Genomic DNA, 138,308 nt, shown 5'->3' on the forward strand with positions numbered 1-138,308 from the left:
TGTTCCAACAGAGACACAAATAGAAGCGTCCAAAAAAAACAAAAGATTAAGATAATTTGCCCTCAACTTAGCGACGCTTTCTTTTGCGTCCTAAGTTATAGTTATTTTTAAAAATTTCCAAATGCTAGTAATTGCATCTCAATTTTTGTGTCCCTAAAAGATAATTTTTTTAAGTCAAACACATCATTATAAAATAATGTGAATGAAGTTCATTACCACTTTATTTGTATTAGTTGATTATAGGGAATTCATATATTTAAAAACAATGACATCATTTGGCAATATTTTAAAATATGAAGTTCATTATAAGGTTGCTAATAGTTCATTATTATAATAAACTCCGGTTTATAATTAATGATGTTCTGCGTTTAAGGTTTAAGAATGGTTTAGTATTGATCACAGTTCATTATACCCTAACTTTGGATGAATCAATCTCAATAATTAATTACAAATCCAGAATTTATAAAATATAAAAATTTGAATTTTATAATAAAAAATGAATACGAGACACCAAATGTCATTAGTTACTAATTTTAAATTTTACAAATTAAATAACAAAAATACATGACAGATAATTCCATGTAGTTTGAACCTAGCCAAAGAATTCCACTTTGGAAAAAAAAACTCCTCAGATTGTTGAGCCATTAAATGATGATATTGGTGTGATATTGTGAATCCTAGTTGGAGCTATAGAAAGATAAGATTGGGATATTTCTGGCCATTGATTGGATGAGGGATTTGTAGATTTTAGTATCAAATTAGTGAAGATTATTTTCCGCCAAAGATGTTGATCACTTTATTTTAAAATATGATAAGTATATTTATTACTAGTATTTTTAAGGATTAATTGTCATAAAATCGTTTACACAAAGTAATAGTAATTCTATTATTTTCAAATATTGCCAATTACTATAATTCTTTGGCCGAGAGAATAATATTAATTCCTAACATCATCTCATCTGCAAGTTGAGCTTGAAACCATCAAAACAAAGTTTTGAGCATCCTCTTATTTGGATCTAATGAGACCAAATTTTAACTTTTGAAACTCATCTCATGATATCAAATTTGAAATATCAAAACTGAGTCTTAAGCATTGTATAATCAAAGCTTGACAAAAACTGAATTATGAGTGATGGGGTACGAACTAAACCCTAATGGCAAGCCCAATAACAGTGACGGCCCATCAGCCCAGAGCCCAAGAAAGAGTATCTGTTCGGCACCAAAGAGTTCGGCATGACCAAAGAGTTCGGACTCAGCCTACAGCTCGGTAAAAGCCGACCAGTCAAGCTCTCCTCTCAGATCGGCAAGAGCTGATCGGTAAAGTCCAGCAGTTCGGTCTCAGCATTCGACCGAACTAGGAGTTAGTGGACTCATGAAAGGCCTCCACGACCTCCACTATACCCACGATCTATTTAGTGGTACGAAGCAGTTATTGAGCAGTTATTGCTCACCCACGATCTTGTTAGTGGGGCTGCAAACCACGATCCTAGTTCAATGTATAAATAGGACTTAGATCAGATAGACAGGGTTAAGCTCTCTAGAGATACAATATCATATAGCAAGTCTGTGTTGTAAGCTGTAATCCCAGATCAAGCAATACAATCTTGCCCTCCCTTCTTCCCGTGGACGTAGATTTACTTCAGTAAATCGAACCACGTAAATTCTTTGTGTCGTAGTCTTTATTCTCTACCAGTTTACTAACATCAGAAATTCGCGGATCCATCAATGAGCAATGTATCGTTTGAGGCTCAAAAACTATACTTGAGTTTAAGAATCATCTTGTTCGTATAGTAGGAGTTGGTAGACTAATTACTTGGTAGACAAAGAACTTTTCATGTTGTTTATCAATTTTATTAGAAGAAGAAAATGATCTTGTTTTTAACCTAGATAGAAAAAAAAATGCTGTTATTTCAAAAAAATTGAGAGCGAAAATATGCAGCAGTAAATAAATAGGAAGCAAATTTTGACACAGGATTCCATTGAATCAGTTAGGTTTTCAGTGGATCCATTTCAGAATTGGACAGCTTGTACTAAAATATTCCTAAATTAGTTTTCTTTTTATTTTTGCTGTGAATAGTGTAATGCACGAGTTTTAAAAAATAATCCCAAGTTAATTAAATATAATAAAATAAAATATCCAATAAAATATCCAGTAAGCTGTAATCCCAGATCAAGCAATACAATCTTGCCCTCCCTTCTTCCCGTGGACGTAGATTTACTTCAGTAAATCGAACCACGTAAATTCTTTGTGTCGTAGTCTTTATTCTCTACCAGTTTACTAACATCAGAAATTCGCGGATCCATCACTGGCGCCGTCTGTGGGAAACAGAGAACAAAATTTGTGATAAAGCGAATTTTTGATCCATTTTTTACACCCAAAAAATGCATACCAGATCGCAGAGTACCCGTATTCCTGCCCGTGAGAACCAGGAGGAAGCCAATCCATCCCATAGGTCTGGAAAACAGCCTAGGGATAAATCCACCACCAGTTCTCATGGCGAAGGAACAAGCCGCTCCAAAAATCGTCCCACTGAGTCTTCCCAGCAGCCCGATTTGAATGAGGCTGTCAAGCAGTTTTTGGCGGCGAAGCAGGAGGAATTCTTAACCTTCCTGCGAAGAAGCCAAAAGCAGCCGGAGACGAAAACGACGGATTCTCCTTCTCCCTCCGCACAAGAAAGTCACTACCGCAGCAGTAGTGTCGCATCTCCCAGGAGAAAGAATCCCCGTCCCCCACATGTTCCAGTTCCTCCTCGGTACCGGAATCACAGGAGAACTCAATCTCCTCCATACCGACGAGATATCGGATTCGCCGTGTACGGAGCACTGAAGACTCCGTTCTCGGACGACATCACCCGAACTCCCCTACCACAGAACTACCAAACTCCGTCGATGACTTACGACGGGCTCGTGGACCCTCACGATTTCTTGGGGCGCTATCAATATAACATGGCGAACCAGGGTCTCAACGAGGTCCACATGTGCAAGCTGTTTCCCGAGCTGCTCATCGGGAACGCGAGAAGGTGGTTCGATAGCCTCCCCCAGGGCAGCATCAGATCTTACCGAGATCTAATGGATGCCTTCCACAGGAGGTTCTTTCAGAAAGCGGAAGCCCGAATCACTTCGGCTCAGCTGCTTTCCATTCGTCAAGGTCGCGACGAAAAAATCAGCGACTTTATGACAAGATTCCACAAGGAATGCCTGCAAGTAGACGATCTCAACGATCTGCTTGTCATCTCGGCATTCCAAAATGGAATCCTGCCCGGAGCTCTCTACAGGAAGCTCGTTGAGTGCGGTCCGCAGACAGCTCAGGAAATGTGGGACATTGCGGACCAGTACTCCCGGGCCGATGAGGCAGACCGTCGCAAACGGTCGTTAGACAGCTCATCGACCCGAGGAGACAGAAGGAAGCCCGATCATAGCGATCAGGGGCATCCTCGCCGGACTCCATTTGAAAGAATTCAAAGGGCTCCGGTGCAGGACAGATTGGGACCCCGTCTCAATCCCGAGAAGCCGCCCGCTCAGTTCGTACCGCTGAACAAGCCGAGAGCGGAAATTTTCGAACTGCACTCTGACCTATTCGAAAAGCCAAAGCGGATGACGAAATCAGCCGCGCGCCGACCACAGGATAGCTACTGCTCCTACCATCAAGACCACGGTCACGATACTGAGGAGTGCAGAAACTTGGCTGCAGGTATCGATGTTCTTGTGAAGGCAGGGACATTGAAAAAATACCAAAGCAAGCAGCCAAAGAAGAATAAGAAGCAGAGTGGTGCGAAATGCGCTCCTCAGGATCCGAAAAGGCAGCCGGATCCCGAAGACGATGACGAGCCGCAATATGATGGAGTAATCCAGACTATTGACGCTCTCCCTGCCGGGAAGACCAAGTCGTCCCTAAAGTCAGAGCGCAGAGGCTCCAATCGAGAGGAGCCAACGCATAAAAGGCTGAAGCAGGACGAAGTGATTACGTTCTCGGATGCTGATCCCGTCCCGGCCATCTCTCCTCACCAAGACGCCATTGTCATCCAAGCCGGAGTGGCAAACAAACTGATCCACAGGGTGTTTGTGGATACAGGAGCGTCGGTTAGCATTCTTTTTAAAGAGTGCTTTGACAAACTAGAAGTGGACCCAGCTCGGCTCAGTCCGGCTCCGCTTCCCCTGAAGAGCTTCGCCCAGGAGGACACCCGCCCTGAAGGTATTATCAGCCTTCCGATCACGGTGGGGAAAGCGCCTACTAGCTCCAGTACGATGATTGAGTTTTTCGTGGTGAAAGCTCGGTCCCCGTACAACATCATCCTGGGAAGAGACTGGCTCAACACAGTTCGGGCCGTTTGCTCCACTTATCACCTCACCATCAGGATCCCTACTAAAGGAGGGATAGCGGTCATCCGAGGTGACCAAAAGAGAGCAAAGGAATGTCTGCAAATTGCGCTTAGAAGTGCCGAGCAGTCAGATCGGCACCACCAAGCATAGCAATCACAGCAGCCGGAGTCAGAGGCGATGACCGAAGTCCAACCGGAGCCGAACTCGATGACAGTTCAGCTGTACGAAGACGATCCATCCAGAACGGTTAAGATCGGCTTCGCGGGAACGCCCCTACTTCGGGAAAAAACCATCCAGCTCCTCAAGGAGTATAAAGACGTCTTTGCATGGTCTCCGTTGGACATGACCGGAGTGCCCCCCGAGGTAATCACTCATCGGTTAAATATTGATCCTTCAGTCCGGCCGATAAAACAGAAGCAAAGACTCTTTGCGGCAGAACGAAGTCAAGTCATCCATGACGAAGTCCGTCAATTATTGAAGGCGGATGTGTTATTCGAAGTGAAGTATCCTTCGTGGGTGGCCAATCCTGTCATGATCAAGAAAAAGGAAGGAGGATGGCGGATGTGCATAGATTTCACCGATCTAAATAAGCACTGTCCCAAAGATTGGTATCCCCTTCCGAACATAGATAAAAAAGTAGAAGCTTTGATAGGCTTTGAAATTTTTTGTTTTCTTGATCTGTACAAAGGATACCATCAAGTTTTAATGGATGAGATTGACGCTTCAAAAACGGCCTTCATTACTGATTTCGGCATTTTCGCTTATAAAAAGATGCCATTCGGTTTAAAGAATGCCGGAGCCACTTATCAAAGGATGGTAGACAAGCTTTTTCGGCACCTGATTGGAAAGGAGGTCGAAGTGTATGTTGACGATATAGTCGTCAAAAGCAAAAGCACTTCGGAGTACGAGCACAACCTCAAGTCCACTCTCAACGTGCTCAAGAAAGCCAACCTCAAACTTAATCCCCAAAAGTGTACCTTTTTGGTAGATTCGGGAAAGTTTCTGGGTTGTTGGGTTTCAAAGGACGGACTCAAGGCAAACCCCTCAAAAGTTCAAATCGTTCAGAACATGGCAATGCCGAAGTCCATACATGACGTGCAAAGGCTAACCGGATGTCTAGCCGCACTGAATCGATTCCTTTCCCAAGCAGCCGAAAAGCAACTGCCGTTCTTCAAGGTGTTGAAAAAGGCACCAAAGTTCGAGTGGGAAGCCGAGCAGAAAAAGGCCTTTGACGAGCTCAAAAGTTATCTAGCCGAGCTTCCTATTCTCTCTGCTCCAACCGAAGCCGAAGTAATATTCTTATACTTAGCGGCATCGGATCAAACCATCAGCGCGGTGCTTGTACGAGAAGAAGGCCTAAAGCAGCTTCCCATCTACTTTACAAGCCGAGCATTAAGAGGTCCAGAAACCAGGTATCAACCTCTGGAAAAGATTGCTCTGGCATTAGTAAATGCAGCAAGGAGACTGCGGCCATACTTCTATGCTCACAAGGTATGCGTCTTAACTGATCTGCCACTTCGGCAAGTGTTGACCAAACCAGAAGCATCAGGCAGAATCGCCAAGTGGGCTATAGAGTTGGGAGAGCACACAATTGAATATCTACCTCGGAAAGCCATCAAGGGACAAGCCTTGGCAGATTTTCTTGCAGAAGCGAAGTTCGATCAAGCAATTCCTGTTATTGCCGAACAGAAGAATTCTGCCAGTGCCGAACTAGCACAGCCCTTGGAATCCGAAGTAGAGCCGCCGGACTGCTGGAGCGGGTTCGTAGATGGAGCTTCAAACAAGATGGGAAGTGGAGCTGGTATTTTACTTGTCGCTCCCGACGGACACGAGGTAGCCTACTCACTTCGGTTCCTATTCCCCACTACTAATAATGAAGCCGAGTACGAAGCCCTCCTAGCCGGACTCCAGTTAGCGCAAAGTCTGCTCGTCAAATCTCTCAAAGTCCATTGTGATTCACAAGTCATAGTAAATCACATGTTGGGTACAAGTGAAGCCCGTGACGAGAGAATGAAGAAGTATTTGGACAAAGCGCAAAGCATCAGCCGAAGTTTCTCCTATTTTCGGATAATCCGCATTCCCAGAGCGGAAAATAGCCGAGCAGATACCTTAAGTAAGTTGGCCTCAGATCCGAGCTCAAAGGCGGAAGAATTAATGCACCGAAGCATTGATGAAGCCGAGGTACACTCAGTATCCAGCTCGCCGAACTGGATGACGCCGATCTTGCAGTATCTGGATCAAGGACAATTGCCCGAGGATAAGAGAGAAGCTCGGAAGATCACGTGCCGAGCACTTCGGTACGAACTTCATGAAGGAGTCCTCTTTAGAAAGTCTTACCTTCAGCCGTTATTGCGGTGCGTAGGACCAGAAGAGACGGACTACATCCTCAGAGAAGTTCATGAAGGATCGTGCGGTAGCCACATCGGAGCCAGAGCTTTAGCTAAAAAAGTTCTGAGATGGGGATATTATTGGCCAACCATGGTACAAGAGGCAGTGCAGCTCGTCAAGAAGTGTACGAAGTGCCAAATTCATGCAAATGTCCCAAGGATGCCGCAGACCGATCTATACACTATGCAAAGCCCTTGGCCTTTCATGCAATGGGGCATAGACATAGTGGGACCACTTCCTCAAGCTCCTCGGCAAATGAAATTCCTTATCGTTGCCGTGGACTACTTCACGAAGTGGGTGGAGGCTGAGCCATTAGCTACGATAACGAGCTCAAAGGCATTGGACTTCGTCTGGAAGAACATAGTGTGCCGATTTGGCATACCCCACATCCTCATCTCGGATAATGGGACTCAGTTCACCGACAAGACGTTCAAGAATTGGTGCCAAGAGCTGAACATTCAACAGCGGTTCACTTCGGTCTCCCATCCCCAAGCAAACGGACAAACGGAAGTAACGAACCGGATTCTGGTGAAAGGGTTAAAAGCTCGTTTAGAACAAGCCAAAGGACAATGGGTAGAAAATCTCCCTCAAGTCCTATGGTCCTACCGAACTACACCCAAAACCTCCAACGGTGAAACTCCGTATAGTCTGGTGTACGGCACTGAAGCCGTAATTCCGGTGGAGATCGGCGTACCCAGTCCCCGAACTATAAATTTCTCCTCAGAAATGAATGACGACGGACTGAGAGCAGAACTAGATCTCGCCGAAGAAAGAAGAGAATTGGCGTGCATAAAAGCAGCCAAGTATAAGGAGCAAGTAGCCCGGTATTATAACCAAAGGGTGAAAAAGCTTCAATTTCAAGTGGGAGATCTCGTCTTGAGAAACAACGAAGTAAGCCGAGCAGAAAAGCTGGGCAAACTCGAACCCACATGGGAGGGTCCATATCGGGTGTCAGAAGTCCTCGGCAAAGGGTCTTATAAATTGACTCACATGTCAGGAGAACAAGTACCCCGAACATGGCACGTCTCCAACCTCAAGAAGTTCCACTTGTAAGAGACAAAGTCCGGTCAGTCTGTCTTGTGTCTAGTTCGGTCATAGGGGTACATGTTTTTATTTGTTTGTTTTTTACTTGTACCTTTTACTTGTCGTTTTATAAAAAGTTTAAAGTTTTTTTCTTTCATCTTTTTCATTTTTTCTCTATGTGTTTTGTCTCTATGTGCTTGTCGTCTCTTACAAATGGTACCAAGGTATATCGTTCTTTAAAGACTGATCCCCTTTTTAGATCGATTATTAAAGACTATTGTGAGTCCAAGCTTCTAAGGAGGATATAAGACCACAATTCAGCTTAACAAGCAGTCCGTCTGAAACGAACTGCAATAAGCCAACGATTGTGAGTCCAAGCTTCTAAGGAGGATACAAGACCACAATTCAGCTTAACAAGCACTTCGTCTGAAACGAACTGCAATAAGCCAACGATTGTGAGTCCAAGCTTCTAAGGAGGATACAAGACCACAATTCAGCTTAACAAGCACTTCGTCTGAAACGAACTGCAATAAGCCAACGATTGTGAGTCCAAGCTTCTCAGGAAGATACAAGACCACAATTCGGCTTAAGAAATAAGCACTTCGTCTGAAACGAACTGCAATAAGGGAAAGTCCGATCCACGCGATAAACCTCGCCGAATTAGGACGACCAAGTTCGGTCAAAGAAGTTTACCTCATAAGACCGGGGACGACCATGTCTGGTCAAAGAGGTTTACTGCATAAGACCACTTCGGTTAACTGGGAAAGTCCGATCCACGCGATAAAACTCGCCGAATTAGGACAAGGGAAAGTTCGATCCCGGCGACAAAAATCGCCAAATTAGAACACAAACCAAGTCCGGTCAAAGATGTTTATTTCATCAGACCAAAGACGAGTCCGGTCAAAGAAGTTTACTTCATAAGACCAAGGACCAAGTCCGGTCAAAGAAGTTTACTTCATAAGACCGAGGACAAGTACGATGAAATTTTTTCGCTAAGCTGTAAATACAGTGTTAGAAGCGAAAACAAAATTTCATTTTTCAAATCTTGTTCGGCATACAACTCAGCTACCCTACAAAATGGCGTTACGCTATTACAAAGGACTGTTCTACTGTCCAGGGTTGCTGAAGTTAAGCCACCTATCTGCAAAATCCTCTGGAAGCCGAGTTCGGTTGTTCCGAGCAGATGAAGAATAAGCAGGTCGACGAGATGCTATCCTTGACCCAACACCTCTTCCGCGAGCCCCAGAAGCTCTAACCCCTCGGCGATGAAGAGTCTCTGCAATAAGCATCTGCTGATCTTGCTCGCTCATAGTCACAACTCCTCGGCGAATTTCAGTCCGTCCCTGTCTTGACGATTCCGGTTGCTCCTGAGCCCGTTCTCGTCTTGACGTTTCCGGCTGTTCCGGAGTTCGTTGTTGACTGGTCTTTCCCCGGCACTCTTGGGGACTCATGAAATTTCCCCTTCCCTTTAGCCGAACACGACTCCGGCACTTTCGGATCCGAAGAAGAGGTTTTTTGCCTCTTCGGATTCTCCTCGGCTTCAGATGCCGAGCGAGGGGCTCTCTGCCTCTCCGGCTCCACAAGCTCGGAGGACTTTCGGATAGCCTTATTCAGCATGTACACTGCCAAACAGCAAGAAAGCAAAGTCAGATTTTCTTCGTTAAAGCAGTAGAGCATAAAGATAAAGAGAAATCCTCACCCTCGGCCTCTTCGTCCGAAGACGAGATGTCGAACACGACGTCGCCCTTGACGAGCTCAGACTCCGTGTATTGTTTCCTAACTATGGGAATCTTGTTGAGCTCGCCATCGAGCTCGTCCAACGGTTCAGGCCGAGGATGACGGATAACAGACTTCGGCCCTCTCCAAGGAAAACTAGGAGCCGCGGTCCTATCATAATAGAAGAAGCGGTTTTGCCACTTCGGCCACTTCGTTTTACAAAAGGCCCTAAAGGGCTGTACAGGGATCAAGTAAAACCAAGACCCCTTCCTCTTAAATTGAAAGAATTTAAGGATCGCCTTCAAAGACAAATCCCTTCCTAACCTACGGAGTTCGGCAGCGAAGGCCGACAAGTGCCTCCAAGAGTTCGGAGTCACCTGGCCTAAAGGAAGCTGAAAAAAATCTAGTAAATCTATAAAGGCAGAAGGGAGGGGGAAACGAAGCCCGCATTCTAAGCAGGCCTCGTACACGGTGGCGTAACCCTCCGGCGGGGAGTCAGCCCTATGATCACCGTCAGGTACCACCGCCCTCCCCCCAGGAAAAAAGTATTTTTCGGGTAGGGATACCACAGTATCCTTACTCAAAATACTATGGAAATACTCTACGGTCTTCTCCCCGGACTCTTTCCGGCCAGAAGACCCCTTACCGCCTCTCCTACTGCTACCCGACTCCGAAGAAGAAATAGAAGCCATTTTCCTTACTTTTTGAAGGTGAAGAAAGTCTGAAGAAGCTCTTGAAAGCGGAAGAAAATTTCTCGAGAAAGAGAGAGTATAGAAGACGCAACAGCAAAAGTGTTCAAATGAGGAAGAAAGAGCATATTTATCAGATTCGGGAAAGATTTCGAGATCGTTGCGCTGCTTCGAATTCCACCTTTTCAGGATTCAACGGCCGGATTTTACTGTCGCATTTAATGCAGGCACGCGCAAGGCACGTCCCCTGACGTCAGCCTCCCCCTTACCGTTATCCAGAATGCCGAAGTGACTCACCTCGCCGAAGTGATTCACTTCGCTTTTCGGGGGGGGTAGTGATGGGGTACGAACTAAACCCTAATGGCAAGCCCAATAACAGTGACGGCCCATCAGCCCAGAGCCCAAGAAAGAGTATCTGTTCGGCACCAAAGAGTTCGGCATGACCAAAGAGTTCGGACTCAGCCTACAGCTCGGTAAAAGCCGACCAGTCAAGCTCTCCTCTCAGATCGGCAAGAGCTGATCGGTAAAGTCCAGCAGTTCGGTCTCAGCATTCGACCGAACTAGGAGTTAGTGGACTCATGAAAGGCCTCCACGACCTCCACTATACCCACGATCTATTTAGTGGTACGAAGCAGTTATTGAGCAGTTATTGCTCACCCACGATCTTGTTAGTGGGGCTGCAAACCACGATCCTAGTTCAATGTATAAATAGGACTTAGATCAGATAGACAGGGTTAAGCTCTCTAGAGATACAATATCATATAGCAAGTCTGTGTTGTAAGCTGTAATCCCAGATCAAGCAATACAATCTTGCCCTCCCTTCTTCCCGTGGACGTAGATTTACTTCAGTAAATCGAACCACGTAAATTCTTTGTGTCGTAGTCTTTATTCTCTACCAGTTTACTAACATCAGAAATTCGCGGATCCATCAATGAGCAATGTATCGTTTGAGGCTCAAAAACTATACTTGAGTTTAAGAATCATCTTGTTCGTATAGTAGGAGTTGGTAGACTAATTACTTGGTAGACAAAGAACTTTTCATGTTGTTTATCAATTTTATTAGAAGAAGAAAATGATCTTGTTTTTAACCTAGATAGAAAAAAAAATGCTGTTATTTCAAAAAAATTGAGAGCGAAAATATGCAGCAGTAAATAAATAGGAAGCAAATTTTGACACAGGATTCCATTGAATCAGTTAGGTTTTCAGTGGATCCATTTCAGAATTGGACAGCTTGTACTAAAATATTCCTAAATTAGTTTTCTTTTTATTTTTGCTGTGAATAGTGTAATGCACGAGTTTTAAAAAATAATCCCAAGTTAATTAAATATAATAAAATAAAATATCCAGTAAAATGAAGATGATGAATCTAATAAAGGTGACAATTAGAGAGTAATAGAGTCAGAGATTGTTACTAAAAAGTAGAAAAAGAAGGATGGAGGGGTCAAAATGCAAATAACGAGTCTAATTATCGGCCTCGGCTCCAAACTGCCATATCAATTATCCAAATCCCACTTTAATTTATCCGTTTTAATCCCCTCTCTCTCTCTAATTTATTCAAATTCCATTCCCTCCTCCTTCCAATTATTGGAAAAATAAACTGTCACCGTAAAAAAATGAAATAATAACAACTGCTTTCCCTTTCATTTCGCTGCCGTTATCTTTTCCGATTGAAACGGTCCCCACTCAATTCCCTAAATTACCCTTGCTTTTATTTCTTATTTATCCCCATTTACTACTATTATAATCATATCTTAGTCAATTTAAATAAAACCTAATCGTATTTCCATATAAAATTAAATAATGTATATAATCAGTTTTAAGTTTGCCCCAAGCGAGGTGCAAACCAGCTTATAAACCACGTCTTCCACATTAAATTTCTTATGATTTAAGCGACACGTAAATTAGTGATTATATAAAGTTTTGTACTTGCAATGGACATGCCCCATGAGACAAAATTATTAGAAGTGGGTCCCACCTTAATAGCAATTTTTAAAATTTTTAATAGTGGTGGGTACCAACCAGAAAAGGCCAAAAAATAATTAGTCAATGACCATCAAATACTACCAATCATTATTAAATACTCCTAATCATTATTACTATTTTAATAATAATTGGATTATCCACTTGGTGCCTAAGGTCATCTGCAACTAGGGCCGATAATTTTTGACACGACATGAACATGCACGAAATTAATGGGTTTGGATCAGAGCTTATTGGGTTCGCGTCCTTATCAGGTCGACCCATTAAGGACACGAAAATTTCGTGTCGTGTTCGTGTTATCCGTTAACAATACGTGTTCGTGTCGTGTTCGTGCCGGGATCGTGTTATCTGTTAACAAATAATATTTTAATATTATTAATTCTTATTATTTTCATTTTTCAATATTTATTAAATTGACTCTCATAGTCTCATATGGTCATATCTCATTTAAATCATTTAAATATTTAATCACTTTCCAATACGTGTTGTTATCGCGTCGTGTTGACCCGAAGTGGTTCGTGTCTGAGGGTAGCGGGCCGTGTTCGTGTCTGAGGGTAGCGGGCCGTGTTCGTGTTCGTGTGTGGGGTTTTCTTAACAGGTCGTGTTCGTGTTTGTTGTTATCGTGTTCGTGTCGTTATCGCGTTCGTGTCGACACGATAACGACCCGACACGCACGATTTGCCACCCCTATCTGCAACGCTGCCTCTTATTCGTCCCTTAACCGTCTCTTAAATTACTATTCATGGGCCACACTGTACTTTTTTATTCCATCTCTTAACTAAGGGACGGAACCTGCAACCCTCCATATCTTATCCGTCCCTTAACCGTCTCTTAAATTACTGTTCATTCAATTTCATTTTTTTATTTTTATTTCCAACAAATTCAATTAATAAAAAACACACTTCATTAAATAAAATAAAAATACAACTTAAAATCCTAAAAAAAGACATAATTAAATTCGTAGTAAAATAAATTAAAAAAAGACATAATTTAAAATATTAGAAATTAAAATGCAAATTATTGACCATAAAAATTCCACGGACGGAAGAAAATCTTAGTCAAACCAAATTTATAATAGATGCATATGAGAAAAAGCAAATGTCATCGATCGCTGTTTGATGAAGTCCACGTCAGGTCATTCAACTCTGTATATTTTGATGCTCTAAATTCATTTTCATTTTTTATTTTTATTTCCAACAAATTCAAATAATAAAAACACATTTCATTAAATAAAATAAAATTACAACATTACATTCTTAAAATAATAAAACAAAACATAATTAAAAATCCTAAAAAATGAAAATACATAATTTAATTTCTACTGGCGATGATGTGCGTCTACCGGTTGCCAAAGTTTGCCCAAATGTGCTCAATTAGATCATCTTAGAGTTGGGCGTGGGCGGTAGAGTCACGTGTCCTTGCCCGAATAGACAACCGTTCTTGTATAGACGGATGCACTCCACTTCGAGGCGGACTACTTGCGGTTGAGCTTCTGGGGGCTTCAGGGTCGAACCAATTTCCCGCCTCGGGTCCTTCGTCTTGGACAATCATGTTGTGCAAGATTATGCACGTATACATGATGTCGACCATGCTCTCCATGAACCACGTACAAGCCGGGGCTTTGATAATGTTGAAGGGCGCTTCGAGAACCCCGAACGCCGCTCCACATCCTTCCGAGCAGCCTTCTGCTTCTGCGCAAAAAGAGTCCGCTTTGCGTTCACAGGCCTGGTGCACGTCTTCACGAAGGTTGGCCACTTCGGGTAGATGTCGTCGGCAAGATAGTACCCCATTTTATAGCGTCGGTTGTTAGCGGTGAAGTTGATGGCCGACGCTTTACCATCCAAAACTTCAGCGAAGAGGTCGGATTGGTGGAGCACATTTATGTCGCTGTTCGAGCCGGGGACCCCAAAGTACGCATGCCAGATCCATAGCCGATAGTCGGCAACGGCCTCGAGTATAACGGTGGGGTGGGTGCCTTTGTGGCCGCTCGTGTATGACCCTCTCCACGCCACCAGGCAATTCCTCCATTGCCAGTGCATGCAATCGACGCTGCCAAGCATCCCGGGGAATCCGTGCACTTCTTCGTGAAGGCGGAGCAGAAACTGGCAATCTATCGTGCTTGGCTTCCGGAGAAATTCGTCGGTGAAGGCTGCCCGGACGCCTTTACCGAATTGGATCAAGCACATTCTCCCAGTGCTTTCTCCAATGTGGAGGTATTCGTCGAACACATCCGCCGTTTGTCCAGTCGCAAGCTGACGGATTGCTGCAGTACATTTCTGTAGCGTCGTGTGGTTGGGACGGCCGACGGTGTCAAACCTTTCATGGAAGAACTCTTCCCTGGCCGTCAATGTATTTGCGATGTGGAGAAATAGCGGTCGCCGCATGCGGAAACGGCGACGGAAGTAGGTATCTCCCCATACCGGGTTATCGCAGAAGTAGTCGGGTACTAACCTTGCGGCGGCTTCCTCCGCCTCCCGGCTCGATCTTCTTCAAGTGATTCTTCCATTATTCGACGCATTTGCTTAAATGAATCCATTAGATCGATTAACTTTGAGAGGAGAATAAAAGAGATGATTTGAGATGAAAATATGAGTAATACTACCGTTTTCGAATTTTATTTTTTATTAAATTCAATTTTTTTTACAAAAATGATTTATTGCGTCAGCGTGACGAAACCCACTCGCAGGCCGGCGAGTGTGCGTCACGCATTGCCCCGGAGCGCGCCATGTCGCGCAAGCGCGTGGCGAGACAGCTCGCGCACTGTCTTGGCGAGACTGGGTCTCGGTGGGATGGTGACGGGACGAACGCTGCAACGCGTCCCGCGCCCATCTCGTCACGGAGGGACGGGACTTGAGCCACCCGCATAACGCATTGCGGGTGGCCACAGAGTTTTACCTACTTCTCCACGCATAACAATTTAAAATCAAAATTCTAGTAATTATTTTGATTATTCCCTAAGAGTTTTACCTACTTCTCCACGCATAACAATTTAAAATCAAAATTCTAGTAATTATTTTGATTATTCTTTTTGATTAATTATCTGAGGCAATAATCCGACGGTTGGAAAAGGAGGTCGAAAAAAGAGGAAGAAAAAGAAAACGAGATTTGAGGCACACAATATATGTGGGCCGAGTAGCCGACATGTGCGGTCTATCACATCTATTCACACATTGGAATTTCCGAAAATTTTAATTATTTAAAATACCAAAGTTTTATATGGGAAATTATGTAGAGCGAAGGGTAGTTTTGTAATACAAGTTTCAAGCTGTCATCAACCATATCGCAAATCTAGGAATTATTTTTTTTTATTTCTGATTAGTATTATATCAAGCGATAGTTGTGAGTAATTAGGGGGGGCGGGGATGCAATTTTTTTTATTTATATTTATACATTGTTTGAGGTCGATAAGCATTATCTATCAATTTTTTAAGTTAAATTAAATTTTATGTAAGTGACAAAATATTGCAGTGAAATTCGCATAGTGGCCTTTATAAAGCCAATATTTCTTGGCATTTTGCTCTGTGAGAGGAAGATGGCGTTGGCTTCTGTATGCTGCACATAAAGTTAAGATTGAGAAGTAAAAAATAGAGAGGGGAGACAGAGAGAAGGGTGGAGGTGGAGTTTAGTAACACAAGGAGTATATTTTTTTTTGACATAGAGATGGAGACAGATTAGTTGTAGTATCCAATTTCACTTTTTTCAACTCCTGTTTTTCAAGTTCTCATAGCAGGTTGGATCTGTTCTTCCTGCATCATGTTTGATTCTGTTTAGTTCTAGTGTTTCTGTACGGAGTCTTGTAAAGATTAGATTTTTTTTTTGTGTTCCTTTTCTATTTGCATGAGTTCTTCTTATTGATGCAATTTTTTCTATTTATTGTTAATGGGTTTCTGTGTTTTATGCGGATGCGCTTCTTTGAATAACTTTTAGTCAAACAAGAACCCCAAAAATTGATTTTTTTGTTTTTGTGACCACAGATTTCTATTTCTGTTGTGTATTAGTATTTCCAAATGCACTTCTCTCTCTGTGTGTGCGACTGTGTGTAAGAAGATAGAATTTGATGGAGAATCGGAGGCATGGAGACTCCTTCTCCTGGTTACTTTTGGGTGCATGTGATTTGTTGTTAGAGAATCAGTACTTGAATTTTGGATAAGATTATGTATATTTGTCTTGTCTGGAATGTATTATTGCTTTACACCTTTTCCATGGCATTTTCTATCCATTCAATTTTATCAACACTCAATATTAAGGCTTTAAACTCTCCTACATTATTTGTTGTTCAAATTGTAGTCGTTGGTTGATTTTCTCACTTAGAATCTGCTACTCATATGTGTTGTGTAGACTAAATGGATTCTTCCGAGGCTACAAAGGTTGTAATCAAGAGGATTTCGAGCCTCGAACCTGAGCATGTTGCGAAGAAGATAATAGGATACATGTATTTTCAAGAGCTTTCTGACCAGGAGATGATTAGATTAGCCTTAGGCCCTGATACCTTAATCCATAACTTGATACAGAAAGCTAAAACCGCGCGTTTATTAGCTTCGTCACAAGTTACTTCACCTCCAATTTCCCCTACTATCATCAATCCAGATCCTTCATTTCAGTTTGCTCCCTTCCAATCAGTTTCGCCTCGTCCCTTTCCATCCCCGCCTGCATTTCGGAGGATGGAGCCTTACTGGGATCCTCAACTCCCCGTTGAGCAACCAGCAATGCAGAATGCCCCTTTCTACCCTGACTATACAGGATTGGAGGATCCATTAGATGTCGTTGTAAAGCCGAATGATTACTATTTCCACGAAGCTACACTCAACAGTTTGAGTGGTAGGGGCGGTAGCAGCTCTTCTAACTTGATGGATTTTCCTGTCAAGACTTGTCATTATTTCATCAAAGGCATTTGCAAGCATGGCAGTAACTGTAGGTATTACCATGGGGAGTTGTTTCCGGAGAGTCATCACCATGCTTCTTTTGGTCTTAGTTCATACGATTTAGCTGGAGACGAGGGGTTCTTACCTGGGTCGCTTGAGAAGCTTGAGTTAGAAATTACTGAGCTCTTGAAATCGAGAAGGGGGCATCCGGTTTCCATTGCTTCTCTGCCAATGCTGTACTACGACAAATATGGGAAAACTTTGCAAGCTGAAGGGTACTTGACTGAGAGCCAGAGACATGGTAAAGCCGGTTACAGCTTGACAAAACTTCTAGCTCGGCTGAGAAACAGTATTCGTCTCATAGACAGGTGAGGCTGTGGTCGAATTTTCTTGTGTGTTTTGGAAAATGTGGTCTTCTGATTCTTTTGTTCTAGGCCTCATGGGCAGCACGCTGTGATCCTGGCTGAGGATGCTGTGAAGTATTTGGATATTCGTGCTGAAAGAAATGATCCCGGTCCAATTGTTAGTGGCTCGCGCCAAATTTATTTGACCTTTCCAGCTGAGAGCACCTTCACTGAAGAAGACGTTTCTGATTACTTCAGGTAACTATATCTCTATTGCTAATGTGATTGTGTTCCTCTATGTTTGAATTTCTCTAATTCTTCGTTGGCTCTCTGTGTAGTAACTATGGACAAGTGCAGGATGTGAGGATCCCGTGCCAGCAAAAACGAATGTTTGGTTTTGTAACTTTTGCCACCACAGACACTGTGAGGCTGATTTTGTCCAAGGGAAACCCCCATTACGTGCGTGGTGCTCGTGTTCTTGTTAAACCGTATAGAGAAAAGGCAAAGCTTGTCGAGAGGTGCACTTTCTTCCTGAGTTGCTCATGGAAATTCTGTTTTCTTGCCTTATGTCCTTCCGCGTTTTGTACACATACAATTTGATGCAACTTCCATGATTCAAAGTATTTGCTGATAATTATAGTCCTTGCTTAAGTTATGGCTTTGTTGCACATGCAATATGTGTATGATATTATAGTCCTTCCATGTTTGGTTTGACTGTCGGCCCTATCTCGTTACATAATATGGATTCCATTTCCTGTGCAGGAAATACTTGGAAAATTTTGATCATCCAGTTTTCTTCCAGCCACACCCTGCAGATATAGACTCAGATTTTCTAACAGGTAATTTAACACCATTTCGTTCGTTAACTGAGCACTGTCGTTTCATAAACTTAACTCGTAACATCCATCACCTTCTCATTCTGCACCGATTGTCTTTACTTCCCCCTTTGGCAGGTTCATCAAGGTTATTCCCACGGGAGCTAATGGAAGAACAGGAACGCGTAATTGAACTTGAGGCGACGCACCTTTCGCAGCTCCAGTTAGCTAGCAGACAGTTCAACGATCTGTTGGACGTTTTGCCACTTGGCAGTGATCAGGAGAGGTTGGTTATCCAGATAGAGTCTTCATATACCATTTTTTAAGGTTGTAGTTTGGTTGTTGAGGATGCATGCTTATGTAGTGGTGATTATTGTTGGTGTGCAGCAGCAGTCAAGGTGTCGGTCTGCCGGATAGCCCGTTCGCCTCGGCGGTGGGCAGCAGCATTTCAGCAGTTATATAGTTGCAGGCAAGATATACAAGATTATAGAGAGCTTACTAAGAAAGAGGTGCTGGTTTTAGAAGGCAACACCACAAAATACACTTCACTTTTCATTTCTCAAAAAGACATTTTTCATCTCTCTTTGCTGAAGAAGAATCATAGGGGAACTAGTTTTTTTCTGACGAAGAAATGTAATATACCAAGGTAGGATGTGGGGAGATGAAACAACTTACCCACCTGTATATATAAAGTAGTAATCTTATTAAATTCAACGATGGTATATGCAACACAATATTCGCCAAATTTTCCACAATATTTATTAAGTTTATGAAATAATTATGAAAGTGGTTGGTGGAAATTCGAGTTCGAGGTAATTATTTGATGACGCTTAGTAATCTTTTGTACTTTTACACCAACTTTTTAAAATCGCATTGAAGCGTAAATCGCGTTATTTTTAGAGTCAATTTGGCAAAGTTTATTAAATTTGCTTACATTTATCAAAACACAAAAGAAGGTTGATTAATAATGATTAGACAAATCTTATTCATTACCAAAATCTTGTGGTCCGTTTTATAAAATAAAGCATACCGCATAATTACACCAACCTTTTAATCATGGACAATTCAAAAAGTAAAAAACCCAAAAACTTTTATTTGAATAACGACAGCGGTTGGAAGTTTACAAGAGCCACACTTATATAAAACCTCGTATTTGAGTGTAAATGACGTTTTTTTGAAATATAATTTGATAAAATCATGAAATTGATAAATTCCTAAAGCAATTCATACAAGCACTAAAAGATTGGGCAAATTTGATAGATGCAACCACCATTATATTTATAGTGGACAAATAATAGAACTCTAGAACATAAGAGAGAATATAACCACCACTATATATTCAACACCAAAATTGTTTTCTTTTACAAAACCTTAATTTTCTTTTCTTTTAAAACAAGAAGCTTACTTTTCTATAATGAGAAGAAAGCAAGGTAGTGTATCCGCGAGCACTCCATGTTTTACCCGTGAGGAAATTACTAGAATTATGTACCTGCTAAAGTAACAAAAATTAGACTCAAGTTAGAGAACATGGTCTGCCAAAAGAAATATACTCCAGTAAACATGGGAAAAGCTCTTGACAAAATCTTGCTAATGCTCTGAAAATTCCTTCATACATGTTGACAACTCTTGGTCAATACTTCCCAAGTTTCAATGAGATATATCATGAACTATTTATACATTATTTGTCCAGTGGTGTGTATCACAATGTTATTCAATCATAAGAGTAAATAACAAAAACTCTAAATGAAAATTGCTATAAGATTATATATGCAAAAATTATAGAATTTCCAAGAAGATGCTAATATGCAACTGTCATTCAGTCATCCACATAAAAAATAAATACTCCTACATTAATAAGAGACTAAGATGCCCAACTAACCACATAACTGGAAGTGGCAAGAACAAAGTTGCCAGCAGTGATAGTATCTCAGAAAGTACATATCTAATTTCAATGACTCTAACAGTAACAGAGAGCAAAGGTTTAGTATCACCTCTAAACATTACCTTGAATTATGGAGACTGGATATTGTGCAAGCGGTAGGATAGTTAGAATCACGAGCAGTTAGTAAAAGCCATTACAGACTTCGCAACAATTGTTTCGCCAGCTCCAGAAGGGAAGTGGCCCAAATCCTAGAACATTTTTTATATACCAGAATGAACTTTTTTCCAACCTGCCACATATTTGATCATTAAATTCAGTTTATTAACATGTTTCATTTCCAAATTCAGAACCCTAAATGAAATATATTAATATGAGAGAATCCAACAAGCAATCTTACCATGGTTAGGTCATTTCTTTGGAGTCTTAAAGCGCCAGCAGTGAGCAATCTGATACGTATTCTGTCATACATTTTCTTCATTCACATGTAGTACACAAAGGGGTGATTTGTGCCTATTACTGACTTTCATATTTCTTTGCTAAATCTTTCAGCAGTAACCTCTGCCGAAAATCCAAATATTTATCTACACTAGTTCCTGCCCACTGCCGGCAAAAGGATTCATCAGTTGGGACAAATGAGCTCAAAGGGAATGGCCCTTTCGGAGCTTTCTTCAACGAAACCAGGAAGCAGTGACGGGGTCTGATCCGTTGGTCCAAAGACAAGCTAAGGTAGGTCGGATATTTGGTCAGAGAATGGACTTCATTCTGAAGTTCGTTGACCAAATACTTGTATTTAGGCTTCAGATTTGCCTCGAGTGAAAGTGAGAATACCTGAAGGTTATTATAAACTTAGAATCATTTCTAAATTAATTAAGCAACTGTTTCAGGCATAAAAGATATACTACTAAATCACAATTATTCTAAAGCAAACACAATTATCAAAAGCATAAACCAAATCAAGTACACTAGAGAAGCAAGGTAACCTGTGTAAGGCTGGTTAATACTTTCAGTATCTCTGAATTTTGCATCCCAATACTTCGTAAGAAATTGATTCTGGGGAGCAAGCCATCTTCAATGCTGTAGTGGAGGAGTTGAGGATGCTTGGTGACCATCTTCACGATACTCTGTCTAGGAGCATCCAACTCTTTCATAAGAAAATTAAGCCGTGTTTTCCATGTACTATCTATCCGTTGAACCAGGATTTGAGGACTTAACTGCACAACCTTACTGATGTCTTTCTCCTGGATTCCAATCTCATCTTTCAAATACTTGACTGTGGGTTTTAAGGAATTTTCGACACTGTAAGAGAACAATGAGGGAGTGGCAGCGATTATTTGCCCTATTCGAGACGATGGAATGCCCAAGCTACATAAAAAGGAAACATGAGCCTTTAGATTGTTTTCCACAGTGTACTGCAATATTTGAGGCTGTCTCAAAATTATCTTTTGAATATCTCTATGCTTAACACCGATACTCAACAAGTATTCCAATCTTTCCTCAGCTGATTCAACATTTATCTGTAGAGAAGGCATGTGCCTCTCATACATCTGGAGGAAGTGGCGTTCCTTGAGTCCGAAACTGCTCAAGTAATTGAGAAGGGGAAAATATCTTTCGTCTAAGTCTAGCTCCTCCGACAAATGACCAAATCTGTTCTTAGCAGAACTTTCTGCTTCCTGCAACAATCAGAGTATACACTTTAGCGAGGCATAAGTTTGATATTGATATGAGATAGCTAGCTAGGGAGGCATAATACCTTGACTTTGGAATTCAACGTTGAAGAAACACCATCTCCATCTATTTTTTCCATAGTATATTTGACATTCCTCGCAACAGACTTTCTTGGCCGTTTTGCAAGATTGCGTGCGGGACTGGACAATTCCAAATCCCAATTTTTTCCTATGTGCCTGGTTCTGCCTGTTTATGAAATATTTCCATGAAATGATCTATTGCTATCACAATTAGAGTGTTTTGCTTAGTTTTGAACTACCTTGTCCCTTGAGAGTTTCATTTTTCAACTTTAACCTCTGTCTATCAGTCTCAGAAATTTCAATATCTCTAAATTCATCCTGGCAAAAAAAACCCAAAACATTTCAACCATGAATGAAAAACACCTTGCACCAAAAAGAATAGTTTATCTGAATTAAATGTGACAATTGAACTAAACAAGTTTATTCAAGGTACATAACTGATTATTACTTGAATTTAATAATCCAATTGTACAATTTACCAAAAACACATACACAGTGAAATGGAAGAATCATAGAAATGAGAAAAAAAAAATACATACATCGGATGACCAATTGTCATCCTCCTCATCGTGGAGTTCATCGGAATTAGCGGCGCGGGCATCGTCATCGGTGTCGTAGGGCGAGAGGGGGTGGCCGTGCCTGGAGCGGCGGTTGGACTTTAAAATCTTAGGATTGGAATGAGAGGAGGCGACTCGGGTAGTGCAGGTGAGTCTTGGAGCGGGGGATTGGAGGAGGGAGGCGGCGAGGTAGAGGAGAGAAGAGGAGTGGGAGCGGTGGTTGAGCGTGGCAGTGGAGAGGGATGAAATAGCCATCGTTGGCTGAATATAAGTGTTGTTGGAGAATATGCTGCTGAGTATGCTCTAAAACCCTAGAGAGATTTTAGGTGAAAAGGTTAGGACCGTACAATCCAAACCTTATCTTCATCTTTGTGGTAATCCAATTTCCATTGTTTCTCTGGTTTTGCTTCTTCTTACGTGCTTCTATTTTCCTCGATCCAAATTTTATAAATATCTCATAGTTTCACTATCAACTTGTGTCTTGTTATGATGTACATGAGATTTCTGTTAACACACAGATAAAAATAATTTTTTCAGACATAAAAATCTTAAATCTTATATGAACAAGTATAAAATTATTGAATTTTGGGTCAAATCTTATTGGATTTGTACTTATCAGGTTAACCTTTAATTCTTATTTTTAAAAATTATACTCCACTTTGGTGTTTATTCTTTAGGTTATTGTGAAATAGGTTTAAATCGAGTAAATCAGGTTTTGTTTAAATACTTTTATCGTCTCATAAAAATATAGTATGTATTTTCTAATTTCATTCGTCTCATAAAAATATGAGCATTTCTATTTGTGAGTCCTCAACCATTACCAATTTACATCAATTTATTTAAAACTTACATCATTATGACTAACTATTACAACTCATTTAACACTAATAATAATGTGGATCTCATTATTCACCAATATTACCTTAACTATCTTCTCCTTATCTCTCTTACTTTAATAATTGTGCATTAATTCTCATGTCATTTCAATTGCCCATGTATTATCTATGGAACCGATGGAGTATCAATTTTTATCATGTAAATAAGGTTTAATTATGTAATACCAACTTTGGTAATGTAATACCAAGTTCGAGTCGCGTCGTTTGCTAGGTATGTTCAGGTTTGTATGCGCCTCTCATTTGTGATAGCTAATTCTTTCCCCTTTACGAAAATACATCTCCATAAAAAACTAGGTGGCGGCGGCTGCTGTTTCCTCCAGCAACGGTTATTGACATTGAAGAATTCAGAATCGTCTAAAATGAAGAAAATTTTCGAATTGAGTAGGTGAAAGCGAGAAATCATCTCACAAATCCAAAAGTAACAAAATAAAAAGTTTTCAATTTGGGAAGTTATATCCACATTGGACCAGAAGAACAAATTCGATAAATTTTCTTAATAAGTCGAGACTGAGTTAGACTTTATTTATCGGGTTGGATTGTTAACGAATTGACATGTATAGTGACTAATAAATTATTGAATTATTGGTAAAAAAGAGTAGTCAAATAAATTATTGAATTAAAACTGAGGGCGAGAACTGAATAAAAATTGCATAGAAATAATTCGTATTTGGGCCGAATTGAAGGCAGAGATCGGCCCATAGGCTAAGGGGGTTAGTAGTAGTGAACCCTTGGTTCGCATCTGAAACATTGAAGCTTCGAAGTGTGGCATCAGATTTTGATCGATAGTTGAAGAAGCTCACCGCCAAATCGCAGCTATGAACACTGAAATTACTTCGGCGGCGAAGCCGGAGTACCCAGTGATTGATCGCAATCCTCCATTCACTAAGACCGTCTCCAATTTCAACACCCTCGACTACCTCCGCCTCTCCACCATCACCGGCGTCTCCGTCGTCGTCGGCTACCTCTCCGGTAACCCTCCCTATTTATCCTCCACAACTATTGGTTATTTCCGAATCAAGTGCTTAACTGTTTGACGAATCTAATTTTTGATTGAATTTATCGATTAGGGATTAAGCCTGGGATTCGGGGGCCGTCGATGGTGACGGGAGGTCTGATTGGAGTGATGGGAGGGTTTATGTATGCCTACCAAAATTCATGCGGCAGGCTCATGGGGTTTTTCCCCAATGAGGGCGAGGTTGCCAAGTACAAGAAGAAATGATCGAATTTTTCTAGGGTTTCTGCCTATGAAAGATAATTCCTCTTTCTCATTATATTTCGAGGTTTTGTAAGAATGCCGACGCAACTTGTATGTTGTTCTTAATAATTAAGAGGTGGTTACTGAAACTTGGAATTGCTTGTATTCGGATTACTGCTTGGTGAATTTAACTGACATTTCCAATGCTGAATATCATCTGTTTTCTTCTTATGTTTCAAAAGTGCTGTCATTTATAATATCATCATGACAGTACCTCATATCAGTCATTTATATAAAAGTTCATGATTTGTGCTGTTCCAACTTTTGCTAATTGAGGATTAACCTTAAATGGTATATTGAGAAATTGTCTGGATGAATGTGTGTCTTGTTATTTATTGCTGTGTGCATTTGCTTTATACTTCAACTTGAAAGGTCTAACATTGTTATGGTTGTTTCTCTTGAAGATTTGGCTTAAGACATCGAAAAGAAACTAATACTATTAGAAATTGTAGTTATATGTGAAGACTATTTCTGTTTCAGAGTAGCTGTATAAAATGCAAGATGGTAAATGCTTTTTTGTAATTTGTAGGATATTAGTCCCAATATACCTTGGCTGAGAGAGATTGTATAACTATCATAGGAATGAAGTTGTTTCTCCAGATAACTTAGTTGGGATTAGATGACTGATGTTGAGATAGTGATGGTATAGTCCTTGTGTGTGTGTGTTGATATCACTTGCTATGTGCATTTCTGAACAGTGATGGACTAGTTTCGCAGGGTCCTTGCTTCAAAACTTTCTGATTTTCAAGTGATAGAAGGCTCAACTCGGTTTGTATCCATATCATATTGGTTATTGATCAACCACTATACTATCAACTCCATGATTCTAGTAGAACAATAGTTGAACAAGGGATTGCTTCTAACTTGAGAAAGATTGCATTTAGCAACATGACTTCACAATAACCTTGTGTGCATATCTACTACGAGGAATGTTCAAATACTCCTTGGATGGATCTCTAAAGTTTATGTAAAAACATAGTTTGTCTTGTCCTTGAGTATTCTGCTTAGAATTTGACCAAGATAAAAATATTGAGCGTCTCTGAGTCAGTGAATACAGAGTCTGAAACTGGGAGGCTGTCATCTTATCAAATGTATGTTTCCATTCTTCTGTCTGAAAAATGAAAGCATAAGAGCTAGAGTTCTTCAGTGGAAGTATGAAAACATGGAGTGAAATTGAGTTTAGAAACTACATGCCCACTAGTACCATTTACCTAATTGTCTCAGAATTCTAGTAGAGAGATGAGTCGGGTTAGTAGGCTCAACTTTTACGGAGTTATTTGACTAAGGTTAAGCTCCGAAGAGGGATGTCTTGTTCAAGGAGAAGGGAGAGAATTGGTTTGACGACAATGACGTTGTGTATCCTAACTAAGCTGGTTTGTATGCATTCACATTTTGTATCAGAGCTTAACTTGAGATAAGACTGACACAAGTTTCCTACAGCAACAGTATATCCTCTCCCTTTCCTTGTTCTTCTACCACTACATATGTTGATCAGTTGATGTAATTAAACTTTGTTTTCATACATTTAATGCTCAATTAACTTGAGGTAAAAGTCGTTCATGCATTTGTTTTCAAACATTGAATGCTCGATTAGTGACATTGAAACATGTGGGATAGAAACAAATATTATACCATCAATTTAGATAACAACTCTTACGCCACATAAAATGGATTTTATTTACTCCCAGTTAAAATCATTCTTAATAGTCATCATTTGATAATGCCCAATGGGTTCGGTTTGCAAGATTATATTCAATGATTAAATTTGTTCATATTTGGCTTATGAGATTGAATCTCATGGCTTAATCCTAGATGAATAGTCATATGATAATTAGTCATAGCCAACACTTCCTACTAAATAATCTCACAATTTAATTCTGTATTATATCTAGCTAGCTACTATTTTATCTATGAAATCGAACGCCACCTAAAAGTAGTAGTAGTATTTCTATCTTCTACTTATTTTCCTTTATCTAGGAAACCGAACACCATTGAACACAACATTGTTTAGAGCAAACATCAAACACGTGCTTTTGTGTACGGATTGAATAATTGAGAAAATTTTAAACTTTGTGATTTCATATTTCATTTTAAAATTGAACAAAACAATATGACTAATATGATTATTTATCCCTTTCTATTATCATTAAAACTTCCCAGAGAAATAAACTTTTCATTTTACTGTACACAAACTACTTCGTGTTTATAGCGTTGGAGGTGGGCAGAGCATAAACATGCTTTAAACTTGCAACAACAAAATTCACAGAAGATGGGAGAACAAAAAAAAACTTGGAACTTGTAAAATCCAGGAACCAATACCATGAGGATAAATTCACTCAGATTTACTAATAAAAAATAGAAATTATTTCTGGTAATATACATTCACAATATTCAGCAACAATTTTAAGGCCCCATAAGTATTCTTCCAAGGTTTGGCTGACATTGGTTAGAGGCATTTATCGGTGGCGTCTGAAAGTTATGAGCTTCTCTATTTCCGTATAGATTCAGCCCACCATTTACAATTTCATAGATTGGATTATTTTGGCGTCGTCCACCTTCACCATCCAACCCTTCCTCCCTTTTGTGCTCACCTGGTCGCCCGATTCCAACACCGAGGTCAAGGCTAATTGAACTGCCACTGTCATGCGCCCTCATCTTGGATGTTCCTGCGTATGGCGCAGTCCCGGCAAGTTCATGACTGCTGTTTCGTGCAATCGGGACATCATGGTTGTGCTTCCCCTCATACGTTGTTATAACAGCTTTCGGGTCATGAGATGCCCTCTCCACATGCTTCCTCACTGGGCATCCTGCATTCGTGCACTTGTAGTAGCTCCTGGATCACAAACCAACACACATGACGAGTGCAAAACAGGTCAACAACCGTCAACCTAAATCAGGTTCATACAATAAGAAAGACAGTCACCAGATACAAAATCAGTCTTTCCGGTTTCAAGCCAAAAGAGGAAATGCAGTTCCATATCAACTCAGTTTCTTGTTTGGGAGATTAATGAATTTTGTGGGATTTTTTTTCTTCTGGGAATAAGATTTGTTCATTGATAGAAAGAGATAATTAGTTAATGACAGTATACACAAGCAAACATGGGGAGAAAAGATCCTTATCTTTCCTTGTACCACTTTTTGTATTCATGTCATTCATTTATAGATGAATATTTCCTTGTAACATGTTTTATATTTCAATCAGAAAGTATCAATGTTTTAAACCAATCTATAAGAGGCATCAATGTTTTAATTACCTAGGATTGGGGTTTCCTCGGACAACTTTCTGGCCATACTTGCGCCAGCGATACCCATCATCCAGTATATCAACCTCACTCACAGTTTGAACCACAACTCGTGGTTCACGAATGGGTTTAACAACTGGTGTAACATCAATACCATCCTCCATTTTTCTGCTCAGATTGGTCAACAACATAACTCATAAGAAAATAGTAAACAGTTAAACATACATTGGAAATTTTACAAAACTACATACCTCCGTTTCAAGTAAGGATCATCATCTTCAGCATCATCATTTTGGCCCTGAAACTGTGAGCCAGAACCATCTAATCCCTCCTCATTTGTTTGCAGAGGTGACAACATGGGAGAACCATTTTGCTCCATAGTATTGGTGTTCATCTTGTCTTCAACAACAGTAAATAAAAATTGCATAAATGCTAGCTAGCCATATATACTTCTTCCAAATGTGATCTTATGGAATAACTAACTTTAGCTGAGCAGTCAAATTTGAAAAATGCAGCTCGAATATTTGAGGAAAGTTCAATTTGGCTTACTAATTACGCAAGACTAAAGACCCTACATTCAACATGGTGGAAAGTTGTGAAGGCACACACAAGCATAACATGTAGGGGAGAAAAAAAATCTAGACGGCACTACCACTTCAGGGTAAAAATTTAATCTTACTTACAGTTTGAAATCCAAGAAATCAACTACATAAATCTCAACTAAGAAAATATCTAACATTTCCGAACGTATGTTACAGCATAATTCCCAGACATTGACATCCTTGGTGACTGATGAAATACAATTAAACAAAATGTCAACATAATTAGATTAGAGAATTTAATTGCTTGACACACGTGCACAGAAGAAAACAGTTGAATGATAATTAACAGAGTTAGGCCAGTTACCCTCCTTGTCCAATTTATCCTCTTGAATGGACGTAAGACCCCCAGAATTGTGCCGACGTGCACTCTGAGGTTTCAGATGATCATGTGAACCCTTGTACACAATTTCTGTAATATGTCCACTTGGAGACCGTTCAAATATTTTTTTCACCTCACAGTTAGGGTAGGTACACTTGTAGTAACTTCGTGGAAACTCGCTTCCTTTAACCAGTTTCTGCCCATATTTTCTCCAGTTATACCCATCTTCTGATGTTCTTTCAGCTGAGACTGACGAGCTGCTATCTTTATGCTCAGAAACTGAAGCTTGTGTACCTGTATTGGACTGACCTCCTTGCTTTGATTCATCAATACTATCATACACAGATGAATCCTGTCGAGCTACTCCAAGACATTGTGGTGCTGAAGAAGAGGGTATGGCAGACTGAGAATATCGCTGATCTTGATGATTGACTAGTCCGTTTCGATTAATTCCTGCAGGAATCTTTTCCCCAAAAAAGGTATTCAATGAGATATATCTGCTTAAATATTCGCATGAAACAATAATTCAACACTTGCACCCATTAAAGTTGGATATGAAGACTGGATAATAAGGAGGTCAGTCAGAACTCACCAAAAAAATAGATCCTCAATGTATAACCTTTTTTGACCATGTCAATCATATCAGCCAAACAATCATTCATATGTTTGTGCACAAGTTACATGAAAATACTAATCTCTAATCCATCAAATATGGAAAAACTAAACACAAGGTACTGAAATCTATCAAAAGTTCTAGCAGCTTGTTGTTTGATGACAAGTTGCTACATAAGTAAGATACCAAGATAATGACAATTATTGTTTAACTACACTGGACAAGCAAGCCGATTCTACTATTTTGCAGAAATTATTTTGACAGAACAATATCAAGGCAAATCTTACGAAACATAATTTACAAATCATTCTGCGACCCATTCAATTGTTTGAGCCCACACAACTTATAGTTTGAAAACCATACCAAAATGAGAATAATCTTAAGACCAAAAGGAAAGTTTGGGACATTACCGACATCGCTGCAGATGATAATCCTGATGTCGTACTAACTCCAGTGTGAAACCTAAACTCAAAATCACTGGAAGTTCTTTCCTCTACAGCATTACCACTGGCGAAATTTTTCTCTAATAGAATTGCAGCATTACCACCAGATGCTTGCATCAACTGAGGCTTGAAAAAGGAACCCGTGGTGGGAGAAGGCTCAGCCTGCAAAGTAACAGGTAGTTCAAGTAAATGAAGTTTTCCTATGCACAAGCTGTATCAGATCTCCACAGAACTAAAAAGAAATTTGATGTCAAGACGCCTTAAATGTTCTTTTTTTCAAAATCACAACAGCAAAATTAAACAATTAACTGCACTTCACATGAATCGATGCAATTGCACCCCATGATAATTATGTGGGGTTTGATGCCACAGAGAAGCTCAAGGATTCTAATAAAACAGCAGAAAATTTCCAAGCACCACTAAGCACAGGAAGATTCCATTTGTCAAGAAACAACACAGGGACTCAAAAACCTTCCTCTTTAAAATTCTAATCACACCTTCGATCAGTGACAAGCTTCTTTATCTACTTGTTATCTCACACCAATTGACAGTACAAAATGTGAACGGATATGACTCTAATATAAGGAATGGTTTCATATTCCCCTTCTGGGTGGCCATTCCTCTTTATTCTAATGTCTTTCCAATTCCAGGCTCCATTAGCTCAAAAGATTCATATTTCTAAGTCTCCACAAAGGGTTTAAAGTTGCTAAAGATAGTTCCATCTAGAAACCATTATAATACACCCTAATGCGAGCATCAGAATCCATGGGACCCGAAACACACACAACGGGACACATATATTACTCACTCACCAATTAATATTCTCAAATGAGCATTCAACGGGGAAAGACAATAATATTTTTCAACGACACCATGATGATGAGAAACGAACAAACGTCAAATCAATAATGAAATCCACCCACTAATTCACAATTAATTCCCCGGAAAACGTGCTTCCGCGCCAGCATAACACTTCCTGAAACTGTGTATTTTTCGGCGGAATTATTTATGACGGAGCGGTTAATAACCTAAATTAGGGAAACTGAAGTTGAATTCAATTTTATTCCACATTTAAACCAGCATTAAACTCAGTACCGGATCCGAATCTGGATATTTCCAGCTAAACCAGGTGCAATTCACTCAATGATTCAGTTAAAAAAAATTAGGGATAAAAAAATGGAAAGACCTTAATGTTAGAGAGGAGAACGGGGGACTCGAGGAAGGACGTCGGACTGAGGCCGGGAGGAATAGTGATGGAAGTAGACCTAGAGATCGGGAGCTTCGCCGGCGACATGAGGCGGTACCTAGCTCCGTTGGTGGATCCGCCGACATCGGTCACGTGAGGTGGAACATTCTCCGAGAGCTGAGAGTGGGGGTGGGAATAGTGAGGCAGTGAGTGATGGCGCTCTTCCATTGAAGAAGGAAACGAGAAATTAATTAGAGAGAGAGAGAGAGAGAGAGAGAGATGAAGGGTATTTGCGAGGAACAGAGATGGGGAAAGATGGGAGGGGTAGGATGGTAATTTGGAATTGGGATGCTGAGAAATGACCGTTCAATTTCGACGATGTTGACTTTATAGATTCGGATCAGGCTTCCTATTGGCTACTCGCTTCTTATCCAGTTCTTTTTACTTTATTTTACATTAACCCCGTTTTGTACAAAATTATTAAAGCTTTTGTTTTTTTGTCTTCTTCCTCTGCCAAAAGACGGGTAAAATCTTGCCCATAGATTCAGCCGCGTCAATCATTCAATCCCTATTTTGTTTTTATTTCATTTATATTTGTACCAAAGAATCAAAAATTAATTTGTTTTTCCTTTCTCAATTGCTTGATTTTTTTAGATTTGATGGAATTAAAAAAAGAAAATCTGGGTGCATCATCAAAAACAAAACAAAAATTGAAGAATGGAAAAGGCGAATCAGAAAATTGTTTGGTTGGGGATAAAAAAGAAGAAAGAGAGAGAGATTAGGGATTGGATATGATTAAAAAAAAGTAGGACCACAGCAATCATAGCAGCAAAATTAATTCTTCTTCCCCATTATTCAATTTCCCCACATTATGATTCACAACACAACTGGAATCAGTGGAATCAGCAGCGGTGAATCCACATATATATGAAGGGAGTAAATAGTAGTAGTATCATTGTTTACACATAAAAACTAACCAAATAAACAAGATATGCCAGTATGCCTTGATAAGAATAGAGGAGTGGCCAGCTCTTTCTTTGCCTTTGCCTCTCTCCATTGAACATGGCTAGAATGGTAATTATATCTTCAATGAATTGAAGCCCTACAAACAACCAAAACCAGTAGATGCTAGTGCAAAGGGAGACCGGAAACGAGTTAGCTTACCTTCATGAGTCGTGCAACCGTGATGCGATGCACTGTACAAGTAAATGACTGAACACTCCATAGTCCTAACAAGATCAGCATTTCATACATACTCCTCAATGATTCCATCATAGGAAACTATCACTAACCATCAATCAACAATGTGATTCGAAATAGAGCTGCGAAAGGAAAGCACATTTCTCCACTGGGAGAACTACTAGCAGAAACGACCTGCTCGTAGCAGCAAATTTGAATACGCAAGGAGTTGATAGTTATGTCTCCATCTGCAGCTCAACAGAGCCAGAGAGAAAACATGGAAAGTAGCCACTTCCTAGTTTCCATGGCAGAAATTGATTAACCAATATATATAAATCAATTCAATCGAACAGGAGCAAGGCTAACAAAGGGATGGCGCAATATCCCATTAGGAACATTGGAGCTCCCATTTGGACTTGGGATCGGCTAAGAAATGAATGATCAACATGATACAAGTCATATTAATCAAAACATCTGATCCATGAACCATGAACATTGGTTCTGACAATATTTCAAGAGTTCCTTGGTCATTCATTAACAACTAAAGAAAAAACCAGATTTGGTCATCATGCCAAAAATCTCGGTAATAAAAATGGCAGAAATGCCTTCCATGTATCAGAATTCTATTCAGACACATGCATAGAGACCACCTAAAGTTGTTGAACCTACATATCACTGAGGATAGTACACTGGAGGGTATTGAGATGGTACATCATATCCACCATAACCTACGGCCCTGTTATAATAACCAGGTTGTGCATGTGTTTCTGGAGTATAGGCATTGGATGTTGATGGATTTAGGTTCCCCAAGTAGCCTAAAGGGGTTCCTGGCAATCCACACAAATCTGCAGATGCGCCCACATATGGGGAAGCGACCACCAGAGATCCTGGCATGCCATACGCTCCAGAAGATGAACCAAGGTATGAAGCAGCAGGATCTGGCAACAAGCCGCCTACCCTCATCATAGAAGATGGGTGTGGTGGGCGAAAACCTGGATTGCCATTAAATTTCCTTTTAAATGGTGATGGAGCAGCTGCTGGTTTTATTCGCTTGTTCCCATTCCCATTATGTTTCTGTTGCTTTGGTGGCACTGGCAGCTGAAGCTTTGGGAAAGGGGCTGCAGCAGGTCTTTTTCTGTCAGCCTTCTCCTTCTCCAACCTCTTGATCCGCATCAACATTTCATCTTTTGGGTACTGTGATTCCAATCCATGCTCCTCGACGCACTTAATCACTGACTTCAATGCACTAATTTCTTTCATTGCCGCATCATTCTACAGAGGAACATGATGAAGTAAGTATTCCCCATATACTGCAGCCCAAATCTATTACAGTCAGCAATAACAATCTCTAGCAAATAAGATATTTAATGAGCTAATATCCCTTCTAACAACATTGACTAACTAGTGGAATTTGTTTAACTAAAGCACTTCAGCAATGATTCTTGTAGAATCATAAACATCAGAAGTCGCTAATGAATGTGACAGGGAGTTTTAGTTTCATAGAAATTAACAAACTAGTGAAAATTATTGACTAATTCATTATTTTAGGTCTGATCTTTAATAGAACCGGAAGTCAAAAAGCTAATGAAGCTATTTGACATATATTCTTAATAGGTTCAAGAAACATACAGAATGGCTTCCAATTCAAAAGCTGGATAAAACCTCTGACTGAAAAAAGCTACTACTAAGTATCACCAGGTTGACTTTCAGATTTTTCTCTTAACTAATGTGCATTTATTGTGCATCACAAGCCGTCTAATGTTTCCAATGATATAGCACATATATGACAAATCTCCTTCAGAGTTCAGATTACCATAAATACTAAAGCTTTATGATTGCAACCCAATCAACTTTGAAACGCAACAACAATAAGAGGGGCACCCTCTCAATACCAGGTAAATGAAGAAAAAATTAACAGTATTACCAATGACTGACGAGAACTCTTCCCATTCCTACGCACTTTCTGGGCAAATTTATTTGAATTCATCACGTATGCTTGCAGTAAGGGCACTGGGGGGTATTCATCAGTTAGCTCAAACTCAAAAACGAATTTGAGTGCTATAAGTTGTTTGCCCTTACTGACAAGCTTCCGTACAACATCTGTTGGAAACCATAATTTTGTCACTCACACTAAAATTCGAACTAGATGTGTATGAAATATAAGAGCACAGAAAATCAACTGGCTTAGTTTCAAAATATATAAAAAATGCAGAATGAGGCTATTCTGAATGCATAGGCATCATTACCAGCTCAAGCCTCAACTTTTAAGCGATGAAGGCTCTGTTTGTGAGCATAAAGCTAAAGATCACATCTTTTATATTTCTTGTGTCCAATACCATGGTCCATGAGAAGATGACTTCATCATCATATCCTAGATTGATTCAAATTTGAATAGTCTGGTAGGATCAAGTAATCATGGGGATATTTCAAATCCGAATCAGGCTGTAATTTGAGTATTTATGTAGAGATCTCTAGAAATCTATCTTAGTCATAACCGAGTAGGCCACAAATTTTCTCTACCTCAAGCTTTCAATACCTAAAAAGAATCTTCACTTGACTCCAAATTCAGTCACAAGCTTATGATACCGATGTCTGATTCCTTAAACTTAATAAACAGTCCAATTAATGGCCCTAAGTCCTAACTAGTTAAAGTTCCCCAATTAGCATGCTTTCGACAATCAGTTTGTCGTGATGTTAGATGAGGTCACCGAACGGAGCATTTGACATTGGTATGTGACGGTCATAACTAAAAATTTCTTTTACCTCAGCATATTATATTCAATAACCAAGTTCTCAAGATGTTACAATGCATCCAAGAAGCCAAGATTGATATAGTGTACACTAAGCTAACTATGCAAAAAAACACATTAATAACCACACATGCTAATACACACTTACCAGAAATTTTACTCTCGAGGCGAAGAACTCGACACAAGTCTACAGTTTGTCGATACCTAGCGCTCATAACGACATAATCAACTAGCTCATCGGCATCAAACTCACGATCAATCAACAGATTATAAGAAGCCAAGAGCTGCAAATAACCCAACCTCTCCAAACCCCAGTCCTCCTTCCCTTCTTCATCCCCTTCACTATTCAATGCCGCCATCTTCACCTTCCACTCCGCCGCGACGGCTGCAGCCCGCTCCCTAACCTCCGCTCCCATCTCCAATCCAGCCCTCATCAACTCCTCCAACAACACCACGCAAGCCGTCCTCAGCCTAGACCCCGACTGCACCTTGTCGTCCCAAAATCCCACAAGCGTGTCCAAAACCATCGATCCCGCGTCCGGCGCGTGCTTGAACGCGTCGACCAACTCAACCCTAATCGCGGCCCTTTGTTTGGGACGTTCGATTACGTATTTACGCAAACCGAACGCGTCCATTTTCTCGCACAGAGACTTCAGCTCGGGCCGCGCCGGAAACAGCTCCGACGATGACGGGTTTTTCTTCTTTTCGGGTTCGAATTTAGCGGATTCCAGCGCTTGGAGGGCGGCCAATTTGTCGAGGATCTCGGATTGTTGGGCGGAGAAATAGGAATCGAGATCAGTCCATGCGAAATTGAAGGAGGAGAGGGAAGAGGAATGCGATTCCAATTCATCGAATGCTTTTTTTAAACTCTGCTTCTTCTCGTCGACGAGGCTGAGCGCCTCTTGGATCGATTTTACAGTCGTCAACGCCATGGTGTTTAGAATAGCGGATTGTCGATTTGATAATCAGCGGGCACGCAGAATTCTGAATAGCATTTATTGATGACGGATTAAAGAGGGACGAACAGAGAAATTAAATGAACGAGGACGACGATGCAACCTACAAAAGGTGTGTTCGTTTGAGAGAAAAATTAGTACTGCTCGATGTTTTTTAGAAGCGGACCACCGACGAGCGAATCGGGGTGGCTACTGGTTCACGATTCGGTCGAACCATCGGTCGAACAGTTTTATTAAAATAAATTAATGAATAATTAGAAAACATTTTAATTATATTAACATTTTAATGAAATATTTGAATTGATAATAAGACCATCCACAACGGGTCTCGTCGGCGTCTCGCGTCTCGTCTCGCCCGGCGAGACGCGTTGCAGCCTCCATCTCGTCCCGTCTCGTCGCGCGTCTCGTCGCGCGTCTCGCCTCGGCGAGCCACGAGACGAGCTGTCTCGCCACGCGCCTAGGCGACGTGGCGCAGCCCGGCGTCGTGCGTGACGCCCACTCGCCGGCCCGCGGGTGGGCGTCGTCACGTGCTGACGCAATAAATATTTTTTTTAAAAAAATTCGATTTTAAATAAAAAAATTTTTTTTGTAACGGTATTATTACCGTTTTTTTGTTTTTTTTTATATTTTTTTGTTTTTTATTAAATTTTTTACTCTATAAATACTCCTAAACCCATCCTCATTTACACACAACTTGGCCTTCCGACTCCCCATCAACCTCGACCGCCTCCGGAGGATGATTAGCCCTTCCGATTAGTTTTTTTTTATTTTGTGTGTTTTTTTATTTTGTGTTTTTTTTTTTAATTTTTTTTTTGTGTGTTTTTTTTATTTTGTGTGTTTTTTTTTGGTTTTAATTTTAATAAAGTGTGTTTGTTTAAATTGAATTGGGTTTTAAAAAAAATTATAAATTAAATTGAATGAATAGTAATTAAGAGACGGTATAGAGACGGTTAAGAGACGGAGCGTTGCAGGTTCCGTCTCTTAGTTAAGAGATGGAGGAAAAAAGGACAGTGGGGCCCTCAAATAGTGCTCAAATAGTAGTTAAGAGACGGTTTAAGAGACGGTATAGAGACAGCGTTGTGGATGGCCTAAGGAGTACTCTGTTACTTAGAATTAGCATTGGCGCATAATTCTCGGCAAAATTTTCCGCGGAATTTTCAAAAACACCTCCTGCCACATCATACTGACATCACACTGCACAGTGGCGGAATTCCCACAATAAAAAAATTACAAATTCACAAATTAAACAATTTCCGGAAGTAAGAAATTTACGGAATTAAATAGTCGACACAAATAGGGAAAAATATTATATTAATAAAAAAGAAAAAAAAGTACATTTCACCAAATTAAAAAATACATTTCAATAATGCTCACCCCCACATCAACGACGACCCCTCCGCTGCCATACTTCTTCAATAATATCGTTCTGAAGTCGAACATGAGCTTGTTTTTGGCGCATGTCGGCGAATGCACGAACTCGATCGACATCGTCGTGGGGTATCCCCATGCGGACATTGCTAGTGGCCACGCCGTGGCTTGGACCCGCAGCATCCGCATCATCGTTGGTCCAATCAGTCAGTGCTGGACCTTCATCTTCGGCAATCATGTTGTGCATGATAATACATGCGTACATGATGTCGGCGATGCTGTCAACATACCACAGCCGTGCGGGACCCTTCACTGCCGCCCATCGAGCCTGTAGCACCCCGAATGCCCGCTCCACATCCCTGCGCGTTGCCTTCTGGCGACCCGTAAAATATATCTTCTTTTCATCTGTTGGGCACCTGATCGTCTTCACAAAGACGGGCCACATAGGGTATATCTCATCCGCCAAATAATAGCCCATGTAGTGCTGGTTGCCGTTGGCGATGAAGTTGACGGTCGAGCCAACGCCCATGCACTGGTCGTTGAAAAGGAGCGACGACTGGGGGACGTTGATGTCGTTGTTCGACCCGGCTACTCCAAAATAGGCATGTCAAATCCACAGCCGATAGTCAGCTACCGCTTCAAGGATCATCGTGGGGTTCTTGGCCTTGAAACCAGTAGTGTACATCCATTTCCAAGCAGCGGGGCAATTCTTCCATTCCTAGTGCATACAATTTATGCTGCCTAACATCCCCGGAAACCCGTGCTGATTCCCGTGCATATCCAGCAGAGCCTGACAATCTTCGGGGGTAGGCTTACGAAGATACCTATCCCCGAATATCTCTCTAACGCCGTGACAAAAATACTTCAGGGAGTCGCGCGCAGTCGTCTCGCCGATGTGGAGGTACTCGTCGCTAGAGGTGAGCAAAAAAACCGGAAACCGAATATCCGAACCGAACCAAACCGAAATTTTGAAATTCGGTTCGGTTTTTCGGTTCGGTTCGGTTTTAAAAATAAAAAAAATTCGGTTTTTCGGTTCGGTTCGGTTCGGTTCGGGAGAAAAAAAAACCGAAAAACTGAAAAACCGAATTATATATATATTCTATTAATTTAATATATTATACTCCCTCCGTCCCGCACTACTCGCACTTATTTCCTTTTTGGGCGTCCCAAGTTACTTGCACTCTTTCCATTTTTAGTAAAAAATTGCACCTACAGCCGTCATTTTTTACTTTCCTATACACTCATTCCTCAATCTCCGTGCCGAAAAGGAAAGGGTCGAGTAGCCCGGGACGGAGGGAGTATTATATATAATATATATATTCTTTTAATATATTCTACAATATAATATATATTATATGTATTATTAATTTTATATTATATATAAATATTCTATTAGTATATATAAAATAAAATAAAATACACATATATAAATATATATTTATATTATATTTATTTTTTTCAAGTTTTTCGGGTTTTTTCGGGTTTTTCGGTTTTGTTCGGGTTTTTCGGTTTTTTAAGTTCGGTTTTCGGTTTTTTGGTTTCGGTTTTTCGGTTTTTTGGGTTCGGTTCGGTTTGGATTTTGAACTAAATTCGGTTTTTCGGTTTTGGCAAAAAACCGAACTGAAACCCGAATGTACACCCCTACTCGTCGCACATGTCGGTCGAACCTCCGTATGCCAACTGCCTAATTGCGACAGTGCACTTCTGAATCGCCGTGTGGCCGGGTTTACCAGTTGCATCCTCCCGCACCCTAAAATACCCGTATCGATCCTCCAAAGCGCCCACGATACGCATAAAGAGCGGCTGATGCATCCTAAACCGTCGCCTGAATAGGTTCTCCCCAAACCGTGGCTCCGGCGCAAAGTAATCCTCGTACAACCGCCTGTGGGCAGCGAGGTGATCTCGGGGCACTATAGTGCGACGATGGATGGGTCGAGGCACCGCTGGCGTCGAGGCCGCTTGTTCCTCCCTCTCCGCGGACTCCCGCACACGTGCGTGTATCATCTGCATCATGTGTTCATAACGCCCACCACTACCACTACCACTACCACTATCGCTACTGGCCATTACGGATATAAAAAAAGAAATTTAGAGAGAGAGAAACTTGTTAATACAAGTGGTGCGAATGGAATGAAGTTCAATCGGAAGTATATATAGGAACCGAAAAAAAAACATTTAATGCATTAAACGGGAATTCCGCGGACGTCAACGCAATGGCGGACGTCCGCACGGATTTCCCCGCGGAATTCCGCGGAATGCCGCGGAACTGTGAATTCCTTCGCGGAATTCCGTATCCGTGGAAGGGACGCACAATGGCAGACGTCCACCACGGAATTCTCGCACGCCAGTGGGAATTCCGCTTGGACGTCTGCCATTGTTGATGCTCTTACTCTGCAGACCCTTTTCTTTTTCGTAATTCATACTCTGAGTTAGTTTCTCTCCTCCCCATGCCATCACCGATTCACCGCGGCTATTGATGCTAGTCGGAGACCATAGAATCAGCCACAACTCCCTGATGTTGCTTGTCTCCCTCAGTCACTCATCCATCTTTTCCCCCAATTCTATTTCAAAATCACAAATCCCTAAATTTCTCCATCCATTTTACTTGAGCAATACCTCAAAAGATGACGCCAGCCACTGTCTCCGCCTTTGTACGACTGATCTAGAAGGGAGGGGTGCTAGTCGAAGCATGTGTTGGGTGGCGGTGGAGAAGATCGACGTTGTTTTCAGAGAGAACAAATAGAGTGAGAAATGAAAATAGATTAAAAATATATTGAAGTGGTCAGACCGGTTCCCGATTTCCGGTTGAACCGTCCGGTTATTCCGGTTCAAAATGATCGAACTGTCAACTGGTTTTATAGGGTGAATCGGACCGGACAGGTCTCCGGTTCACGGCCGAACTGGTCAAACTGACCGGTTTGATCCGATTTTTAAAACACTGGTATTACTGCTACTAATATTTATTTATAAAATATTTGTTTTAATAATAAATTCAATAGTAGTATAAAAAATCTCTAACCGCCTGTGATTTTTTCTCCTCCAATTCATCACACATTCACACTGCATTAAGCCATTAATACTAGTTCAAAATTTTGTTAAAAATTAAAGCCAATGAATATAAAATTAAATCTTCAACCCTTCAAATCTGACTCAAATTGACAAGGTTTCACACAGTTTTGTCAGCAAAAGAATTTCGACGGCGGGGAATTTCTCAATCTATTTCAACTGCATGCTCAAATGAGTGGTCAATCGGCCTCTTGTGATCCACACCAACGTCGTCGATGGCGTGGAAGCATTTCCTTTGAGTGTCAACAAGCGAATTGCTTCATTGATGGTATCAATAGTAGACGAAAGTAGTGGCACGTTTCTTCTTCGACATATCCAAAGACCCGCTTATTAAAGAGAATTAATGAACATTAATGGTCAAAGTTTTCTACAATTGAATGACAGAATAACAACATGAAACGTGCATGGATACTCGAGAATTACGACCATCTTCATAAGCATTGGAGTCGTATGTGAAAAGTGATATCTTCAAGTCCAGTGGCTATATCATGAATTTAATTTGAGAATGTACGATGTAACAATGTCGTTGACATGATCATCGAAAAGAGTTATGTCAAATTATTCAACGCTACCTGAAGTTCACCGATACTACCGAATTAGTAAATTAATTAGGACTTAAAAGAATGAATTTCTCAGACCCATGTCAATGTCAACTAACTGAGTGATAGTCGTTCCATGGACTATTAAAAGTCGAAGGCTTTGATGATGACAAGTAGTGCACCCTCGGGGGAGGAGAAATCATTAACTTGTTCACAAACAAATAAATTGAAAGATGCTTGAAACCTAATGCTAAGGCCATCCACAATAGAAATAGCCCAGCAATAGCCCAGCCATAGCTTAGCCACAAACTCCTCCTGCCACATCATCAACACTAAAAATCCTCCTGTCACATCATAAATAGCCTAGTCATAGCCTAGCCACATCATAAATAGCTCAGCCACATCAATAGCCACATCACTCAAAATTATATAAAATAAATAATTAACAATCACACAAAATACGCAATTTAATTTATGATACATATACGAGAAAATTCAATAATATTATTAAAATTTAAAAAGTACATTAATTAAAAAAATTACATAATTAACAAAAAAAACTACTGCAGTGCAGTCCTCCGCGCCCATAACTCTTCAATTAAATCCTTTTGGAGTCGAATATGAGCCTCCGTTTGGCGCATGTCGGCATGTGCTTGGAGGCGGCCGTCTTCATCGTGAGGTACCCCACTCCGTACGTTGGGGGCGGCCACGCCGTGGCTTGGACCGGCTTCATTATCATCCTTGGCCCAATCAGTCAGTTGTCCACCTTCATCTTCGACAATCATGTTGTGCATGAAAATGACGGGCAAGTCGCGTATATATAGTGTTTCGGAAATAAAAAAAATTAAAAATTCGCGCTAGGTGGTGCGCTAGGCGATCCGGACGCTGCAATAGAGCCTAGCGGATCGCCTAGCGCCACGGAACCGCCGAGCGCTAGGCGGTTTTTTTTCGCGAAAATCGCTGGGCTGCAATAGACCGCCTAGCGCCGGCCCTCGGCTAGGCAGTGCGCTAGGCGCTATTGTGGATGCTTTAAGGGAAAACAGTAGACCACTCCCATCCATAACCCTATGTGATAGCCTGATAGGTATATGTGAACAAAATTTTGAAGATTAAAAATAAATGTAAATTAAAAATGCTACATTAACTCTTTTTGTTAGAAATTATTTATTTATAAAAAATATATGATGTGGAAAATATTTTATCAGATTGGTTGGGGTTATAATAGCTATGTATATAAGTAAGAAATGAATATTTTATAAAAAAGTTGATTAGGGTTTGATTGAGTAAAGGTTATGGTTAACCTTAGTCGAACAATTTGGACGCATAGTCGATTGGATAGTTTTTCTATTTTTAGTCATGCACTTAAATATTAAGATCTAATCGTATTTTCTGCTATTTCAGCATTGTAGCTTTCAGAATTTTTATAAATAAATATTGTAATTTAAATATATACTACATGAGATTTGATATTAATATAAAATGATCAATTAAAGATTAATTGTCAGATCATGAGGTTTAACTGAATCTTGATCGCAGGGTTTTGTAACTTTTGTTTATAATAAAGTTTGAGATATTTATGCGAAGTTTGAATTTTTTTTTATAATTAGAATATGAAATTTCTAATATCCTTTCATGAATAAGATGGCTCCCCAAAAATGAATTGTTACAGTATAATAGTGGATGAATAAGTGGCACTCGTCTAAATTGGAGAATGATACTCCCCCCATCCCCGTCTATAAAAAAATAGTCTTGGTCATTTTCAATATCCACATAAAATAGTATCATTTCTAAAAATGAGAGTCTCTTATTTTACCCACCTTCACTTATTCTCATCTGTCTCTTACTTCACTTATCCACATCTATATTACTTTATTAGGTTTTTTCTCATTCTCTTTTATTTTACCAATTTTTTCATTAAAACATGTACTGTTCACAAATGAGACTATTTTTTGTGGACGGATGGAATGATGGACATTAGTGTTTGTTTTGGATACAAAATGTCACAGGTTCAAATCCTGTCATCCCTACCTATTACTAACCCTTTGAGCACTAATGAGGAATCAACCAAGATCACTTCAAATTGCGTTGCACCGTCGTTCATTTTTTATAAAATTATAGCATATATGCATATAAAATAAAGATGGATTCTTAAAAAAAAATATGTGATCAAGTAAATAGTTTTATGAACGAATAAATCGTATCGACTTGGAAAATGGAAAGATTTGTACAAGTTATACGTTTCGTCACCACTTTGTGGAAAATCATTATAAATTATGATCTATTTTTGAGAAAGAGATGGAGGTATATTTGATTTGTAATTCCAATACTAGTTTGTTGGGCTATAAGTTTGAATTCAAACTTATCCAAATGACGCACGAAATTTTATACGGCATTATTAATGTTGTGAAACTTTAAATAATATAGATATAGCTTTAATTCCAACGACTATACCAAAACGAGACGATTAATTAACTAATTAATTTTTGGGATGGTTAGAGTTGGAGACAACTTAAGTTTTAGTATGACCCTAAGTTTTAAATCTGATAACATCACGGATAAAAATTACTAATAGGCAAAACACATCCTTAAGTCCTTATACTTTAATTATTTATTTCAATAGATCATTGTACAATTTTTCCATTTTAATAAGTCCTTGTACTTTTATATTCGATATATTTCAATCCTTATTTAACGGAACCGTTAACTTTTCCGTTATAAAATAACACATCATATATTAATTATTTAAATATATTCCACCTAACATCATAATTGGAAAATGTAACATAACATAAATATTAAAAAAAAGATAAAAACAAAAACAAAAATAAAACCTCAAAAATTCCAAAACTTTAAAAAAATTTCACGGATTTATATTATTTGAACCAAATAGTAAATTAATTAATATTCAAACTTTAATTAAATAACCTAAGCATATATCACTCTTCTTTAATGAGTTCCGACTCTTATAATCAATCAACAAATTTCTTCGTCTTTGTGCCCATTTTAGGTTTTATTTTTAACTTTTTTTGTTTTTGTCTTCTTTTTTATATTTATGTTATGCTGATATTTTCCAATTAGGATATTAGGTGGAATATATTTAAATAATTAATATATGATGTGTTATTTTATAACGGAAAAGTTAACGACTTCGTTAAATAAGGATTGAAAAATATCGAATATAAAAGTACAAGGACTTACTACAACAGAAAATTTGTACAATAATCTATTGAAATAAACAATCAAAGTACAAGGACTTAAAGATGTGTTTTGCCTTACTAATATGACATTTTAATATTTTATTTTATTAAAATACGTAAATTTTAATAGGTATAAAATAGAAGCATGAAAATACTAATGGATTTCTGTGATTCTACATATCCATCTTAGATGCTATACGCTTGTAATATAAAAATATCAATTGTATTTAGTTTAATACAATATTTAGCAATGAATTACTTTTTATTAAATACATAATTGAATGGATCATACACACATGTATTATAATATATCAACCTTTTACCTCACGCTCCCTACCAAACAAACCTAATTATTTTATTAGCTGTTCTTTTACCCTTCCCTTATTATAAGAAACATTGTTAGAGGTATAAATTTATATGAGCAGTGATTTAGAGACATAATGTCTCCATGCTATAATACCCCATGTCACTTTACCATAAGCCAAATTATACTATTGACTAATATACCCTTATTTTAAACTAATGCACTAATTTTATTCACCATTTTAGGATGGTAAGATGTAAAGTTTTCAAACTAATGCACCAATCTTGTCAAATTAATTCACTATTATTCTAAAGATGTGAACTTTTCAAATCAATGCACTAATTTTGCAATATATAAAAACATTTGACATCTAATAGTCATATAGGAGTACTTAATTTCTAAATACTATCATCCAACGAAATAAAAATATTCATTCGCATTCAATTATTTTATTATTAAATAATCAATAAGGTTCTAGAATGTAAAATATATATACGTATGTATATATATTTAATTTTTAATTGTTATCATCCAACGAAATAGTAATAGTTAGCATCAAATTATTTATTAGTATTAAAAAATTATTAAAATTATAAGTCATAAAAATGGCTACGTGTATATATATACTTAATTTCTAAGTGTTATCATCCAACGAAACAGTAATAGTACTCACATCAAATTATGTTATTAGTAGTATGAAATAATTATTAAAATTTAAAGTTTTAAAAATGAGTACATGCATATAGATACTCAATTTCTTAGTGTTATCGTCCAACTAAATAGTAGTAATAGTCATTTGCATCAAATTATTTTATTAGTATTAAATAATTGTTAAAATTCTAAGTCATAAAAATGACTACATGCATATACATACTTATTTTCTTAGTGTTATCGTCCAACGAAATAGTAATAGTCATTCTCATCAAATTATTTTATTAGTAATATTAAATAATTGTTAAAATTCTAAGTCATAAAAATGACTACATGCATATACATACTTAATTTCTTAGTGTTATCGTCCAACGAAATAGTAATCGTCATTCTCATCAAATTATTTTATTAGTAATATTAAATATTTTAAAATTCTAAGTCATTAAAATGACTACATGCATATACATACTTAATTTCTTAGTGTTATCGTCCAACGAAATAGTAATAGTCATTCACATCAAATTATTTTATTAGTATTAAATAATTATTAAAATTCTAAGTCATAAAAATAATTACATGTGTATATGCACTTAATTTCTAATTGTTATCATCCATCGAAATAGTAATAGTCATTCTCATCAAATTATTTTATTAGTATTAAATAATTATTAAAATTCCGAATCGTAAAAATGATTACATGCATATACATACTTAATTTCTTAGTGTTGTCGTCAACGAAATAATAATAGTCATTCACATACAACTATTTTTTTCCTATAAATAATGTGTAAAATTCTAAATTGTAAAATAGTACTAGTATAAACATGTTATATACTTAATTTCTACTTGTTATCATCTAGTGAAATGATAATAGTCATTTGCATCAAATGGTTTTATTAGTAATTATTAAAATTTGAAGTCATAAAACGACTACATGTGTATATATACTAAATTTCTTAGTGTTATTACCCAGCGAAATAGGAATTTTCATTCGCATCCAAGTATTTTGTTATTAAATAATCGTTAAAGTTCTAAATTGTAAAAGATTAGTATAACGAAATAGTAATAGTCATTCTCATCAAATTATTTTATTAGTATTAAATTATTATTTAAATTCTGAATCATAAAAATGACTACATGCATATATATACTTAGTTTCTTAGTGTTATCGTCCAACGAAATAGTAATAGTCATTCACGTCCAATTATTTTTTTTTGTTATTAATAATGTTTAAAATTCTAAATTTTAAAATACTAGTAGTAAATAGATGTATGTATAGATACTTATTTTTTTACTTGTTATGATCTCATGAAAGAAAGGGTTGTGTATGAAAAATGAAAATTTGTAATTGTGAAATATGACTATTAAATTTCTATAGCTAAATTATTTTAGCTATAGAAATTATTACTTAATTAAATTATTTTGACACCATCTAACAATTTAATTCTAGTATACAAATTTAAATTGTTGTTCCCTAACATTTTGTCCATTAATAAATTAAAACATGTAAAAATTTCAAATCTTAATTTTGATGCTCTAAGAACTCAAGCAATTAAATTGATTTATTAATTTTATACATATAAATTATAGATTCAATAATGTTTTGTAATGATAAAATTAAAATTGAGTGTTAAATCTATTTAGTACCTATAAGTTTAGAATTTAAAAAATATAATTTTATAATGTATTATTTAAATAAAGTTTAAATTCATTATATAAAATTATGTTTTAAAAACATCGTGACTTAGCATCATTGGAGTATTTAATACACTTCATACAGTTTGAATATAATTTGCTTAAATCAAGCCATCCATATAAATACACACAACTTTCCTAAGCAAGTAATTCTTAAATAAAAAAAAATGTTTTTATATGCACAAGGGTAGTATGGTATATGTACAAAATATTTATTTAAATAAAAATATAAAACAATCTAAAATAACCACTTTAACCTCATTATGTCTTAGACATTTGTCTCCAAAACATTTTTCAATTTATATATCATCTAAAAATGGTTTAATTAAATAACTGTATTATTCATAGTTCTTGTTCATAACAACAAAATAAACTATAATTACTAAAAAATTTAAATTCTATTATCCAATCTTCCTTATACTACGTGAATCGTGATCAATCAAAAGGTATGTATCTATAACGGCGTAATCAATTGCATTTATACTTCAAATAAATATTTATACTGATCCTATATCCGCACTGCACAAATTTATGATTTTATCCATATTTATGAAATTCTTAGAGCATCCGCATCGGTGCTCGATGCGGAGGACGGCGTCCGTGCCGCTGGCACGACACTCCCTTGTCCGCCACTGTGCACTTGTCGCTGACACGGCTTTGCTTGATACATCAAGTACGTCCGTGCAGCTGAGCAGGCTGACGTGGCGCGACGGGATTGACCAACGACAAAGCCGTTGGCATTTTTAATTTTTTTTAAATTCAAATTTAATTTAAAAAATCTTTTTTAAATAAAAAAATATTTTCCCACTTCTCAATAAATTATATCTGTTTTCTCTCCACTTTTAATCATGTATTTTTTATTTTTTAGGATTTTAATTATGTAATTTTTTTTTAGGATTTAATTAAGTAATTTTTATATTTTAATATATTTTTAGCAAGTGAAGTATTTAAATTAAATAATGGAATGGTGAGATCCTTGAGCATGTACTTGTGGAAGAGCTTTGATGTAGATGTTGTGCTCTTGGAGAAGAGTATGTAGTAAAAAATTAATAAAAGTGGGTTTAGGCCATGCTCTTGCCTAAGAGCATAGATATTGATGCTCATGGCTATCGCAACTCTAATTAAATGAAAAAAAAAACAATTTTTTCCCATCAATGTATAGAAATTTATCACGTGTGATTTACACAGAAGAGTTAGTACTTAATTTAGGGCGTGTTTGATAGGCTGATAGTATTCGTGGCCCGCATAAAAAAGATGCAGTGTTTGACCAAGAAAATGCAAAAATTATTCCCAATGTATTACGTTTGATAGGTGGTGTTTGGGCCCATTTTTTTTTCAGCCATTTGATACGCAGACCATACTCCTATAGATTCATTCAAGGTATGACATTTTTACCCTCAATTTGAATTTTATTTACATCTCGTGTCCCTGCTGAAACCCTAAATTGGAAGATGCATTTATCAGCTCATCTAAAAACATTTGCTCTCCGGCCCACCTTTTCCCGCCTCAGCAATAACTCTGTCGCTAAAAGCCTTCTAGTTGATAACAACTCAGTTGAAGAAGAAAATCTCCAAGTAAGCAACTATTTAGTAATTAACTGCTTTTTATTTGTAGTGGATTTGATTATGTTTTCAATTACTATCTGTTTTTGACATAGATCGAAGCGTATTTCCGGCCTTATGGTCTACGCAATAGTTTAATCGTTTGGTTATGATGTTAAAGTTTTCGACATACCATGTGGACCAATAGATCTAACCGGGTTTGATTATGCTTACAACAGATTCGAATAAAGTATTGCGTAGACGATTAAACTATTGTTGGTCCAAATGGTATACGATAGAGGCATGAAGCAGCTTCGACAACAAAAAGTTTTCGAAATTAACTTTTTGCTTGTGTTTCCATATTTAAATTCATATTGGGGCCAATATTGTTGTTTTCTGGGATTATCAGCTTCGATGTGCAATTAGTTTGCTGCTTTTTAATCTCATTGTGATTTTACATATAGGCTTCAAAAAACGTTTGTCTGTGTGTTATTCTTTTCAGTAGCTTGAACCATGACCGACAACTACCACCCAATGAACTCCGTCGAGACGAACATAGGTTCGCAAGGTCAGTAAACTTAACATCGTTGGAAGTATTTTATGGTAAATACAATTGTTTTGATGTGTTCAACGGATTTGTAGTAATAAATACACATTCTCATACTCAGGCGGCAGTGGCCTAGGGCGTGGTCCAAGGCCCCGGGTTGATCGCACAAGAAGAAGTTGGACAGCTCGCGAAGAGGAAATACTTGTGTCTATTCTGAAGGATCTTGTCACACATGGCTGGAAAAGTGACAATGGGTTTCGCGGGGGATATCTGCAGCGGATTGAAGAGGCTCTGAATCGGGAGTTCCCAGGATGCGGCTTGAGGGTTGCTCCTCATATCAATTCGAAGATTAGCCAGTGGAAGAAGAGCTACTCGTCTCTGAGTGCGATACTTGCACGAAGTGGTGTGGGTTTCAACATGAACAGAGATTTCAAAATTGATTGTGACGATGACCAATGGGAGCAGATTGTTAAGGTTGGACATGTCAAACTATGTACAGTTCATGAATTACTATTGACTCTGTGTTTTGTATTGTTGGTAATTGATTTTTTACATGAGACTATAACTACACGATTGGTTGTTTTATGTTTTTTTCTGTACAGTGTGATGCCAACGCACGCGGTATGCGACACAGGTCATGGCATCTATGGGATGATTGGAAGGTGCTGTTTGGAAAAGATCGTGCTGTTGGGACCGTTGCAAAAGACACGTTCGATGCACATGACAATTATGCAGGGCGAACACCATCCTCTCAACAAGATGTCCGGCTGGGATCCCCTGTTGAATCGGGTGAATATTCAGCAGCCAACCCGAGCCCTCAACAGAGGCCCATGGCCAACCCGGATGAAAGCACCGGCCAGAGCATAGATCATTCACTACAAACTAAAAAATCTGGATCAAAAAGGAATGCCTCTAGCCCTCCTGTGGGTTTGATTGAGATGCTTGGACGGATGCAAGATGATACCAATGACCGGCTTGACAAACTGACCAATCGGATTGGGTTTGAGTTCGATCTTAGCGAAGCACGTAAGGAAGTTATCGACATACTGAGTGGTGTACCGGATCTGACGCTTGTGCAGCAAATTGATGCCTCCGAGATCATCATCGATAAGGTGGAGCGTGTTGAGTTGTTCATGCGTCTTCCGGAGACATCGCGTCTTACATACGTGATGCGTGTGCTGGAGAAGCACGGCCACTATTGAATGCAACACATCTGTGTTTTGCGCACCGTGTAGACGGGCTCTACATCTGTCTTTGGTGCTTTTATATATTAATGTCGCCAAACTCTATTATGCAGACGATTAGTTTTGATGCACTATTGTGGTTGTATATTTTGGGGCAAACTCTCGGTCTTAGTAGGTAAAGACCCCTCATTTGTTTTTTTGTAATGTGCATGATATTTGGGGCCTGTGTTATGGAAATGCATATTGATGTATAATTCCCGAGTCTTAAATTCAATTCACAAGTTGTTAAAATTAACGATAGAGGCATGTAAAGTGATAGAATCTAAAACATGGTAAATATCACAATGAAAACCATAGGAAGCATGCTCTATTTGAGTGGGATTGAGATTTGGAGATGGTTCGTCGGAATGTTGGCCGGAATTTCTTCTTTCTATTCTTCCTCCTCTCTTCATATCTTTTCCTCTCTCTTCTTCCGGCTGGAATCTGCCTCAATGAAAACCATAACAAAAATTCGGCAGTTTTCGCAGGGCTCGGACTAGTCCGCGCGGCCGTCATCAAATGGCCATAACTTCTTCATCCGAGATCCGATTGAGTCGTTCAAGGTACCCACGCAAAGCTATTTCAAAGCCGAAGAAAACGGTGGTAAGATAAAATAATTTGGACATTGTCTTGATAGGCAATGATTACATTGAATCAGACGCCATCGCTTTGGATACAACATAGGAGAAACCTTGGAGAAAAAATAACATTTTTTGGAGAAGGGTCCGAATTTTTTTCAATCCGACGCTTCTGTATTATGTTTCACTATCTACTTTTGCATTAGACAAAATCCTTTTCTATGTCAATATTTAACAAAAACGTGTGTTAATAACAAAGCATTTTATAAAGTGTAATGATACTTTTGGCTTATATATGTTATGTTTACTGCATACAATGATAGTTTTGCCGGATAGAATGATACTCTGAGTTGATAAAATGATACTTTTGGCTTTGGATTTATTTAGCCACAAATAAATATGCTCTCTATGAGCTGTTTCGTGAAGCATCGGTTCTCTGCATTATACATTATCACCTTTTGCATTTTAAGGTATGTAATTATGAAAATGTTGTTATTGTCTAATTTATCATTTTTATCTAATTGGCTGAATAATGTGAAACGATTTTATATGATATTATCAGATTTTTTTGTTATGTTTTCTGTTCTGTTTGTGCTATTTGTAATCCCATTTATCCAATGCTTCAATATCAGTAGGTAAATTTGTGTTATTATTTCCAGAATTATACAGAGGATGGCTACCTTTTCACAAGTTGCCTCTAAATTACTATTTATTTACAAAAAATACATGTATGGATGAGATTAGGTAGAAGATTTTTAACTTCACAATCGTAATTAAAACCCAACCTATGCTGGTAATTTGATTAAATAGATGGTCTTGATTTATTTTCATGCTGTTAAAGATTTCTTCATGATAATTTCTTCATTTCCCTCATTTAAATATTAGGTTTAACATACAGTCGCTACATTAACAGCAAACGATGAGTTATAGATGACTAATAAAGGTAATTGTAAGACCCCGTCGTTAATGCTGCCGACGCACGCGCTCTAGCGGAATTTCCATCATTCTCTGCATCGGATGGTTCAAACTCCATTGCTTCTGCACGGTTAGGATGAACGACATCAACATTATCTATGTTTAGTCATATAACACAACTAATAATTTGTAGAAAATTACTCACCTGAATGGAGTAACGGAGGGAACCGAGCTCCAGCCCAATATCGTCGCATTGTAAACAATCCATTCCCCTCGTACTTGAATATTAGCAAGTCCCCATGCCGTAGAGCATTGTTTCTTGCACATTCGAACCAGCCCCGTGCGAATTGATGGAGATTCCCACGCGTTTCAGACACTACCGACGCTACACAACCAAATTCATTTTCGATTCTACAATTCGCAGGAAGAGGCTGTTCCAGTTCGGCAACAAATCGGTTGGGGAGTTTCTGCAAAACATATGAACAAGCTAAGAAATTAAACAAATATTAGAGTGATAATCACATTTCACATGCGACTATGATCATCTACCAAACAATTTATGCTATCCACAGGGAAATAAAGTCTGCAGAAATATGGCGCCATGTAAAAGGATTGCGATGGAAATGGAAGAAAAGTATAGAGGTTTGGCTAATTGAAAGGTAGACGTCAATTATTCATGGCTATTTGCTTCAAGTTATAGCCTCAGTCGGATTGGGTAGGTATGTATATTTATTAGGCTTCCCAATGTTGTCATTCGTTGAATTGGGGTTGGTTTGCTCCACCAACTTCATTAAAAACACACCAGTTGCAAATTGAAAGATATTTGTTTGTAGTAAAAAAGGAATATAAAATGGAGGAGGTAGTGGGTGACAATATATTGAACCAACATAATTTTAATATTATAACGTGAGATTGCATGCCAAGTGCATCTACATCCCACTCATCATGTTCTTACTACAATCATGCTGATACGATACAAAAGGAAATTATCTCCATCTTTGGTAACGATGAAGCGCTACTAGGGATACTACTAATTCAAGTGCCGACAAGGGTACTCCAGATAGACGTCAATTATTCATGTTCTTCCACCAACCACCTGGGCTTGAGGAGGCACAAGAACTGTCGCATGGGGAAGCATTTGGCAGCGGAGGGCGGCGTTGAATTTTCAGTGGGCGCGGCGGTGGAGGCATAGTCTGCCTTCCTTTGGATGACTCGCGAGTTCCATTGCTTTGATCATCATCGAAAAGTTTACGACGTGATTTCAGCTCATTTGGCCAAACAGGTGAAAGGACTGTATCCGAGGTCTCGGCCACGACCTCTGGGCCATCGGGATTGGTTGCAACCAATGGCACAGTGGTGTCTGAGATGACTATGACCTCGTTCTCCTGTACTTGCATCTCCTCCTTCGGCCCAAACATGTTGTATAGTTGGTAGTAGGCTGGCTCGGCTTGGCGATAGTATGCTCCAGCAAGTTGGTTTTTCTACATACAACAGATAAATATTAGAACTTCCATATGAACACAAGAAATGAATCGGGGGGAATTGATTGTTAACGTTACCTTCAGAATAGTCTTCCAAGTGTCATCTGTGGCCACAACGATGTTGTTTGGCTCGTCCCACCTTACACCATCCTCCTTCACCAAAGCCTTGAACGACAAATATCGACTCTCTAGGAACTGCAGTCGGTCGTATAGAGCTTCCCACGGCATGGTCACCCCAAGATCGTAGGCCATATCGGCAGCAACAATGTCGAAGAAGGGCTTGGGAACGACAGTACCGGCCATGTCATGTTCATGCTTCAAGCGAATGATGCTTTCGAGTAAGCTTTCATCGAGTGCATGAGTCCAATTGGATTTGTAGAGAAAGGTGTTTTGTGGTGGAATATTTAGAACCATTGCCTCTTGCTTTTGAAATGGGTTATCACTGGTTCGACGTTATTACTTGGATGAATTCATTATATAGACAAATGCATTGACACCTACTATAATTCAACACTTGAAGTAGATATTAAATAAGTTATTAATGTCAAATTGACTATATACAAAGGATATCTTGTGCGATTGAAACGATGTGGATATGGTGTTACATCTTGGCTGATATATCACTTCATCCACAGCTACTATATGATTCACCCATGCTCGAATTGTGTCTTCGTGTGGCTTTTCTCCATAAATATTGACGTGTATGGTACATTCCACAGTATGATCTTTCAATGCTGTGTGTATCATGCCAACTGCAAGTGACAATCACCCTACCTACATGCAATAAATGAAGCTGGAAACTCTAATGGGGTCTGATATTTATTGAAGTATTAATTTAAAATCCCCTACACTAAATTTGGTATCACTTATCTCACGTTGGTTCAATTCGAATATTAAAATTGTAAAAATCGCCCGACCGGGTGAAATGCTTCTGGACTCCTCATGCCTTACGAATTTCACCCGACCGGGTGTTTTGTTGGTGTAAAATCACCCGACCGGGTGTTGCTTCTGGACCCCTCACTGATGTTGTGCTGAATTTTGTGTTGTTACGATATGCACACCAAGTGTTCGATGAAATGCCTCAAAGAGGAAAAAATTAAGCCAAAGTCTTCTTTATTAGTACTACTCATTTTCCACCATTTAAATTATACGTTTGGATTGAAAATATATGCGTGTAAGTACATTAGATTAAATTTAACCAATTGAAAATTTGATGCTTAAATAAAAACAAAATTTACTGCTGCCTAATCCCATAAAACGAAAAAATGTGAACTTTATTCCCAAGACTATAATTGCTCTCCCCTCTGTGGTTTATGGCATGTATTATGGAGATTTTGATGATCTATTATTATAAAATTGATACCATTCTCTACATAACACCAATGTGATAGTTTAGTTTAGGCCATCGGCAAAATTTTGACAACTAATCAAAGTAATAGTTTCAAATGATAAAATGATACGTTTGTTTAATAATGATAGTTTTAGATTTTTTGGATGATAAAATGATACTTTTGCATCATAAAATGATAGTTTGAGGGGATAAAATGATAGTTTCAAATGATAAAATGATACTTTTGTTTTAATAATGATAGTTTTAGATTTTTTGGATGATAAAATGATACTTTTGCATCATAAAATGATAGTTTGAGGGGATAAAATGATAGTTTCAAATGATAAAATGATACTTTTGTTTTAAAATGATAGTGTAGATTTTTTGGATGATAAAATGATACTTTTGCATCATAAAATGATAGTTTGAGGGGATAAAATGATAGTTTCAAATGATAAAATGATACTTTTGTTTAATAATGATAGTTTTAGATTTTTTGGATGATAAAATGATACTTTTGCATCATAAAATGATAGTTTGAGGGGATAAAATGATAGTTTCAAATGATAAAATGATACTTTTGTTTAATAATGATAGTTTTAGATTTTTTGGATGATAAAATGATACTTTTGCATCATAAAATGATAGTTTGAGGGGATAAAATGATAGTTTCAAATGATAAAATGATACTTTGAAACTGCGGTATACCGAAAAATCGGTATTTTCGGTAATTTTCCGGTACGGTAAGTCCGGTATTACGGTATTTCGGTATAATTTCCCACCCCTACGAATACGCTGCAATCTCAGAGAAGTCGATAAACGAACACCAAACCACAACAATTGCATAATCCGAATTCAATTACAACATGAACATAAATTCAAATACATCGTCTTCATTAGCTTCGACAATGAAATCCATTTGTCGTAGCTGTTTTATCAGAAGGAGCTTGGCCTCAACCTGAAATGAAGCAAAATTGTTCATGTTGAAAACCAACGATGACTTAACACAAGTACGCATGCATAGATGAAACATTGCACTTTAGTATCTTCGTGAAGCCACATAGCTTCGGCTAGTTGATCGCGTTTATTATTCCACGCCGGCGTTGCCTCTATCGTGTCGACGTAAACATTTTCCTCTGGCACCTCCTCTTGTAAACCCATGCCGATGTGATGACCATCTAACTCTAGCTCTATTGGATCCACTGTCATCTGGCCTCGTATAAAGTTGTGAAGGAGAAAGCAAGATAGGATCAGCTCCACTTGTGTGTTAATTGGGTAGTACGACGCGCTTCGCAATATACCCCATCTCATCTTCACAACGGCAAACGCACGCTCTATCACATTTCTCGCTTTAGTGTGACGCATGTTGTACATTTCTCGTGGATTCTGAGGCATCATCGCATGAGGGCCCCATTCTTTGAGATGGTAGCGGACGCCCTTGAACGGGGTAAGAAATCCTTCACTATTTGCATAGCCGTTGTCGCATAAATAATATTGGCCTAAAGCAAACAATTCGCTTACATAAAACCGAATTCAGCCAATGATAAACCATGAAGATGCCCTAAACAATTGACTCACCTCTAGGTACTTTTAAACCATGTTCACGTGTCACTGCGTCACGTAACACCCTAGCGTCTCCGGCAGATCCCTCCCAACCGGCTAGAACGTAAACAAAACGCATGTCCCGAGTACAAACAGCCATTGTATTTGTTGCAATCTGGCCCTTCCAACTCCGGAAGCGTGGTTTATCTTCGCTATCAACTAATACATTGATATATGTCCCGTCCAATGCTCCCAAGCAACCCTACAACATCTCAGCAACCAAATACACAAGATCAAACAAGATATGCAATTCTTATACAAAATCAAATTGTACAGTAAAATATGTGGATAACAATGTCTGAATGAATATCTCACCGGAAACCACTTCCACCTCGCGTCCTGGCAGTGCTCATCGACTGGTACCGGCTTCGCCAAAAATAGTTCATGCAACATAATCACAGCTTTGAGCACAGCATGAACATAATGTGATACAGTTTGCGCGGAACGCCAAAATTCAAATCGAACCACACGATTTTTCTTGTGATGGGCAAGTACTGACAAAAACATCGCAACTTGTTCTTCGACCATAATGTATTTTCCATCTACTAAGCCACCCCGTTCACGTAGCAGTATACATAGTCGGCCAAAGCAATTCCTATCCATTCGAAGACTATCAATACATTCCTGGTCATTTAGTCCCAAAAGTCGCGTGAGGCGATCCACCTGTGTGGGAATGCGTTATGTATGAGAAAACCTACGCCTAACCCTTCGACCAGCCAAATCTTCTCCATCTCCTAGTAGCCCATATGCTAGAAGGCAGCAAGTAATCCTTAATCGATGTACTCGAATAATGTCTAAAATCATCAAAACGAGAGCTTCATTGGACAAACCCCCATTGGCCATTGTTCCAGAACCTATTGTAATCTCCTGCTGAAATTTTACCTCAGAAAATAGACAGAAATTCAAACCAAAACACAACACCAACCAAATCATGAAATTGCAATTTCTGCCATGTCTGTGTGTAATCGTTACACAGCAAATTATGAACTCGCAATTTCTGCGAGCACAGGAGTGGGTATTATGTTACAGAGCAAATTATGAAATCGCAATTTCTGTGAGATTGGCAGTTTTTCGGCATCAACAAAAAAACAAGTCCACCCGGACCAAGGAGGTTGAAGAAAACTGACAATTACACAGAAATTACTCAGAAAAAACTACGCCCAAACTTCACGATATAATCGCCCAAATGCGCAGAAAAAGTGATGGTGAAGAAGACACTCACCGACTTTTGATTTTGGAAGGGAAAATGAAGAGGAGTCTATTGATTCAAAGATTGGGCACACCGAGTTTCGTCGACGGGAGGGAGTGATATTCAAATGTGAATCCGTTCGCCACTCTCCTCTCAAATTTTGGTGAAAGCCCTAAATTTTTGAATTCTAGGAAGGTTAATTTAGACAATGACGATCACTTTCCTGACACATACTCCAATGCATAAAATAATCGCAGAAGAAAAAGCGGAAAAGGTTTCTGTGAAATTCGGGTATAGTTTCTTGGGCCTGGGCGGGCCATGCATATTTTAAATGGCCACAGAGTAAGAATAACAATGCTATCAAACGTGCTTTTAGACCAGAAAATAGGCTGTTATCCTGGTGTGCACGCCTATCAAACACACCCTTATTATAGTAGTATATAAAAAAAATAAAAAGGAATTTTTAAATTAGAGAAAAAGTGTTTTTTTTTTCCGGCCCACGCCTTAAAAGGAATTATAAATAAATAAAAAAGAACCCTAGTTTTTGAAATTCTCAGTTCAAGCAGTGCTGCAATTCTCTATATATTTAATCTCCATCAAATTCTTGTTACCCAGTAAAAAATCCCAAAAATGAAAGACCTATATATTCAGCAGCCCTCACAATTGTTGCTTTTGCTTCTAGCTTGTGTCAATTTCAGCAGTTGAAGGTCAAGCCCACCGCTACAGCGCCTTTTTCTCTCACCGGCGAAGAATCGGATTCATCCTTTCTGCCGATCAACCGCCAACGGTAAATTCTTCACTTTTACTTCTCCGATTTTGTGTTTCAGTGTCGCGTGATGTTAGACTAATGCAATTGCCCTACGATTTCACTTGAGAATTTCTTGTATGCTTGTTTTTATCGGTGAGAAGATTTCTCATGTATGTGTTATTCGATAATTTTGGGGGAATTATAGCTTGTTTGATGAAATAATTGCGCGCATATCGAATTTTTTCTTTTTGTAGATGAAATTTGTTATTTAGCGATTTCGCCGTACGGAATTGGAAACAGTAGATGAATAGGTTTGGTCATGTATGAGATTCTGAGATCTGATTGATTTGGTTGTAGATGACTAATGATGCGGGTGGTGAAGATAAGGAGGAATTCGTGGAGGTTGATCCGACCAGTCGTTACGGTCGCTACGATGAGCTGATGGGGGCGGGGGCTGTGAAGAAAGTGTACAGAGCCTTCGACCAAGAAGAAGGCATCGAGGTGGCGTGGAACCAAGTTAAGCTGCGCAACTTCGCCGATGACGAGAGCATGATCAACCGGTTGTTTTCGGAGGTTGGATTGCTGCGGCAGCTGAAGAACAAGAACATCATCTCCCTGTACTCGGTGTGGCGGGATGAGAAGAGGAATACGCTGAATTTCATCACCGAGGCCTGCACTTCCGGGAATTTGAGGGAGTACAGGAAGAAGCACAAGCAAGTTTCAACAAAAGCTTTGAAGAAGTGGTCGAGGCAGATACTCAAGGGGCTGGACTATTTGCATTCTAGTGAGCCATGTGTAATTCACAGGGACCTCAATTGCAGCAATGTATTCATCAATGGCAACATTGGTCAGGTATACATCCTGCTCCCTTTGTCTCTTTTTGCTTTACTGCACATAGCTTTATTGCCTAAGCTTTAGTGTCTCTTTGCTTTCCTAGTTTTTATGCCTAAGCTTTAGTGTCTCTTTGCTTCCTGTGTTTCGTAGTTTTAATGTCTAAGGTTTAGTAATAGATATGGTGATGACTGATGGCACTGGTGTTATGTGCCTATGATTGGATTTGTGAATCTGCAGGTTTAAACTTGTGGAAACATGGTTGTGATTATTTCATCTAATTGATTCATGAAGGTCAAAATTGGTGATTTCGGCTTGGCAGTCACAGTTGGGAGAAATCATTCAGCTCATTCAGTGATAGGGACACCGGAGTTCATGGCACCTGAACTCTACGACGAGGACTACACAGAGCTAATAGATATATATTCATTCGGCATGTGCTTGCTCGAGCTGGTGACTCTAGAGGTACCCTACAGCGAGTGTGACAATGTTGCTAAGATATTCAAAAAGGTAACATCCGGTGTGAGACCGGAAGCCATGAAAAAGGTTAAGGACCTAGAGGTGGTAGCATTCATTGAGAAGTGCCTAGCTCAGCCAAGGGCTAGACCCTCTGCTGCTGATCTCCTCAAGGACCCCTTTTTTGATGGAATTTACGATGATGATGACGAAGAAAATGCTGATGAGTAAAGTAGAGTAGGTGATTCATGTAATTTTCTTTGGGGATTTTAGGTAACATTGTTTTTTGTTTTAGCCATTGGATTTTGGAAGTTGTGCCTTGGTTGTGGTTTCTCAGGATTTGATTACAGCCTGGTTTTGGCTGTAATCTGGTGTGGTTTGTGTATATAGAGCTTGAATTTGTTGATGAGTTGAACCATGCAGTGAAAGAGGCAATTGTATATATTGGATATCACCATTTATTTTATCTATTCAATTAATTCAAGCGGCCACGCAGATGATTTGTTTATACAGGTTTGAGAAGAGGTAAATGCAATATAACCCAACATTGTACATATGCAAAATGAGGTCAGAGAAAAAAAAAAGGAGTTGAAGATGAAAGAGAAGAAGGGAAACAAGCTTTGGGTAGAAGTTTTGTTTGGCGTGACGAGGGAGACATGGGCATATCTGTTTTGATTTGCGTGAAGAGGAAAACATAAAGAGGTTGAATAAAGTATTCTCCGCCGCCAAAGGGGAAAAAGGTCGGCGTGGTAGGGCAGTTTCCTAGTTTCTGCCCGTTGACAAACGAAAAAGTCATCCATCCAACACAATATATCATAAACTGCAATTTTTAGATGGCCAATTGTTTATTAAAACGTTCTTCATCCGATCAACTAGTGCAAGTATATTTTAGGATTTACCATTTGTCTTCCAATTAAACAAATTCTGTGACCACGAGACAAATAAGAAAGTACTCCCTCCGTCCCGCACTACTCGCACCTTTCCTTTTGGGCACGGAGATTAAGGAATGAGTGATAGACAAAGTCAACAATTACGACTGTAGGTATAAATTGTTACTAAAAATGGAAAGAGTGCAAATAACTTGGGACACCCAGAAAAGAAATAAGTGCAAGTAGTGCGGGACAGAGGGAGTATTAGTGATTACTTAAAAAACCACCATAATTTTAACCCGTTTAAATCATAAAATTTTGTTAAATTCTGGTATGTCCCGTAAAATTAAAATTTGACATATTAAATCACGAAGTTCAAATTTTTCTTAATTGTCACATTCATGCACAAAATACCGTCGTTTAACGATATATAAAACGGCGTGTTTCAGTAAAATAAATATTTTTTCTTTTATAATCCTTTATTTTCTTATTTTAGTGAAATATTGTCATTTTTAATATCACCAAAAGATGTTGATTTGTGTATGGATGTGACAACTGAAAAAAATTGAAACTTCGTGATTTAATATTCCAATTTCAAACTTCATGGGACAGACCTGAATTTGACCAAACTTCATGATTTAAATGACTATTATGCTTTTTAAATTGTTACTATTATTTTACAATGCAAATTTTGTGGTAATGCTACTATTACCTCATTTCAATATTAAAAAAATAATCAAACATTTAAAAAAAAGAAGCCCGTTTAATAAAAAAAATATTTTCATACGCTGAGATTAGGATTAAAATGTAAAATGATATTGACCTATATCTACAATTATACTTACTAGTATAAGACTAAGATTGAAAGTAATAGTTACCAGCACATTGTTCAATTAATTAGCTTTCGGACAATATTAAATTGCTTCGTCACGTTGCACTCCTCTCCCCCATCGCATTGTTTTCAAAACGAATAAACTTATCTTTAAAAAATTCAAGTAAAGTATTGTTTGAAATTCCACTCTATACATTATCTTGTTTTAGTCACATGAAATTAAGTAGAAGTAGGTTTGTATATAAACTAAACACCAATTTATAATCTGAATACCAACCAGCCTCCAACCTTCATGCCACTGAAAACCTCATCTAGACCTTTTAATTTTTATCATCTTTCATATCCAGATGCAGATCAAAATAAACATCTCTTATATATGCATAGGATTAAGAAACATTTACTTTTGTGACACTATTACTGGCATTGGTAGGTATTGGACAATCTGCTTTTGTGAATGATGCATCTCAAACACCCCTTAGTCGATCATAAGTTCATAAAAACAAAAAGATTTAGAGTCTGTCAGACAGCTGCCCGACCATCTTGACTGGACCAGAGTCGAGGCAAGAACGATCATCTACTGCACCACAAGCCAGACACCTGACCCAAGGGGCTGTTAATCACGCTCTAGCCAGGCAGCCACACGGTTCATCCACCAGGCATAGTTTCCTGTCTCCTTAGAAATCAAGGATACATAGGTACGAGCCTATAGAACAGATCCTGTTCAAGTAAGGTCATGATCTCTTCACTCTTCTGTGAATTTAAGTACTTGTCATTTATTCTTTCAGAATTCGATGTGGGATACTAATGCCCAAAGTTAGGTCAGTGATTACCAAATTCAGGTTAAGGAAAATTAACAAGTATTGAAGATCGATAAAAAGAAATCACCATTAACTAACAAACAATGATTCTAACAGATGTGAAAAAGAAAAAGATGGTGTAATTTAGCATTATAAAATATTATCTGATAATAACTATGGACAAAAGTACTTATCAAATATCAAATGCAACACCCAAATAAACACATATATAACCTCACCATTACTAGTTGATGGGTTTAGGAAATTCATACTATCATTCTTGGTTTCGTGCGGAATTGTTTGTAATCTTGATGGTGAAATTAATATCTGTTTTCCATGGATGTAGATCATACGTGTGATCAAACCACGTAAATCCAACTTGTGTTCTTGTGCTCATTCGATCTGAAAGAACCGTTCAATAGATGCTAAGACCACAAATAAACTTGACATAGTTGTAAGACCTCCAACAACTATCATAAGTAATATTGATGCACACCTCGAATAAACACACCACCTCTAGTAATTCGATGTGGGACACTAATAGTCACAGTTTTGTGCTAAAATGTGTATCACCAAAACACTCTCAATCAATCGTATATTATCAAACTAATAGAAATTAGTATATATCTTACATATGCATAGAGGATTAAGAATATTTTGAAAAGCTATGAAGGGACAATCCTTGCTATTACGATTTACAGGTACTAATAGGCCTTTTGTACATCAAGTAGTAGTACTAGTAGTTGTTAGACAATCTACTTTTCTGAATGATGCATTAAGGTTATTCACTAGATGTGTCAAAACACTTATTCTTTGCTAAAACATAAGTGTTAGTTTAATATATGGAGGCATGTGTTCACGATGTAAATCAAATAATGTCAATTATACTCCAAGTTTTCTCCTATTTTGTATATTTAAATCATCTATCAATTGATCATTAAAGTTTGATTATTATATATTAGTTGATAGATGTACATGTGGAGTGACTACAATGAGCCAAAGCGATGGGATCTGATTCAAAGTGTTCGTTGCCTACCAAGATAATGTCCAAATTCTTTTATTTTACCACAGTTATCTTCGTCTTTGAAATATCTTCGTGTGGGTACCTTGTACGCCTCAATCGGAGCTCGGATGAAGAAGTTATGGCCATTTGATGAAGGTTGCGCGGCGTAGTGCAAAAACGCCAGACCCGGGCGTTTTCGGCATAACCCGGTTCCAGTAGAAACGCCCGGGTTGGCACCATTTTGCCCGGGTCAGGCGTTTTTCTCGGAAACTGCCGAATTTTAGTTTTCAAATTGGTTTATGGGGCGGTTTTTGAGTCATTCAGTCATATTCAGAGAGGAGAAAAGAGAGAGGAAAAGGGAGAAAGATAAGAGGAATAGGGTTGGAACGGTACGGTATACTGCGCCGAAATGGCCATACCGCATACCGTACCGTACCGTGCGGTATGACCAAAAACCATACATTTACCGTACCACTTTTGTCGGTATACCGCAATTGCGGTATACCGAAAAGTCGGTATAGCAAAATTTAGATATCGTTACCGTACCGCTTTTGTCGGTATACCGTACCGTGATTTCGGTATACCGCGGTATACCGTGATTTCCGGTATATACCGCAATCGTAAATTTGCGGTAGGATGCGGTAGGATGCGGTATAACGTGGTATACCGCGGTATATACAAAATGCATACCTTTACCGTACCTAAAACTGTCGGTACGGTATGATACTGTACCGAAAAGTACGATATACCAAAAATTCGGTATTTTCGGTATTTTTTCGGTACGGTAAGTGCGGTATTTTGGTATTTAGGTATATTTTCCCAGCCCTAAGGAGGAATAAGAAAATGAAGAAATTCCGGCCAACATTCCGACGATCCGTCTCCAAATCCCAATTCCACTCAACGAGAATTTTTGTTGCAAATTCCACTACGTGTTTAGGCTAAACTCTCTATGTTGCTCCAAGTTGTAATCTAGGCTTTGTATGGATGTTTTTACACCATTGAACTCATGTGTTTGTTACCAACAATGTGCTCAATGTTTATTCACTATGTTTTTTGCTAATAATGTAGTGTTGTTCTTTCCTTTGCTATTGTCTCTTTAACATAGTTTAGGAATGTTTGATTGTTGGTATGCTATTGAATTAGAATTATTCAGAGGAAAATTTTATAGTGGATTAAGTAGGTGATCATAGTAGATGTTTATTTCTCCAGCGCTTCGCAAGAGTTTATAAACATTGAAGATTGGTTCATAGGTTATGTGTTCAGCTAATTGTGAACTAATTATCGTGTACATGTTCAGTGTATGTGATTAGGTTGATGTTTTAATCCCTTCATATGTTTCATTGTTAAAGGTGTAGAACAATACAAGCCCAGTGAGCAACTTGGAGTGACATATTTTCCCGTTTGAATAGTCTTTCTTTAGTTAACTTGTAGCTTTATTTTGTCATTAACTCTCAGAAATCAGAAATTAAATCTTGGTATGCTTTTATATGCTCTTAAGTGTAAACAATCTTTACCTCTCTGTGGATCGACACTTGAAATACTACTACGACACTGTAATCTTGCAGTATTGTAGTATTATTAGAGTTAATTAATTAAACTTGATAATTTGTGTGAACCGGTATAGATACTCTAAAATACGCATCATCCACATACTTGGGAAGGATTTACCGGTTGTATTATTACTCCACTAGGCACTAGGAAGCTTCAGTGTCGTAGATACTTTAAAACTGGAGCAGCCATAATGTGTAAGAAGCAACTAGGAGTATAATAAATCCTCCAACTTTTTTTCCACTTCCTTCCCTAACTGTAGTGTTGTCTTCCATAGATGCTAGGACCTCTACAGATATCACCATCTTTCACAAGGGGAGGCAAGCTGCCATTACAAGGGATCTCAAACAACCTTATATGCATCAATATAACTAAAAGTTCAAAAAAAAAGATTTGAATCTGTCAGATCCGACCATCTTGACGGAGTCGAGGCAAGAACGATCATCTACTGCACCACGAGCCAGAAACCTGACCCGAGGGGCTGTTAATCACGCTCTAGCCAGAGGCAAGAACGATCATCTACTGCCACTAGCGGACACACATGCGATTAGGGAGGGGCTTAAGCCCTTCCCCAATTATTTTTTTTAATAATTTTAGTTATATAACATTATGATATTGTTGGTATTTTGTATAAAATGAAATGTGAAGTGAGGGATTTTTGCACGTGTGTCGCATGCACGTGTCCCTCCTTTCAATAAGATTTATAATTTTCCCACTAATGCAACAAATATTACTAAGTATAAGTGGCAAGAGCAGGGTTGAACCACATGGACTATGGACCTACTCGAGATTGTTTCTACGACACAATTGGAAAAGGGGTCGGCTGCTGCCACGCATTCATTGAGTGGGTTAATACTCTAATCTACTTGACCTAGCGGAGTTAAACTGGACTCTATCTAACTGACCTAGCGGATGGGAAAAGTACGGACACTTGCATGACAACCAAACTCAAGGCAACTTGTAAACTGGAGTTAAACTAACTAGAATACCTGAAACTGAAGGAACATGCTGAAACTTTCCCAAAATAGGCAGACAAAGATGAATAAGCAAGTGGGGACCATTTTTCCTAAACTGGCTGGGACTGGCAGAAAAGCTGTGAAAACCAAAAAGCAAAAGCAAAAAGTAGATCTGATTTTCTAACTAACTTCTACTTCGTCTTCTCCAAACAATCAAGTAAAAACAGAACATGGAACAGAGCTTCAACACCATTGAGAAAATAAAACAGAGCATGCGTCAAAATGAGTCGTAAACACGAAATTCAAGCTAGAACTACCAGATCTACTCTCCTTGGTCCAGCAAAAAGCGGAATAAACACAGATTAACCTTGAATGCATCACCACAGATCTCAGAAATCGAGCACGTGAACAACTAGATCTCAACCTCTAAACTACTGGAAATCATGTAAACAACATGGATATAAACATCTAAGCCACCAATTGCGAAAATCATCCAAGAAACATGAGTAAATAGCATCATCAACATGAAAATAAACACCAAAGCTTCATAAAACTGGAAATAAGTCGAGATCCAAAGGCGGAGTCGTCAATTCCTCCAATGAAACTCGAGATCTAACTACAGCGTCTCAAAAGCGGTAAAGAAAGCAAGGATCCAACGTTGGAGTCGTCAATTCCCCGTCGAAACCATTGAACTAAGCTAAGAAAGCAGTTAACTATCTAAACTAAGCTAAGAGAGTAGTGGCGTTAAGCGCCTATGTGAGCTTCCGACCTAAACTACGATAGCGTTAAGCGTTGCTTCTTCATTGTGGAAAGCTTCTATTTATAGAGCAGCTTCAACTTCAACCCTAAGGCAACTTCTCGTCTGATTTGACCATTTTACCCTTGCAGTAATTGAGGATCTTCATGTCATCACGCCATTCTGTCTCCTTGACCTGTTAGGTGACTTTTTCTGCACTTTTGCCTCATCCCGCCATTCTGTCTCCTTGACCACTTAGGCCACTTTTTCTGCATTTTTGCTCCATTTCTGCTTAATCTGAATCTGCTCAGTCAGTTTGCACCATCTACTTGACCCAGCAGATACCTGCACACTTAAACTCACAATTTGTGCATTATCTCCCCCAAAAGCATATAATATCACCCAAAACCAATGCATGAAACGAGCCTTATCAAAATGCAAAAGCCCCTATCAAAACAACAAAATATAGGAAAATTATTATCTTATAATAAAATTTAGAATGTATAGCACTTACTATAATAATTTTCTGCGTACGCCCTTAAACCTGACCCGAAATGTCTACTATAATAATTTTCTGCATTCGCCCTTAAACCTGAGGAACCTGACCCGAGGGGCTGTTAATCACGCTCTAGCCAGGCAGCCACGGTTCATTCATCCACCAGACGTAATTTCCTGTCTCCTTAGAAATCAAGGATACAAAGGTACGAGCCTATAGAACAGATCCTGTTCAAGTAAGGTCGTGGCTTCTTCACTCTTCTGTCAATTTAAGTACTTGTCTTTTATTCAGTAAGAAATCGACGTGGGATAGTAATACTCACAGTTTAACTAAGGGAATGGGTGTGATTGTTTTGATATTAGAGAAGAGATTTAGTTGATTAGGAAATTCGAATGTACAAGGAAAAGTAACAAGTATTGAAGTGAGGATTTGAGCTGCTAAAGGTAAAGTCGGAGAGGAGTGGAAAGACGAGACATGATTTGAGCTTCATATATTACTCTCTCTACCCAGGCCCAACGCATTCGCTTATGGATTGATTGGCCCAAATAATCCTACAACCCGATGCAATTACCATTATACTCAATGGCGGATCCAGAAAATGAAGCCAGTGGGGTTGGATATAGTTAAAAATATAATAATAAATATAATATTTAAATAATTATTTAAAATTATTATATTTTAATAGTCATATTCTGTGAGGGATAGTTAATTTTCAGAATATCCGTATGTGAAAGTGTAAAACAACAATTTTAAAATTCTTAGAACCAAACATTTTAATAGTAATAGTTTTAAAATATTACTCCCCCCGTCCCACAAGAATATGCACTCTTTTTTTTTAGTCCGTCCCATATGAATATGCACTTTCTAATTTTGATAAGTTCTTTTTCTTTAATGAGGTGAGATTCATTCTCCACTAACAATCCTTTAATTATTTTTTTTTCCACATCTCTCTTACTTTACCAACTTTATATTAAAACCTGTAGTGAACTCAAAATATATATTCTTTGGGAACCTAGGGAATAATAAATAAAATATAAATATAATGAAACTTGAAACGAAAATTATAAAAAATAGTTATGCTTAATAAATCCACAATGAGCCAACCTATTTAATTAGTTGCCCACTAATGGCCCAACTTATTTGCACAAAATATGCCCAAAGGTCGTCTCCTTCAGCCTTCCAACACAGTTTCTGCAACCCCTTTCCTATACCTCTCATCTCTCCTCTTATTTTTGGAAAAAAAGGCAGAAGGTTTCGGTGGAGTTGAAGCTGCAGTGGGGTCGGAGACGGAGCTGCGCTGGGTCAAAGGTCGAAAATGAAGTATTCCGGCAACACTCGGTGGACCGCCGGTGGGGTCGGTCGACCCCACGCGACCCCACCTGGGTCCGCCGATGATTATACTCCATATTTGGTGGAAGATACGCTAAACCGAATAGCTCATAATTTGATACGATTAGCCTTATAATAAATAGCCCAGGCCAACAAGACTGGTCTGAAATTGAGTGAATTCTAATTATTTTGTTTCAAAATTTTAAGTATCACTTTATTTTTAAATTTTTGAAAAGTTGGTAAGTATTGGTGAATGGACTAAAAAGAAAAAAAAGGAATGAAAGACGGAGGGCTAGTATCGAAGAATAAAAGGAATTCCGGCAAAAACAAGTAACCCTAGGAAAATGTAAACTGAAATTGAACTTTAGTATTAAAGCCTACTTCTACTTGACTAATGTATCAGCTCATCAACTATATATTGTTTTAATCGATCTTTTCAGACTTGCATCAAATCCAATACAAAAAATACTGGTGACTTGCTTACGTACATGCGAATATCTCTACGATTTCTCCTCATATCTATACATCTCTGATCAGTGATCTCTCTTCCCTTTGGCAAGCTAATTAACAAAATATTGTTAAGTATGGATGATAGAAGGAAACATATCTATACATCACAAATCGAACTACTCGGAGAAGAGAGAACAGGGGAAGGAGAACTTTGCATTAATTCCAAAAACATGAAAACATACAACTGAAATGGAAACAGCTTATATAGCTGCGTTTACAACTAACAATTCAAATCATAGATCTGATCTAACAAACTCTATGCTATGTGTTGATATCCAACTTCGCAACATACTTCCCTCGTGTGCATGCACCCATGCACACGTTTATTTCGTGTAACACCTCAGCATTTATTTTCCTATTTCATTCATCCTTTATTTCATGCACCAGATTCTTCAACAAACACATTCCAGAAATCAACAAAAAAGTTAGATGCTTCTTCACCTTAGCTTGTTGGATTATTCTCACGCATAGTAAACCTACTCGTTCGCACAATCTGTGAGTCGGAAAAACAAAAAGAAATGTAAAATCAAGGGGTGATCATTGTGAAAAAATGGAAACGAGAGTGGAAATGAAGCTTGGGGTGATTTTGGTGTGAAGAAGAATTGAGAGTTGCTGTGACGAAGAAGACGCTTTTAATTGGTTTTACACTTTTACTAAATGACGATTTTGGATTTTTTCGATTTTTCACAATTTCTAATTGGCCCAATTTTGTGCATTTCTTTATTAATTATATCAATTTAGTAGTAGTAAATTTTAAAATAACAACATTCTCTTATTATTAACTAATCAATACTAAATCTAGTAATAAGAATATGCATATATAATATGTGACTACATAAAATTAAGAAAACATAAATGCTTCTACAAAACCTATTAATAAATTGCAATAATTCAGAATATATTAATTCAAAAATAGCCAATTTGTTGGTAAAGAGTGAAAGTTAACACTAAGGGTGCGTCTGGTAGCCCATAAAATAATTATTATGAGTACCTGGCAAATGGGCTTTCATGAGTGGGTTGAGAGAGTTGCAGGTCGTTTGGTTCAGCCCAAACAAAAATTATTCCGCTTCTGATCCACAAATCACTCCTCATTCCCAGATCCTTTGCTATCCGCCGCCGGAGAACGCCAAGAAGTTCGAAGCCCTCACGCGCCGCGGAAAGAGCGGGAGGAGCTGCTGCCGCCGCCGCTGCTGCTTCACCCTCTCCGCACTCGCGCTTCTCGTAATCGCCGCCGCCATATCCACCGGAGTGCTCTACCTCGTCTTCAGGTTCAAATCGCCGACATACGCGGTCAGTAGCCTCGCGATCAAGGGGATGAATCTGACGATGGCGGGGCCGATCTCGCCGGAATTCAACGTCACCGTCAATCGTCGAAACGTAGCCTCGACCAAAATTGAGCCAGCTACGGAACCTTTTCGGAGGGCAAAATGGTACAAATACAACCTTTTCAGCCAAATTGTGAAAACCCCTTGCCTTATACCTGCTCAACACCATCAACACGAACTCGCGGATAGTAGTAGATGAAGCGTGGAAACCCGATGGATGTATACCGGGTCGCTGGAATTCTGCAGGGGCCACCAAACGGTGGAAAAGAGGGGTGCAGAGTGGTGTTTCTAGGGTTTTCGGGGCTACCAGACGCGCCCTAATACTATAACTATCTCTCCCGCGTCGAATACGATAAGTAATGCTAGTACATCTTCAAAGCTAGCTATAAAAGAGGACGCATGTAGACAATGAAGCTCGTACATTTCTTGGCCTTCTACTCAGATCAAATGTATCTATTCTTCTCTGTTAATATCTAAAATATGAGTCATTTACTCACACGATATTAAATTTTTTTTTTTTGCAAAGATTCACCAGCTATTCAAATCACTTATGCTACTTAAATTTAGGTAGGAGATATATGTTCACCTGTAATGACATTTTAGAAAGAAAAAAACTACAGTCTAGTTAAACCGCCACGGTTCATCCACTAGACACGGTTTCTTATCTCCTTAGAATTTAGGGTATAGAGGTGCAAGCCTATAAAACAAATAAGACTTCGATGTTGGAGACTAACGGTAACAGTTTTAACGCTTTAACTAAGGAAATGGGTGAGATTGTTTACATATAAGGACAAGTAACAAGTATCGAAGATGATTAAATAAAAGAAGGAAAAGATTTGACCCAAATGTGACATGGGTGTGTATATTATGAGTATACCAAATGAAGTATATAAATCAATGATTGAGAGTCAATTTTGTCCTTGCTTTTGTACCAGTTCATAGATTGCAATTTCTTATTATCATTCACAAAGAGCTCCGTAAAAACAAGGAGACTAATTATCCCACATCGTATATGAGATTCAAGTTATCTTCAAAAACTAAGTATAAAACAGGTCGTATGTTGATGTCAAAGCTCATACATTTTGTACCTGTATATACATTGATTACTACCATATAGCAAACTAGTGAAATAAAACAATAAATATCTCACGGAAAATCAAGATAAAAAATTACTCCTCTTCATGAGAGAGAGAGAGAGAGAGAGAGAGAGAGAGGAAAACATTAATTAGTACCAAGATTTAACCTATAATATAATTAAGTTTGAATAGGTATTCATCATATTAAAGAGGTTAGCCGATATTCCAAATTTGATGCACAATATAGCACTGCAAATTACTTAGTTAGGCTCCAAAATTTATAGCAAACCCAATCAAATGTTTGGTGCATCTTTGTAATCTGACTTATTTAATTTATTGTTGTAACTATATTAAATATTACAAATTCAGTAAACTTTTCATGCATCGAGCAAGCCCAGACAAGATTTTTGATGCATATGAAAACTAATAAAATTTACAAAGTTTAAATAATAAAAAAGATACACTAAATTGAAGTTACAAATACAAATGTCGAAGTTGTTATAACAAAAATACAAAATTAGTATTAATGAAACAATGTGTAGAATATGAAAGCTCAACATATGCTGTCATCAAAGATGGACTTGAAATATTGCATAGAATTAGGGAGAATGCCATAAACACCCCTCTTTTTTTTCTCTCTTCCCTAATTTGAATAATATTATTATGAATAAATAATATCTCCTCTCATCTCAACAAAGCAAAGAAATTCCATTTCTTCAGAATTTGGTTTAAAAGGAGTGGAATAACCAAGGAAAAAGAAAGGAAGAGAAGGACCTTTTAGAGAGAGAAAGGAATGTGAGAGGATGAGCATACCTTCTGTTTTCATTTATGTTTATTCCTCTCATTAGATCTTGCTTTACCTTTGATTTCCAATCCTTTTCTTCTTCTTTCCATGGTGAGGAATTAACTGACATTCATGATTGCTCTTATTCTGTTTCTGTTGATTGCTCTGATCTCCCTCAATTCTGCGTTTCAGGTTTGCTGATATTGAATCTTATTGATGAACCAAGGATCCGATAAATCCTACTTAATATTTATTTGATCACTGACTGCTTACCGGATTCCTGCCTGATTTTCTGGATAAGGTATGATTTTTTATTGTTTGTTGGATGAATGAAGGATCCAATCATTTTATTGCAAATCCTGCATTTCGTATTTGATCAGCGGTTTTGTTCTGTTCCCTGATTTTATGGATAAGCTGAAATAAAATTCGTGATTGTTGGTTGGCTATATGTTTATTCTCGGATCTATTAGATTTGGATTTTGATGATCTGCAGCTGAATTGATTCATCCATTGTAGTACTTAATTCAATTTAATTCTGATAATATTTAATCTGCGATTGGATTAATGCTGAATAGGGAGATATTGCTATTCTTTTAATTATAGTCTTTTTTGTGGTTTCATGCGCTATGTTCACGTTCTGATTGAGGATTTCTTGTTTTTGATCTAATCTTCTCCAGTTTGCAGAAAAGATGGAGGTGGATCAAGGTAAGCTCTTTATCGGTGGGATTTCTTGGGACACGAATGAGGATCGTCTTAAAGATTATTTTGAAACATATGGAGATGTTGTGGAAGCAGTGATCATGAAAGACCGAACCACAGGTCGTGCTCGTGGATTTGGCTTTGTTGTCTTTGCAGACCCTGCCGTTGCTGAGAGGGTGGTTAAGGAGAAGCACATGATTGAAGGACGAACTGTAAGTTGGTTTGGTTGCACTACATCGAAATTAGAATGCATAAGAAAAACTCAACTGAGTTGCCAATAGATAGTTGTTTGTTGAAACCAATGCCTTGTTAGAGTAGAAGTTAATTTTTTTATTATACAATGCAAGAGTTACCCGCCTTAGCTTATAGCCAGAAACAAAAGCCAAATGCTTCTTTTGCCTGTAGGTCTGCGTTCCATGATTCTTTCATTATGCGATTCACAGTTGTCTCACATTTTGATGCATTCCTTCCTTTTTTTGTCTACCAGGTTGAAGCCAAGAAAGCTGTTCCAAGGGATGATCAATACCTTATAAACCGAAACAGTGGCAGCATGCAAGGTTCACCAGGAACTGGGCGCACTAAAAAGATATTTGTAGGAGGATTAGCATCTACAGTCACAGAGAATGATTTTAAAACTTATTTTGATCAGTTTGGAATCATAACAGACGTCGTGGTGATGTACGACCACAACACGCAGAGGCCAAGAGGTTTTGGTTTTATAACATATGATTCGGAGGACGCAGTAGATAGGGTTTTGCACAAAACTTTTCATGAACTCAATGGTAAAATGGTCGAGGTAAAGCGAGCAGTTCCCAAAGAGTTGTCTCCAGGGCCTAGCCGGAGCCCGCTTGTTGGTTATAACTATGGGTTTACTAGACCCAACAATTTCCTCAATAGCTATGCCCAGGGATATAATCTTAGCTCAGTTGGAGGTTATGGAGTTAGGATGGATGGTAGATACAGTCCACTGGCTAGTGGTCGAGCTGGTTTCTCACCTTTCGGTTCTCCTGCATATGGGCTGGGTGTCAATATGGAGCAAGGTTTAAGTGGTGGCTTTGGAGGAGGCTCTAACTTCAACAGCAACCTAGGTTATGGCCGTGTTCTGAACCCTTATTTTGCCAATAACCAGAGCAGGTACAACACACCTATTGGTTACAATACAAATAACAGCAGAGGTGAATCTTTTCTAAGCACTTCACCTAGAAGTGTTTGGGGAAACAGTGGACTTAATGCTTCTCCAAATAGTGGCGGCTCTGCTTCATACTTTGGATCTGGAAGTGGTGGTTTCGGAGTCTTTGGAAATAATGTGACAAACTGGGGTACTTCCCCGGTTGCTGGGTCCCTCGGAGGAAGCTCTTCTGGGTACAATGGTGGAAACTTTGGGTATAGAGGTGGAGATAACAGTTTTGCTGCGGGAGCAGGAGGATTTGGAAGAAACACTGGAAATGGTGTGGCCCCAACATCTTCATTCCCTGCCTCAACTGGTGACTATGAGGGATCATATGGGGACTTTTACCGTAGTGGTTCTGTATATGGTGACCCAACTTGGCAAACTACATCTTCTGAGCTCGATAATTCTAATTCGTATGGTTATGGGCTTGGAGACTCAGAAGATGTTGCTGCTAAAGATTCTGAGGATTATGTGGTCGGCTATGACCTTCCAAATAGGCAATCCAGTAGAGGTAATATTTATTTGATTCTTATCTAAGCTGCAACCCTCTTCATCTCCTTATACTTGAGTTCCTTACCTTACGTTAATTTAGTGGATGGACGATTTTGAATCTGATCAATCATTATTACTTTTTTATGCATATATTAGCCTTTTTGCTGTGATTGCAAGGAATGAAACTCATATACTGATATTTTCTTTACTTTCCACTTTATCTAGTTCTCTGGAATTACAAAAACATTGTGTGAAACTTGGTGTTAAGTTTTTCTGGCATTGATTTACTTGTTGATGCATCCGGATTGAAAACTAGAAGCTGTAATTATAGTTAGTGCAGGGCCAGGGAGCATCCGTATTGGTGCATAATAATTAGCCTCGTCTGAAACCTTTACCATTTTTTGTGCCAAGTTGCGAATTCTTATTGAAGCCATCTATGGACCAATCCTTATTTGTTAGCACTTTTTCGTTCATTTGATTGCATTCACTTCAGGTTGCTTTTACTGTCGGGTTCATTTAATTGCATTGCTAATCCACTTGTCTGAGGTTGCTTCGGTCGTCATAATTTGCTCCAACTGAAATCTCTCACTGCATAAATAACTAACTAGCGATAGAAACAACATGAATGTTACGTGTAAAGTTTCTGAGTGCAAAACATGTACCATTGCAAAGTACTAAAGTTAACAAAAGACGTAGAAAGCTCTTGCTTATGACTAATGGTGTTTGATACTTACCCGGAGAAACATTGATTGCTTAGATACTTAAATGAACTTAGACAAGGAGTGATCAAATTATGTTCAATGATTTTGAGCGTTGAGCTAATCTTTTCTCCATTTCTTCAGGTATTGCTGCGTAGGAAACTTCAGTTGTATGAAGATAATGTAGGAGATGGGATTTTTGAGAAGCTGTGGGTTGTGTACATATCCGTCACAGATATATACATAAAGATATATATCTCATGTCATTACAGAGAGCTAACCGGGATGTCGGATTGAAGCATATTTTATGAAGCCTTCTGAATATACAAGGATCAAAATTTTGGTGACGATGTACATCAGATTGCGGGAGGAGGGTCCATACAAGCTTTGATTTCTTGCTGGAAAGGTAGAGAGTTTTTTTTTATTAGTTTTGTACTCATTTTTTCCCCTGTTTTTTGGTTCCAATGTTTGGCTGAAATTTTCCTTATTTTTTTCTTCTCAGTCAGATTGTATGTGTGATTGGTAGATGAGTCAAAACTCTTATTGTACTACCAAATATTATGTTGGAAGGATTTAGGTTGTATTATTACTCCACTAGGAAGATACTTCAAAAATGGAGCAGAGTAAGATCCAACTACAATGGATTCATATTCTTTTTCACACAAACCACATTCACTTCCTTATTTTACTTAAACTTGCAGTCTTCAATAACAATCACACTCATCAATGAAATAATGCACTGCACACCTCAAATAAACACGTGCCCCCCTAAGAACGATCATCTACCAGCATCCACCGGTATCCCTACCGCTAGCCAAGAGCACCTGACGGTTCATCCACCTCACGTGGTTTTCCTGTCTCCTTAGAAATCAAGGATATAGAGGTACGAGCCTATAGAACAGATCATGTTCAAGTAAGGTCGGTCGTGATTGCTTCACAAAGCCGCAAGAAATCGATGGGTGTGATTGTTTTCATCTTATAGAAGTTAGTGAGTTGATTACCAAATTTAGGTCTAAGGAAAAGTGACAAGTAGTGAAGATAATTAAAAAAAGAAGTCAAAGATTTGACCTAGTAGTCGTGTGTGCCAGTGTGCGTATCTTATCCTATACTCCATAAAAGAAGTAAATAAAACAATGATTGAGATATAATATCATATGTATGTTTGCATTTACAATTATTTCCATCTTAAGTGGCCACAATTTCCAGACACAAACTCACATATGCCTATACATGACAGGAATAGATAGGAAAGAATAGAGCAACAAAAGTATGTATGAGTTTGATCTGAGAAAAAATTAGTCAATGAAGCTTCAAGAGCTGCACCTCCAAAATTAAAGACTCCTTGGCATTAGATAGCATGTTTCAACGATGACGACGACGATGAGGACCAAACTGCAACAAAATAACAACAATGAAAGACTACATGATGATAAACACACACACACACACATTGATGTATCATAAATTAAGAAAATATGTAGTAAAGCTTCGGTAGTATATCTACTAGACAAGGTTTCCGGATACAGAGGTACGAGCATATAGAACAGATCACGTTCGAGTAAGGTCGGCTACTACACACTTGTACTTGTAATTTATTCAGTAAGAACTCAATGTGGGGTAGAAATAGTCACAGTTTTAATTGTGTTGGGTGTGATTTTGATATGGGTTTGGTTAATTAGGGATGGTGGTGGGCTATTAGATATAAATGAATGATTAGTAACGGTTGGAAGTTTGAACTGTTCCATGATAGTGGTGGTTTCAGCTGGCATCATGGAACATGCTAATATTAATTAGCCACTGCCAGCTAAATTTCTTTGATTTATCATTATTTTTTATCATTTTTATTTTATAATTATCTCAATTAACTACTGTGGTAATTTGATCAATATTTTAATATGCTACTTCAGCCGAAAGATTTCGACACATCTTTGTTGGATTATGGAGCACTTTTATTCTTTTAAGTTAAAAAAAATTCAAATCTACGTATATTCTTGATGAGATTACTTTACTTCATATTCACCAACTCTACCAACAAAATCACCCCATGTCAAGCCCAAGTTATATTAGAGGATGAACCCTACTTTAGTTAAAGTATTATTTCTACTTTTTATGAGAATGATGGAGAAAGATTGGAAGTATTTTAATTATTGTGACTTTTATTTATTTATTTATTTATTTATTTATTTATTTATTTATGTCTTATACAAATAGGAGTTTTTTTTTATACTCTGATGTTGGGATTTTGATATGAAAATTTATGATTTGAGTGTCTCTATTCGTGTGCATTTGTTTTCAATTATTGTTTTTTTTTTCTTTTTTTAAAAACGGGTATAATTCTTCAATTACTTCATGCTCGTATTTGTGACTTGTACTTTCAATTTAAGGAAAACGTATTACTAACTAAAATAGCGCTTGATCTCGTCTATGCATGAGTTACCTCTTTGGTTAGTCACTATCGAAAGTCTTTGCACACTATTTGGACATTTATATCATTTTAATTGAATAGTCTGCGTAGTACTTTTTTTTATTATATACAAGTAACATTTTGTTTGGAGTTCAACAAAAATGAAAACTTCTATCTTCGGTAATAATTTCCATGGTCCACATGGCAATGGCCAAATTTAGGTCACAGGGAAGAAAATAGAAACCAATTGACTCACCATTTTTTTATCACTTATTTATTACTACGGAGTACTATTTTATTAGTGCATATACATTTATTAAACTGTGGAATAAAACAATAAATATCTCACAAAATATCAAGATTAAAAATTACTCATCTTCAAGAGAGAGAGAAAAACATTAATTAGTATCAAGATTAATTAAACCTATAACATAATTAATTTTGAATAGCCACTCATCATATTAAAGAGGTTAGCTGATATTCAATATTTAATGCACAATGTAGCACTGTAAATTACTTGCAAACAATTAGTTAGGTTCCAAAGTTTATACCAAAACCAATCAAATCTTTGGTGCATCTTTGTAATATGACTTTTAACTTATTTTTTAACTATCTTTTAAAATATTTAAAAGACACCCAAAATTGAAGTTATAAATAAAACAAATGTAAAAGTTGTTATAACATATTAATGAATCAAAGTGAATAAAATGATAGCTCAACATATGCTGTCATCAAAGATGGACTTGAAATATTGCATAGAATTAGGGAGAAAGAATGCCATAAACACCCCTCTCTTTTTTCTCTCTTCCCTAATTTGAATAATATTATTATGAATAAATAATATCTCCTCTCATCTCAACAAAGCAAAGAAATTCCATTTCTTCAGAATTTGGTTTAAAAGGAGTGGAATAACCAAGGAAAAAGAAAGGAAGAGAAGGACCTTTTAGAGAGAGAAAGGAAAGTGAGAGGATGAGCATACCTTCTCTTTTCATTTATGTTTATTCCTCTCATTAGATCTTGCTTTACCTTTGATTTCCAATCCTTTTCTTCTTCTTTCCATGGTGAGGAATTAACTGACATTCATGATTGCTCTTATTCTGTTTCTGTTGATTTCTCTGATCTCCCTCAATTCTGCGTTTCAGGTTTGCTGATATTGAATCTTATTGATGAACCAAGGATCCGATAAATCCTACTTAATATTTATTTGATCACTGACTGCTTACCGGATTCCTGCCTGATTTTCTGGATAAGGTATGATTTTTTATTGTTTGTTGGATGAATGAAGGATCCAATCATTTTATTGCAAATCCTGCATTTCGTATTTGATCAGCGGTTTTGTTCTGTTCCCTGATTTTATGGATAAGCTGAAATAAAATTCGTGATTGTTGGTTGGCTATATGTTTATTCTCGGATCTATTAGATTTGGATTTTGATGATCTGCAGCTGAATTGATTCATCCGTTGTAGTACTTAATTCAATTTAATTCTGATAATATTTAATCTGTGATTGGATTAATGCTGAATAGGGAGATATTGCTATTCTTTTAATTATAGTCTTTTTTGTGGTTTCATGTGCTATGTTCACGTTCTGATTGAGGATTTCTTGTTTTTGATCTAATCTTCTCCAGTTTGCAGAAAAGATGGAGGTGGATCAAGGTAAGCTCTTTATCGGTGGGATTTCTTGGGACACGAATGAGGATCGTCTTAAAGATTATTTTGAAACATATGGAGATGTTGTGGAAGCAGTGATCATGAAAGACCGAACCACAGGTCGTGCTCGTGGATTTGGCTTTGTTGTCTTTGCAGACCCTGCCGTTGCTGAGAGGGTGGTTAAGGAGAAGCACATGATTGAAGGACGAACTGTAAGTTGGTTTGGTTGCACTACATCGAAATTAGAATGCATAAGAAAAACTCAACTGAGTTGCCAATAGATAGTTGTTTGTTGAAACCAATGCCTTGTTAGAGTAGAAGTTAATTTTTTTATTATACAATGCAAGAGTTACCCGCCTTAGCTTATAGCCAGAAACAAAAGCCAAATGCTTCTTTTGCCTGTAGGTCTGCGTTCCATGATTCTTTCATGATGCGATTCACAGTTGTCTCACATTTGATGCATTCCTTCCTTTTTTGTCCACCAGGTTGAAGCCAAGAAAGCTGTTCCAAGGGATGATCAGCACCTAATAAATCGGAACAGTGGCAGCATGCAAGGTTCACCAGGAACTGGGCGCACTAAAAAGATATTTGTAGGAGGATTAGCATCTACAGTCACTGAGAATGATTTTAAAACTTATTTTGATCAGTTCGGTACCATAACAGACGTTGTGGTGATGTATGACTACAACACGCAGAGGCCAAGAGGTTTTGGTTTTATAACATATGATTCGGAGGATGCAGTAGATAGGGTATTGCACAAAACTTTTCATGAACTCAATGGTAAAATGGTTGAGGTAAAGCGAGCAGTTCCCAAAGAGTTGTCTCCGGGGCCCAGCCGGAGCCCCCTTGTTGGTTATAACTATGGGTTTACTAGACCCAGCAATTTCCTCAATAGCTATGCCCAGGGATATAATCTTAGCTCAGTTGGAGGTTATGGAGTTAGGATGGATGGTAGATACAGTCCACTTGCTAGTGGTCGAGCTGGTTTCTCACCTTTCGGTTCTCCTGCATATGGGCTGGGTGTCAATATGGAGCAAGGTTTAAGTGGTGGCTTTGGAGGAGGCTCTAACTTCAACAGCAACCTAGGTTATGGCCGTGTTCTGAACCCTTATTTTGCCAATAACCAGAGCAGGTACAACACACCTATTGGTTACAATACAAATAACAGCAGAGGTGAATCTATTCTAAGCTCCTCACCTAGAAGTGTTTGGGGAAACGGTGGACTTAATGCTTCTCCAAATAGTGGCGGCTCTGCTTCATACTTTGGTTCTGGAAGTGGTGGTTTCGGAGTCTTTGGAAACAATGGGGCAAACTGGGGTACTTCCCCTGTTGCTGGGTCCCTCGGAGGAAACTCTTCTGGCTACAATGGTGGAAACTTTGGCTACAGAGGTGGAGATAACAGTTATGCTGCGGGAGCAGGAGGATTTGGAAGAAACACTGGAACTGGTGTAGCCACAACATCTTCTTTCCCTACCTCAACTGGTGACTATGAGGGGTCCTATGGGGACTTTTACCGTAGTGGTTCTGTATATGGTGACCCAACTTGGCAAACTGCGTCTTCTGAGCTCGATAATTCTAATTCATATAGTTATGGGCTTGGAGACTCAGAAGATGTTGCTGCTAAAGATTCTGAGGATTATGTGGTTGGCTATGACCTTCCAAATAGGCAATCCAGTAGAGGTAATATTTCTTTGATTCTTATCTAAAGCTGCAACTCTCTTTATCTCCTTATACTTGTGGATGGACGATTTTGAACCTGATCAATTATTACTACTTTTGTCTACTTGTTAATCTACTTGTTAATTTTTTGTACCATTTCAGGCTGCTTTTATTGTCAACCCTCATTTAATTGCACTTGTTAATCTACTTGTCTAAGGTTGCTTCGGTTGTCATAGTTTGTAATCTACTTGAAATCTCTCACAGTCTCACTGCATAAAGAAGTAGTAACTAATTAGCAATAGAAGCAACATGAATGTTATGTGTGAAGTTTTCTAGTGCAAAGCATGTACAATTGTAATGTTCCGAAGAAAGCTCTCTCTCTTGACTTATGGTGTTGTTCAATGATTTAGGTGTTGAGCTAATCTTTTCTCCATTTCTTCAGGGATTGCTGCGTAGGAAACTTCAGTGGTATGAAGATAATGTAGGAGATGATATTTTTGAGAAGTTGTGGGTTGTGTACGTATCTGTGACAGATATATACATAAAGATATATATCTCATGTCATTACAGAGAGCTAACAGGGATGTCGTTTGAAATTATAAGGATCGACATTTTGGTGGAGATGTACATCAGATTGCGGGAGGAGGATCCATACAAGCTTTGATTTCTTTCTGGAAAGGTAGATAGTTTTTTATACTCCTATTTTATTTCTTTTTCTTTAATTTTGTACTCATTTTCCCCCCTGTTTTTTGGCTCTAATGACTGCCTGAAAATTTTCTTATTTTTGTCTGGGATTTGTATTCGTCTCAGATTTGTATGTGTGATTGCTAGCGTGATATATAAAAGAGGGAGTTTAGCCTCCTAAGTTTCCCTTCCAATAAAAATACAGATATGATTATATTTATTTTACTGTTTCATTATTACATGTCTCATTGTTGGTTTTTACTTCATGGATGCTTTCATCTTTAGAATATACAGTGTGTTTAAAAGAGGGTGTTTGGCTAACCTTATTTTAGGACAGCTTATCAGCTGCAATAGCTTTTAATATTTACTCCGTTCCATGATAGTTGAGTTCGTATTCCTTTTGGATTGTCCAACGCAGTTGAATTGGCAAAAACTTAACATTTAAACACTCAAATTTTTTATTTTTTTTTTATGTTGATAAAACTAAGGTGTGGCGGAGGGTTCTTTTTATGCAATTAATTGAACTATTTACCAACTTTTGCGGCTACGAATATAGTCAATTAATTCCCCATTCACACCCTATAAATAAATGCATTAATTCCCATTCACATCTATGCGTCCCCACAAAATTATTATTTTTATTTAGTTTTGGGATGGTCCAAAAATATAATCCAATTTTGGATTTGGAATTGGAATTGGAATTGTATTAGGCCATGTTTGGTTGGCGGGAAAGTAAAGTTGGCAAGGAAAATGATTCATGGGAAAATGAATCCCGGGAATATGATTCCTAATAACTTTACTTTCATGTGTTTGAAAAATATCAAGATTTTAAAGTTTATATTTGATTTAAACACAAAACAAAAAATATACTTATCAGTTTTTATTTATAAAAAATAATAATACATATTATTTAATAAATTATTAATTACAATGATAATAATTATATTATTTTATTTATTATTACGATAGATAGTTTAAATATGGATTATACATCATAATATATAATAATAAATAAGATTATTATTATTATTATATTTACTAAATATTTAATTGAATAAATTTTATAATTTAAAATTTTACTACAATTTTATTGTTAATTACTAATTTATAGAGTAATAATTATTATATTATTATATAATTATAATTATATTTAATTATTAAATAAATTATTATTATTATGATAATAAAAATTAAATATAAATATTAATAATATAGTTATAATTATGATAATTTGAATTATAGTTATTTATTATCCTGAAATTAAGTATGGTTTATATTTTTAAATTTATTTTTAAAACATTGTAATAAATGATGATGATGATGATGAAACTATACTATATTGCATTAAATATGTAAGAATCATAAAACTGGGAAAAGGAATAACTAAGAAAAGTTAGGATTCAGAATGCTGGAAAGTTGTACTAACTTTCCTTGTTTCAGGATTTTGATTACTTTCCTAGTTTGATTAAAAACGGAAACAAACACTGGAATTTAAAATTTAAGGAATCAGATTACTTTACCAGACAGAATCCTGTCAACCAAACATGGCCTTAAAGTATTGTTTTACTCGAATATGTATTACTGTTTGTGAAAATGACGTGTGGGGTAGTATATAAAGACAAATAGAACGACTTTTCCATATATCTATTAAAATTTAAATGTATTCTCTTCATTTGTGTGAAATTTGAAAGATGACTAGTTTTATGAGACGTGATGGAGTATTTTCTTTTCTCAACATATTTCATTCGACAATATTTTTCCTATACAAAATGTAAACCTAAAAATGAAACATTTTTGCAGTACATTATTCGCCAATCGACATATGCTAGAATTAACGCATAAAAACAGCATTTTTAACCCAATCAAAAGTTGAATAATTGGTCATGATCAAAACAATTAATTATTTTCAAATAAGATAAATATATTCATATTTTTAATAAAGGCAATAAAGTCGTTTCACATCTTGCCTATTCATATATTTATCGTGATTTAAATCATCTATCAAACAATAAACATAAAATTTATCTTGACTCTAATCATGGTTTTTTTTTATCTTGACATGGCTTTTAATTGTGAGAGTTTATTCGAATAGTAAAAATATTTTGGGCCGTGTATCTTAAATATTGTTAAGAACTAACTGGATATGCATATTTACACAATTCATGTAAGCAACATTATTGGATAGCCATTTCTTTTTTCTTGTTTCTCCTTCTTCAATAAAATATTGGGACAAAATATAATATTGTTAAATGAATTTTTCTCTTAAAACATGGATGATTTTGGTTTTGAGGAATAAAGTTCACAATTAGTGGGCCAACAAACACCATGCTTTATATTTTTAAGTTGAGATAATAGAGTTCTTTACACTTTTTAAAACTATCATCCATGATTAAGCAACTATGCAGCAAAATGGGGATTAGAGTTGAGAACTTGCAAGATGCAATCATATGACCAAATAATGTAACCCAAAATACACAAACTTGATCAATTATGAAACTACTATAATAATAAGATGGTGAACATATGATGGCTGCAAAAACCAGTGGAAATAGACTAAGAGTACATCACAATTAACTCAGATGACACAAGACTCATACAACATACAAGTCAGTAGTATCCCTTTTTTTATAATCTCTAATACATAGCCAGATAAAGTCCCAAACACCAGGTTACATTACATTTAAAATGCTACTACTAGCATTAGTCTCCATTCTAATCACTAAACTCACCTTGTGTATCTTGGGAGAGCCTCACCACCATGCTCAGAAGAAAGCTCTACTTCCATAAAACACACGAGAGCCTGAGTTCTTCGATCCTGGAGTCTTCTGCTCAGAGCTCGTCGAATTCTCTGAGCTGGTCGGCCCGTTCTCAAAGTCCATCGGAAGCTTCATCTTAGCTAAGGATTCAGTGAACTGCTGCATGCTCTTCATGTACATATCCACTATGTCCTGCTGAACCACCTTTGGCTCCGGCACTGTCACAACCGGTTTTGCAGACGTATCACTTGACACCGCACCTGAAGCATTACTGTCGCTGTTTGCAGTTTTTTCCTTGGATTTATCTTTAGGAGGTGAGACGAGTTCCTCACCCTGAGATTTTGAATCTTTCGGAGTCTCACAAGACTGAAAACTCACGGGAGCTGACGCAGAAGAACCTCCATCCGTTGATGCACAGCTCTGAGGAGAATCAACCTTTGGCAAAGGTTTCGAGCTCACAGTTCCCACCGAGAAACTTTCTCCATGCTGAACCTCAGCCTCAGAGCTCACCTGATTTTCAGTATCGGAACTGACCAAGCTGTCCGAGCTTGGTGAGTCCACGTTACTACATGGCATCCCAAAATATTCCTCGACCATCTGGTGATTCTCGTTTGCGACATTAGGGTCGGGGAACTCGATCTTGTCCATGTCATCAGGAACAGACTTGGCAGATTCAGTGTCCTTGGTCACTGAATCACTCTCCGCAGACGTGAGTGGTGCCGGGATTGGAATGACCTCAGGCGGCACTCCAACATAAGAGACGGACAGCTGAACGAATCCTGCAGGTGAGTGGAAAAGATCGGTTGAAGAAAGAGAGAACTCCTTTTCCAACTTACCATTGTTGAGGAGGACTTCAGATATAGGCACCAAAGCAAACCCGAGAAGCTGATCTTCAAGATAATTCCTCACCCTGCTTAGCATCCATATCTCACATTTAAGGGAGGAATCAACTTTGCGAACGTTGAGAATGAGATTCTCGTTGAAAACAGGGTTTGCCCCACCACCGTTGATGATCTTGGTGGAGACTGTCATCTCGGGGTCACTAGTCACACAGAGCTTAGCATAGACGTCTTGTTTTTGATAGATGCAGATGTTGTGGATATCCCGCGCTTGGTGTATGTACACCTTCAGAGCACCGAGAAACTCCTCCACGTTACCAACTGCACTTCCATTCCTCTGGGAATTGATCTCCCTTGTAGAGAGGCTCGACTTTTCTGCCAAATGTTGCTTCTCAGACTCAGGGAAAGAGCTCTTGAGCGGTGAAACAACTGATTGAGGGGAGTCCATGAGTACGGTTCAAAGCAAAAAAACCTGTGCAGAAGATGTCGTTACATACCGCATTAGCAACATATATGCTAGATTGATAACAACATATGATTGAGTATTTGAACAATAAAATAGTCAAACAAGTTCAAGTTAATCAATCCATTAAAATGGTAGTGTAGCATCTATCCGTCCTATTACTGGCGATTACGCTGAATCGTGCTTCTTTTAAGCTAAAAGCAGATCAGTAAGCCCTTCTTTCAACTCTTCACAAGTATTCAAGCAACAAGTTAAACATAACATCCAAGAAAGAAACAACAAAATAGAGTAAAGAACTACATAACAAAAAAAAGGCACACGCCAAATTATAACGTTAAACAAGCAAAAGAGCCGTAAATACCAGCACTAACCAGAAATGCAGCTAATTCAAACAGATCTAACAAAGCCACAGCTCAAGAAACGGCGTATTCGAAAACAAAAAAAAAAGAGCTTAACAAAGCCTATGATCATATCTTAAACAAGGAAATTGAGGCCCATATATAACAAGCACTATGATATTTGGTGAGAACACCTAAAATTCAGGTAAAACAGTGTTGAATCTCTAACTAGGAAAAGCAAAAGGCAACACACAAGCTACAAAAGCGTAAGAAGAAGTCATATGAACATCTAAACTAACCAGTGAAGTGATGAAAATCACACTAAAATCCGAAAACCTTGCACCAAATCAAACTAGGCAACAGGTAAAACTCATCAATCATATGCGAAAGGAGCAGGAAATCAACAGATGTATTTCCCCCAAAATCTTCCAAACCATGTTGGACTCAAAAGGCAAACACCCAAATCCTAAAAATAGACGAAATTCACCAACAAAGTCATAAATTGAATTCACCGAATACCAATAAAGCTACCATCTTTAAAGAAAAACAGCACCACATACATATCCTAAAAAGATATCAAAATATCAACTTCAACAAAAGAATCAAGAAAAAGCAACAAATGAAGATGGAAAGCTGGAAAGAAATAAAGCAAAAGGGATAGAGATACATGAGTTAATAATGATCTCGGGTCTTGCCTTTAATCGATTTTTTCTGCAGAATCTGAGGCTAAAATCCAAAGAAAAAAAAGAGGCTTTTGGGGAAACGGTGGTCAGGCGTGGAATAAGAAGATTGCGGGATTGAAGCCTGTCGGAAAATCCTCTGTCGTTGGAATATATAAGTTGAATTGGAAGAATTGTTTTTTTTATTTTGTGTATTGATTATTTAGAAGTGAATTGGGGGATTGAATAGTGAGGCGATAAGGAAACGTGAGCCAATGAAAAGAGGTTTGAGTGGGACGCACAGTTTGACGACGGACACCGGAGCGTGGGAAGCACGTGCAGCTGCAGTTCCATTTTGTTGAAAAACTTGTACCGCCTTTTTTTCTTGTCGGTATAATCCTACGTTTTACGACTATTCATATTTCGGTTACATGGAATAATGATCATGATAATTGATAACCTTTTTTCTAAAATCTCTCATTATGGTTCGTGCTTAAACTTAAAAAGTGCTATTTTCTCTTTCCACACTTTAGCTCCAAATGAAACATTATACGAAAATCTCAAACTACGACTGCAGAGATTTGAACCCGAGACTTTAAACTCAATTTGAAGACTGACTGAGCTGTCTGTGCGTGAAGTGGCACAAATGAGTATTATGGTTTGTGTTAGTTATGTACAATATCTAGTTGGTGTGTTTGATAATTTAGTTAAAAATCTATCTTATCTTTAATTGATCTTCGGTGCAAAAGAAAGATTAATATGTTAAGTTTTATATGGATTAAAATAACCTCAACAATATATCTTCTCTACTCAAGTAGAGAGTGAGAAAGATGCATTGAAGACGATATTGTACTTTCATATCACAATTTTGGTTTGAACTTCCAAAGCAACTAGTCTCACTTACCAAATGATGCTAAAACATAAGCTTTAAGATGAAATTTTTCGGGTAAAAAAAACATGGATCGTTCCCTAAGATTAACATGTGTATCAAACAAAAGGTAAAAGTCATATAAAAGCTCTTAACTTGCTATAATATATCTACCAAACTTGTCCTAAGTATACATAGTTGATCAAGTTAGTATTTTTGAATCGTAGCTCGCTCTGAAGAGCATAATCAGATTTCTACAATTTCCGTGCTAATATTTTTTAATATGAAAATAAACTGGCTATAAATTTCCAAATTTGAATTCAATATGAAATTATCGAGTTCAACACTAAAACCAAAAATCATTAAATATGTTGTTGCACCGATGACAGTTATAAAATTTATTGTGAAAATTATTAAAGACTCCATGTGTTAATGCGACACACTCACCGTCACCCCATTTTGACATCAACAGTATTAATAATTAATTGATTTGTCCATTACATATTAGTACAATATATATTCTTCACATAAATAATTTCAAAAAAATTCTGAATTTTTTTTTTAGCACCCAACTCTCAATCAATGCAACTGCTCACTAGTCTCAATCGTATAAAACTTTCGATCATGCTATTTTTATATTTAAATCCAAATATAGACGACAAATTATAACTATCTTTTTCGTTAGTAGTATATTTATTTTCCCTTTTCTTTTACCTCGAAATCGATTGCCCATTTGAAGCTTACATAGAACATGTGAGGTATGCAACTTTTGCTGCAACAATCATTTCTTGGAGGAAAAAAATTAAAGTATTATTTTAAAATACTGGAAAGCTGAAGGTCCTCATAATTTTATTGAAAGAAAGTACGTTGAATTTGAAGTTATATTAGAAATTACTACTACTTTTTATGCGAAATTATGAAGCTACAATAGATCACTTTTTTGAGTCATTTTGAAATTAAAGATAAATTGTACTTTCAAGAAAAAGATAAAGAATAAACCTAATTACTTGGAAAGTTGCACACTATGAAAAATTATGTAAATCCTAGTAATTAACATAATAGTGGTGGTAGTTAATCGTGCTTCTATTCCCTATGTATAATAAATAACAAAAGATTATGATTACTATTGGAATATATTTGGATGAATGTGATGATGTAGCTATCTATTTTCCAAAAATCATGATGCCCAAATAACTAAGTTATAATTCCTAATATTAAAAATACACTTGTCCCTATGTCTTGCTAACTCATGTTGTAAAGTGCACGCATGGCTTCCATATTTCTATAAAGTTTGATAATATTGTCAGAAAATTCCTACTTTTTAATGCCAAATATCCCACTAACGCCCTAAATTAAGAACTTTTAATAATTTATGTAAATCATTATAATGGGGTTTTATAACGACCTTTTTGGTCCCAATCAACATCCTTTTTAGCAGTAGGATCACAAATTTCAAATATTATTGCGATGTCACCAATCACAACTTAATCCTATTTTTTCAACAAAGATGAACTTTTAATTTTTTATTTGTCAACTATGACTTTGAATTTTGATACATATTTCATTTTCTTTGATGGGCCTAGAATGTTCTCGGTTTGTTTCCCCTTTCCCTTTATTTTAATTTCGTAACTCAGTAAACTTATTCATAAATTCATTATCAAGTAAAGTTAGTGATATTTAATGAATATAAAATGTAATTATTGGTTGTTACTTGTTGCAGACAAATAATTTCCCATTTCAGTTGGGTCCTTGTAAAATACTACTCCCTCCGTCCCCGAATAAGAGTCGCTAATTTCCATTTTGGGCCGCCCCCATTAAGAGTCACTCTTCATTTTTACCATAAATGGTAGTAGGCCCCACATTCCACTAACTCACTCCACTCACATTTTATTATAAAACCAATATAAAAAAGTGGATCCCACATTCCACTAATTTTTTCAACTAATTTTTCTCTACATTTCTTAAAACTCGTGCCCGGTCAAACAACGATTTCTATTGGGGGATGGAGGGAGTATGATAGATGAGCAGTAGTATCATTTTGGGTTAATAAATTAATTAAATTTTGAGACATAATTGAATCACAAATTGATTGTCTTTCTGTCTTATCTGTCCACAAAAGCCACAACGGTCACTTTGTCGAAGAAAATAATTTGAGTGATTAGTGGCCAATCTTGTTTAAACTATCTTAAATTACTTAAATATAGTCAGCAAATTTTGACTCGTCGACTTCGTGGCTACTGTGCCCAAACATCAAATTTTTATACTCCCTCCGTCCCGCACTACTCGCACTTATTTCCTTTTTGGGCGTCTCAAGTTACTTGCACTCTTTCCATTTCTAGTAAAAAATTTCACCTACAGCCGTCATTTTTGACTTTCCTATACACTCATTCCTTAATCTCCGAGCCGAAAAGGAAATGAGCGAGTAGCTCGGGACGGAGGGAGTATTAATTAAAGAAAGGAGCATTTTCTAGAACAAAAAATATATATATATAGAGGATTGTGTATATATAATCTTTTAAGGATAAAAATCATTGACTTTTCTAGCTGAAATGTCTTTCGACTCTTTCCCAACCACACATTTTTACTTTCGTAGTTTCATTTATTGTTCGAAGGAATCATTAAGAGCATCGGTAACGCTACGGGCCGGGTCGCAAATCGCGAGTCCCGGCCAGTCCCACGCGTTAAATGGGAGAGAGTCACGGCCCGGGTCGGTCCCGGGGCCGCATTCCCAGCCTGGTGACCGTCCCGCGGCCTCCTCGGCCGCGCGTTAAATGGTGCGGGATGTGACGCAACGCGACTCCGCCCACGGTTATTTCGTGTTCGGGCCGGGCCGCAACGGAATTTTTATTTATTTATTAAATTTGAAATTTTTTTTATAAACACTACTCCATCCATCCATTTTCATACACATTCCACTTCATTTCAACTTCAAATCTCTTCCTAGAATTCGAAAAAATGTTTCCTCGTCAAAGATTATTCGAATTTCAAATGTCCCGGTTGTTAGCAGAGGCGGTACCGGCAATCCAAGAAGAAATCAACAACGAAGTAGAACGCTACCAAGCTGCTATTCAAGCTTGGAACGAACAACAAATCCGGGTACCACGTACTCGGATGTATATTCACTGAGACCGTGAACAAGCTGCCTTGCGGCTTTTCACGGATTATTTCTCTAGAGATCCGCGATGGAGTGATAAGATGTTCTGTCGCCGGTTCCGGATGCGGAGGCCTTTGTTCCTACGCATTGTCAACGCAGTTGTAGCTTGTGACACGTATTTCTGCCAAACCACCGATGCTGTGGGCCGACAAAGTATATCGACGTTGCAGAAATGCACGTCTGCCATTCGCCAACTCGCTTACGGAACTACATCAGATATGTTCGATGAGTATCTCCATGTAAGCGAGCCTACTGGACGGGAGTGCCTAGCTAGATTATGTCGGGCAGTCGTCGAAGCATTCAAGGGTACATACTTGAGAAAGCCAACGACCGACGACGTTAGGAAGCTGGTCGACATGCACAAGCCGACCCACGGCTTCCCTGGGATGCTTGGAAGCATCGACCGTATGCACTGGCAGTTGAAGAATTGTCCAACTGCTTGGAGAGGACAATACACTAGCGGGCACAAGGGCACACATCCCACGATTGTGTTGGAGGCCGTTGCCGACAAACGATTGTGGACCTGGCATGCCTACTTTGGTGTCGCGGGGTCCAACAACGACCTCAATGTGTTGAATGAGTCTCCATTGTTCAACGACTTGTGTGTCGGGAGAGCGCCGAACGTAGAGTTCACAGCCAACCACCGTCGGTATAGTATGGGGTACTATCTGGCAGACGGGATCTACCCTCGATGGCCAGTGTTCGTGAAAACTATCACATGTCTGACAACGGATCGGAGGGCATTGTTTGCCCAAAGGCAAGAGGCGGCTCGGAAAGATGTCGAGCATGCATTCGGAGTCCTCCAAGCACGGTGGGCTATCGTGAAGGGAGCGGCCCGTGGTTGGCCGCGGTCACTAGTCGCCGACATCATGTATGCATGTATCATAATGCATAACATGATCGTTGAGGACGAGGAAGATAATGTCACTTTGTGGAGCGACGATCCGCTCGCCAGCACCGGGAGTGGCTACGTTGTCACCAACCCGCCCGTGCAGGGCCTTCCTCCCGACATCCGCAATGTCATGGCCCGGTCAGCTGCGATGCGCCAAGAGGAACAACACACTCGCCTCCAAGCCGATCTAATCGAAGAGATTTGGACTCGCACCAACGTTTTTCAGCATTGACGTTGTGTTTTTTATCGTTTTTATTTTGTATTTTAAAATTTCTTTGTTGTAATTTCCAATCTTCGATCGAAATTAACTTTTTCGTGTTATAAATTTCCGGCGTTTTTTATTTTACGTTTAAAATAGGTTGAAGTTGTGAATAATGTCATTTATTAGTTGCGGCCCGGGGTTGTGGCCTGCAGGGTTAGAGCAGTTGGGGTCTGGGCCGCAACTGTAGAGGAATAATGACGGGGAGGGGACTTGGGGCCTGAAACCGGGCCGGGGTTATTGATGCCCTTATATTTACCCTAAGAGCATCCACAATGGGACGGATGTCCCGGCGGACATTCCGACGGACTTCCCAAAAACACCTCATGCCATGTCATAAGGACATCTCACTGCACTGCCACGTCATAAGAACATTCTACTACACAATGACGGACATCCCGACGGACATCCACAAAAAAACAATAAAAAAATCGGGACGTCCGTCGTGTCAACGCAATGGCGGACGTCCCGAAAAGCCGCGAAACTCCGGTGTCCGCAGCGGACGTCCGTATCCGTATGCATGCTGCCTTACGGCGGACGTCCGGCACGCCGGTCCGACGTCCGTCGGGACATCATGCTCTAATAAGAAAAAGTTTACTCAAATTTATAGGTTTCACACACCTTTTAATTGAAATGAGCATAATTGAAATGAGCAGTTACATTTGACATTTTGCAATTAATACTTCCCCCATTTTCAACAATGAAACTATATTTGTGTGATTATATCAGACTGAACTTTGATGAAAGATTTGAAATGCTTAAGTTGAAAAATATAAATAAATTATTTAAAAGATTGTGTTACGATTGCAATGACACAATATGTTTGGTTATTAAATATTGAGGAACGCAGTATATCAATATAAGAATTTGATTTGTTGATAAAAAAAATTGAGCATCTTTATTAGTGACTAGTATTATATTTAATCTTAGATTTTTATAGAATTAAGAAAATAATGGATATATAAATAAATGGAAAATTTATTTTATTTTTGTCAATTTGCTCATGCTTATACTAAGTTACAGGAGTATTACTTTTAATTTAATCGAGCTGGTTATTGGGGAACCAGAAGAATCCCTTCAAATTCATATGTTAGATTTTAAAAACTAGAGAAACATAAACACTAGTACTCCACATGAATGCAAGAGAAAGGTACAATATATAGCTTATGTGCAGCGGCGGATCCAGGGTGGGAGGGGTCGTCTGCCTCTTCCATGCGACCAATTTTCTATTTTCCGGACATAAAATTTTCATGTTTGCCTTTCTGTTTGTGTTCAACCTCGCTCCAAAGACAAAGAAATAACCATTGTCTATATTAGTATCACTTTTGATTGATGCAGATTTTCTACTATATAACTTGGTGTAAAGAATGAGTTTATCAAAATTTTAAATTCAAATATAAAACCGCATGATGCATAATAACCAGCTGTGTTGTGGTATACAAGTGAGAAAAGTAGGCATAATGTAGAGATCCTAATGCATTTTATGAGATGCATTTCCTTCTACTATTTCATAGCTTAACTAATCTCATTCCACTAACTTCATCCATAATTTCATTCCTTAAATCATTATATTTGTTCCCTCTTTTTTAAATATATAAACTTTTAAGAAAGTATAAGTTTTATTGTATACTACTTGCTAAATTTCAGTTTTATCCATCAAGATGATTTTATACTACTTTGTTCTTTTTCTCAAATTTCAGTTTTATCCATCAAGATGATTTTACTATAATAAACTTTTCTATTTTTTGAAAGTATATTATTATTATTATTATTTTATCTTTTGACAGTGTCATTTTTGAATATCCTATTAGCTGAAGAAGAAAATACATTTCATTTATCCAATGAAACACATCATCTTCATCCTAACTCATCGAATTTACCACTAGGGTTTAGTTTATCCTGATTCAATGTCGATACCGGACAACTCTTCAAATTCCGACTCAGAATCGGAAATCGAGAACATTCCAGCTCACGATTCGAATTTCTCGCCCGATTCCCTGACTACCGCTAATCCGTCGACTCCTCCTCTCGTCTGCCTTTTCCGATTCGCCGGTGACTCCGCCGCCGGTGCTGTAATGGGCTCCATTTTTGGTTATGGTAATCATCTACTCATCTTTTCCATCAAGTTGCCTTATTCCTACACATTGTTTAGCACAATTGCGTTTGTTGAGAGTGTGTGATGCTGCTCTGACTGCGTTTCATTGCGATTTAGAAGCGAACATAACATTTAACATTCAATACAGAATTGGCTTTTGTGGGTTCAATTTATGTGCGAGTAGTGTTTAACTGATTTTCAATTTCTGTTGGCTTTGTTATATGTGATGATCATATATATGTACCTCTAGATAGTGAATCCTTTACAATTTAGTCTTCATGTTTTAGGGTCCGGATTGATTAAGAAGAAGGGTTTAAAGGGATCATTTGCAGAAGCTGGATCTTCTGCCAAGGTGTGTATAATCTAATTCATATGGATTATTCTTTGACATTGCGCGCGAAGATGGACTTTCTGATTCTTTCTTGTCATAGACATTTGCAGTTCTATCCGGAGTACACGGTTTGGTCGCCTGCATTGTAAAGAGATTGCGAGGAAAAGATGATGGTAAGTCGGTTCGTTGTGTAGAGATGTTGGCTGGCCGAAACTCCATATGTTTTATGGTAACATGATCTTTCTCTACAGTCATAAATGCAGGGGTTGCTGGTTGTTGCACAGGCCTTGCACTAAGCTTCCCAGGTATTCTAACCCACATTTCTCCATCCTACTTCTCTAGGTTCAATGTTTTATATTGCATCACAACACTCCCTCCTTCACATCCGTAACTGTCAAGAAAAATTAAGGTCCTTTTAGCGTGTGCTTGTACACAGTTGGTTTGTGTAAAAAAAATCAATAGTTGAATGCACTTCCTTAGTTAGCTATTCTCATACGTTTTTCTTCGGTTCACCTTACACCTAATGTTTGTTGCTCTTGGTAAAAATATATATCTCATACGTCTGAGATTTTTGGTTGTTGATCCATGGTTGTGCAAATGGTTTCCACCTTGTTTGTTCTTTGCCCCCGGGAAGTAAAAACTGCACATGGGAAGCATTCGTGAGTCGTTGTTAACTCATTTTGGTGTTTATTTGTGCAGGTGCACCGCAAGCTCTACTTCAAAGCTGCCTCACATTTGGGGCGTTCTCATTCATAATCGAAGGTCTCAACAAGCAGCAAGCCGCCCTGGCTCAGCCATTTTCCACAAGGGTCAACCGGCAGCGTGATGGCATACTTCCTCCGTTGGCATTACCCCTGCCAAATGAACTGAAGGAGTCATTTGCATCATTTTGCCGGTCTATAAGAAAATGAGACGCAATGGCTAACTTCGTAAAGTTAAATCGCTATCCTGAACTTTGGAACTAAATTGTTCTTTGTAGCAGAGCTAAATTTAAGGCTTCCTTTTATTTTTGCGATTAATAAATTTACATATACACTATCCAATCTAAAGAAATTCAACAAACGGAATCTGATCCGAACTTAAAATGATAATTTACGTGGCAATAGAGGATGAAGCAGATGCCTCGTCTCAAATAATGACAATCTTGTTCTTTATTTCCAATGAAGGCCTTATTTTAGCAAAGCTGGTGCTATATATGTAAAGACTAAACCATCATGTCATGAAAGAGAGAACACGAGGCAAAGCGGGAACCGTCTCTTAGCATCGCTTACAGCTTAGAAGAACCCGATAACTACTTCCTCCAGACAGCATATCTGTTACCACTAGTTGCTAGTGTCCATTCTTTTCCACAAGGAGACCATGATCCATCTCCAATCTTCATGGCTATCTTATCCCCGATATTTGCAGCGTAGAGATTTGGCCGTGCTTCTAGGATTGTTATTGGTGACCGACTGGTTATTCCTTGATTTCTCCTAATACCAATCTGCAAAGTTACGTGAGATTAGAATGTCACAAAATGCTAGACCTGTGGAAATTAATGTTAGATAGCATACCAGCTTCACAATCTGGTCGTGGTATGAACTACCCCAGTCATAAAAATGATCGTAGAATACAGAAGGTATCCCTGGATGTGTGAGTATGTACACATAACCCTGTGTAATATACCAACTATTAAAACATAACAAGCTTTCCCAAAACAAAAAATGAACTCAGTTTCAATATGGAGAAATGCTGGAGCAATTTCCATCATGATAAAAAAATCCAAATATCATGCATATGGAAGTAAACTCTATACAATCCCATATAGTTTGTGCATTGTTCAAACAAATTGAGTATCGACACAAAAATCTAAATAGCCATGACGTAGTTCTGTTATGTAGTGCTAGAAGTCAGTGAAGGAAATATAAACATTAGAAAAATTGTGTTCGAATAATGATGTCCATGTCCATGTCCCAAGTAAAATCACTTAATTTATCAAAATAAACTTCATAGGCAGGTCTAGTGACATGCCATCATTCCTTTTTTAAAATTGCTTTTGAACCAGTTATGAAGTTTATGGCAATTTATTGAATGCTTTGATTGATAGCAGATGTTAGCTAGAAGATGTTAAAAGGAAATATGAACTAGTATGAAAACGAATAATACTTGTACGGATAAAAGAAAACAAACAAAAGATTATTATGGATATAGATAAACTAATTCAGATAAATTATGAAGAGTACCTCCATAATATGATTCGATGGAAATGGCCAATGTGCCTGACAAACAACAATTGCCGCAGAGTAAGAAAAGTTGACTAATGATAATGTAATATCTGCTTGAATGAAGGGGTGTGTGTGTGTTAATGTGATTACTTTGGCAAGGTTGTATCACTGTAAAGTTTGTGTTACAGCCAAATCGTCTATATCACTAAAGAAGGGAAGTTTGAGGGAATCGTGTAGGTGAAGCTCCGGTAGATAGGTGTAAAACGAATAATGGCAGCAACATTTTCAGGCATCAAGAGATGTTTCTAACAGAGCATCTCCTAAAAGTTTTCTTACGGCTTTCTCACACTTCATTGGTAAGAACAATTATTACCTGAGTCGAACCAGTGTCATGATTATCTAGAAATGTGACAGCCCTTGAAGGCCACCATCCCATGACACCTGGAGGCTTCCCTTTAGGATCACGCAAGCGCCAGAGTTCTCCTTTAACAGCTTGCTAAACGCAATACAATAACACATAATTTAGAAAGATGAAAAACCTCTGAAGTGATCAATTGAGTGTCAGTCGCACAGTGCAAACAGTTAAAGTCATAATTTGGCTGCTAATGAGAAAGGAAAAAGAGTCTTTATGAATTTTAACGAGTAATAAATGTATTACCTGCAGAATCCCCTTTGTTGTGAAGTCAAATGCAGCTGATTGTTGTCCTGTGCTATCAATCCAGTTGATAATTCTTTGCCTGTGGCTATCTGCAAAAGAGTTGAGGTAGAGAAAATGAAAGGCCTTCAAGATCAACAAACAAGTATAACAATTATGAAAGAAATACTGATGAAAAAGTAGCAAGAAACTAATAACTGGCAAACTCCAACAATCAAACTTAAGTTTCTAGAGAAAAAAGAGAAGGAAATGGAGCTCTGCATTAGCAAATTCACGAAAATGTAATTCTCTAGAGAACTCATAAGTATTTATGAAGAAACCTCATACCTTGATTGTACTCCAAATATGTCCCTTTGTAGTTGCAAGAATCCCAATATTCCCCAACAGAAAAGATCGGCTTTGCACCCTCAATGTATTCTTTCACGTATTTTGGAGAATAACTAGACAGGTGAACAAAAAGATGAACTGAAAAGGACTGGCATAATATATATGGTGTGAAGTTCGTGAAAACCTGAATGTAGTGCATACCCTCTAGCGAAATCGAAGCGAAAATCCTGGAACCCAACACTATTCCTTAACCATCGTAGCCAGTCTTTAATGTCTTTCCTTACAAAGTCTTGTGTATGATCAATATTTGGGACCCCGTTAAAGTTATCCCCTGTACTTTTGTTCCCCTAATGGTTGATCAACGCAGTGAATGTTAGTATGTTAGAGAATTACCAATCATTAACATGAAATAACATAGACATCATCATACAATTCTATCACATTTAACCATAGCTTTCAGGTTAAAAAGAACTTTTGTAATTTCACACTAAGATATTAATGAATGATGTCTCGCTAACTTACAAAAACTAAGTGGTCAAGTATCAGCTAGTTAGTTATCCAGCTGTCTACAAGAATCAGCATACCGACTATGCCCCACAGACCAACATTTCTCAAGTAATTGGATTGAGCACTAAATATTAGTAAGAAGTTGTTGCAATACTCAGAAGGCTTATGGAAAACTCAACCTTACTTCAGGGTTCAAAGTAGAACTAGTAAAGCTTGTTAGCTAAGCATTGTAATCACCTTTCCTCCAGTGCAGCAAGTAACAGCTCGTTCATCCCATGATAATGGGATTCCATCATAGCGGTTGTACATTCCACCATGCCCTTGAGTGGTCCCAACTCGATGATTTATAACTATATCAGCCATTGCTCTAACTTTGTGTGTTTTCATCTTGTTCAGTAAAGCTTTGAGCAGGTTCTCAGAACCATATGAAGAGTTAAGGGAATAAAGGTTCTGGGGAAGATAACCTGCCGGCCAGGAGAACAATTTTGGCATAATGAATAAAACAGCTTAGTCAAATGCATAAAACTAAATCATCAATTTCCATATCAACCTTCTTGTGCAAATGAATGAGTTGGTGGTGGCAACCAAGCTGATGTAAAACCAGATTTTGCTATATCAGGAATCTTTTGCTCTAAGTTCCTCCACCAATCATGTTTATGAGACTCCCAATTAAAGGCCTGCAAAGCAAATAATCACCATATAGGTTTTTGAAAAGACCTAAATAGACTGGGGAATCCCTGACTTAGCATATCACTCTCAAAGGGTAAGTCAGTTTTTTCTTTTATAAATAGTTATGGTAACACATAAAAGGAGCTTACTAGCTCAACTAGGGATTCCCTAACACATCATTATCAAAGTGTAGAAAAGTTATTTCTTTTATCAATGGTTATGTAACACATTCAAGGAGGTTACTAGCTCAACTCAACACACACTTCTCTGGCCCCAAAGCAACAATCATCTTTGATAAGCTCAAATTTGAACAAAATACAAAAAGATAAACCAGTCTACTAAGTTGAACATTGATAATTATCAATTGATTCATATTTTAAATTGGAACATCTTTATTTTGTCCATTATTCTAATTACTTTTTATGTATTCATTCCACTGTGTTCATGAAACAGTCAACTGTTCAACTATCACCAAAGAAACAATACTTCCAGGATGGAGGTCATATATATTCTGTCTGAGTGGAGCCTCTTCCTACGATTTAAAACATAAATAAACTAAATTTTGTTTTGACAAAATTGAGTCACCAACTCACCTGAAGAAGAATTTCTTTCCCATTGCGTATTGCTTCACCTGCATATCGACATAAACAATTAAGCCAGTGCTTTCAGATGTATTCAACCAAAAATCTTATAGAATAATCATAAGCTACTAAAGCAGTATAAATACTAACATTCATGTACTGCCAACTTCTAAGATCATTATCAGCAGGAATGATCCAATTGCTAAGTATTAGGATATAATATAACGTGTTCTAGGTTAGGCTTGTCAAAATTTTAAATATTATAAAAAGTAGTCGAAGTTATTTCCTGCATCGGAAGGCAAGTTCAAACCCGCGAAAGGTGGAACTACGAAAACGTCTGTTATGGTCTCAGTACTTTAACCCTTAGAGACTAGCAAAACTATCTAGTATAAAACTTTCTTTAAAGGTTGAAAATAAAAATAAAAAAAATCAATCAAGCTAGTTTTTTTCATAAAAAAGTTATCAAATGTTACTATAAGCATATCAGTAACCATGTTTTTAGTTACTACAAGAATATCATGTTAAAGGCTGGCAACTTAAAGCTATGGCAACAATAAGAAATGCATATGCCGAAAACATGGTTAAGGGAAGCTTAGTGACATCTAAATAGTGATTCTGGTCAACTAGATTCATACTCCTTTATTGATAGGTTAGCATAGAAATAATCACTACATTCCTTTTTAAAAAAGCATACCTGGTTCAGTTTGCCCATTACTTTGGTCCGATTCCTGCAGTCGGAGAAGAGATTATATCAGTGATCTTATTATGCTGCATATATGCGAATTTTATCACTCAGTGTAACAGATTCGCACATCCAAATTTATGATGTTCTGTACTTTGGCACCAAAGTCGGCAAGAAAACAGCTATAACAACGAATACTAATTAAAAAAAGCGGGCACCTACATTTCCCATTTTATATCAGCAAGAACTTGCAAGCCAGACGGCGCTGATCAAAATGAAGCCCCTGCATCCACCATGAGTATTACAGTCAGTACAAGTATCATTAAAAAAAAAACCAATAAATCAAGAAACTGACTTAATAGCACAGAAATTGAATAATCAAACATCTCCTAGGATTTCGAAGCTGAGAAACGAAGCAGGATTTGGGGGTGAACCAGTCAAACTTTCATTATCATATGAAAAGCACCAAACCTCATCTGCTAAAAAGTGAATAACTGATTGCAGATAGGTTTAGAAAGTTTTATACTCGATGTATGCGGCAGATTATGAGTTGTTCATCGTACCAAAGCAAATTGCCTAAGACCAGAAATGGGAAACTCAAAAGTCAAAACAGTATGCATAGTAATGGAGAGTCTTTTTATCCTACTACTCCGTAATTGGCTGACAACTAAAGCCACAATAGCACGTTAATGCAGTAATACATAGTCAATTATGATATTGTAAACAGGTAGTGACCGATCAAAAAGCATAATTGCGAGAGAACTCACGGCGAATCTGCAGGCACTTGAACAAACCGATCGCAGCGCGAAGCAAAGGCGTTGATGTTCAGCCCCTATATATTGGTGGAGAAGGGATAAAAGTAGATGAAGTGGAATCCTGGAACAATTTCCAGCCATGAATGAGGTGAAAATGGAATCGCAAAAGTTGGAATTTAGGGTGAATATGAGAAGGAACAAACTTGATCAGCTCAAAATTGAACGTCTCTTAGCAAAGTAGAGCACAGAATCGGGGCTTTTAGAAAGCGGTTGGGCTTTTCTCGAGAATCGATTCGATTCGACGTCGTTTTCTGTAAAAGATGTTCAGATTCCTCTGTTTTCAACCGTCAATTGATTGCGCGGTATGCGGTTGGTGCACCGAGTTGTGTGCCCCAGCACCACAGGATATAATTAAGAGTCATGTGACTACTTTTATTGGATTTGGATCATAACAAAGTCCTACTCCAAGTGTTCCCCAATAATTATCCATTTGTTCTAACAATAATTATCCATTTGTTCTAACACGAGTTTTAAAAAATGTAAAATAAAGTGAGTTGAAATTAGTATAATATAAATTTCACTTTAGTTAAAAAAAATAGCCTAATGCATTTGGCAATACATGTCTTACTACATAATTATAAAATAACAGGTTTAAGCCCTTCATGACTCATGGCCATTAAATTTAAATTCATTTATGATTCATTCATCCAAAAAAAATTAAATAAAATAATAAGTGGATCCCATTATAAATTGTTACTACTACTATTTTGTACTAGTACAACCGTAGTAAAAAATGTATCACTAAATGTTTAGGTGATCTAAATATATTTATATATGTAAATGGAATTAGTGTATAGTACTTTTGAATAATTAGTATATTTATTTTGTAAATTGTATTATAACTAAAAATATTGATAAATTGATATGTCGGTTGACCAATACGGAAATAAAAAAACAGCCGATAATCTCTATAATAAATAATTAGTGGTTTGGTTAATGTATTTTGGAAAATAAAAACCACGTACTTTTAACACCTCAACTCATGGAAAATAAAAACCACGTACTTACTATGATCCAATCTCTGCGACTCGGTATCTGAAGGCGCTGGTTAGGATGGACCAGCTGTGATATCCTAACTTCCGTTTCCGACGTAGAGATGTGGGTTGATCCAGCTTCTTTGGTGGCTGGTTTTGATAATTTTTCGTTTCTCCCCGTATATATATAGTCAGTTTTTTTCACTTGATAGTACGGAGGATCTCGACTTGTGGGATCTCTACTTGGCTTCTTCATGTTCTTGTTTAGATCCTAGTCACTTTTGGGCTAAGATCATGTTGTTAGAACATTTTATCTTGATATTATTTACGGGTTGGAGGTCGGCCTAAACCTCCCGCCCACAAAGGGCGTTCTTGATTTAAAAAAAAACACCGCAACTCATGGAAAAGCACTCACTCTAGTCAATATCATTATTCATGGATTTCATACATAATTAGAGTATAATTTTTTTTATTCTTTCTTGTGTAAAATTAAATGCGAAGTTGATCATAAAATCATGAGTGCTGCGGAGAATACAATGTTCTATTAGTAAAGTTATCATTAAATACAATGTTCTATATGTATTCAAAGGAATTGAATTGCAGATTTGAAATCTCCGCTTCAAATAGATGAATTGTATCTATTTATCTAATTAAATTCAAGATTAATGTTCAATTTCATTACAAAGATTGCTACTCGAATAATGAGTAATGTGGAGAATATGAACTAATTGAGAAAAAATGTAGACTAATTTGGTGGTTTCTTTTTGTTCTGACACCTTGATCTTTCATTGCTGATTTGCTGTTATCAACATGTTGTTTAAAGGCAGGAGTAGGTAGTTTACATGTAGTATTTTGATAAAAACAAATTTATTTGTAAGATTCACTTTTAATTAAATTATTTTGTAAATGATATCGGCATATAAATTCACAAATTGAAATCTAAAAATTAAATGAAGAACCACATATTTATTAAATCATAATTATAAATAAATTGAATTTATTTTAGAGAATATTCTTATTCTTTGTTAACGTAATTTTAGCATCAAAATAAAAAAGATTCAAAAGGACCCCAAAAGGCAATGTAATTAAGAACAAGATTTTGAGAAGACCCTCCAAAAAAAATTGTTGATCCTTAAATATACCGATAAAAACGAGAACGAGTTTTAAATGAAATGGATAAAAATAGATGAGAAATCGCAATCCCCATATTAATAGTAAGATATCTAATCTAAATCTTTTAACCTACCTAGGAGTGAAATTTCATACTACTACTATTTTATATCGATATTTCGACTGAAGATTTCTTACCATTCTAAAATACCTATTCATCTTTATAAATAGTAATCACACAGTTAATTCCAACACCAAACAACTATCTCTGTATCCTCTAAAAACATTTCTTCCAATGGGAATTTTTCCTTCAATGTCGCCCAAGCGTCACCTCTATGATCGTAGTCAAGAGCATCCATTCATGGTTAGCAAACTCTTCATTTTCTTTTGAGGTTTTGAAACTCCACATTTTAATGGAGATTTTTGTTTTTTATGGATGATTTGATTTAATTATTATTATTATTATGCAGACTTGTATTGTGAGGGTGGACACTCGATCTCGGTGGACTCCATGGGAGAGGACTGTTGCAAGAGTGTTGAACAAATGCCATGGTATGTTTCTTCTCATAGATCTTTTCTTTGTTCAAATATACACAAATGGAAATGCTTAACTAACTGTGATCATGTGTAGGAATACACAGTTTCAGAGTGGATGATAATGGCATGGTTGAAATATCTGGCACCGTCGATCCAAATTCGCTGCTGAGAATGCTGGGGAGAGCAGGACGAGCCGCGGAGCTCTGCTGGATGAATTTTGGACAGTGTTCCAGCAATCTCTTCATGCCAACCAGTGGAGGAAGCGCTTACTCGCACGATGGAAGGTACCTGCATGCTCCCAGCCATTGTCGACCAAAGCCACCCTCACAACGAGCTATCCTTCCATCAATCAACAATCAGAACTTTGTTTATGGTCATGACAAAACGTGCTATGAAAAATATGGATTCGATCATGTTCACAGCTACCAACACCGTCAGCAGCAAGGTTGCGAAGATACCAGTCTCAGATTCGCAATGGAAGATACCAGGCTCAGATTCGCGATGATGAAGACGTAGAGTGTTGTTGTATAGTCATGTAGAATGATTGATGCTACACTCAACCACTGTTTTTTTTTGGTGAAGTTGAGTGTAAGGGCACATTTTAAAGCTCACTAGTTTTCTTTTTTACTATGTCATTTCATGTGAGCACTTTTTTAAAGCTCACTAGTTTTCTTTTTTACTATGTAATCTCCTGTGGAGCACTTTTTAAAGCTCCATAGCTTCCATTTTTATGTCATTTCCTGTGGAGCACTTTTTAAAGTTCCATAGTTTCTGAATGTTGATTACATGTATTGCTCACTCTAAGGCTCATTACTTCTCATTTATGCATAAAGTAGTCAAATAAATGGAGTAGCATACAAGACAGAACGATACAGATTAATACAAGTGGAGAGGGTTCAACGAATAAATCTCTTACATTACTCGAGTACTAGTGTTAATGCACCGCAATCATAACTGAAACGGGTGTTGTGATACGATTCCCAGGCAACCACCGCATCAACACAACGCCGAGCTGCGCGACGCCGAGCTGCACGATGCCGAGCTGCGCGACGCCGAAGAGCACAATGCCGAGCTGCATGGCGACGCCGAAAATCTGCATGGCGACGTCGAGAGATCGGAGGGAAGATCAGCGAGAGGCGAGAACGACATGCAGACGTCGGTCGCGACAACAAGGGGAAGAAGAGTTCGGCGCGCGCCTCTCCGATTCGGCGATTACGTCGCGAAGTAGAATTAGGATTCTCTTTTTCCTTTTAGATTTTATTTCCTTTTTATGTCTTTCTTATTTTTGGTAACTTAGTTATTTTAATGAGTCGAGCATATCTATAAGCTCCGTTTCGGGTTTTCTTTGTTGGTTCTTTCCCGAGATGCATTAGGTTTAGAAGTCGAACCAACCCTAGGGTCCTTAGTCTATAAATAGGGCTTTGTTTATCAAGTTACGGATGAATGAGAATTACAATATTTGCCCACAAAATACGTGAGTTTATCTAAACCTAGTTCGCCGCTGCCCGACGGAGAATCCTCCGCGCACAGCCGCTGCTAGAAGACGCCGCCGATCCTGTGTAGGACGCCGGAGTTATCGTTGGATCGCCGCGCAACCCCGCCGCCGATCACGTTGAGGTAATAAGGCCTTAACATCTGGTGCTTTCATCCAGTACTCATGAAAGGTTTCGACAATAACGGCAAGGCCGTTTGGGGGGGGGGGACACAACGATTCCTACCCGCCATACAGATTCGGGGGTCGTCCGCCGAGGACGAACCGCCGCGACGGTGGGGGTTTCCACCGACAACATGGGGACGACGGCGAGGGGGAGATTCGCCAACCCGAGGAGTCGCGCAGGGAAGAGACCAACACTACTACCTTGGCTCAGGTTTTGGAGAGGTTGGAACGTTTGGAGAAATTCGATTCAGCGAGGGAAGATCCGGATCGCCGCGGCGGGAATCTTGGAAGTTCTTGGTCACGCGGAGCGGTGAATCCGCCAGAGTATGACGACGAAGACGATTGGGGATTTGATGAGACACGTCGCATGCGCAACGGAGGGACATTTGTTCGGGGTAAAAACCCTAATTGGGGTTTACGCGAGGGGCAACCCGACACGAGGCTGAGACGCGATCAATGGGGTCGCCATGGTCCGGGATGGACGATGCAGGGAACCCCCAACTCGAGGCTGGCGCCCGGAGGGTTCGATCAATCATACGACCGGCCTCCGACATGCTGGGACCCCCCCCAGCGATATCAGGGTACCGTGCCTGGTTTCGACAGACCACCGGGGGTAAAGATGGATCCGCCCAGGTTCGACGGGTCAGACGCGACTAATTGGATCGCAAGAGTCCAATATTATTTCAATCACCTTATGATGCCCGAGGCTCAACGATTACATTACGCGGTGATGCTGTTTGATCAACCTGCAGCTGAATGGGTCTTTAATTACTGCGCGAATAACGAATTCGTCACGTGGAATGAGTTTCTGGGGGACGTTCGCCACCGTTTCGATAGAAAGAGTTTTCAAAATTACTTTGGGTTGTTGGCCAAACTCACGCAAACGGGATCACTTTTGGAGTACCACAATACATTTGAAAAATATTTGAATCGGGTCCATGGAGTCCCGGAATCAGAGTTATTCACTTTGTTCGTAGCTGGCCTCAAACCGGACATTCAGGAGCGCGTGAAGTTGCACAGACCGGAATCATTGGCAGCCGCGATGGCCTTGATTTTGGAGTGGACGGAGGAGATACATGACCGTGGGGCACAGGCAGCCTTTTCAACCGTGCCTCGTCGCGCTTGGCAGAATCGTGATGGACGGGGGCAGTCAAGTACCTCGGCAGCACCGACATCCGCATCGGTCACAACCGCCGTGGGCCAGACCACGGGTTCAGTGGGTCGCAGTGGGGAAAGGCCGCGACCCGGCATGATACGGGTATCCCAAGCGGAAAAGGCGGAGCGAGCTCGTCAGGGTTTGTGTTATTATTGCCCCGAGAAGTGGATTGTAGGGCACGTGTGCAAACAGCGATTGCTATGCTATGCGGAGGAGGACGATGAGAACGACGGTGTTGCGGAGGACCAAGCGGTTGATGAGTCTGTGCCAACAGATATTTCGCATATTCACGCGATGGACGGTGGTCGTCGTTCTCGTCCGATGAAGGTCGTGGGATGCATACAGGACCACGAGGTGTGTGTCTTAATTGACACGGGTAGCGACAGGGATTTTCTACACCCTAAGATTGCGGAATCGTTACACTTACCCCTCTCGCCGATAAGGCCGTTCAAGGTAGTTGTAGGCAACGGGGGGGCCTTACTGTGCACTCACGTGTCCAAACAGACGAAGTTGGAGGTACAAGGGTCGGTGTTCTTGGTGGATTTACATATACTGCCTATTCACGGCCCAGATGTAATTCTAGGAATGGATTGGCTGGAGTCGTTGGGCAAGGTGACCGCAGATTTCGCAGGAAAAACTTTGGAATTCACTCACAAGGAGCGACCTATTACTTTGAAGGGGGTGGTACCACCGCCCCGCAAGATAGACAGAACGTCCTTGGCTGCTTTGATGTCTCCATCGATCGGGTTAGAGGTTTTTGAGATCATGCTCTTGGAACCGGAAACCACTATTACCACACAAGATGTCCGGGAGGATTTTCCTGCTGATCTAACACCACCCATCACGACAGTGTTGGAGACCTTCCGACCGGTGTTCAACATGCCATCCGGGATGCCTCCGGCACGCCCCTATGATCACCGGGTACATTTGTTGCCAGGCACGAAGCCAATCAACGTCAGGCCGTATCGCTATCCCTACTTTCAGAAAAACGAGATAGAGCGGCAGGTCAAAGAGATGCTCGAGCAAGGTATCATCCAGAGAAGCAACAGTCCGTTTTCTTCACCGGTACTCCTTATTCGTAAGAAAGACGGTACCTTCCGCTTCTGCATCGACTATCGTGCGCTGAACACCGCCACAGTGCCGGATCATTTCCCTATCCCGACAGCGGACGAGCTTTTTGATGAATTGGGTAAAGCTCGTGTTTTCACCAAGCTTGACTTGCGATCAGGTTACCATCAGATAAGGATGCATGACGAAGATGTATTTAAGACGGCTTTTCGTACCCATGACGGACATTTCGAATTCTTGGTGATGCCTTTTGGGTTGACGAATGCCCCGTCTACATTCCAGGCGGCAATGAACGCGATTTTTCAACCTATGCTACGAAAGTTCGTCATTGTCTTTTTCGACGACATACTGGTTTACAGCCCGACTATGGAAGTTCATGAAGAACACTTGTCCGCAGTATTGATGGTTCTGCAGACCAATAGTTTCGTCGTCAAATTATCAAAGTGCTCTTTCTGCAAATCGACCGTGGAATATTTGGGACACTTGATCAGCAATGGATCCCTTAAAGCAGACCCAAATAAAATTAGTGCAATGACGGCTTGGCCGAAACCAAAGAATGTGAGACAGCTTCGCGGGTTTTTGGGATTAACCGGCTATTACCGCCGCTTCATAGCCGGATACGCCTTGATTGCGTCTCCCTTGACGGATCTGTTGAAAAAGGATGCCTTTGTATGGACCCCGGAAGCGGATTCGAGTTTCTTAGACCTGAAAGGAGCAATGACGACAGCCCCCGTACTTCGTCTGCCGGATTTTGATAAGACTTTCTGCGTCGAGACGGATGCCTCGAACACGGGCATTGGGGCAGTGCTACTCCAAGACAATCACCCAATTGCATTCTTCAGTAAGAAACTGGGTCCGCGACGACGGGTCGCGTCCACTTATCACAAGGAATTATATGCCATCGTCGAATCAGTGCAGAAATGGCGTCAGTATCTGTTAGGGAGGGAGTTTGTCATTCGGAGTGATCAGAGGAGCTTGAAAGAATTGCTCCATGCGATAGTGCAAACGCCGGATCAGCAGCTGTATGCGCGCAAACTCATGGGATATAAGTTCCGTATTGAGTACAAGAAGGGGAGCACAAACCGAGCAGCCGACGCGTTGTCCCGCCGCGAGGAAGCCGAGCAGCCTGACCTGCACGAAGACGCGTCCTCGACAGCCGAGGCGAACCTGGACACAGACACGACCTCGGACGCCGACGAGGGCGACGAAGCAGCGCACGCGTGCGCCCTCCTCACAGCAGCGTCCCATCCTATTCCGCACCTTGTGGACTTGCTTCGTCGGGAAACATCTTCGTCCCCGGAGATGCGGGAGATCACGAGGGACATAAAGGAGGGGCGGGCCCTACCGCATTTATCATTGGTGAACGGGCTGGTATACTACAATCGTCGAATATTTGTGAGCTCACGATCATCGGCACGGACGCCTATATTGATCGAATACCACAGCTCGAAATCAGCGGGCCACCCTGGGTTCGAGCGTACGCTGCGTCGCGTGACTGCGGATTTTTACTGGCCGAATATGAAGAAGGAGGTAAAGCAGTTCGTCGAAGCTTGCGTGGTGTGCCAGACGACGAAGTACTCTACCCAGAAGCCTGCAGGGTTGTTACAACCGCTACCAATTCCGTCCCAAGTGTGGGAGGATGTCTCCATGGACTTTATTACGGGTTTGCCGCAATCACGGGGCTACACTGTAGTCATGGTGGCCGTGGACCGTTTGTCTAAATATGCACATTTTGCCCCATTGCCGACGAATTTTGATACGATAAAAGTGGCCAATGTGTTTATTGATACAGTTGTTCGCCATCACGGTTTTCCGAAGACGTTGGTCTCGGACAGGGACTCGGTGTTCTTAAACCAATGTTGGAAGGATTTGATGCGGCTTAGTGGCACGAAATTGAACTTCTCAACGGCTTACCACCCGCAATCGGACGGTCAGACGGAGGTACGGAACAGGGGATTGGAGCAGTATCTGCGAGCGTTCACTGCCGATCGTCCATCCAAGTGGTCAAATTTTCTACCTTGGGCGGAGCTGGCTTTGAATTGTTTCCATCATGCGGCCTTGGGAATGTCTCCGTACAAGGCCCTCTATGGCCGGGACCCACCGAGCTTGATTTTTGCGGAACCTTCGAGGTCGACGCCACCGGAGGCGGCGGAATTGATACGCCAACGAGGGGAGTTATTGGTGGAGTTAAGGCGAAATTTGGAACGCGCACAGCAGCGTATGCGCGAATCCGCTAACAAACATCGTCGCCACTTGGAGTTTAAGGTGGGTGACTTGGTCCTATTGAAGCTCCAACCATATAGGCAGCACTCGGTGGCTCGTCCACGGTCGGCCAAGCTAGCTCGTCGCTACTATGGCCCGTTTGAGGTATTAGAGCGTATTGGACCAGTTGCATATCGATTGCGCTTGCCGGAAGGGAGTAGGATCCACAACGTATTTCATGTGAGCCTCCTTCGCGCGTTTGTGGCAGGCAACGACTCGGGAATGGGCATGGACCTGCCGTCTGAATTCTTTGGAGATCGGCCGGTTGTCTATCCGGTCCGGGTGTTGGACAGACGCATGTTATGGCACGATGATCGACCCTTGGAGCATGTGTTGGTTCGTTGGTCCGATGGAACTGAGTCGCCGACGTGGGAACCGCTGGAACTAGTGCAGCGCAAGTTTCCAAATGTGCTCCTTGAGGACAAGGAGGTTGCTATGGAGGGGGGAGTTGATACGATTCCCAGGCAACCACCGCATCAACACAACGCCGAGCTGCGCGACGCCGAGCTGCACGATGCCGAGCTGCGCGACGCCGAAGAGCACAATGCCGAGCTGCATGGCGACGCCGAAAATCTGCATGGCGACGTCGAGAGATCGGAGGGAAGATCAGCGAGAGGCGAGAACGACATGCAGACGTCGGTCGCGACAACAAGGGGAAGAAGAGTTCGGCGCGCGCCTCTCCGATTCGGCGATTACGTCGCGAAGTAGAATTAGGATTCTCTTTTTCCTTTTAGATTTTATTTCCTTTTATGTCTTTCTTATTTTTGGTAACTTAGTTATTTTAATGAGTCGAGCATATCTATAAGCTCCGTTTCGGGTTTTCTTTGTTGGTTCTTTCCCGAGATGCATTAGGTTTAGAAGTCGAACCAACCCTAGGGTCCTTAGTCTATAAATAGGGCTTTGTTTATCAAGTTACGGATGAATGAGAATTACAATATTTGCCCACAAAATACGTGAGTTTATCTAAACCTAGTTCGCCGCTGCCCGACGGAGAATCCTCCGCGCACAGCCGCTGCTAGAAGACGCCGCCGATCCTGTGTAGGACGCCGGAGTTATCGTTGGATCGCCGCGCAACCCCGCCGCCGATCACGTTGAGGTAATAAGGCCTTAACATGTTGCCATTGTTACTACACGCCGTTCTTCCTTGAAAAAGGTACGCTTTCACCATCATCGCCTATCGGTTTGAGAGAGTCCATAACATTCAGCCAAATAATCCACAGCTTCTGAATTGTTAATGCATACTTTCCACAAGGATGCATGCCACTTCACCTTTTGAGACAGTACTTAAACCCTCACAATCATCTATCAATCCAGCAGTTTCTACATCACAAGGGGACCGGAAGCACGGATCCAATCCTTTCAAGTTGAGTCAGAGCCAAAATCTCAACACCCCATCCAGAATACCAATCCCACATGGTAGTGCAACAAAAGCCATCTTGTCTAAGTTCACAGCTCTAACTAGACCATGCTTCCTTGTGGAAAGAACCTGTAGGTGTTTCAGTCCTTAAACCGATCCAAGAGCGATTTCCACAGTAAACACGAACTCGACCTGCACGTTAGATAAGTTTCCGACTGAGGCAGGTAGGGGTGAGCATCGGTAGCAGTCCATCATCCACCTTCCTTGCCTATCTCATATCCACCAACTGGCTTTCCTGCTTCAAGATCACCTTTAATCACAGCATCCATTGGCAATCAACAGGCAAGCTGTGCAAGCCAGAACAAGCAACCTAACCATCATATGCAAAGCCGATAAAGTTAACTGAAATGACCTCATAAAATGTGGTTGCTCAGACCCAAACTTGCTAAACCTAGGTAGTAAGTACACTACTCCTCTGCCAAGCCTTCCCATAGAAACTCTTAATTTCTAACTTCACTCCAAATTTCAGCGTTTGATTCAAATTTCAAAATCGTAACTAATTCTCTAAAACAGAAGCAATAGAAATAGCCATCAATCATATGAAATTGAAACAAGCGAAATAGGCAAGCAATACAGACAACACTGCGTGAATTTATTCGTAACGGAAAATGACCTAAGGCAAAGTGACATCGGAAGAGATGAATTGAACCTCTGCAGGCTGGTTCTCTCCTCAAAATCAGAGTAAATATTCGTAGTTGATTGTGTTTGAGCTTTCTTATCAATTTCAGTGATCTTCCGGAAAAGGAGGGAATTTCAGAAAAGGACCTCGCCAGCGGAGTATTCATTCACGTAGAGAAATGAGACATAGATTTTGGGCCATTATGCTATTTGTAAATAGTATAGGGATATAATTGTAATTATATTGGTTATGTTTTTTTAGCTAAGAGTTTAAATATCAGCATTTCCTTCCCTTCTGCTGCGTCGGAACCAAGCCGTAAATCATGGGTAATAACATTGTTTTTCTTTCACTTTGAGTACATCCAATCGTTACAATTCGTCGCTGATTGATTTCGCGAGAAAATGCTCTCCTTTCGCAGGTATCTCACGGGATTCCATGCACAAGAGGCGTGCAACTGGAGGGAAGAAGAAGGCGTGGAGGAAGAAGCGAAAGTAATGTTCTCTCCTTTCTCCTTAATTCAGTTCTCTACCTTTTTCCTTTCGGCAATTTATATGTTATTGAATTTAATTAGTGTTTTCCGAATTGATTAATTGAGTTATTCGCTTGCATAGATCGATTATTTGGGGTTGCAGTATTAATTTTATAAAATTTGTGCATTGGTGTTCACTGTTGCGGATATCCAAGCATTTTGAAAAAATATAATCAATCCATTATCTCCAGATACTGTTGGTGTGCAGCGTCTTGTACAATTATAATTACTAAATATATCATGTGTTAGTACTCTTAAATTCTGATTAATTTGAACCATATCTAGATCTATGGAGCTATGTCAATGGTAATGTTGTTTCAGTAGTTATAATCATTGTGTGCCACTAGGTATGAGCTCGGAAGGCAACCGGCCAACACAAAGTTGTCGAGCAACAAGACTGTGCGAAGAGTGAGAGTTCGAGGAGGCAATGTGAAGTGGCGTGCCTTGAGGTTGGATACAGGAAACTATTCTTGGGGTAGTGAAGCTGTAACCAGAAAGACCCGTATTCTGGATGTCGTTTACAATGCATCAAACAATGAACTGGTCAGAACACAGACTTTGGTCAAGGGAGCCATTGTTCAAGTTGATGCTGCACCATTCAAGCAGTGGTATCTACAGCACTACGGAGTTGAAATCGGCCGCAAGAAGAAGACTGCTTCCAAGAAGGAAGGAGAGGTATATCTTTGCTACATGCGCAATATATTGCTTTACCTGACCTGCCTTTCGGAAATTATAATTAGCAGTATTAATCCTTTTGCCCTTTCCCGGTTTAGGAAACCACTGAGGCTGTTGCTACTGAAGAGGTAAAGAAGAGCAACCATGTTCAGAGAAAACTAGAGAAACGTCAGCAGGACCGAAAGATTGACGTGCATATTGAAGAACAATTTGGTGGTGGTCGTCTGTTGGCAGCAATTGCCTCTCGCCCTGGCCAGTGTGGCCGATGCGATGGGTATGTGTTTTACACCTAAAGCTGTTTACTAAACTTTACGAGTTTGATTACAACCTGCATTAAGGCAATAAGATTGTTCATTGTGCGGATGATGGGTATGCTGTGTTAGGTTTCATTAGCATTGTTTGTAGTTTGTGATTTTAAATGGCAATCTTGCGGGGAGTTCTTTTTGTTACTCCACTTTTATGCTTCTTGGTCATTGTTTTCAAATTTGATTTTAAATGTCTTTTTTTTTTCTTTCTTTCTGGATATAGGTATATTTTGGAGGGCAAAGAATTGGAGTTCTACATGAAGAAACTTCAGAAGAAGAAAGGAAAGGGTGCAAGCAGTTAAATTATCATTTCTTCATGTGCAAGGGAGAGCCGACTAATTGCTTTGAACATGACAATACCGTTGCTTTTTTTGATATGATCATGTTTTTTAGTTATCGATATTTTGTTATTCCTCTTTGTTGCGATTAACTAACTTATCAAGATCCTTTTTTGGTAAGAGTAATTACGAAAGTTTAATCCCTTATTTTATTGTCAAAAATCTCTTTATCTTCTTGTACTGTATTTTTTTAGCAATTCTTTTTCGAAGCTGTATATTTTGTGTGCGCGCTTTCCATCAATATTCATACTTTTCTTTGATTAAAGTCGAAAAGAAACAAACAAAATGACAAATTTGATTAAAATCTTTAAAAAGGTCAATTGCCCAGCCATTGTATGGCTAATGGCTTACCATTAAACTAAGTTCCATTCTTAGTTTTAAATATATGTATTTTATGATTTTGTTGGCTGCTTTTGTACCGCCACTTCCATTAGTGCTATATATAACTCTTGCATCAATATTGTTGGAAGCGTTTTAAAAACACGATTTCAGTAGATTTGAACCTTCAAATCTAATTTTTTATTTAACGGGAATACTTTTTTTGTCGCATGATTTGCCTTCTTCTTCTTCTTATTATTATAACTTGAGTAAAATAAGTCAAACTTCCTTCTTTGTAATAGTAGTTAATATGCCTGCAGATTTTTATTATTATTATTATTATTATTATTATTATTATTATTATTATTATTATTATTATTATACAGTTTCTTGTAGAATAATGAATTTCATAATCTAAATAAATTTGAACAATCTATTATGAAAGGCTTCTGTATCAATCCGACAATATTACGTTTGCTTATCGATTATTAATATAAGAGGTCTTGGCTCATTATGTATTGCTTCATATATTATAATATCATATGTATTTTTCACAATCATATAGTACCTTCTTATGTTGAAAATTGATAATTGATTTGCTAGAAGTGTTACTACCGACTTATTATTATTGCAAATAAATCATGTCACAGGAGTACCTATGTTGATAATATCGTATCGAGAAGGCCAAAAATAGTTATTATACTATATAAACTAACTAGTTGGAGTGATTTATAGAATAAAAAAAGTTTGGACTATTTAATTCTTAGAAAATATATTAATCAATTAAAATCAGTAGGAAATTTAAATTAATTCATGAATAATCGGTATCTTGAGAAGTACTAGTAATTAATAAAAAAGTCATGTTTGTAATATCAATACTACTATATTACTCCTAGTATTTTATATTACTAATAAATAAATATATTCATTTATTTAAATAAATTCAGCTCAGCCCAAGAAAAGAGCCCACTAACAAGTTATAAAGTGCAGGATACGAATATTAGGTTAGACGAAGAAGAAGACGGTTGCTGCTCTGCATATTACTCCACGTCGGAACCCTAATCCGGCCGAGCTGTCAGTCAATCATGGGTAATAACATTGTTTTTCTTTCACTTTGAGTACATCCAATCGTTACAATTCGTCGCTGATTGATTTCGCTAGAAAATGCTATCCTTTCGCAGGTATCTCACGGGATTCGATGCACAAGAGGCGTGCAACTGGAGGAAAGAAGAAGGCGTGGAGGAAGAAGCGAAAGTAATGTTTGATTCAGTTTTTTTATTGAATTTTATCAATGTTTTCTGAATTGCTTACTCGCTGCAAGTTTGCATAGATCGATTAGTTAGGGCTGCATAATTATTTGATGCAAGTCTATTGATCGGAAATAATACTGGCATTTTGAAAAAAAACAGTTGATTATGCTATAACTTGTGTTCTATTTTAATTATATTTGTATATAGTGCTTATTAGGTATCTGCTCTAAAATTTTGAATATTTTAAAAATTAGTCTATATATGAAGCATATGCACAGAGAGCTCTAGTGAGCTATAACCATTGTGTGCCGCTAGGTATGAGCTTGGAAGGCAACCGGCTAACACAAAGTTGTCGAGCAACAAGACTGTGAGAAGGGTGAGAGTTCGGGGAGGCAATGTGAAGTGGCGTGCCTTGAGGTTGGATACAGGAAACTATTCTTGGGGTAGTGAAGCCGTAACCCGAAAGACCCGTATTCTGGATGTGGTTTACAATGCATCAAACAATGAGCTGGTCAGAACACAAACTCTGGTCAAGGGTGCTATTGTTCAAGTTGATGCTGCACCATTCAAGCAGTGGTACCTACAGCACTATGGAGTTGAAATCGGTCGCAAGAAGAAGGCTGCTGCCAAGAAGGAAGGGGAGGTATATCACTGTATACTGCTTTGCCCGACCTGTTATTTTTATTAATGGATTGGAAATTGTAATTAGCAGTATTAATTCTTTAGCTCTTTCCTGGTTTAGGAAATCACTGAGGCTGCTGCTACTGAGGAGGTAAAGAAAAGCAACCATGTTCAGAGAAAACTAGAGAAACGTCAACAGGACCGAAAGATCGACGCACATATTGAAGAACAATTTGGTGGTGGTCGTCTATTGGCAGCAATTGCCTCTCGTCCTGGCCAGTGCGGCCGATGTGACGGGTACGTGTTTTACACGTGAATTTTTCTAGGCTATACATGTTTGATTACAACCTGCATTAAGGCAATAAGATTTGTGCGGGTGATGGGTCTGCCGTGATTGGTTTCATATCATTAGCATTATTTGTAGTCCAAATTATATGAATTAAATGTGAATCTAGCAGGGTTTCTTTTTTTGTGAACGTTTATGTTTCGAGCCATTTAATTATGTTGTGTTTCATGTATTCTTAACCAGTTTTTAGATTTTTATCTTAAGCATTGTTTTAAAGATTTATTTAAATGTTTTGTCTTCTTCTTCTGGAAATAGGTATATTTTGGAGGGCAAAGAATTGGAATTTTACATGAAGAAACTTCAGAAGAAGAAAGGAAAGGGTGCAAGTAGTTAAATTTGAAGTGTTGTCTTTTCTTTTCCTTTCCTTTCCTTTATGTGAGGGAAACCATATTAGTTGGTTGAGGTTGCTAATAGTTATAGATTGTTGCTTTCTTGATATTCATGTTTTAGATCCTTTTTTGGCTTGATTGTTATGTTTTTTGGTGCTGAGTTATGAATATTGTTAACCGAACAACAAGCTCCAACCGAGAGCAGATGAAATGTGCTTATGTTCATAGCAAAGTGCCGAACAACAAGCTCCAACCGAGAGCAGATGAAATGTGCTTACGTTCATAGCAAAGTGCCGAACAACAAGCTCCAACCGAGAGCAGATGAAATGTGCTTACGTTCATAGCAAAGTGCCGAACAACAAGCTCCAACCGAGAGCAGATGAAATGTGCTTACGTTCATAGCAAAGTGCTGAACAACAAGCTCCAACCGAGAGCAGATGAAATGCGCTTACATTCATAGCAAAGTGCCGAACAACAAGCTCCAACAGGGAGCAGATGCAATGCGCTTTCATTCATAGCAAAGTGTGTAAACTTACATTACTGCTGTAAATGTGCTTATATCAACCAAACTTCAAAAAGAACCACTAAGCAGATTTAAAAAAAAAGTAGTACTACTATATGTTTGATGAAGCCCTATGTATTCTTTATAAGATTCAAACACTAAAAATAAAAGCACAGCTTTATAACTTACTTTAGGTGTTGTACCGTTCACTGGGCTAGAACGAATTATTTCCCGTGTAGCTTCTTCAATCTCGCTCTAATGTAATCATTCCGAGCTTGAAGTCGAGCTTGTTGAGGAGCAACATTGACATGAGAAAGGTGCAAACCATATCCAAATAACGAGCAACCAAAAAGGAAGAACGCTGTCGTAGCTGCGATCTTTTTAGGTGTAGCCTCAAAACATACTACCATCTCAAATCTTCCTCCTTCAATTAGTAAACATAGCAGAAAAATGAATCACTTTCCCACATTAAAGCAATATACAATAAGAGGTTTTAATGCATAATAACTAATAAGATTAGCCATTTGGGTTTACAGCACTCAGCAGTTAAAGTGTCATAACAAGTAGTGCTTGTTCACAAATTAGGCACAACACAAATCAATGTAGAATTAACTGATATCTATCTCTATATACATAGATGCATCGCTCTTCTTCATAAGAAGCTGAGCAAATAAGTTGTTGAGAAAGAGATGGAAACATCGACATGTACTCCTTATTAGAACGCTTTATCTGTCAAATCCCAGACCATCAACAATTAGGGTTCCTTTTGATTTTCGATTTTACCATTCAAATTCAATGCTTGAATTTTAGAATCAAATCAATGCCGATTTAGCGAAAAGTAAAGCAAGATAGGAACTTTATGAGCTTACCGATTAAAGATAACGGCGGCGGTGGTGTTCCGACAGGCGGCGTCAACCGATGAGATTTATTGAGAAGAAGAAGGTAAATAAATGAAACCGTGAAACGATCATTCAATTACAAAATGAAAAAAAAGTACTAATATACTAGTATGAAGGGGAAATTCATAAATCCTATACAAATAATAATAAAAACATGGGATATTGACATCTAATATTATGAAATTTTTAAAAAGTTGGGTTTTCCCACGAACTTTAAAATTGACAAATAATATCATGAACTTTATCACGGGTTTGTTTTTTCCCACGAATGAAAAAATTCATGTTATTTTAATAGATTGAAAAACAATTTTGGAGGGTGTGCTTCAAGAAAGACTATCTTCAAATATTGAAAAACTTGGAGCTCTCAAAATTATTATCGAGAAATTACGAAAAAAAATCCGTATCATAATATTATTTGTGGGAATTTTTTCATTCGTGGGAAAAAACAAACCCGGGGTAAAGTTCGTGATATTATTTGACAATTTTAAAGTTCGTGGGAAAAATCCAACTTTTTGAAAGTTTCATGATATTAGATGTTAATATCCCTAAAAACATCGTCATTACCTTTTAAAATAGTAGCCATTTTTAAATTTTAGTTTGATACACTTTCTTTAGACTTCAAATATATTTTGATTATTTATTGTTATATAATATGTGCCGCCACTTTTTATTCTTCTTTCTTTTCCTCTATCTGTTTTCTATTTATTCATTTTTAACTAACATATTTCAATTATTTTTAATTTTTTAGTTTATCAATTTTACATAAAAATAATACTACTATCATTCATACAATATCATGAATTTTAGCAAGTAGCGAAGTTCTCACAAGTTAGATGTTCTCCTAAATTGGATTTGACATGGCACGCCGTATTATGTAGTTTAGGAACGACGAGTCGCGTTGCGTGTTGCTTGAATTTAAAAATATTTCCTAAATTTTGTGGGAATTTCAATTGTGAAAAATTCACTACAAAACCTACAAATATGATTTATGCTATAAATTTGAAGTTCATGGAAATATCAAATTTCGTCCAAAATTTAGACTTTTCGGGACTAAGTCAGCCATGTAATTATGTTTGCATAGGTAGATAGTAACGCTGGATTCTAAATTCTAAAAACGAAACAATCATTTTACAAAACCCAATTCTTCTGAAAATGGCTTTGTTACACAGCGAATAATTAAGCTAAAAATTATAAGTATTGTTTTGAGCGACACTTTCTTTTATAATGTACATCAGTGCATCTAATAATTTTAGTTTTACTCATTATATCATGATAGTTCTAATTACATTAATTAATAACTCTGTAATTCTGAATTGATTTTTTACGTACTCATTTAATTCGGAAAAAGAGTAAGGGATTGTGTTCATCAGTTCATGTGTTTTAGGAAGTGAAAAAAAAAATAATTATCTCTGTAAATATGGTAACAATACTGGTTCAAAATTGTGTAGCCCTGCTAGGCTGCTAAAACACACATAGCAGGAGAGTTTTTTTTTTCCTTTTCTTTTTTTTTCCCTATTAAAGAATCAAAATCTTAAGCTGAATCTCCAGAAAAGCTCATACTTGAATTCTGTGGAAGTATGAGTAAGTTTTGCCAACTTTCAACTATCTACAAACACATTCTTATTGGCACTTTCTTGTATGAACAGCTCCAACAGATTGCTCAAGTTGGCCTGCGATGGGCTTGAACAATTCCCCGGAACATCCCACCGGAGCTGTCGCCACAAGTTCTCTGATCTCCTTAACCACCTGAGCTTTGTCTGCCGCAAACATCTCATCCTCTGCACAACAAATCCTTACTTAGCCTCATCATTCTTACAGCATGTTGCATTGTTATGTTAGATCACCTGGTTTACCTTTCTCGGTGTTGAAGCCATCAAAAAACTGCAGGAGTTTGTTTCTGTTGGCAGCGAGTATGTTGATGATATCAGCAGGCTTGTTCTTGTTCGCCACGAACAGCTGCAAACATGGCTGAGTTAGCACGAGTACACCACAAAACTGATTATAGTATGACTAGCTAGTGTTCAGGGTATGGGGTGATCGATACCTTGAACACGTGGAATGCATCGATTTGAATGCACTTGTGTGTTTCCTGCAACAAACACCAACTTTAGATGTTGTAATATCATCAATGGAAGCTTTCAGAGGTTAAAGAGATGTTACCCTCATTAGATTCATGAGAACTTTCATATTGTTCTTGGAGCTGACATAACGCACCATGACCCCGGAGTTAGATCTATCAAGCAACATGTCTCCTAGAAGCTGAAAAGCAAGAGTTATCATTAGTCTCAAATGTCTTAAACCTTACAGCAAGATCAACATTAGTAGTCATTTTATCACTCTTAGTCTAATGGAGATACGGAGCCGGTATAGGGTTGAAAATACACGAAAGCAAAAGTTGCCAATCGTTTCGAAACAGAAAAGGATGATTCTTAGGAAACTCTATACCTTGATAGCTTGGCGACGGGTCATGTAGTTTGGAGACTCCAGCAACTTTGAGTTGAAATCAGAAAAGAACTACGGAGAAAACATTAGGATAAATGTAGGGTACTTAAACCTTTGGGAAAATTTCACAAACAGAAGCAAGAAGCTCATTTACTACTTCCTATTAAATTTACAACAGCTAAACAGGGAAAAGAAAACCATACCCAACTATAATTTTCGGTGAGAAAATCTGCAACAGTGGACTTATGCCGTGTCATGAGCTCCTGGAATATATATCAGGAAAATATATAACTTCAATCGTTTCATACTATTAAGAATGCAAAGGTATGACATATACATCACATATTACTAAAAGCACATCCAGAAATCTATATGGTCTATCAACCAAATATACATACGGCATACCTGCACCAAATTATTGCACTAAGGTGTTTACAAACATGGATGGATAAAATTGGCTACTTATTGCAATAATATAAATGTAAATACCCTGAATACTATGAACATAGACCATATATGTAAGTGAAAGGTTTGATAAACAGTTTTTTTCCACTAAAGATATAAGACTACCATAAAAAATCCAAAAAACAACTACTCCATAGCTAGTATCACCAAAATCTTAAGTGATGATAAATTCATAGCATAGAATTAGTCAGGGAAACACACAGATACTGAAATCATAATGGATAACCTTAAAGGTAGTAGCAGCATCTGAAGCAACATCAAAATTTGGAAGTTGAATGTAGTCGAAAAACTTCTTCATATGGGCTGACTTCAAAACATAACTGCGAGCAAAGAAAGATTAAGAGTTCATGGAATGAATGAGAGAGTGGCATCTGAATGACAAAAAAATGACTCGGAATGTCTAAATTGTTAAGCTTCTTACCTAGCGACCACCTGATGTCTTAGGCAGTCCCTTAACATCCCTCCGTAATGCAGAGCTACGGAAGGATCTTCGTGCCTGTAAAAAATGTAATGTAAAACCAGCATTTTGCATATAAGTAGAAAAAAGAGGAACATTCTTCAGTTTCATCTGCAGAAAAGGCAACGATTCTTATGAAATTATGATAATTCAGGAAGCAAGTGAATGCTCCATACACTAGCATTCCACATAAATGCAGTAAGAGGCTAAAAAATGTAATGTAAAACCAGCATTTCACATATACTAGAAAAAAGAGAGATATTCTAGTAAAAGAAGGGACATTCACCAGTTTCATCTGCGTTATGAAATTATGATAATTCATGAAGCAAGTGAACGCAGTAAAGTCTCCATACATCGATACGAAGATGAAAGTTATAGAAAGCTCTAAATAGCATCAATCTGAACTATACTAGAATGCATGTGTGAATTACTCACCCAGTGATCATAACGTCCAAAAGATCAATGTTCTTTTCCAAGTAGTCAGAAGCAATCAACCGTGAATGAACAGGTTGCCTTTGCAGATTCGCAACCACTCTCGTTGCATCCTTGCGAGTCTTCACAGAGAAAAAAACATGTACATGCGATCACAAAAACTCAATCCAAAAACAGAAGCATCGTTATCGTAAAAGTGTGTTACCTCGAAGTTTAATTTGGGGAGGCAGCGAATGAGCAGCCGCATTGTGTCGCCGGCGAAGAACTCCTGAGTCAATTGCGCACAAGCTTCTGCAACAGGCTCCGATTCCTCAATTCCGTACAGAATCGATTTCAGCTCCCTGATATCGGCATCCAATTGCGCCAGCTGCAATCAAAAGTGTTCATATATTATTTTTAAAAAAAAACACGAAAGCAATGTCGTAGATCTGATCGGTACGGTACCTTATCATTGCGCCTGGGGCTGGTAGCGTTGTTGGAATCGGAATCGACGTAGATGAGGAGTTTGGTGACATCGCGGACGATGTCGGCGGGAGGGCGGGGTTTTTTGGATTTGAAGAGGTTTTTCATGGAATTGGTGCGGAGAATTTTGGGGACGAGCTTCTTAAAACTCATGGGGGGAGTGGTCTTCTTGGGAGCGTCGTCCTCCTTTGTGGAGATCGGCATCACGTTCCCCAGAAAGTGATCGGGGGAATGAGATCCCGTTGGAATGGCGAATTCCAAATACCACGCGAGAGAAAGACGCGTTCTTCCGTTTTGCTCTCTGTTTTTTGTTTCTTCCTTTTTTCCCCTTTGGTGTGTGGGTGATTATGGGGTCAAGAGGTAAGGTAATGTAGAAGAGGCATACGGGAATTCGGTTGGATTGTGGATGGCATTGTGAGCCACGCCATAAACAATGGAGATCCCTCAGAAATCTGCGGAGACACAGGCAAACGAAGAGAAACACAGATTCCAAAATTTCAGGAGCCAATCAGGAAATACTATTAACTAGAAAGAAATATTATTATTTGCAATCGATTAGAAATAGATACATAAATTTTGGAGTATACTTCAGTTAGACAAATTAAATTCTAGCATATAAATTTTAATTTAACAAAGCTTCACTTCAACAGAAAATGATATTGAGATAAAAAAAAATATTTGTAGATAAAACCATAGCATTTATAAAGTTAGCAAAAACAATAATAATAGTTTAGTGTAAATCCAAATGAGCAAATAAAATTTGAACGTAATAAGTTTGGATATCATTCTGCAACATTTATAAGAAAACCAATGAACTATAAATAAGATAATTATTTTTTTATTTAAAAATAAAATTAACTATATAAATAATTTCTATACAAATTGGCAGTTGTATTAGAATAATTACGGAAATATTGTAGTAATTGAAGATGAGGATATCAATTTCGGGAAGGGTTGTACTTAACAAGATAATTTTTTTTACTATTGATAGAGGAGACACGAGAGAGAAAAGATAGTGTAGAAAACCAAAAAAATTATGGTTACTTCATAATCTAGAAACGGAATTTTGTGAAATATTTAGGAGAGAAAAATATCACACGACATAATGATCTTTATCACTTAACTATGAATATATGCGTGCAACAACAAAATGAGATGATCATAACAAAATCAATAACCAAATACAAAACTGGATTGAGACTTCCACTGCCTAGCCTTCTCAAATCCATTAGTACAATTCTCATAATCCTCAATAGTTTGATCAATTTGTTCTTGCGTGTTCATCACAAAGGGACCATACTGGCGCACGGGCTCCCCCAGCGGCTCGCCTCCAACCAGAATAAACCTCAGCGCCTTCGACGACTTGTTGGAGGCGTAGAGGCCGTCGCCCTCCCCAAGGAGGAGTAGGTGGTGGGCCGACACGGCCGAACATCTCTCCTTCCCAAACACACCTTCTCCTTCTAAAACATACACAAAGGCATTCCAAGACAGGGGTATTGGCTGCCTAATGTGTGCCCCTGGCTTGAGTGTGAAGTCAAGAAACATGGTGGGAGTTCTTGTGTATATCTCTGACTTCACACCCAATGATTCCCCTGCAATCACTCTCACTTCCACACCGTTTCTACAAGCTTCTTTTATATCTATGCTCTTCATTTCTTGATACCTTGGCTCAATCCTACACATAAAGTTAGTAATGTGTGACCACTTTTGATACTCCACTTGCTAGCACTATTGACAAGGAAAGAAGGGTGTTTGTCTTTTTCATAGTGTAGAGAGAGTAATGGGGCACTCACATTTTGTGTTTGGAGGAGAGGTTGATCCATAATTGCAACCCCTTTTGAGTTCCCTCTGCTGCAGGCATTTCTGAGTGGACAATACCTCTTCCTGCGGTCATCCATTGTAGGTCACCGGCTTCGATCGTGCCCTTGTGCCCCTCGAAGTCCTCGTGTGTCACCGCTCCCTGACATACCAGTATACATAATATTGAGTGTTCAGTTACTCGAGATTAAATTGATCAATTTTATTACAAATGGGGGACCAAGACTAATTCAAATGACACTATCCCGAGAATATAAGTACAGATTCATAACTAAACAACATAACTAATCTTTTGTCATGCCGGCCTAAATTGATAACCACTAGAAAGGTGAGAAAGTAGATGATTGAGGCATGTTTAAATCCAATTTAATTATTTAATTTGTCAACTTAAACAACTTGAAGATCAGCTTTCCTAGCCATTCATTATGGCAAAATCATGACATGGTCCATCTCCTAATTTTCTAATGTTGCTTGCTTATGCTGTTGGATTATTATATACTAGCATTCAGACAAGAAGATCCTTTCAAAACATGAAATTATTTAAAGATAGTAGATAGAGCAACTGTAGAAAAACTCTTTCTAGTCAAAACTATGATGTCAAACAATACACATTAGAAAACAGTGTCGCTCTATACCTGCAGCATGTAGGTGACAGTCTCGAATCCTATAATACCATTAAAACAGAGATACATCGCTATTAATCACCATAATAATAAATAAATAAATAAAAACAATTATCATCAAAGAAAGGGGGAAAATGATGAACAAACCTCTATGTGGGTGATCAGGAAATCCAGCAGGAGCTGAAACTGCAATCCCATTTCAAAAAATATTACAACACGAAATCAAGTCAAAATCATTCAAGAACTACAAAAATCAGAAAAATATATAAAGAAAACATAAGACAATAACCACACCTGAGAACTCGTCCAGAACAAGAAAAGGGTCGAAGTATTTCAGCTCAAATCTTCAAATTAAAAAAAAAAACACAAGTTTAGAATTGATAGCCAAAAAAAGATAAATTTGATGAAGAAGTAGTTGAGGTTGTCTGACCTTCCGATGCTTCTTCTGACGGTGGCGCCGACGCCTTCGTGCTGAGGCCGAGCCAGGAATTTTCTGACAACGGGGCGAGGATCGGTGACAACGTTGGACATGTTAGTGTATATGTATTGTTGATATTTTTTGGAGGGGATTTTATACTTTTGTGAAGTGGGATGTGAATTTGAATTGAGTATAAAATTTGGCTTCATGCATCGGGTTTTTATAGTTGGAGGAGTTTAGTTCCGTTAGTTGATTTTGGGACAAGGAGTGGGGCCAGACACGCAGCTGTGGATTCTTCTTCCTTCACTTTGTTTTATTTGCCACATTTTACGTCATGCTGACGCCCAGATTACGTCATCCTATGACCTTTCTCATCGTGTAAATGAACAAACCCTTACGTCATCAATAATAATATCTTAGATTAATTTTTTTCTGATATGAAAAGATCAATACTCTATTGTAAATCTAAGATTATTTTATACTCCTATATGATATTGTCTCGAGATTAAGTATTGGACTCTAAGTATAATTCGTTATATAATCATTTAAACCAAAAATGGAAGTTTATATTGTGAGTAGCTTCTATTCTTCTGTATATACTAGTTGTGAATACGGGAAATTAAGCATCCACGTTGATGCTTTAATTTGTTGTTTATTTGTGAGGCTTTTAAATGTTTAATATATATGATTGTGTTTTAGTACTTTTTAGTTTCTACACTTATTCAGTTTGTCGAGTTCATACCCAAGTGACTAAGTCATGACAAGATTGTTTCAAACAAAATATTTGTTGTTATTTTATTATTTTCATTCAGTTATGATTTACTTATAAAATCGGTATTTGTAATTTACTACTACAATTATTTTTTAGTTAATTGTTCCAAATCAATATCATTAATTTTGATTTTAATTTTGATCTATGAGAGGCCGCACCAAGTGCACCTCAAAAACTAAAATATCATTAATATTGATTCTTCTCGTTTCTACCATTTTTAATTAAATTTCAGTGAATCGTGTCGATGTAGTTCCACAGTAAATTAAGTGCAAAACAACAATCGAAATTCACGACAATTAAATACTGAATTGAAACTTAAAGCTTTTAATAAACATTTAGGTAGTAGAAACTTTTATAATCGGACAGACAAATTAATTAATTGAGTTAATACTACTTCTTTAGTGCATGAGATCGATAAAACTATGTGATTGATGTAATGTAAATATAACACCAAATTAGATGGTTGTAGTTAATTACTCACTTAGATGATCGGATAAGGAAGAACTACTGCTTTTCATTCCTTAGTTTTTAGACAAACCAATTCATTTAAAAATTTTCACAAATGTTGCCGTGCAATTTGATTTTTGTAGGTGTGATAGATTTTAAATTATTACTATTATATAAAACTGATAATCCATTCAATGTATACATAATGCACAGCTGAATTAATAGTGGTAGCATGTTCCACGCTATAATGAAAATCTATTAAATTTCGACCATAATTAAAGAAGTAGGCCACATCATTAGCCACGCACCGCATACGTATATATAGTTCCCTATTTTCTAAGTCATTTTGCATATAATTCAATATTGACTTCATACATAATTCCCATACAATTCGTTTCTATTCATAAAAGAATATGGATATACCTCTTAAAACTACAGTAAAATATGGTTAAAGATAAATTTTGATAGGTCTTGTTTGACATAAGGCGTCGGTAAAATATCTGAAGTATGTTTTATTAACATCAAATTTCAGAGTTTTGATGATGATTATTGCGTATAACTTATAAGTACTCCCTGATTGTTACTACATGTTAATCAGTTTAAATAACGATTGGTTTACCTTTAAAATAAGAGATAAAGCACGTATAATACTACTCCAAACTTGATCACAAAATAAATAATAACAATAAAAAAGAAAAAGTTAGTGTTTAATTAAAGGGTTAGCAAAAATCCAAAATTTGAATATATGAACCGAACTAAACCGAATTTTAAAATTTAGTTCGATTTTTTTGGGATTTCGATTCAGTTTTATTCTTTTTAAGAAATTTTGATTTTTAGGTTTGGTTTGGATATCTAAAAAACCGAACTTGTTTTTAATATTAATATATATATATATATATATATATATATATATATATATATATATATATATATTTATATAATTAATTTATACCTACATGGTAAAAGTTCAACTTAACATAGTGTAAACCAATTTAATTGTGTCCTTTTTCACCGTTGAAAATATGTATGTAACACACGTAGTATATATTTGATTTTTGAATTTTAGGATTTTTTATTTTTTGGATGTTGAACATATTGTTATACAATAGGTTTTTTTTGTTTTGTTCAGTTTTCAATTGTTTTTCGATTTTTAATTTTTCGAGTTTGATTTTATTCGAAGTTCAGTTTGGTTTAGTTTCATTTTTACGAAAATTCAGTTTTGATTCCGTTTAATTTAGGCAAAAAAAAAAGGGTGTTTGCCCCTAATTAATTACGAATCCCCTATTTATCTTTTCTCTTGTCGTAAATAATCATTCTATCACTTAGAAATTAGAATCGGGTTAAAGAATAAATGATTAACAGTAACAAACTGCCATTAGACAAATTAATATTGGAACATATAACATGGCCGATTGTCTATCAAGAATAAGTGGTTGCATTTAGAGTTGACAATGAAATCAAACAGTCAACATAGATAATTAGATAGAAGCAATTACAAGCTAAAAATAAAAATAAATAAATAAAATCTAATGTACTGTTTGAATAAGGACTGGAAAGTCATTGGTCAATTCCCAATCTACTCTTAAGCAATAAATATGGAATTTGCCCATTGCATGCCATCAATGTAACGAAAGCATGACGAACACAACGTAGAGATTAGTTCAAAATATTTTTATCTCTAGCATGCAAAATTAAAAGAGTAATAATTTGTACATTAAGGATAAGGATAAGGATAGAATGTAAAACTAAAAACAATTATTTAAAATCTGAAATAGAACAATTTGAGAATCGATAAAGTCAATATAAGACGATATTCAAATTATTTACGCAATGCTTATTGTTCTAGATAATTTTGTACTATGGATTTTGAGGTGATAAATTAACATAGGATTAATAGTTAATTAAATCATAAAATTTGATTAAATTCTGGTTTATCTTATTAATTAAGTTTAAGATTGAAATATTAAATTATGAAGTTTTAGTTTTTCTCAATTGTCTCATCTATATGCAAAATGTCATCTTTAGTAATATTTAAAATGATGTGTTTTATGAAATAAGTATTTTTATCTTTTATTTTCTCTTTTTAATGAAAAAAATCATTTTAATTATCATTACAAGGCGACATTTTATATATAGATGAGACAATTGATGAAAATTGAAACTTCATGATTTATTATTATAATTTTAAATTTTGATGGAATAAATCAAAATTTGATTAAATTTTATGATTTAGATAACTAATAACCCATTAATATAAATTACATACATCTCTGATGGACGCCGTTTATGCAATCTTGCTAAGAATCAAAATTATTTTATTAACAATAAATTAAATCAAATTCTAAAGATCAGGGTTTGGTATACTCACCTAGCCTTAAATTATGATATTTATGGATTATTAACTAAGAATAGAATAAAATAAAATAAATAACAAACGAAACTCAATATGAAAAGGATCTCGGCTTCGAATTATTCCACACTAATAATGGACAAGGAATAAATTAATTCCCATTGATCAACCAGTTATATATTGCTCGGTTTAATTCATTGTTTCGATTACTGATATAGTATTTGTTTAATTCGATTATTTGGATTTCGGTTATTTTTGCCACCCACTATATTATAGAGTACTCCATAGATATAGGTTTAACCTAATATTTATGCATAATAAAAAATCATTTTAGACTATTAGGTAATCAAATATAATGGACGTAAAGTGAAATTAAGATAATTACTAAAAATTTAAAAGGCATTATAATAATTTTATCAAATCCAATCCTTATTTATTGCATTCCGTAATCCCCAAAAGACTAAAGTATGATTTTCTTTTCCTTACTTATTCTAAATTGCTCAGAAGATATACAACATCCTTAATTAATTGGTTTAAAACATCCCTAATTCTCGCGTAATATAATATAATTATTTATTGAATATATCCAATTTAGTGGCCAAATTGTCCATTATAGGCTTTGCAAATGTTCATTGTATGTTCAATATGTTGTGCAACATAAGTATATTATTATGAAGTGCAATATTTTCATTGATATTTCAAATTAATTCACATTGTATCCATGGTAGTTCAAGTAATGTCTCATTAATCATTATATACAAAATCAATTTCCATTGTATTTCAAGTAATGTGTCATTGTAGTTAATGTATATAATCTAACAAAACATTCATCATGAAAAGTTAAAATTTTCATTTTACATGTGAAGCACTTTCATAATATATAAGACATTTACACTTATAGAGTCGTTTCTAATGAACAGTTTATTACTGGTCGTCTATAACGCTCTTAAGATGCATATCATATACTATTACAATAATGAAAGACGTAGCTCATCCAAATCTAAATACTCCGTATTACGGATGACCTACCATGGGAAATTGGTACAAATCTTAAAATTGTGTAGGTGGATCTGGGCCAACATCAGTGCTCTTGGAGAAGAGCACGGATGTGGCTACTCTAACAAATTCATTTTTTAGTACCTAAGAATACTTCCAAGAACCCGCTCGGTTTGAAAAATTACATTAAAACAATATCAATATCAAAACAATATTAATGTACACACCAAATACTACTTAACACTCTTTACCTCCGAAATTATTCTTATGACGGATTATATTGAGCTGAGTGTATAGATTTGAATTTCGTAGTTAAGTGACTAGGTTTGCTCATGCATTCTTACACTACATTTGTCCAAGAAAAATAGTTTTTTTTTTTTATTTTGATCTTTCTATTAAAATTGCTGGTTTATAATTTTTGATGATTTTTATTTTTTATTAATAATACTTTTAACTATTTTTTCCTATTTATCTTTTATATAAAATGTATGCATTGTTAATCGGAATATGCACCAGAATGTACTTTGTTCTATTATAATCGCAGTTTTCTACAAAGGAGTTATATTAGGAGTGATTGTGGTTTGATTAACCGATCAATTGTCGTCTAAATGAACCAATAATCCAAAAATGGAACAAGCGATTATTAAGATAGGCACAGTGTTGAATTACAAATACGATTGAAAGAGAGAGAAGTAAGTATAGCTCAAATTATGATTATTTCATACGCTATAGTCTCAAATACGTACATTGCCAATTTACCACAAAACTCCGATTAATTTTTCCAATCATATTTCTTCTGTGCTTCACTATTATATTCGGAGTGATTACTAAAGTAAATACCACCGCTCTTGGCTATCCACCACGACTCATTTGGTCTGGCCTTGAAGAAATTTTCCCGATAAACTTCAAAATCTTGTTTCTTTTTACCCCAAAAAAAACGACAGAAAAATACGGTGGTTGGCGTAACATCTGGACAAAAACTCCACTGATAATCTTGGTTTGGGTAAAGGAAGTGATCTCCGAGATTATCATCTCCAGATTCACAATGAACTTTTAACGATGGAGAATTTGAAGGCAAATTGCTAAGGATATGGACATGATGCTTTGATGTGAGAAAACATCCATCGCCAAAAAGGCAGATTTGCGCTAAAAGAAATAACAAAAAATATTTCTTCATTGCACTTCTTTTCCCTTCGTAAATTTTCTGTGTATATTATGGTTTAGGGATTTATATTTATAGTTTATTTTTGTTTACAGAGAAATGGAAATGATTCATTCTTGAACACATTTGATCTTGTCAATTAATTGGCATTTGATTTGCTTTCACTGCCATACTTAGAATTTTGAATTGAAGCGAATATGCAAATATGGGGAAAATATATTTGTTTTTTCTTAAAATTAACTGGGGCAAATAAATACCATATAATGATATAAATGAATACTCCGGATTACATGTTATAAATATTATTGATTTTGAGATAATTTTATAGTTGGGTTACTTATTATGTACAACAACAATTTCCCCAAATTAATTGTTTACTGAATGGGGCACTAAATTAAATATTACAAAAGTCTGAAAACAATATTCCCTCTGTCTCACAATAGGAGTCATATTTGGTGTGCACAAGAATTTAAAGAAGTGTAAAGAATAGTGAGTTGGAAAAATTAGTGGAATATAAGTTCCACTTTTTTATATTGATTTTATAATAGAACGTGAGTGGAACGAGTTAGTGGAATGTGGGACCTATTTACCGTTTATGGTAAAACTAAAATGTGACTTTTATTATGGGGCGGACTAAAATGACAAAATGTGACTCTTATTGTGGGACAGATAGAATATAAAAATTCCTCAAATGTATTTAAGTTTTTGTTCAAAAACTTCTAGTGATATATTATTGAGAAAATGTCAAAATTGGTCATAAACATACGGCCACAATACGAAGGTGGTCCAAAATATTCATTTTTTTTTAAAAATTGGCTCCTAAACAAAAAAAATTGTTGTCGATTCGATCTTTTTTTACGGAACCGTCAAAATTGACTGTCGATAAATCAAGATTGGATTTTTATGAATTTTGTAAAATGAAACATTATCAATATCAATATCAATTTTTATTTTATTAACATCAAACTAATTATACAGAACAAAACTAACAACGTTAAGGCCATCTCCAACCATTTACACCAAACTCAAGCCCATTTTTGAGTTTGGGTCACACCAAAAAGTAATTATACTCCAATCATTTACACCAAACTTAAACCCAAAAAAATATTCCATATCTATACTTTTTCAATTATGCCTCCATACTTATTTAATTTACATATTAATCCCACAATATTTTAAGAATAATTTCTATAAATTAAACAAAATTTTCTTATTAATATATTTTGTATTAAATATACTTTATATTCAAAATATTACACTACTTTTAAATTTATTAATTACATACTTGAAAAAAAACATAATTTACTAATATGATAGTCTCACAATAGCTTGCTAATCCTAGTATTTAAATATTTTTCAATAAAAAAGTTTTTGAAATTTCAAAAAAAAGTTTTGTGTAAAATATGGCAGGCTAATTTACATTAATACTACATGATCAAAATATGGCCGGCTTTTTGAACATCTCAAAATAATGATAAGGACTGATATGCAATACCTTAAAAATATTTGCAATAGCTACTCATTTTTGGTGTTTACTCTAAATTTGGTATTGTTTCATTAAAAACCCAAAAAATGGTTTGGGTATGGCGTATGATAGGAGAAGTTTTTTACACAAAAAATGGGATTTGATGAATGGTTGGAGGTGGTCTATGGCCATCTCCAACCATTTACATCAAGCTCAAGCTCATTTTTAAGTATATGTTACGCCAAAAAGTAGTTTTACAAAGGAGTATGTTTTTGATTTATTTTTATTTTTATTTTTATCTCTGAGATGATATGAATTTTTATAATTATTTTTGTTACCGGTAATGGTTGTAGAAAATTTCAGTTTCTGCAGAAAATGTTTTGCTTTCCCTTATCTTGCTTTCTGGTCTGGTTGCTAATGGCATTATTTCATCTCATCAGATTGCATCCTAAGGTCTCAAGCACCGTCCGATCGAGGCGTCCTTGGCAGATCTTCAAGGTGATGAGGATCTCGCCTACAGGAAGATCCGCTTGAGAGTTGAAGACGTTCATGGAAAGAATGTTCTCACTAATTTCTGGGTACGCATAACTATAACATGTTCTTACTTGGGTTTTTCCTATGATTTCATTGGTAATATTAAACCTTGTTGGAATGAGGAAATCAATTGATTGGAGAACAAGAAGACAAAAGATGAAGTTATGGTAAGAATAAAGAATGAAATCAATTAAAGATTATGGAAAATCAAATAAAAATGATATTAGTATAATTAGAATATATTTTTCATTTATAACTAGAATTAGAGCCTATAAAAGGTTGTGTGACCAATAAGAGAATTTAATTCAAGTAATTCACAATGTAGTCTTTAAAGTCCGCCAGGTAAATTACCTTGTAAAATTTGCTTATACAGTTGACATTTCATTTGTGTTGAACTTTATGTTATCCATAATTCATATGACGAAACATCATTAGGTTATCTAGCAACCGTGCTTGTATAGATTTCGCTTGTACCTTGTCAGATTTGGAGGAAGATGAGAGAGATCATGGCTAACCACCACAAGCGTAGTCATGCAGTCTGAAGGAATTGGTTCTAAAGTTCATTCCTGAATCAATTGGGAAAGAGATTGAAAAGGCCACCTCAAGCATCTATCCCCTCAAGCATCTATCCCCTGCAAAATGTGTACATCAGGAAAGTGAAGATCTTGAAGGCACCCAAGTTTGACCTTGGCAAGTTGATGGATGATGGAGTACGTACTAAACAAGCCCAACAGCAGTAAAGCCCATCAGCCTAAAGCCCAAGAAAGAGTATCAGTTCGGCATGACTAAAGAGTATCAGTCCGGCATGACTAAAGAGTTCAGTTCGGCACAACCAAAGAGTTCGGCCCCAGCCTACAGCTCGGTAAAAGCCAACCAATCAAACTCTGCTCTCAGGTCGGCATCAAGCTCTACTCTCAGATCGGCAAAAGCTGCTCGGCAATAATTCAGCAGTTCGGTCTCAGTATTCGACCGAACTAGGAGATAGTGGACTCATGCAGGATTTCCACCTCCACTACACCCACGATCTATTTAGTGGTGTCAAGCAGTCATTAACTCATGCAGGATAGTGGACCCATGCAAGATCGCCACGATCTCCACGACATCCACTACCTAGTAAATGGCTGCATGCCACGATCTTGGTTCAATGTATAAATAGAACCTAGATCAGATAGATAGGGTTAGACTGTCTCGCTTTCTAGAGATCAAATACAAAATAGCAAGTCTGTATTGTAAGCTGTAGAAAACAGATCAAGCAATACAACTCTGCCCTCTTTTCTTCCCGTGGACGTAGATTTACCTCAGTAAATCGAACCACGTAAATTCATTGTGTCGTGATCTGCATTTTCCTGCATTCATCAACATCAAAAATTCGCCGATTCATCACTGGCGCCGTCTGTGGGAACCAGAGAACCAAATTTGTGATAAAGCGAATTTTTGACCCTTTTTCCACCCCAGAAAAATGCATACCAGATCACACACTACCCGTAATACCGTTCGTGATAACCGTGAGAAAGCTAGTCCAGCTCGCAGGTCTGAAAAACGGCCTCGGGAGACATCTACCTCCGGTTCTCACGAAGAAGGAACAAGCCACTCCAGGAGTCATCGCACCGAGTCTTCCCAGCAGCCCGATTTAAATGAAGCTGTCAAGCTGTTCTTGGCCGAGAAGCAGGAGGAGTTCTTAACCTTCCTGCAGAAGAGCCAACAGCCGGAGAAGACAACGACGGATTCTCCCTCCTCATCTAGGCATGAAAGTCACTACCGCAGTAGTGACGTGTCTTCCAGGAGAAAGAATCCTCAACCCCGACATGTTCCTGTTCCTCCTCGGTACCGGAACCACAGGAGAACTCCATCTCCTCCGTACCGAAGAGATGTCGGGTTCGCCATGTACGGAGCATTAAAGACTCCGTTCTCGGACGATATCACCCGAACTCCTTTGCCGCGGAACTACCGGACACCGTCAATGACTTATGACGGGCTAGTGGATCCTCATGACTTCTTGGGACGCTATCAGTATAATATGGCGAACCAGGGTCTCAATGAGGTCCATATGTGCAAGCTGTTCCCCGAGCTGCTCATCGGGAACGCCAGAAGGTGGTTCGACAGCCTTCCTCAAGGCAGCATTAGATCCTACCGAGATCTAATGGATGCTTTCCACAGGAGGTTCTTTCAGAAAGCGGAAGCCCGAATTACTTCGGCTCAGCTGCTTTCCATTCGTCAAGGTCGCGACGAAAAAATCAGCGACTTTATGACAAGATTCCACAAGGAATGCCTGCAAGTAGACGATCTCAACGATCTGCTTGTCATCTCGGCATTCCAAAATGGAATCCTGCCCGGAGCTCTCTACAGGAAGCTCGTTGAGTGCGGTCCGCAGACAGCTCAGGAAATGTGGGACATTGTGGACCAGTACTCCCGGGCCGATGAGGCAGACCGTCGCAAACGGTCGTTAGACAGCTCATCGTCCCGAGGAGACAGAAGGAAGCCCGATCATAGTGATCAGGGGCATCCTCGCCGGACTCCATTTGAAAGAATTCAAAGGGCTCCAGTGCAAGACAGATTGGGACCCCGTCTCAATCCCGAGAAGCCGCCCGCTCAGTTCGTACCGCTGAACAAGTCAAGAGCGGAAATTTTCGAACTACATTCCGATATGTTCGAAAGACCAAAGCGGATGACGAAATCAGCCGCGCGGCGACCTCAGGATCAATATTGCTCCTTCCATCAAACCCACGGTCATGATACCGAGGAGTGCCGAAATTTGGCTGCAGGTATTGATGTTCTTGTGAAAACAGGAACGTTAAAAAAATACCAAAGCAAGCAGCCGAAAAAGAACAAAAGGCAGAGAGGTGCGAACTGCAATCCTCAGGATCCGAAAAGGCATGAGGATCCCGAAGACGACGACGAGCCGCAATATGATGGAGTAATCCAGACTATTGATGCTCTCCCTGCCGGGAAGACTAAGTCGTCCCTAAAAGCAGAACGCAGAGGTTCCAATCAAGAGGAGCCAACACATAAAAGGCTGAAGAAAGACGAAGTGATTACATTTTCAGATGCCGATCCCGTCCCAGCCATCTCTCCTCACCAAGACGCTATTGTCATTCAAGCCGGAGTGGCAAACAAACTGATCCACAGAGTATTTGTGGATACAGGAGCGTCAGTCAGCATTCTTTTTAAAGAATGTTTCGATAAAATGGAAGTGGATCCAGCTCGGCTCAGTCCGGCTCCACTTCCTCTGAAAAGTTTCGCCCAGGAGGACACCCGCCCTGAAGGTATTATCAGCCTTCCGATCACGGTGGGAAAAGCGCCTACAAGCTCCAATACGATGATCGAGTTCTTTGTGGTGAAAGCTCGGTCCCCGTACAACATCATCCTGGGGAGAGACTGGCTCAACACAGTTCGGGCCGTTTGCTCTACTTATCACCTCACCATCAAGATCCCCACTAAAGGTGGGATAGCGGTCATCCGAGGTGATCAAAAGAGAGCAAAAGAATGTCTGCAGATTGCGCTTAAAAGTGCCGAGCAATCAGTTCGGCACCATCAAGCATAGCAATCACAGCAACCGGAGTCAGAGGCAAGCAAGATAACCGAAGTCACTTCAGAGCCGAACTCAATGACCGTTCAGTTATACGAAGATGATCCATCCAGAACGGTCAAGATCGGCTTCGCAGGAACGCCTCTACTCCGGGAAAAGACCATTCAGCTCCTCAAGGAGTACAAAGATGTCTTTGCATGGTCTCCGTTGGACATGACCGGAGTGCCCCCCGAGGTAATCACTCATCGGTTAAATATTGATCCTTCCATCCGGCCAGTAAAACAGAAGCAAAGACTCTTTGCGGCAGAAAGAAGCCAAGTCATCCATGACGAAGTCCGCCAATTACTAAAAGCGGATGTACTATACGAGGTGAAATATCCTTCTTGGGTGGCCAATCCTGTGATGATCAAGAAAAAAGGAGGAGGATGGCGGATGTGCATAGATTTTACCGATCTAAACAAGCACTGTCCTAAAGATTGCTATCCCCTTCCGAATATAGATAAAAAAGTAGAAGCTTTGATCGGCTTCGAAATTTTCTGTTTTCTTGATTTATACAAAGGATATCACCAAGTGTTGATGGATGAGAGTGACGCTCCGAAAACAGCTTTCATTACCGATTTCGGCATTTTCGCTTATAAAAAGATGCCATTCGGTTTAAAGAATGCCGGAGCCACTTATCAAAGGATGGTAGATAAGCTTTTTCGGCACCTAATCGGAAAACAGGTTGAAGTGTATGTCGACGACATAGTTGTCAAAAGCAAAAGCACTTCGGAGTACGAAGACAGCCTCAAATCCACTCTCAACGTGCTCCGAAAAGCCAACCTCAAACTCAACCCCCAAAAATGTACCTTTTTGGTAGATTCGGGAAAGTTTCTGGGTTGTTTGGTTTCAAAGGACGGACTCAAGGCAAACCCCTCAAAAGTTCAAGTCGTTCAGAACATGGCAATGCCGAAGTCCATACATGACGTGCAAAGGCTAACCGGATGTCTAGCCGCACTGAATCGATTCCTTTCCCAAGCAGCCGAAAAGCAACTGCCGTTCTTCAAGGTGTTGAAAAAGGCACCAAAGTTCGAGTGGGGAGCCGAGCAGAAAAAGGCCTTTGACGAGCTCAAAAGTTATCTAGCCGAGCTTCCTATTCTCTCTGCTCCAACCGAAGCCGAAGTAATATTCTTATACTTAGCGGCATCAGATCAAACCATCAGCGCGGTGCTTGTACGAGAAGAAGGCCTAAAGCAGTTTCCCATCTACTTTACAAGCCGAGCATTAAGAGGTCCAGAAACAAGGTATCAACCTCTGGAAAAAATTGCTCTGGCGTTAGTAAATGCAGCAAGGAGACTGCGGCCATACTTCTATGCTCACAAGGTATGCGTCTTAACCGATCTGCCTCTTCGGCAAGTTTTGACCAAGCCAGAAGCATCAGGCAGAATCGCCAAATGGGCCATAGAGCTGGGAGAACACTCAATCGAGTACCTACCTCGGAAAGCCATCAAGGGACAAGCCTTGGCAGATTTTCTTGCAGAGGCCAAGTTCGATCAAGCAATCCCTGTCATTGCCGAACAGAAAAATTCTACCAATGCCGAACTAGCACAGCCTTTGGAATCCGAAGTAGAGCCGCCAGACTGCTGGAGCGGATTCGTAGATGGAGCTTCAAACAAGATGGGAAGTGGAGCTGGTATTTTACTCGTCGCTCCCGACGGACACGAGGTAACCTACTCACTTCGGTTCCTATTCCCCACTACTAATAATGAAGCCGAGTACGAAGCCCTCTTGGCCGGACTCCAGTTAGCGCAAAGTCTGCTCGTCAAATCTCTCAAAGTCCATTGTGATTCACAAGTCATAGTAAATCACATGTTGGGTACAAGTGAAGCTCGTGACGAGAGAATGAAGAAGTATTTGGACAAAGCGCAAAGCATCAGCCGAAGTTTCTCCTATTTTCGGATAATCCGCATTCCCAGAGCGGAAAATAGCCGAGCAGATACCTTAAGTAAGTTGGCTTCAGATCCGAGCTCAAAGGCGGAAGAATTAATGCATCGAAGCATTGATGAAGCCGAGGTACATTCAGTATCCAGCTCGCCGAACTGGATGACGCCGATCTTGCAGTATCTGGATCAAGGACTATTGCCCGAGGATAAGAGAAAAGCTCGGAAGATCACGTGCCGAGCACTTCGGTACGAACTTCATGAAGGAGTCCTCTTTAGAAAGTCTTACCTCCAGCCGTTATTGCGGTGCGTAGGACCAGAAGAGACGGACTACATCCTCAGAGAAGTTCATGAAGGATCGTGCGGCAGCCACATCGGAGCTAGAGCTTTAGCTAAAAAAGTTCTAAGATGGGGATATTATTGGCCAACCTTGGTACAAGAAGCAGTGCAGCTCGTCAAGACATGCCCGAAGTGCCAAATCCATGCAAATATCCCAAGGATGCCGCAGACCGATCTATCCACTATGCAAAGCCCTTGGCCTTTCATGCAATGGGGCATAGACATAGTGGGACCACTTCCTCAAGCTCCTCGGCAAATGAAATTCCTAATCGTTGCCGTGGACTACTTTACGAAGTGGGTGGAAGCTGAACCATTAGCTACGATAACGAGCTCGAAGGCATTGGATTTCGTCTGGAAGAACATAGTGTGCCGATTTGGCATACCCCACATCCTCATCTCGGATAACGGGACTCAGTTCACCGACAAGACGTTCAAGAATTGGTGCCAAGAGCTGAATATTCAACAGCGGTTCACTTCGGTCTCTCATCCACAAGCAAACGGACAAACGGAGGTAACAAATCGTATCCTGGTGAAAGGGTTAAAAGCTCGGTTAGAACAAGCCAAAGGACAATGGGTAGAAAATCTCCCTCAAGTCCTATGGTCCTACCGAACTACACCCACAACCTCCAACGGTGAAACTCCGTACAGTCTGGTGTACGGCACTGAAGCCGTAATTCCGGTGGAGATCGGCGTACCCAGTCCCCGAACTCTAAATTTCTCAGCAGAAATGAATGACGACGGACTGAGAGCCGAGCTAGATCTTGCCGAAGAAAGAAGAGAATTGGCATGCATAAAAGCAGCCAAGTACAAGGAGCAAGTAGCCCGGTATTATAACCAAAGGGTGAAGAAGCTGCAATTTCAAGTGGGAGATCTCGTCTTGAGAAACAACGAAGTAAGCCGAGCAGAAAAGCTGGGCAAGCTCGAACCCACATGGG

At 38.3% G+C, this 138,308-nt stretch overlaps 18 protein-coding genes, 2 long non-coding RNA genes, 1 other non-coding gene and 1 pseudogene across 32 annotated transcripts; 8 read left to right on the plus strand and 14 right to left on the minus strand.

Moving 5' to 3' along the window:
• Positions 1 to 15,428: 15,428 nt before the first annotated feature.
• LOC121759542 (zinc finger CCCH domain-containing protein 18-like) lies at positions 15,429 to 18,882 on the plus strand. 2 transcript variants are annotated; one of them, XM_042155163.1, is made up of 7 exons: positions 15,429 to 15,846; positions 16,455 to 17,346; positions 17,413 to 17,580; positions 17,661 to 17,840; positions 18,085 to 18,161; positions 18,276 to 18,423; positions 18,528 to 18,882. In XM_042155163.1, the coding sequence occupies exons 2-7, from the start codon at positions 16,460 to 16,462 to the stop codon at positions 18,598 to 18,600; spliced, it is 1,533 nt and encodes a 510-aa protein (XP_042011097.1). In that variant the 5' UTR covers positions 15,429 to 15,846; positions 16,455 to 16,459; the 3' UTR covers positions 18,601 to 18,882. The 2 variants fall into 2 exon arrangements, with proteins under 2 accessions (XP_042011097.1, XP_042011096.1); XM_042155162.1 differs by having other exon boundaries at positions 15,438 to 15,846; positions 18,525 to 18,882.
• Positions 18,883 to 19,447: 565 nt separating this feature from the next.
• On the minus strand, positions 19,448 to 22,745 carry LOC121759319 (transcription termination factor MTERF9, chloroplastic-like). Of its 2 annotated transcripts, none has more exons than XM_042154857.1 (7): positions 22,304 to 22,745; positions 22,004 to 22,082; positions 21,770 to 21,930; positions 21,000 to 21,689; positions 20,417 to 20,847; positions 20,142 to 20,308; positions 19,448 to 19,626 (listed from the first exon to the last, which is right to left on the minus strand). In XM_042154857.1, the coding sequence occupies exons 1-5, from the start codon at positions 22,574 to 22,576 to the stop codon at positions 20,533 to 20,535; spliced, it is 1,518 nt and encodes a 505-aa protein (XP_042010791.1). In that variant the 5' UTR covers positions 22,577 to 22,745; the 3' UTR covers positions 19,448 to 19,626; positions 20,142 to 20,308; positions 20,417 to 20,532. The 2 variants fall into 2 exon arrangements, with proteins under 2 accessions (XP_042010791.1, XP_042010792.1); XM_042154858.1 differs by having other exon boundaries at positions 19,448 to 19,629.
• Positions 22,746 to 23,894: 1,149 nt separating this feature from the next.
• On the plus strand, positions 23,895 to 24,623 carry LOC121759320. The gene is made up of 2 exons (XM_042154860.1): positions 23,895 to 24,186; positions 24,285 to 24,623. The coding sequence occupies exons 1-2, from the start codon at positions 24,033 to 24,035 to the stop codon at positions 24,434 to 24,436; spliced, it is 306 nt and encodes a 101-aa protein (XP_042010794.1). The 5' UTR covers positions 23,895 to 24,032; the 3' UTR covers positions 24,437 to 24,623.
• A 2,170-nt stretch (positions 24,624 to 26,793) lies between these two features.
• LOC121758911 (probable WRKY transcription factor 20) lies at positions 26,794 to 31,235 on the minus strand. 2 transcript variants are annotated; one of them, XM_042154350.1, is made up of 6 exons: positions 30,878 to 31,235; positions 29,659 to 29,853; positions 28,621 to 29,098; positions 27,966 to 28,113; positions 27,727 to 27,882; positions 26,794 to 27,305 (listed from the first exon to the last, which is right to left on the minus strand). In XM_042154350.1, exons 1-6 carry the CDS (start codon positions 31,103 to 31,105, stop codon positions 26,876 to 26,878), a joined length of 1,635 nt encoding a protein of 544 aa, XP_042010284.1. In that variant the 5' UTR covers positions 31,106 to 31,235; the 3' UTR covers positions 26,794 to 26,875. The 2 variants fall into 2 exon arrangements, with proteins under 2 accessions (XP_042010284.1, XP_042010285.1); XM_042154351.1 differs by lacking the exon at positions 30,878 to 31,235 and adding an exon at positions 30,189 to 30,783.
• Positions 31,236 to 32,355: 1,120 nt separating this feature from the next.
• On the minus strand, positions 32,356 to 35,869 carry LOC121757201 (truncated FRIGIDA-like protein 1). Its single transcript, XM_042152718.1, has 3 exons — positions 34,955 to 35,869; positions 33,981 to 34,156; positions 32,356 to 33,328 (listed from the first exon to the last, which is right to left on the minus strand). Exons 1-3 carry the CDS (start codon positions 35,736 to 35,738, stop codon positions 32,729 to 32,731), a joined length of 1,560 nt encoding a protein of 519 aa, XP_042008652.1. The 5' UTR covers positions 35,739 to 35,869; the 3' UTR covers positions 32,356 to 32,728.
• A 12,767-nt stretch (positions 35,870 to 48,636) lies between these two features.
• On the plus strand, positions 48,637 to 49,872 carry LOC121757441 (uncharacterized protein At2g29880-like). The gene is made up of 3 exons (XM_042152989.1): positions 48,637 to 48,691; positions 48,792 to 49,144; positions 49,273 to 49,872. Exons 1-3 carry the CDS (start codon positions 48,637 to 48,639, stop codon positions 49,870 to 49,872), a joined length of 1,008 nt encoding a protein of 335 aa, XP_042008923.1.
• Positions 49,873 to 51,313: 1,441 nt separating this feature from the next.
• On the minus strand, positions 51,314 to 52,059 carry LOC121758323 (putative B3 domain-containing protein At5g66980). Its single transcript, XM_042153739.1, has 3 exons — positions 51,936 to 52,059; positions 51,592 to 51,853; positions 51,314 to 51,509 (listed from the first exon to the last, which is right to left on the minus strand). Exons 1-3 carry the CDS (start codon positions 51,987 to 51,989, stop codon positions 51,406 to 51,408), a joined length of 420 nt encoding a protein of 139 aa, XP_042009673.1. The 5' UTR covers positions 51,990 to 52,059; the 3' UTR covers positions 51,314 to 51,405.
• A 173-nt stretch (positions 52,060 to 52,232) lies between these two features.
• Positions 52,233 to 53,365, minus strand: LOC121758289. The gene is made up of 2 exons (XM_042153702.1): positions 52,946 to 53,365; positions 52,233 to 52,867 (listed from the first exon to the last, which is right to left on the minus strand). The coding sequence occupies exons 1-2, from the start codon at positions 53,279 to 53,281 to the stop codon at positions 52,454 to 52,456; spliced, it is 750 nt and encodes a 249-aa protein (XP_042009636.1). The 5' UTR covers positions 53,282 to 53,365; the 3' UTR covers positions 52,233 to 52,453.
• Positions 53,366 to 54,960: 1,595 nt separating this feature from the next.
• On the minus strand, positions 54,961 to 57,173 carry LOC121758172. Its single transcript, XM_042153605.1, has 5 exons — positions 57,022 to 57,173; positions 56,115 to 56,669; positions 55,776 to 56,001; positions 55,244 to 55,696; positions 54,961 to 55,155 (listed from the first exon to the last, which is right to left on the minus strand). Exons 2-5 carry the CDS (start codon positions 56,400 to 56,402, stop codon positions 55,151 to 55,153), a joined length of 972 nt encoding a protein of 323 aa, XP_042009539.1. The 5' UTR covers positions 56,403 to 56,669; positions 57,022 to 57,173; the 3' UTR covers positions 54,961 to 55,150.
• Positions 57,174 to 57,540: 367 nt separating this feature from the next.
• On the plus strand, positions 57,541 to 59,531 carry LOC121758173 (probable serine/threonine-protein kinase WNK11). The gene is made up of 3 exons (XM_042153606.1): positions 57,541 to 57,775; positions 58,094 to 58,588; positions 58,862 to 59,531. The coding sequence occupies exons 2-3, from the start codon at positions 58,094 to 58,096 to the stop codon at positions 59,252 to 59,254; spliced, it is 888 nt and encodes a 295-aa protein (XP_042009540.1). The 5' UTR covers positions 57,541 to 57,775; the 3' UTR covers positions 59,255 to 59,531.
• Positions 59,532 to 61,237: 1,706 nt separating this feature from the next.
• Positions 61,238 to 61,459, minus strand: LOC121759817. Its single transcript, XR_006041760.1, has one exon. It is a non-coding gene; the product is annotated as a small nucleolar RNA U3 (small nucleolar RNA).
• Positions 61,460 to 66,362: 4,903 nt separating this feature from the next.
• Positions 66,363 to 66,505, minus strand: LOC121759821 (annotated as a pseudogene).
• Positions 66,506 to 68,239: 1,734 nt separating this feature from the next.
• On the minus strand, positions 68,240 to 69,229 carry LOC121757204. Its single transcript, XR_006041181.1, has 2 exons — positions 69,091 to 69,229; positions 68,240 to 68,592 (listed from the first exon to the last, which is right to left on the minus strand). It is a non-coding gene; the product is annotated as an uncharacterized LOC121757204 (long non-coding RNA).
• Positions 69,230 to 71,189: 1,960 nt separating this feature from the next.
• LOC121757100 (heterogeneous nuclear ribonucleoprotein 1-like) lies at positions 71,190 to 75,010 on the plus strand. Of its 3 annotated transcripts, none has more exons than XM_042152586.1 (5): positions 71,190 to 71,395; positions 71,477 to 71,585; positions 71,974 to 72,195; positions 72,471 to 73,665; positions 74,489 to 75,010. In XM_042152586.1, the coding sequence occupies exons 3-5, from the start codon at positions 71,974 to 71,976 to the stop codon at positions 74,500 to 74,502; spliced, it is 1,431 nt and encodes a 476-aa protein (XP_042008520.1). In that variant the 5' UTR covers positions 71,190 to 71,395; positions 71,477 to 71,585; the 3' UTR covers positions 74,503 to 75,010. The 3 variants fall into 3 exon arrangements, with proteins under 3 accessions (XP_042008520.1, XP_042008519.1, XP_042008518.1); XM_042152585.1 differs by having other exon boundaries at positions 71,191 to 71,395; positions 71,969 to 72,195; XM_042152584.1 differs by having other exon boundaries at positions 71,192 to 71,395; positions 71,962 to 72,195.
• Positions 75,011 to 77,620: 2,610 nt separating this feature from the next.
• LOC121756851 (heterogeneous nuclear ribonucleoprotein 1-like) lies at positions 77,621 to 80,960 on the plus strand. Of its 3 annotated transcripts, none has more exons than XM_042152260.1 (5): positions 77,621 to 77,809; positions 77,891 to 77,999; positions 78,376 to 78,609; positions 78,883 to 80,077; positions 80,499 to 80,960. In XM_042152260.1, exons 3-5 carry the CDS (start codon positions 78,388 to 78,390, stop codon positions 80,510 to 80,512), a joined length of 1,431 nt encoding a protein of 476 aa, XP_042008194.1. In that variant the 5' UTR covers positions 77,621 to 77,809; positions 77,891 to 77,999; positions 78,376 to 78,387; the 3' UTR covers positions 80,513 to 80,960. The 3 variants fall into 3 exon arrangements, with proteins under 3 accessions (XP_042008194.1, XP_042008195.1, XP_042008196.1); XM_042152261.1 differs by having other exon boundaries at positions 78,383 to 78,609; XM_042152262.1 differs by having other exon boundaries at positions 78,388 to 78,609.
• Positions 80,961 to 83,289: 2,329 nt separating this feature from the next.
• LOC121759428 lies at positions 83,290 to 86,033 on the minus strand. Of its 4 annotated transcripts, none has more exons than XM_042155002.1 (2): positions 85,804 to 86,033; positions 83,290 to 84,807 (listed from the first exon to the last, which is right to left on the minus strand). In XM_042155002.1, exon 2 carries the CDS (start codon positions 84,781 to 84,783, stop codon positions 83,503 to 83,505), a length of 1,281 nt encoding a protein of 426 aa, XP_042010936.1. In that variant the 5' UTR covers positions 84,784 to 84,807; positions 85,804 to 86,033; the 3' UTR covers positions 83,290 to 83,502. The 4 variants fall into 4 exon arrangements, with proteins under 4 accessions (XP_042010936.1, XP_042010934.1, XP_042010935.1 ...); XM_042155000.1 differs by having other exon boundaries at positions 85,832 to 86,032; XM_042155001.1 differs by lacking the exon at positions 85,804 to 86,033 and adding an exon at positions 85,436 to 85,771.
• A 6,559-nt stretch (positions 86,034 to 92,592) lies between these two features.
• On the plus strand, positions 92,593 to 94,447 carry LOC121758563 (chloroplastic import inner membrane translocase subunit TIM22-2-like). Its single transcript, XM_042153952.1, has 5 exons — positions 92,593 to 93,065; positions 93,351 to 93,415; positions 93,495 to 93,567; positions 93,646 to 93,699; positions 94,094 to 94,447. Exons 1-5 carry the CDS (start codon positions 92,876 to 92,878, stop codon positions 94,303 to 94,305), a joined length of 594 nt encoding a protein of 197 aa, XP_042009886.1. The 5' UTR covers positions 92,593 to 92,875; the 3' UTR covers positions 94,306 to 94,447.
• Positions 93,752 to 94,100, minus strand: LOC121758564. Of its 2 annotated transcripts, none has more exons than XR_006041508.1 (2): positions 93,908 to 94,100; positions 93,752 to 93,785 (listed from the first exon to the last, which is right to left on the minus strand). It is a non-coding gene; the product is annotated as an uncharacterized LOC121758564 (long non-coding RNA). The 2 variants fall into 2 exon arrangements; XR_006041507.1 differs by having other exon boundaries at positions 93,891 to 94,100.
• Positions 94,380 to 99,954, minus strand: LOC121758561 (probable alpha-amylase 2). The gene is made up of 13 exons (XM_042153951.1): positions 99,787 to 99,954; positions 99,242 to 99,302; positions 99,032 to 99,065; positions 98,350 to 98,387; positions 97,638 to 97,764; positions 97,325 to 97,551; positions 96,782 to 96,927; positions 96,581 to 96,693; positions 96,257 to 96,345; positions 95,972 to 96,094; positions 95,617 to 95,652; positions 94,948 to 95,046; positions 94,380 to 94,877 (listed from the first exon to the last, which is right to left on the minus strand). The coding sequence occupies exons 2-13, from the start codon at positions 99,248 to 99,250 to the stop codon at positions 94,686 to 94,688; spliced, it is 1,233 nt and encodes a 410-aa protein (XP_042009885.1). The 5' UTR covers positions 99,251 to 99,302; positions 99,787 to 99,954; the 3' UTR covers positions 94,380 to 94,685.
• Positions 99,955 to 110,915: 10,961 nt separating this feature from the next.
• LOC121757442 lies at positions 110,916 to 115,527 on the plus strand. The gene is made up of 10 exons (XM_042152990.1): positions 110,916 to 110,960; positions 111,053 to 111,125; positions 111,511 to 111,838; positions 111,937 to 112,112; positions 112,367 to 112,433; positions 113,804 to 113,888; positions 113,981 to 114,053; positions 114,365 to 114,692; positions 114,792 to 114,967; positions 115,272 to 115,527. Exons 1-10 carry the CDS (start codon positions 110,957 to 110,959, stop codon positions 115,348 to 115,350), a joined length of 1,389 nt encoding a protein of 462 aa, XP_042008924.1. The 5' UTR covers positions 110,916 to 110,956; the 3' UTR covers positions 115,351 to 115,527.
• Positions 115,528 to 118,082: 2,555 nt separating this feature from the next.
• Positions 118,083 to 121,582, minus strand: LOC121756944 (putative MO25-like protein At5g47540). The gene is made up of 11 exons (XM_042152382.1): positions 120,987 to 121,582; positions 120,748 to 120,909; positions 120,546 to 120,664; positions 120,075 to 120,149; positions 119,880 to 119,973; positions 119,392 to 119,451; positions 119,192 to 119,260; positions 118,907 to 119,005; positions 118,791 to 118,835; positions 118,600 to 118,702; positions 118,083 to 118,524 (listed from the first exon to the last, which is right to left on the minus strand). Exons 1-11 carry the CDS (start codon positions 121,206 to 121,208, stop codon positions 118,367 to 118,369), a joined length of 1,206 nt encoding a protein of 401 aa, XP_042008316.1. The 5' UTR covers positions 121,209 to 121,582; the 3' UTR covers positions 118,083 to 118,366.
• Positions 121,583 to 122,022: 440 nt separating this feature from the next.
• On the minus strand, positions 122,023 to 124,039 carry LOC121756828 (pirin-like protein). Its single transcript, XM_042152228.1, has 6 exons — positions 123,876 to 124,039; positions 123,740 to 123,789; positions 123,593 to 123,631; positions 123,458 to 123,486; positions 122,798 to 122,964; positions 122,023 to 122,679 (listed from the first exon to the last, which is right to left on the minus strand). The coding sequence occupies exons 1-6, from the start codon at positions 123,974 to 123,976 to the stop codon at positions 122,175 to 122,177; spliced, it is 891 nt and encodes a 296-aa protein (XP_042008162.1). The 5' UTR covers positions 123,977 to 124,039; the 3' UTR covers positions 122,023 to 122,174.
• Positions 124,040 to 138,308: the final 14,269 nt, after the last annotated feature.

This window comes from Salvia splendens, chromosome 12 (assembly GCF_004379255.2).
Source record: "Salvia splendens isolate huo1 chromosome 12, SspV2, whole genome shotgun sequence".
Taxonomy (NCBI): Eukaryota; Viridiplantae; Streptophyta; class Magnoliopsida; order Lamiales; family Lamiaceae; genus Salvia; species Salvia splendens.

Coding starts and splice junctions, on each gene's coding strand:
- LOC121758173 (XM_042153606.1), top strand. CDS start 58,094: ATGACTAATGATGCGGGTGGTGAAGATAAGGAGGAATTCGTGGAGGTT. Junction 58,589..58,861: donor TCAATGGCAACATTGGTCAG/GTATACATCCTG, acceptor TGATTCATGAAG/GTCAAAATTGGTGATTTCGG.
- LOC121758561 (XM_042153951.1), bottom strand. Junction 97,765..98,349: donor GGAAAGAAATTCTTCTTCAG/GTGAGTTGGTGA, acceptor TTTGCTTTGCAG/GCCTTTAATTGGGAGTCTCA. Junction 97,552..97,637: donor TCATTCATTTGCACAAGAAG/GTTGATATGGAA, acceptor CCTGGCCGGCAG/GTTATCTTCCCCAGAACCTT.
- LOC121757441 (XM_042152989.1), top strand. CDS start 48,637: ATGACCGACAACTACCACCCAATGAACTCCGTCGAGACGAACATAGGT. Junction 48,692..48,791: donor GACGAACATAGGTTCGCAAG/GTCAGTAAACTT, acceptor TCTCATACTCAG/GCGGCAGTGGCCTAGGGCGT. Junction 49,145..49,272: donor AATGGGAGCAGATTGTTAAG/GTTGGACATGTC, acceptor TTTTCTGTACAG/TGTGATGCCAACGCACGCGG.
- LOC121757100 (XM_042152586.1), top strand. CDS start 71,974: ATGGAGGTGGATCAAGGTAAGCTCTTTATCGGTGGGATTTCTTGGGAC. Junction 72,196..72,470: donor ACATGATTGAAGGACGAACT/GTAAGTTGGTTT, acceptor TTTGTCTACCAG/GTTGAAGCCAAGAAAGCTGT.
- LOC121759428 (XM_042155002.1), bottom strand. CDS start 84,783: ATGGACTCCCCTCAATCAGTTGTTTCACCGCTCAAGAGCTCTTTCCCT.
- LOC121758172 (XM_042153605.1), bottom strand. CDS start 56,402: ATGGATAGGAATTGCTTTGGCCGACTATGTATACTGCTACGTGAACGG. Junction 56,002..56,114: donor CGAGGTGGAAGTGGTTTCCG/GTGAGATATTCA, acceptor GAGATGTTGTAG/GGTTGCTTGGGAGCATTGGA. Junction 55,697..55,775: donor TGGTTTAAAAGTACCTAGAG/GTGAGTCAATTG, acceptor TGTTTGCTTTAG/GCCAATATTATTTATGCGAC.
- LOC121759319 (XM_042154857.1), bottom strand. CDS start 22,576: ATGGCTATTTCATCCCTCTCCACTGCCACGCTCAACCACCGCTCCCAC. Junction 21,931..22,003: donor TGAAACTCTCAAGGGACAAG/GTAGTTCAAAAC, acceptor TTTCATAAACAG/GCAGAACCAGGCACATAGGA. Junction 21,690..21,769: donor CGTTGAATTCCAAAGTCAAG/GTATTATGCCTC, acceptor TGATTGTTGCAG/GAAGCAGAAAGTTCTGCTAA.
- LOC121758323 (XM_042153739.1), bottom strand. CDS start 51,989: ATGGCGCCATATTTCTGCAGACTTTATTTCCCTGTGGATAGCATAAAT. Junction 51,854..51,935: donor TGGATAGCATAAATTGTTTG/GTAGATGATCAT, acceptor TATGTTTTGCAG/AAACTCCCCAACCGATTTGT. Junction 51,510..51,591: donor CCCTCCGTTACTCCATTCAG/GTGAGTAATTTT, acceptor CTAACCGTGCAG/AAGCAATGGAGTTTGAACCA.
- LOC121756828 (XM_042152228.1), bottom strand. CDS start 123,976: ATGTCCAACGTTGTCACCGATCCTCGCCCCGTTGTCAGAAAATTCCTG. Junction 123,487..123,592: donor TCCTGATCACCCACATAGAG/GTTTGTTCATCA, acceptor ATGGTATTATAG/GATTCGAGACTGTCACCTAC. Junction 122,680..122,797: donor CTCTCCTCCAAACACAAAAT/GTGAGTGCCCCA, acceptor CTTTATGTGTAG/GATTGAGCCAAGGTATCAAG.
- LOC121756851 (XM_042152260.1), top strand. CDS start 78,388: ATGGAGGTGGATCAAGGTAAGCTCTTTATCGGTGGGATTTCTTGGGAC. Junction 78,610..78,882: donor ACATGATTGAAGGACGAACT/GTAAGTTGGTTT, acceptor TTTGTCCACCAG/GTTGAAGCCAAGAAAGCTGT.
- LOC121758563 (XM_042153952.1), top strand. CDS start 92,876: ATGTCGATACCGGACAACTCTTCAAATTCCGACTCAGAATCGGAAATC. Junction 93,066..93,350: donor GGGCTCCATTTTTGGTTATG/GTAATCATCTAC, acceptor TTCATGTTTTAG/GGTCCGGATTGATTAAGAAG. Junction 93,568..93,645: donor ATTGCGAGGAAAAGATGATG/GTAAGTCGGTTC, acceptor CTTTCTCTACAG/TCATAAATGCAGGGGTTGCT.
- LOC121757442 (XM_042152990.1), top strand. Junction 113,889..113,980: donor GAGCTGTCAGTCAATCATGG/GTAATAACATTG, acceptor ATCCTTTCGCAG/GTATCTCACGGGATTCGATG. Junction 114,693..114,791: donor CTGCCAAGAAGGAAGGGGAG/GTATATCACTGT, acceptor TTCCTGGTTTAG/GAAATCACTGAGGCTGCTGC.
- LOC121759320 (XM_042154860.1), top strand. CDS start 24,033: ATGAACACTGAAATTACTTCGGCGGCGAAGCCGGAGTACCCAGTGATT. Junction 24,187..24,284: donor CGTCGTCGGCTACCTCTCCG/GTAACCCTCCCT, acceptor TTTATCGATTAG/GGATTAAGCCTGGGATTCGG.
- LOC121756944 (XM_042152382.1), bottom strand. CDS start 121,208: ATGCCGATCTCCACAAAGGAGGACGACGCTCCCAAGAAGACCACTCCC. Junction 119,452..119,879: donor ATGCTGCTACTACCTTTAAG/GTTATCCATTAT, acceptor TATATATTCCAG/GAGCTCATGACACGGCATAA. Junction 118,703..118,790: donor ATGCATTCCACGTGTTCAAG/GTATCGATCACC, acceptor CCATGTTTGCAG/CTGTTCGTGGCGAACAAGAA.
- LOC121758289 (XM_042153702.1), bottom strand. CDS start 53,281: ATGGTTCTAAATATTCCACCACAAAACACCTTTCTCTACAAATCCAAT. Junction 52,868..52,945: donor CTTGGAAGACTATTCTGAAG/GTAACGTTAACA, acceptor TGTTGTATGTAG/AAAAACCAACTTGCTGGAGC.
- LOC121758911 (XM_042154350.1), bottom strand. CDS start 31,105: ATGGAAGAGCGCCATCACTCACTGCCTCACTATTCCCACCCCCACTCT. Junction 27,883..27,965: donor GATCCTTACTTGAAACGGAG/GTATGTAGTTTT, acceptor CAATCTGAGCAG/AAAAATGGAGGATGGTATTG. Junction 27,306..27,726: donor CGAGGAAACCCCAATCCTAG/GTAATTAAAACA, acceptor TTTGTGATCCAG/GAGCTACTACAAGTGCACGA.
- LOC121757201 (XM_042152718.1), bottom strand. CDS start 35,738: ATGGCGTTGACGACTGTAAAATCGATCCAAGAGGCGCTCAGCCTCGTC. Junction 34,157..34,954: donor CCTCGAGAGTAAAATTTCTG/GTAAGTGTGTAT, acceptor GGTTTCCAACAG/ATGTTGTACGGAAGCTTGTC. Junction 33,329..33,980: donor AGAGTTCTCGTCAGTCATTG/GTAATACTGTTA, acceptor GTTCCTCTGTAG/AATGATGCGGCAATGAAAGA.
- LOC121759542 (XM_042155162.1), top strand. CDS start 16,460: ATGGATTCTTCCGAGGCTACAAAGGTTGTAATCAAGAGGATTTCGAGC. Junction 17,841..18,084: donor AAGGCAAAGCTTGTCGAGAG/GTGCACTTTCTT, acceptor TTTCCTGTGCAG/GAAATACTTGGAAAATTTTG. Junction 18,162..18,275: donor AGACTCAGATTTTCTAACAG/GTAATTTAACAC, acceptor CCCCTTTGGCAG/GTTCATCAAGGTTATTCCCA.